At 40.6% G+C, this 128999-nt stretch overlaps 10 protein-coding genes across 15 annotated transcripts; 4 read left to right on the top strand and 6 right to left on the bottom strand.

Annotated features, from left to right (window-relative positions):
• Positions 1-3069: 3069 nt before the first annotated feature.
• On the bottom strand, positions 3070-3936 carry LOC308129331 (leucine-rich repeat-containing protein 3-like; the record flags this gene model as incomplete). Its single annotated transcript, XM_080495253.1, has 1 exon — positions 3070-3936. One exon carries the CDS (start codon positions 3934-3936, stop codon positions 3070-3072), a length of 867 nt encoding a protein of 288 aa, XP_080351379.1.
• A 5226-nt stretch (positions 3937-9162) lies between these two features.
• myg1 (myg1 exonuclease) lies at positions 9163-34527 on the bottom strand. The gene is made up of 7 exons (XM_080495715.1): positions 34203-34527; positions 32735-32847; positions 28549-28708; positions 27362-27511; positions 23036-23158; positions 20511-20692; positions 9163-9658 (listed from the first exon to the last, which is right to left on the bottom strand). Exons 1-7 carry the CDS (start codon positions 34485-34487, stop codon positions 9469-9471), a joined length of 1203 nt encoding a protein of 400 aa, XP_080351841.1. The 5' UTR covers positions 34488-34527; the 3' UTR covers positions 9163-9468.
• A 14945-nt stretch (positions 34528-49472) lies between these two features.
• Positions 49473-64603, top strand: LOC308128920 (mitogen-activated protein kinase kinase kinase 12-like; the record flags this gene model as incomplete). The annotated part of the gene is made up of 13 exons (XM_080494634.1): positions 49473-49965; positions 53041-53224; positions 53432-53623; positions 54290-54448; positions 56396-56554; positions 56698-56806; positions 59394-59503; positions 59696-59812; positions 60076-60210; positions 61047-61755; positions 62444-62511; positions 64099-64399; positions 64517-64603. 13 exons carry the CDS (start codon positions 49473-49475, stop codon positions 64601-64603), a joined length of 2823 nt encoding a protein of 940 aa, XP_080350760.1.
• Positions 64604-67352: 2749 nt separating this feature from the next.
• LOC308129804 (poly(rC)-binding protein 2) lies at positions 67353-81609 on the bottom strand. Of its 3 annotated transcripts, none has more exons than XM_080495892.1 (13): positions 81467-81609; positions 79896-80024; positions 79064-79087; positions 78930-78962; positions 78675-78791; positions 78446-78577; positions 78138-78266; positions 77145-77219; positions 76376-76417; positions 75210-75309; positions 73751-73803; positions 73123-73292; positions 67353-68767 (listed from the first exon to the last, which is right to left on the bottom strand). In XM_080495892.1, exons 2-13 carry the CDS (start codon positions 79962-79964, stop codon positions 68731-68733), a joined length of 981 nt encoding a protein of 326 aa, XP_080352018.1. In that variant the 5' UTR covers positions 79965-80024; positions 81467-81609; the 3' UTR covers positions 67353-68730. The 3 variants fall into 3 exon arrangements, with proteins under 3 accessions (XP_080352018.1, XP_080352019.1, XP_080352017.1); XM_080495893.1 differs by having other exon boundaries at positions 75210-75282; XM_080495891.1 differs by lacking the exon at positions 67353-68767 and adding an exon at positions 70673-71481 and having other exon boundaries at positions 75210-75282.
• Positions 81610-83054: 1445 nt separating this feature from the next.
• prr13 (proline rich 13) lies at positions 83055-87063 on the bottom strand. 2 transcript variants are annotated; one of them, XM_080494752.1, is made up of 5 exons: positions 87030-87054; positions 86356-86428; positions 85360-85414; positions 84748-85259; positions 83055-84418 (listed from the first exon to the last, which is right to left on the bottom strand). In XM_080494752.1, exons 3-5 carry the CDS (start codon positions 85373-85375, stop codon positions 84368-84370), a joined length of 579 nt encoding a protein of 192 aa, XP_080350878.1. In that variant the 5' UTR covers positions 85376-85414; positions 86356-86428; positions 87030-87054; the 3' UTR covers positions 83055-84367. The 2 variants fall into 2 exon arrangements, with proteins under 2 accessions (XP_080350878.1, XP_080350877.1); XM_080494751.1 differs by lacking the exon at positions 86356-86428 and having other exon boundaries at positions 87030-87063.
• A 1248-nt stretch (positions 87064-88311) lies between these two features.
• LOC308129463 (cell division cycle-associated protein 7-like) lies at positions 88312-92090 on the top strand (the record flags this gene model as incomplete). The annotated part of the gene is made up of 8 exons (XM_080495407.1): positions 88312-88464; positions 88569-88685; positions 89044-89355; positions 89631-89726; positions 89851-90003; positions 90495-90635; positions 91008-91157; positions 91920-92090. 8 exons carry the CDS (start codon positions 88312-88314, stop codon positions 92088-92090), a joined length of 1293 nt encoding a protein of 430 aa, XP_080351533.1.
• A 685-nt stretch (positions 92091-92775) lies between these two features.
• On the bottom strand, positions 92776-101491 carry sp1 (sp1 transcription factor). 3 transcript variants are annotated; one of them, XM_080495498.1, is made up of 7 exons: positions 101409-101491; positions 100736-100809; positions 98455-99460; positions 98092-98364; positions 95442-95583; positions 95133-95326; positions 92776-94551 (listed from the first exon to the last, which is right to left on the bottom strand). In XM_080495498.1, exons 1-7 carry the CDS (start codon positions 101413-101415, stop codon positions 94262-94264), a joined length of 1986 nt encoding a protein of 661 aa, XP_080351624.1. In that variant the 5' UTR covers positions 101416-101491; the 3' UTR covers positions 92776-94261. The 3 variants fall into 3 exon arrangements, with proteins under 3 accessions (XP_080351624.1, XP_080351622.1, XP_080351623.1); XM_080495496.1 differs by having other exon boundaries at positions 98092-99460; XM_080495497.1 differs by lacking the exon at positions 101409-101491 and adding an exon at positions 101255-101307 and having other exon boundaries at positions 98092-99460.
• Positions 101492-103674: 2183 nt separating this feature from the next.
• Positions 103675-112954, top strand: tespa1 (thymocyte expressed, positive selection associated 1; the record flags this gene model as incomplete). Its single annotated transcript, XM_080495406.1, has 10 exons — positions 103675-103805; positions 104705-104885; positions 106862-106915; positions 109355-109406; positions 109537-109632; positions 110016-110224; positions 110355-110801; positions 111231-111490; positions 112193-112280; positions 112863-112954. The coding sequence occupies exons 2-10, from the start codon at positions 104747-104749 to the stop codon at positions 112952-112954; spliced, it is 1437 nt and encodes a 478-aa protein (XP_080351532.1). The 5' UTR covers positions 103675-103805; positions 104705-104746.
• Positions 112955-115192: 2238 nt separating this feature from the next.
• On the bottom strand, positions 115193-119006 carry tarbp2 (TAR (HIV) RNA binding protein 2). Its single transcript, XM_080494669.1, has 7 exons — positions 118845-119006; positions 117301-117615; positions 117050-117119; positions 116772-116889; positions 116272-116399; positions 115995-116190; positions 115193-115439 (listed from the first exon to the last, which is right to left on the bottom strand). Exons 1-7 carry the CDS (start codon positions 118895-118897, stop codon positions 115282-115284), a joined length of 1038 nt encoding a protein of 345 aa, XP_080350795.1. The 5' UTR covers positions 118898-119006; the 3' UTR covers positions 115193-115281.
• Positions 119007-120201: 1195 nt separating this feature from the next.
• Positions 120202-122479, top strand: LOC308129461 (uncharacterized protein; the record flags this gene model as incomplete). Its single annotated transcript, XM_080495405.1, has 3 exons — positions 120202-120455; positions 121052-121339; positions 122475-122479. The coding sequence occupies exons 1-3, from the start codon at positions 120284-120286 to the stop codon at positions 122477-122479; spliced, it is 465 nt and encodes a 154-aa protein (XP_080351531.1). The 5' UTR covers positions 120202-120283.
• Between the last annotated feature and the right edge of the window lie 6520 nt (positions 122480-128999).

The raw sequence follows: 128999 nt of genomic DNA, 5'->3' as shown, positions 1-128999 counted from the left end.
GATGGGGATCTGCTATGCTTGTTTGTATATCCTGTCACATGTATAATGTTACAATTGTGTCTGTTTACTTTAAAATAATGTTTATTGTATTAGATTTTTAAAAAAGTGTCAAGTCTATCCTGATTAGCTGCACGTGAAAGATTCATGCTTCAAACTCTAATGTGACCCCTTCACAGAATTGACCACCAACTTCAGTAATAGCACTAACAACTATAGAGGCTGGTGTCAAATTACAAGCATGATTCTAACGCTGCATAGTGTTAGACAATGTTAGGGATGAGAGTTCTAAATTGGATAAATTAAATACAAATTTTACCTGAAATGAATTTAAAATGCACTTGTTTAAGCGAACAAAATATATATTAAGATTGTTATATTCCTGCTTTTTAATACACTTTTTTCCAATTAGGGAAAACAAACATAACAGGCCCCCTTTAAAAAAAAAACAAAGATGCATTCAGGGGAATTGAAGTCCGTTATGTCAACATTACATGAATGACAAGTGGTAGACTCGACTAACATCAGTCTGAGTAAAGTTACACCATCACAAGTTTACCCACAGACAGTAACAGATCACGTGTTCACCCCCTTTAGATTATCATTTTCAACCAATACCCGATTCCACATGGACCATAACAATGACAGCATTCAACTTTTTCCGACTCTAGGCCTGACTGACAACGTGTGAACAATAATGGTCCGCTGCACACCCACACCACATTTAGTACATTACACTACATAAAAACAGCTGATGTGTTCTAGGATCTGCCTCAGGCTCTCGTCGCTTTACCCAACAAATTCCAGCATAAAAGTGAGGTGCTCATATTACCTTAAATATCATGAACACTTAGACGTTTGTACACTTTGATTCATCGCTTATTAAAGATACATGAACAAGATAAGATGAAGGTGTGCTTGCCGCACTAAGAGGCAGAAGCTTAGTGGTAATTCGGGCAAAACATGCTGATGTTTTTTGCAGATATGTTTGCAATGGCCATTTTTACATGATGCAACAACAAAAAAAGACTTGGCAGTAAAACAGTTATGGTAATTTGAAGAGAAATATGGAGGTTTGTACCATATTTGAACAAAATGAATGAAAACGGTAAAATCAAACTCATTTTTAGAATGTCCCCAGTGTTTTATTGAGAACCCGTTAAAAAGGGAGTGGCTAATTGACAACAGTCAATCAGGAGGTTTCTGCTGTTAATTACCATGGCATTAGTGTATTTAGTGACTAACATTGGTACATAAAATACCAGCCAGTGCTTACAAAGGACATGAGGTGGGTATAGAGGTGTGTCCTAAAATAATTATAATACAACGGGAAATGAATATGTTCTGCATTGTTCTTTATCATTTTAGGTTACAAGTCATGAATATCAACTAGACAATTTCTCAGTGTGTTCAAATGTTTTATAAAATCAGATGTCTTAACTGAGATGCAATGATCATTACAATTGCAACTTTTGAAAAATGCTACTAATGTTAGTTTAAATATTATCCGTGTGGAAATAAATTATGAAACTATGAACTTTTCAATGATATTAAAATAATTTGAGTTGTGCCTGTATGTGAAGGGGTGTGTCTTGTAAATAAGGGGCGTATCCAGGGGTTAAATTCATGGTTTTAAAGGGTAAAAGTCTAACAGCAGCTTGGGTGGTGTGTTTGGCTGTTGTGAATATCCACTTGTTAATAAATATTGAACGAAGAAGAAAACATAAGTGTACTTCTGAGCCACTTTGATTGGCGGCATCATTACCTATTTCTGAAGAGAAAGACAAAGTTCAACTCATTTTGCTGACTATGTGCTTATATTAGTCACTAATACAAAGCTGGGGGAAAGATCATTAGCAGAAAGTAAAGGAAAATAAAATGTTTGTTTTTTTAAAGTTTGTCAATTTAATAATTGTCCATCCTCTTACTGAGACCACTAACATTAATCCATACAATTACATTGAGGAGCAAATGAAATAAGGCCCATTTACATTTTTTGAATTAACAAATGATCAACTTTTAAATTACATCAAATCTTCCTTCACAAGATGCTCCACACCAACTATCACAGTAAATGTGATTACAATATCCTCACAGAAAGTTCAGGGCATCTACTGGTACATTATACACATCAACAATGGTGTTAATTTCAACATTAAATGTTTGGAAAACAACAGTTATATGTATTATCAGTGCTTAACCCATTTAATAATGGCTTAGAATTGCCATAAGAGTCTGTGTGAGAAGGCAAAAAGACCTGAGAGACAAACCGATAAGAAAACAGACGGGTGGAAAGATTTTTCGCCAGCTGCTCTCAGGTTAACTGTGACAAATCTTGTTCTAATTTGGGCTGAAGATCCTCTGTAATCATCAGCAGGGACAGCATATGTGCTAAAGAGTCCAGATTTTTCAGAGCTCATCACTGCAGCCTGGAGACAAAATAGTTAACCTTCAGCTCTAATGGCTTCCTGGGAGTAAATTTAACTCGGCAGCTCTCCACTTGCACCGAAACCACTGGATCAGGCAATCATGTATCGGGAAAGGCATGAATAGCATTGATGCAAAGTCAATGTATTCAAATTAATAATGCGCACACACACGCGTGCTCACACACCACAAATGAAAGAAGCAATTAGTGCCTTTAAGGCCTCATTAAGGGTCAATTGGTCAAATGCTCCTAATTAGAGCTTAATGAAAGATAAAAGAGCTCAGCATGAGGCAGGGTAGAGCAAAAAAAACAAAAAGAATGTTGTACGGTCAAAGTATGACATTTCTGTTTCATTTTCTGCTTTTCGTTATTTTTTTTAAGTCCAGTTGGTAGGATAAGTCAACGTAAGTTTCTTTTTTCTACAAACTGAGAAAAATTGATAGGAAGAGAAATATTAGGAAAATAACAGTGGACTCAGTAACAAATATAAAGAAATATTGTAGTCAAACTGCTGCATTAGGTTCATTTCCTTCTTGGTCGTCACCTCCCACATTGGATTTACAATAACTCAATGCAGTGTTTCAAAGTCACACATTATGAAAATGGCATTTGATTGTTCCACTGATTTACAGCTCAGCCAGTGTTCAGAAACCAGTGCTGAGAGTATCCGTCTCAGTGGGGGTCTTGCGTGGGCTGGGTAAACTCTTCAGGTACTCCAAATGTCTGCGGGCCTCAGCCTGGTTCTGCCTCACGTAGTACACTACATACACAATGACCATGAAGAACCACACGAACATGGTCACCAGCATGGCTATATCCGTGGTCTTCCTCTGCATGCTACAGAAGTTCACCCCAGAATCCAACAGTTTGACCAGCGGCTGACCCGCATGCTCGCCCAGTGAGCCGGGGTCCTCCCACCTGCTGGCCTCGCCGACACCTCGCACAGAGCTCTCACAGATAATCCCGTTCACAGTCTCGGGCTCCAGGTTCAGAGTCTCCATCAGTTCCTGCAGGGCACAGTCACAGTGCCAGGGGTTGTGGTACAGGCGTGTCTTTGCACGGGTTGAGCCGAACTCCTCCCTGCTGGCCTGCCTCAGCTGGTTATGGGAGAGGTCCAGCAGGCGCAGCTCGGGGCCCAGGTGGCGCAGGGCCCCCGTGGCGAGCGAGTCGATGCGATTGTGCGACAGGTGCAAGTCACGCAGATGGACCAGGCCGCTGAAGGCACTCTCGGGGATGCTCCGGATGTAATTGCGTTCCAGGTGGAGGGACACGGTTTCCGGTGGGATTCCATCTGGGATCTCTCGCAGCCCGGCGTCCGAGCACAGCACCGTGGCCGTGTCCCACGCGCAGTGGCAGCCGTCCGGGCACTGTGGGGACACTTGGACCCACAGAGCCGAGAACAAGAGCGACGCACACAGCCATGAGTGAAGATCAAGTCCTCTACCTCTCCATCCCATTCCTCCTCCTCTACTGACACTGGCACATCTCTCCTCACACCAACCGGAGCACATCGCCTCACCATAGCCCCCTGACACGCGCCAGGTCCAGATCACACGGTCACACCAGCCGAATCTGACAGGATGAGAAAAATGGGGTCAGTGTGCAAGAAATGACTCTCTTTGTATGTCTCTCTGTGCAACGACAATGACAAATCTCATGGTAGATTATAATGCATTAGGAGGTGCTGGGGGAAAAATACACAACTAAATTAGCATTCCTGTATTGGAAAAAAAAAAAAGCGTCACGCACATCACTCATTTGGATACTCTCGAGCTCCTTGTTAGTAAGTTTGAAAGGAAATTGGACTTAAGATGAATCAGCATGTTTTATTGTGGTGATTACTTCATGAATCATGACAGAAGTGACAGTGATGATAGTTTGAATGATCTAATAAGGTTGAAACCCCCTCTTTGCTTCTGGGTTAAAAGGAGATAAATCCGTTGGCATGATTATCTGAAGTCCTCCCTGTGTCTTTCCTGGTGTATCCTCCCCGGGGCCCAAATTCAGCCTCAGAAGAAAAGCATCATATTACACTCATCAATACATGTTCATCTCTCATTTATCCCTCTATCTATTTTCTGTGATGCCATAGCCCCTTAATCATATATCGAGGGTGGCTGTGCATTGTAAGGATGGAGGTTAGGGGCGGGATCAATAGTCTGAGCATTGCCTGCTACACTATTAACAGCAGGAACATCAATCCTGCCTGTGTACCACAGTGCCAATAAGTGACAGTGCGAAGAAAATAGCCGTGGTCTGGGTGTTAGCAGCTGCTCAATTGGAAAAGTTTACAGACACACAAAAAAAGAAAGAAATCTGCATGGATTGTGTGTGTGCGTGTCCCTGAGCAAAGCCACAAGAGAACACAATATGTCTTGTATATATTGAGCCATTTCAGAGCCACTGAGTCTCATCTGTGTCAATCCTTGACTGTTTATTTGAATCTATGTGGGTTTCTATCCTGTTGTGTGTTTTCTATACCCAGACAATATGTTTGGAGGATACTGTTGTTCCAGGATAGAAATCACAGAGCACTCTGTGAATTTGATTAAAGGGACCGTCTTCCTAAATGTCAAGCACTCTCAGCTTCCTCCTTGTTTTTTTATATATATAATCCAATAACAACTATCATGTGTCTTAATTATACTGTACACAGTTCATGCTTCAGAAATAGGAGTGTCTTAGATTAGGCTACCAAAAGGTGACTGAGGAACATATGTGCCTGTCTCCTATTCAATTAAGTGATGGTTTAGTTAAACACTTAAACCCAAACCATGCAGCATACCAAATGTAGATACATACAAATTCCTAATTAAGAAAATATGTATCTGCTGCAGGAATAAGAATGGTAATGAGAAAGGTTGAAAGACAGAAATGGAGAAAGAAAATGCAGCTGACAGTGGTTACAGCTGATATTTTCACTTATATTTCCTTAAATATTCCTCCTTTATTTATTTTTTTTTTTTTCAAAAGGGCAAAAAGTAGACTTTGAAACGAAACTGCAGTGCCCCATGCTTGCTGTGTTCATCTTCTCTGTGCAATGCCATTTTTTCCCCATTGGATTAATCTGCATCGAGGTCCAATAATTTCTGATGAGATTTCATTCAGACAATAAATTACATTTATATTGTGGGAGGCGGGTTTACAAGACATCTGGCGACTTTTGTACGCAAACACTAGAAAGAAAGAAAAAGAATCCAAATCCAAATAAATAAATAAGTAAAATCCTTTCCCTGTGTAATTTTGCAACTTTCGCACAAGAAGCAACCAGATCTGCGAACGCTCACACGTTCAGCACTTTAAAGTTGAACGCAAACTGTAAAACGAGGCAGATCGCGGTTGGATGGCACACCTGGGAAACACCTTTAAAATACACTATTTAGTCAAACGACTTACCTGCCAGTCGGTTGTTTCCTGTGAAGTTTGGGTCCGTTTTTGCGGGCTGATGGATCTTGTCAGACTCCGTTTTGCAGTTTCCCGAAAGCGCACGAGACACGATCCACTCTCACGAGGGAAGTGTCGAGGATGAGATGAGGTTTGTCGCCTGAAGACGGCTCCATCACAGAGAGTCTCGCCGGCGGAGGGCAGTTATAGCAGTGGCAATGTGGGGCAAACTCTCTCTCCTCCCCTTCCTCCATCCCTCCCTCCCTCCCTCCCCCTCTCCCTCTAAACACATGAGGTGTGCCATCATCGCTTCTTCTTGCCCTCACATGGCATCAATCACGGGTTTCTGAGAAGAGACTGGGTGCCAACACAAGCTATTAACCTAATTACCTGTTGGTGTAATTAGATTCCCTTATCCCAGCAAAAAAAAAATTAAAAATCTGATTGAATCCCGTGCAGGCAGGCTCAATAACGACAAGACAACACAATAGCAATAACCAGAGATTTTATAGCGTACATTAAGAAGAAAAGCCACTGAACGTCGCCCTGTTAAAGAGAAATGTAATTTGCAGCTGTTACAGTTTGATAAATGAGACTGCTGTGAGAAGAAAAAAAAAAACTAAGTTAAAGGGGAAGATGCACCTCCTCTGATCACTCCCGTTTTGTCAAAAGCTCACTGCTGCTACACACACACATATACACACACATAATTTCCATATGAATGACAAGAGTGACACAAAACGGCATGCTGTGGAAAATGTAATTCATGAGGGTTTTTACTCCAAGAGCTGTACCTTGTCTTTGATATTCAAGCACAAGTACCAAGAGTACCTACAGCAAAGCCCCCAGGAGGAGGAGGATGGGGGGGCAGTCATGATGGCATCTCCTACCTGCTCCTCTGACTCCTCAGCCTGTCACTGAAAACCATGACATTTAAACTCTCGTTAAATATAATGCTGCAAGTGTATTGTGTTTTTATTTTTTTTGTTCTGCATTTTCAGTGACTTGATGGGTGATTTTAAGAGAAGTCGGTGCTGCGGACAAGGCTGTGATTTTTCCAGATAAAAAGGAAAAAAAAGAAAAACAAGTGACAAAAAGCTGTGTATTGAGAAAGGACATTAAGGATGAAAAAAATCCTGTCGCCTTTTCTGAGACAGAATAGCAATGATGATGGGTGAGAAGTTCAATTTTCAGAAAATGGAAATAAGTCTCGTCTTGTTTGTTTGTTTTTAACACGAGTTCATGCCTGTGAGCGCTGCTCAGTTCATGCTGATGACAATGTTGACAATGACAATGCCACTGGAAAAGCTGACTGCAGTGAAGCAGGTTAGCATCATCTGTTTGGTTTGACTGCGGTCCACTGAGGGGAAAACCAAATGAACCTAACATAGACTGGTAAACAGAAGTACACAGAGGGAAAGATCTGACAGCCAGTAGCAAAAAGCTGCTCCTGAACAAAAAAAAAGGGTTCTGATTAAGGATTCAAAATTAAAAAAAAATTAAAAAACACACATCAATTACATGTCCAATAGCAACCATTTCTGCCAGTGAAGGAGAGACTGAGATAGAAGGTAGTGAAGCGTTTTCTTGTAACTAGCTTGTCATTCTCTTGGGATTGAATCCACTAACAACAGGTCAGGTTGGGGGCAGGTGTTCTGCTGAGCCATTTTTCCAGAGTGAGGCAAACTGGGACCTGCCGGAGCTGGAGTCGTCGAAAAATGCTTACAATGGAAGACTTGCACAAAGGTTTGGGTTGCTGCTGCTGCTGTGTTGTTAGAAACCCCCAATGCAGACGGAAATATCATCTCTGCTGACAAAACAAAGTATTGTAGGGAATGTTGCTTTGGAGGTAACTTGGGCGACTGAAAAGGAGTCCATGCTGGCTGCCTCAGTCTGAAAATAAATAAGCATAAACAAAAATACACAACAGGGCTTCTAAAACTTTTCCAAATACAGCCAGTGATTTCTCTGTGCATGGCAATCAGGCAAGTGCACTTGATCACGACTAAGCTTGAAAATTGTGCAACCAAGGGTAAAAGCAGTGGCAAAAAAACCCCGCAAATCAATACGTATTATGCTACAAGACACTTCTCTTCTCCTTTCAGTTTTAATGCTTCACGGTGTCTCCAATTACACTTTTGCTGTGGTCTTGATTCTGTTTGTCAGACAGGCGGCGGCTTCCAAAACACCACAGCAAAAGTTGGCAGCGACTGCGACCCGAGACATGCGACTGTAAAAGGCTGTCGCAAATGTGTATAGATCGGACTGAGACATTGGCTCAAGTCCAGTTAAATACAGAGGAGGATCAAAACACAGTGTGGTGTGTCTCACAGAAAGAGTATAGAATATAATGCATGAGGTAAAGTACCTTTCCAAAGCCCATTAAAAATAGCCAGTGCACCCTCAGCTAAAAGGGAAACAATAACTCAGCAGTTGAAACCTGAGACCAAATATAGATCAGATGATACAGAGTGAGCTTCATCGTTATGACCATGTCATACATCTGCAAAATCCACAACTATAAAGCATGTCCTGCTTGTGTGTGCACTTGCAACAGGAGTCAACCAAAGCATAAAAAGTTATCTGGTTTGAAGAAAGAAAGAAAAGATTTTGTCACTTAAGATTTAACAGCCTGCATCAGTGAAGGCAAATAAATGACTATACCAAAAAGGATGACAAATATTGGCTCCAAGCAACAACATATGTTTTGTCTTTTTCTGCAAAATGACACCTTTATAACTATAATGCACAGTAATGGAATCAGTCTGATGCATTATGCAGAGCAAGAGAAGCAGAAAGTCAGTCTCATGGAGAAGCAATCAGGAAGGAGTAACAGGTAGAGCTCTGGGGGGGTAGAAAAAGGGAGAAAATCTCACACCATTAATGGGGAAAATTAAAAACACGTCCCATGATTTTATTACGTGGAAATTGACTGTGCGACTCGTCACAGTGCCACTAACCTTGTCGCACAACTGCCTGCTGCACAGGACCTCCTCTTTGTGGCGTGGGGAAATTGAACGCCTCGGAATTAATCGGAGCTCATTATTGATGCTTTGATGTCGGAGCAGGTGGAAGTAGCCTCTGTATCCCTTTGTAGTGCTACCGTTAATGTCAGCACGCTGGAAATGAAGGCGCGAACCACCGTCCATGTGTCTATATGAATCAACCCTTGAAAGGCAAGGCCATGCTGTTCAGAGACTTTAAAGACATTGTTGCTGGTCGGTCAGATGGCAGCATATTACCTCGCCTGGGAGTGAAAAGCAAAGAGGTGTGAGCAGAATAGGGGGGGAAAAAAATGTCTCGGTTCACGGTTTTGTTCGGCTCAATACAGAAATGTCCACAAAAGATCAGGTTGTGATCCAAATGGTCTTTTTATTGCAAATGAAAACCCAAACATAGAAACATTTATGAGAGCAGGTACAGAGAAGAGGGACGTGAGTCAACACTATAATCCGGAGGGAAGTCTGTGTTGGCATATTGGTATTTAGGAGCTGATCCGATCTTACTTGGCTGCCATTTCCATACCCCCCCCCCCCCATTCTGGCGAGGCAGAACAAAACAACATTAGCCCCGACGTAATAGCAAACTAACATTTCAATCCTTGCTATTCTCTCTCAAGACAGAACAAAATGTGTTGTTTGCTTGCCATTTCAAGCCGCTCAACTGCTTCCGTTTGCAGGGGACTGGCCGGCAGCCTGCAGTGTCCTTCGGGCCATCTCTAGGACTCCTTCCTGGGTCTTGTTCCCGCCAATAAAGCCCCCGGCATGGACGAAGATACAGCCCTTTATCCCGCTGAGCTGGGAGAGCGCCTCGTCTCGAACACCGCGCCACTCTTCCAGCAGGGACAGCCTGCAACAGGAGCAGAGCGGGCCAACATGGATTACAGATGGACACAAGGAGGTCAGCTGCTCACTTCCTGCTGACTGATCTCTGCAAAGCACACCGTTTTGTTTACATGACTGCAGAACTGCACAAAACCTGGTTGGTTTTTTTTGTCGTTGTTGATTTCTTTAACATATTTTTTTTTACTCACTGTTGTGATGTTCAAAATAAATCTCAGTCCTTCCACCCAAATAAAAAAGATTAATTCTAGAAAAACAACATTAAAAGAGGACAATAAATGCATTTATCAATGCAATCAATCAAACTGCAGCACCCTGCAAAACATGCAACACACACACTATGTTTGCATGTTGCCTAGAATTGTGTGTCTGTTCATCAATATGCATTGTAACATTCAAATAAATTAATAAATGACATAAATCAATATCATGCTACATTGATACAGGAATTCAGTCATGGTTGAATCAAGTTCAGAGTCTATAAATTAACATACTTTTCTGAATAACAGGCTTATTTGTATAATGAGGCATCAATCAAAAAGAAACAGGCTTCAAATAATTCATATGCATTAGTAGTGTATCATGTCACATACCACATATCTTTGTAGTGTATAATAATGTATAATGTCCATGTAATGAACTGACACTTTATACTCTGCATTTTGCAGAGAATCTGCTAATAGGGAAAACAAAAGTCAATTTCTAAATCCTACTTGCTTGATAGTTCATAATCTTATTTTGTTTTCAAGAACATATACCACAATCCTGCATGATCCAACCATGAAGACAATTTATTGTGTTTCTTTGTGGTTAATGACACTGGAGTGAATAAGTTTAGTTCTTTAGGAAAACAATTCTTATCAGGTTTCAATTTCAACCAAACTCTACTTTGAAATGCTGAGTGGATTTTACTTACTTCACTCTTTTCCACTCCTTTAGTAACCCCCAAAGTTCAAGGCTACAGAGATCGAACCTGCAACATTCTAATTGAGATGCTACCTGCATGACCGACCTTAACTTTCCAATTTTTCCATTTTATTGTCAATCTCGGTGATCATTTGTGAATTATCTCATACAGCTCTCTTTGTGGCGTTTACTTTAGTTTGAAAATGAACTATAATAACTTTAAAGCACAACTTTTGAAGGCATTGGAAAATGCGAAGTAGTCATTTCCTTAATTACTTCTTCGTAGTTTCACTTTAAAAGTTGAATCACATTCACTTCAGAGTTCATGACTACAAAGACATGAACAAGATTGCTGCCATTGAGGGGGAGCGGCAGTTCCCCTGGCATAAAGCACCTCCACAATCAGCCCCAGCAAATAGACCAATGAAAATCACCTTTATTCTTCCCCATCTGTGTGGAAAATCACACATCGGTACAATAGCTGGGGAGCCACACGGCGCCAGTGTTGTCAACAGGCAATCTTACAAAGTGGGGAAGAGATTGGCTCTGCGAGGGTTTATGAGCTGACCCCGACAAAGTGCATCTGGATGCAACAGTGGAGGCTGGGAATTCATAAAAATGTAGAGCAGCTCATTTACCACCTACTGCATGGAGCATACACGTCTGTCAACAGTCTGGCACATCATTTAAAACACATTACCAGTTACCCTCAGTCTTGTGTGTCAGTCTTGCTTTGATGGGGTTATTATCTCCATTATTTCAGTTCTTCTGAAGGCAATGTTATATGTAGTAATGTTTCATTCGGATTTGAATCCAATTCAGCACTTCGTTGCTCGCCTTTCACTGCTTTGGAAATAAGACTTTAAAACTGTCTAAAATTCACTAAAAGCTGCAACTTTCTTTGAAAATGTCACGCCGACCTCAGGCAAATCTTTCTCGCCGTCACATTCTTGATGAGTATTGGAACTATACAGACGAGCATGTCTGAAATACAGCGACACGGTTGTCAAACAAAGCTGCAATCTGAAGCCAGTACTTTTTGTTTTACTCTAAAATTTCCCCGACACCCTTTGCCTTTGAAGATCAACTGCGCGGCATCCTTTACAGCGGTAATACTTGGGAGTGACGGCACCGTCGATGAGTGGCCGTCACACAAAAGTCAGCCAAAATGTACACGTTTACTGAAACATGTGATTACTCTCCGTGTCATTATCTCAAGTCTGCACAATCTTATGCCTATTAGGTCCACCCCGATACAACCTGGGGAGAAAAGCATGGCAAACCATAATCCCTATTAAAGAAGCAGCCAATCGATAGCTCCACAGTACGGCTGGAAAACGAGCTCAGAGGAAAAGGTCAACAGGGCTGGTAATGAGGGAGAGAGTGGGAGGGGGAAGACGGTTGTTGTTATGACAGGCCAGGAAGTCGTCGTTTTCAAGATGACCGCTCTAAAAATAGAATCACAATTAGCAAATTAACCACCCCTGGGAAAAGACCCAGAACCACCAGCGGACCTCTGCTGAGAGACAGTGGAAGTGAGCGATCATAAGAAAAAAGGTTTCTATAGGGAAAATTAAACGACTGATATTCAAGGCATTATAGATTTATCAGTGTTATACGGAGCTTATACCTCCGAGTCAGCCTTTCGCTCCAAGAAAATAACAAGTGGCACTTGTATGTATTCATGCTTTAGGTGCTGAAACATCCTGCTGCTTGACAACCCGTATAAATAAACTCCATCATTTCTGAGCTCCACACTTCACACACACTTCCTTTTAAACACAGGGCGTACTGAAAATTTGGCCAACTGATATTACAAGGGGACCGAGCGATATAAAGGAGAAAAACATGTATCATTTCAAATGAAAAATACCTTGAATTAGCTCAATTTCATCACTTCCTCACATCTTCAAGCTAGCTTTTATCAAGAATCTCATTTTTTGCTTTTGAGTATTCGATTGATGAATCAAAACTATACAATTTTGCTCTTATTTTGATAATCAGAGAAGAGCAATCATTTTTATTCAACACAAAAAAAAAAATCATGACCACTTGAGCTGCAGCAACTCATTTATAAGAATTGTAAGCCTTACATGATCCTGATTTTTAAGTATGCAACAAGTAAATGGATATGAACAGAAGTGTCAGAGGAAATTGTTGACACTTGCACTATAGACAGTTTTTATGTTTGGATCCCCTCCTACCACTACCAGGATCTTGATTGCACAACCAGGAGGAAACTACAACCAGAATAGCGAATAAATGCTCCAAAAATGGGTGGAAGAAAAAGTCAACGCTGGACAAAACTTCAACAAATACCCATCCCATATTGCAAAAAAGATATTCTGAGACTGAAATAAAGCGTCAGGCTCCCTCTGGTACAAAATTCCTGACAATGACTCAAAGAAATAATTAAATCTTAGGATTAACAAGGCATTTCACAACTAAATGGGTGGGGATAGTAGCTTGGATGGGAGGTTTCGGGTCTTTAAGTAAACAAAGACCATACCACACATGCAGCAGCACAAATGGATGAATGGAAAGGAAGAGATGAGCTTTCGGCTGGCAAGAATTGAGCATTGACTGAAATCCAATTGATAACCTTTAGTAGGAGCTGATATCTGCCAGGGCAGGAAAGGCTTGTACAACCTTAGAGGAGCTTGGATGAATTGTAATGGAGTGGCAGAAACAACCAGAAGACAGGAGCAAAAAGCCATGGCATGGCTCCAAAAAAAAAAAAAAAGGATTGCTGCCATTGCCTTTGCGACCAAAATAACTGATAGATGCCAAAATGCACTTCCTTTTTCCACAATGTTTATTATGAAGCAACTTTGACTCTTTTAACATTTAAATGATAGAAAATCAGCATATTTTTATACAATTGCACTGATAGTTTAACTAGTGCAGTTAAATTCTTAAATATGTCAAGTTGTGAAAGAGAACTTGGAGGTACATTAATTACTTTTTTGGTACTTCATCAGCAAAGTCAATCAAAAACAATATAAAAAAAAAAGTTAATACAAACAAATTAGTACGAAGCATCAGTTTGGGTCCTAAAACAAGTTAACAACAGAGAACCGACTGTTTGTCCTGAAATCGAGGTTTATGTTTCTAATCCAGCTCATGCTGCAGTCAACCTAGCATATTATCCAGAACATCTCCCAGGAAAAAAAGGACTCTCCACACTCCCCTCTTGCTTCAACCTGCACACATTTCCTGAGCAATGTGACGCTGATAAAAATAGACCTTTCCCCCCCCAGGTACAGTAGCAGGGACACAGGCGATAACGACACCCCTTTCACATAGTCGGCACAAGCCTACTGGGAGGAAGCAGGCCACCTAGAGAAAGAGCCATCTGGAGCTATGTTTTTTTTTTTTTATCCATTTCCCTGGCCACTGCTCTTACGTAGCACCACACCAAGCAGTGGGTTTGCATCAAATTAAATCTCTGACATGACCATAAACAGGTGTGTGTTCTGACTTGCAAGCGCAGCCACTAGATGAGAGTCGATAGCCGAGTGGAAAGAAGTCTAATGGAGGGATTGAGACGAAAGAGGAGCAGGGGGGTGTGTGAAAGGTGAAACAACGAGATAGGGGAGACGGGGCGGGGGGAGGGAGGGAATAGGATTAATGGGAGAAGTGCAAGACAGATAAAGAAAAAAAAAAGTGATGAAATGGAAGACAGTGATTATGGGACAGAGACAGAAATACTCTACACAAGAGAGCGATAGAAAGAGGCAGAAAGAGGAACGACTAATGGGAGAGCCAGGAGAAAAGAGAGCTCACGGAAGGAGGTGAAAATAGAAGGTGTCTAACAGAGCGCTTACTGGTCAGACCAGGAGTGAATCAAAAAGCATTTCCATCTTCTTCCTGTGTCTGTGAGCACGATGTGCTCAGGAGGTCCCCTGCTGCTCTCAAGCAAGCCACAGAGTATCAATAATTAGATGTGTCAAAGCCAGAATAAAACCACAAGGGCACGGAATGTCAGAGGTAATGAGACATTTAAAGAACATGTTGGTCAGGTGGACTTGTAGCTTAGAGACCCTCTGCTACGACAGGGAGGTCTCAATCCTAACAGAAGGTAGATCTGACATCGATTCCACACCAAGATGCCTTGAGAAGGACAGCAGCAAGGATGGCTTCTCGAGCAGAAACAGATGCAACGCATGCCTCATACACACAGACAGAAACTATAACATTAAATATGTCACTGACCAGCCCAAAAAATAATAAACAACTGTACATTCCAGATAGTTTCAAGATGTCGGCTTTATTTCTTCCTCTGTAAAAAGATGATGCTTGGGGACAACAGAGCTAACTTATTAACTTGTGGGCGCATAACTGAAAAAAAAAAAAAGATGAATGCAGAGGGTTTTTTTTTTTACACAGATGAAGATTGGAAACTATTTATTCAACTCAAAAAGATGAAAGTTTGGAGAAAATCACTGTTCACGGAATAAACTTTAAACCCTTCAGCAGACAAAATGCACTGAAAAATTCCCGACTGATGCAAAGCAGCAACAGTCTCTCATCAAAAACATGCAAGAAATGACTTTCACTTAAGACATAATGAGCAGCCCGGGCCTTCACAGCGCCTGCATTATCTGGCATTTCTGCCCCAACAACACTGTGAATTAATGACAGTCATAGAACACAACACAAAATAAATGTGTTGAACATTGATATAAACCAGTGCGCTATGAAAAGGCAATCTCAAACACAATTAAAAAAAAAAATTAAACTGGAATATGTATTGAGAAAAACCCATGCATGCACCGGGAGAACATTAGAGCTGTATGCACAAAGCATCCCACCCCTAAGATTGGACTCGAATCAATGATACTCTCACTGTGACCTAAGAGTGCTACACCATTGCACCACTATGTGAGTCCATGGCATGCCATACATGAACATATTTATCAGAAGAATGCACAAGTTGCATCAAATATTTGAACACCAATTAAAAAAAAAAAAAATCCTTGAAATCATTGAGATGCACTAGCAGCGCATGATGTCACATTCTAATATGATGTGGAGTTGACAGTGAATGGGTATTCAACGGAGTAATTTGCAGAGAATTACTCCCCCAGTGACACACAGGCACTGTGGCTGGCTGCTTTAATCTGTGAACATGGGCGTCAAAGCAGCGCTGATCTCTGTGACGCACACGGCCCGCCTGCGTCAACATCAGGCTTGCTGATACTATCCGATGCTGAAAATTGAACCACAATTTTTGTAAAGGTTCATATTTTTCATCCCTCGTTTAAATTTGCGCCGTTTGCCATCAGACGAGGCATGGAAGTGTGTGGATTTTGTAGGAATAGCTGAACACCACAGAATGTTGTTTTCAGGCTTTTACTGAGCTTTTGAAAATTAAAAAAAAACAACTGAGCGAAACTGTATTTAAGATTAAATCTGCAAATTACTGAAGTCCCTTCTTTCCCCCGTAAAAAATGCCTCCAATGTGAGAAAAATTAAAAAGCATCACAGATCTCACAGCTGCAGGTAGAATTCCTTGACAATGTCAATGTTCAATGTCCAATGACAATGTCCTTGACACACATCAAAAAAAGCTTTTCCCTCAAATAAATGGTTATTTAGAATAAAGACGTCTCCCTGAAAAAATTTAGAGGCATGGGTTAAGTCAAATAATAATTACTCTCTTCAAAGACTGATGGAACGCTACAATTTTGCTCCTGAGGGGGAAAAAACTAATAAGTCTCGAGTCTGTCAGACAGTGAGGTGGGATTTAAATATACGTTGTGTAAAGACCAATTCATCACGCAACTACCACGTGGGGAAAAAAAACTGAGCAGATTCTGATTTAATCATGGACACAATTAAGTGCAGTACTGATGAGAATGTGACGGAGGACGTGAACTAGACAAGGTACACTTTCGTTTTCACTTCATAACATGAACATGCAAACACAAGTCAAGACTCATGGGAAATTAATGAATGACGCAAAGAAAAAAAATGTAAAGACTTTGTCAGTCTTTATTCCCCAAAGTAATAACTGCTTTCAATTTCACACATCCACAAATTGCAGTGGAAAATGTTCTTTAAATCAGAATCCTTGTCGGTCTTGGCCAGACATATTAAATTTACCTTTAAATGTCATGTGCATCTTTGGAATGTCCCTGTGTTTTGTTTTTTTGTTGGGGGGGGGGGCTTAGCACTTCAGTTTAGAGACACTGTACAGTAACGGTTTTACAACATAGACTTTAAACCTTTAAATGTACAATATATGACATGTTCATTAAATGTTCCTGATGAACTATCGGAATACACAGTCCATCTGTGATTGTACAGTCTCGCACAGAGTGACACAGCTTAACACTTCTAATATTTGAGTAGAGTTAGCCACAAGCTAAGCTGAGAATAACCACAGCTGATATAATGTGCCAACACTCAAATCTCTCATGTAAACAAGCAAGAGCTATAAAGGAGAAACCAGGGTACATCTTCCTCGAGATATGAGAGGAATTTATCCACTTCTGATCTATATATTCTCACAGATTGAAGCAACTTCATCAGCAGGCCAGAGAAAAAGTGAAATATATCTGAACCTTATGTAAAGCAGAGCTGCCAACTCTCAAGCATAAATAACAACGCTAATCTATTTCTCAAATATTAACTTCAAATGCACACATTGCCTTATGCCATGCTCTATTTTTTTTTCCTGCTATACGCAAACTTTCATGTACTTACATCAGGTTAAAATTTGATTCAGGTTTCCTCCAGGGACTCTGCTTTCCTCACAGTGCAAAAACATGCATCTGAGGTTAATTAGTGACCGTAAATTTCCCTTAGGTATGAACGCGAGTGTCTGTGGTTGTCAGTGTTTGCCCTGTGATGGACTGGCAACCTGTATCCTGCCCTCACCCATAGTAAGCTGGGATCTGCTATAGCACCACGCAACCCTGGACAGGATAAGCTGTACAGAAGATGGATGGATGGATCTGATTCTAATCCCATTTTTGGCAGGAATAAATTTACAAATATCCAAGTCTGTATGTTACAATGACATGTAATAAAAAAAACACAAAAAAAAACCAAACTAGACATATGTTAATCTTCTAGATTTCCACAATAACTATTGACATGAATAAATGTTGGCATCAGAAAAGAATAAAAAGAATTGTAGAAAGATTGCAAGGCCTTTCTAGAAAATCAAACAGCAACTCTCAATGTTGTGTACCAGAATTTATATTATACTTGTACAGTAAATTCAGTTCTGTTCATTTATTCTCTTTTTATAAGCCTTTTTTTTTCCTTAAACTTTTTCTATTACCAATATCCCATGCACTTCTCTTTGCAAATAGACACACACAAAAATAATCTGTTTATTTTTTTTACAGATTTGCCCAATCTCAGTGAATCAGGGACTTTTGCAGGCTGCAAAGCAAAACCTAAGATGCCCCCAGTATAAGCAGATATCGGAGTGAATCGCTTGGCAAAACTCCATATTTTTTTAAGTTCTTCAAAGCTCAAATAAGTCCCAGTATTCTTCTGAGTCAAGAATGCTTGTGACCACGCAGAGATCAATACCACACAGCGTGACTCTAAAAAAAAAATAAAAAAATCCAAGAGCACAGTGGAGAAACTCCGCACAGAGGTGACACGACAGAAAATTGGTTAGTTTTCAGCAATCTTTTGACAATAACAGGTAAAGACAAGAAAAGAAAAGCTTCAACTTCAAATGAGTTTTCGTGGTTGTACAGATGTCGGGCATGAAAATGTAACTCTAAGACATCAAGCGAAAAAGATTACAGCCATTACAGGAGATCCGGGATAAGCTTGGGACATATTTTCCTTTGGCCATACCTTGGTAATGTGTTCTACAGTCTTAGATTTAGAGCAACAGTCAAACAACACCCCAAAATGCTCAATCCCAGTGGATATGTTGATGACATTATTAGAGCAGCATTGTGGGTCAGACTGCGAGAGGCTCCTGGAGTAAACAGGGCTCCTCCAGAGGTAGGGAACACAGACCATGGGTATTAATCATCTGCCGAATTCACACAGAAGCTCTTTGTATTGTCATCACTGTCATTATGTACTGGGTGAGAGGACACGAATGCTAATATGGTTTAATGAGCGTGGATAAGCCACCTTTAAGTTGAGTGCTCGGCTTGAGGGTTCAGAAACTCATTATTTCTCAAATATGCAGAAATACAAAAACAGCAGCGGGGACGGGCCCACAAGTCAGCTAATGACCCAATATATATATTTATGGCACAAACACAAGTCAGAGTGATTTACTGTGCATCAAAATATGGTTAGGTAGATATTAAACTGAATAATTTTAACTGGCTCAAAACTGAAATCTCAGCAAATATGACCGGTCAATATATCGATAATAAAACCTAAATGCTCAATGCTTGACCAAATGGAAGTGGTTGTCATTGTCAGGATGAGAGCGCCCATTATAACATTTCTTCTTCAATTTAATATCTGCATATCAACCAGTGTGAAAGGAAAATAAATGTCAGACTGAAATATTGCAATGACAGGTATTCAGCCCTTTATGAGCCACTTATTTGGAATCATTTTTAAATATTTAGGCTCAATAATGGGCACTTTTTGCATATATTACATTATATGGTACTTTGATTGCAATATTTGAATGAAAAATTCTGTTTTTTTTTCAGGATGGTTTTAATCTGAGGCTATTTGAACAGAATCACACACCCCATTCAATTTTAATATTTGCATCAGATGAATTTAATGTTTTTTTTTCTGAAATCAAAGAAAGTCAGTGGGGAAAAAAACCCCATCAAACTAAGAGGTAAAATTATAAATACTATTAGTTCCAAAAAAAATTATCATGTCAGTCAGTGGTTTGGAGCACTGTGAGTTCAGCCACACTCGTATACAACCACATTCATGTCTGTCTGACTTGAATTGGCTGCTATGAAATAGGATCTGTGGCACCAACTACAGTGGCCTTGCTATTTTGCTTTTACTTTCCAGTGAGACAGATTCAAGGTGGGCAGTCACAAATGGTCCAATCTTCTTCGAACAAGTCTTATTTGAGTAAATCTCAAGGACGTTTGTACATCAAACCTCTAATGTATTCACCTCTATTATATAAAGATCAAATGGTACACTCAGCGATGTCTACAAATTGAGTGCCCAAAATATATTCATATGACAAGATGTGAAGACACACTTGGGTGCAATGCATTTATTTATTTATTTTTTTTTATTTTTTTTTAAATCAAAGGGACTGTTCATTCAAGCATGTCTTTCATGTTCATTACTATTCATCAAAATATCCTGGAGTATGTATACAAGCGGGTGTAAATAAAAGCAACTGTCAAATTGCCAACGTGCCCTGTATACCTTGAGCTGTTGTAACTTTGTGTTTCCCCCTGGGGAGGAATAAAGCTCTCTACTCTACTCTATGCATGTCTGCCATGTTTGAAGTCAGGGGTGTAATTAACAAAAAGAAGGCACATGAGTGAGAAAGGTGTGCGTGGAAAAAAGGCTCAGGTGGCTTTGTTCAGGTGTTGAATGTGTTTACATCTTTTGGCTCCTTGGAGAGCAAAGTGAGAAAAGAATTTCTATTTTAACAGGAACTATCATCCTCATCCAACAAACAAAAATTTCTATCCTTGCAGGAGCGACTCTCTTGCTGGATAACACACCAGCCCTCCCTGAGTAGTTGTCAAACGGTCCAATAAGCATCAAAGTTAAATCATACACCACAGTTCGTCTCCGTCACTCGAGCTCGACTCAATTCAACACATGTAGCTGTGCCTGTCACCGAGTTTGCGACCAGCGTTTAAGAGAAGAAAAAAAAATCCTGGCTGTGAATTCTTTTTTTGGTGTGTGTGACTCTGTGACACAACACCCAGACAATGTGCTGCATGCTCGATTGCCACCGAAGGTTCAAATGCAGGGTGCTCCACAACCACAAACAAGAAAGGCATTTAGAAAAGAAATACCTGTTCTGGTAGGTGTTGAGCCCAGCGGGGACACACTGAATCCGCCACTGTCCATTCTGGTCTGCGTAGAGGACAAACTTGATGGGCGTCTCCACCTGGAGATCCTTCTCAAGAGCGAACAAATGCTCCTTCCACGGACACCCACCCTGAGAGAACAGCACCACCTCCCCACTGGGATCGATCTGCAAACGGGAAGAGAACGGACAAATTGTGAGTCGCTGATGAGAAAGCGAGAGGCTGGACACACACGGGTGGAAACCCTCAGCTGCAGCAGCGGAGCAGCCAAAAGCCCATTTTTACTCAACGATTTTGTTTGCCCATGAAACAAGGAGGCCAACAGCTGGCTTGTTTTCATTTTGTTACAACAAGAAGAAAAGAAAGGAAAGCAGTAAAAAAAAAAAAAAAAACTCCAAAGTATGGTTCACTTTCTCTATCAACTTGCCATTTTTAAGTTCCTTAATCGAGTGTTTACTAATCAGAAAAATAAACAACAGGATTCATAATACATTTGCAACCAATAAAAGTAAAGTGTGCAACTGATCGCTCTGGAGCTATGTGCAACCCATCAGCCTCTTTCTAGTCACTTACAAGAAGATTTCAGAAAATAAACATGTTTTTACATGAAATGATGTTGTACATTGTAAGGAAACATTATCATGTAGCTTGAGGTCACACTTTTATATGAAAATGTTGGCTGATGATTCAATTCAATTCAGTTCAGTCATTTCTAGGCACTTTTAACTGAGAAACCCAACAACCGTATGATGAGTTAAGGCAGGTTACACCCTGGACACATCAGCAGTCCATCTAAGGGCAAATACACATATTCACACTGACATATTCACACAATGGGTATTTCTTCTGCAGCAGCAGCAGGTCATATTAGGAAAATATTGCATCTAGTAAAAGAAAACCCCATATGGACTTATATACACTCATTCAAAAATCTAACAACTGCGAGAAAACATGAGCTTCCAAGTCTGTTTGTTCTGCATTGTGGTTGTGCAATTCTCCAGACAGCTGAAAGCAAAAAGAACTCACAGCAGGATGGATGGGTCAAATCAGCAAGATAAAACTGAGCTTTACTCCGGGACCTCACCTGGCAATGTCCCAACCCAGCAAACAAAAGGAAAAATGACAACTGATTCAATAAAACCTTTTCATACAAGTCTGATTGATATTAAAACTATGGACGACCAGATAAATGCATACAATCAAGAGATTTCTCACAGACTGCATCAACGTGAGGATGGAAAGTCAGTTTGTTGTTTAAAACGGAAATATTTATCACTGACAACTTCCACACTAGTTCAACCCTGAGAAAAGACTGGGCAGTTTTTCCCTATAATGTTTTACCATCTCTTGTTTTTTGGCCAGATTAATGTCAAGGAAAAAGGATTGGCCCTTCATGCTGGCTTCGCCAAGTATTTATCAAGAAAATGAAGACAAAAATAAGTACACTTGGTCTGAAGACTGGAGTAACAAGAGAAAACTGACTCGTGCAGACCGATAAACAGAAACGTCCTCAAGCCCAAGCCAGATGCATTATCGCCGTGAAACGAGAACGCTAACCACTTCACCGCTGGATCCTTCAACGCCACCTTTAATGCTGACTTTCTGTCTTCACCACTTAATAAGGCCAGGGGCAACTCCAACAAATGATTATTTTTAGATCTTCAGAAATGGTAAATCAATTTCAAGTGCCTTTGTCACATTCACACCTCTTTAAGACAGTGTGAGATCGAACATCAAACCTGTGACCTTGTGATTGAAAGACAACTTGCTCTACCACAGCTGCCCCCATCAGTTAGATATTTTGTGCGACTGCAAGATCTAAAAAAAAAAAAAGGCCATAAAGGTATATAAGAAGGTCCAAACAAAAAATGCCAGCTACTTTGAAATTTAATTATTTCATTTCAGAAGCTACAATTTTGGTATAAAACCCCAAATATTCCATAAGAACTCTTAAGTTTGGTCATCCTCACTTTGAAGCTTACATTTGCGTTCCAGCACGATCTTTTGGTTGTCAAGGCTGAGTCCTGGTCAAACAGGAGTTGAGAGACAGACACACGCAACAGTGTCCTTAGTTTCTGACATTGAAAAATGAATTTGCACCAGTACAAAATGTTGAGCTAAAGGAGAGAAAAATGAAAAGCTTTTACAGAAAAAAATTGAACCCAAAAAGGCTAATAGTGTCCTTTCCTCACAGGAGATCAGTATTTACCAAAATCTTCTTCAATGCCAAAACAAATTACTGCCATATTTCAACATCTGCCAAAAACTAAACAGTTCACGGATTTGGGCTTCGGAACAACATGTTTTCCCAAAGATATGAAGTGCACCAAGCAGTAACACTTAAACGCTCAGTATGCTGGAGATGAACACCTGTACGCTCGGCATGCGCTTCTGTCTGATCATTACAACATTACACTATATTATAACAATAATTACATTCACCTAATCTTGTTAAACAGTTACTCGTATCAGAAAACGATGCACATCAAGTCTGAACACGGTCCTTTTACCTGATGTCTTTGTTTCACAGCTTCCTCCACAAGTGTGCGAGCCGGCAACCACGAAGACTTGTAGAAATCCAGACGGTCCAGGAACTCCTCTCCAACCAACTTAAGAGCCTTCTTGAAAGGCTCCTGGACAGAAAAGGCAAAAACAAAAACATTTGCATGTCTGTACATTTGTTGGTATTGTGGGCACCTGCTGGAGGAACCCGCTTTCAGGCTGATGGGTGCACTGATTGTATGTTTTCTGTTGTTTATTTTGAATCTCATCAACTGAGTTTGTTGACTTTTGGGAAATTGTTTCTGTAATAATGTTGGCGACTTTTAGTAAAAGATATTCTGATGTTACCCCTCATGTGGGAAAGAAGATGGATCAATCTTCTCCTAACATGCAAAGCAAAGAAGAGACCAGTTGTTATGATTCGTAAAACTAGTGAGTAAAAAAATATCCTGTTGAATCTTCATTCAATCTAAATCAACTGAACCACAACAACAGCCGCGTCAACAGCCCCCCAAAAAAATCAATGAAACTTATAAAAATACAAAGATTGTATTGAAAATCTTGTTCAAACATGTTTTCACAGCCCTCCTTCGTCACCTCCCCGTTATTATAAAGTGCTTCCTCTCATCAGTCTCATGAGTAAAAGCCCATGGGAGCACGAGAAGGGAGTCTCAGCAGAGGAGTCAACACAAGCACAGTATGTCATGCGGAAGTCTAATCAGTGACCATCTGATTGAAGGGGCTGCAGTCGTCCTGAGTTTCAAGAATCACAGGAGGAGGCGATGAAAATCTTTTTCCAATTATCAAACAGCCACAGCTGGGTGTTCACCTGGTCCGTGAGCCATGAAGCTGCGGACTAAACATTTTATCCAATTCAAACCGTTTTCTCTCCTGCAAGTGTCTACCAGTGGGGAACTGGGAAGAAACCGGCGAGGCAAAAATTCTAATCATGTGAGCCGGAAAAATGAAAAAACAAAAACAAAAAACAAATAGGCCAGTGAGCCCCCTGAGAGACGCAATGATGGGAAAAAAAAAAAAAAATTGTTGGCATAGTCAACATATATGCAAAGCGAGGCTGCAGGTATCTCATGGGAGTATGCAGAAAACAGGTGCTTTTTCCCCTGCAGGCGTTCCAGTGCTGCACTAATGAGGAGTGGAAAGTTACACTCGACCATTTCTGAGTCTCCATTGCTTCCATGCACTTCTCAGATCACCTGTGGATACCGGGTGAACAACAATACGCCTAATATCTAAAACACATTTTTTCATTTTGTCCCCCAGAAAGTGTGGTACAGGTGCACAGTGATTCTTTTTTTTTTTTAATCTGGGGCTATACTGCTGTGACAAATTACCATGTAAAAACCAAAATAAAGAAGTTAGTTAAATCATCAACAGCGAATATCTTGATAAGAATTACGCAATTTGATAAAAAAAAAAAAATTATTGGTTACTCTTATATGAGACAATAAGTTAGAACATTCAGTCAACTTGTAAAAAGAAAAGTTAAACATGCAACTACTTTGATCAAAATTAACCATTATATCTATGAAGAAATATACCTATTTCCATTTTTTTCAATAAGAACATTTATGCTATTCTATACTTTAAGAAATGGTACGTGTGTTTGTGTGTGTGGGGGGACGGTGAATGTGAGCGTAGGTGTATGTGCGTGTGGGGGGGTGTAATTCATATATAAGTATGGGTGTGTGTATGTGTATGAGAGTATGTGAGTGTGTGGGGGGGGGTTTACGCCCCCTAGCCGCTGGCCTCTGGCCGGGCTCGTGCTGGGCCATGCGGGTCTTAGACTCTGCTCTTCGGCCGTCGGGTGGGGTGGGGGGGCTTCCTGTCCGGGTCCTCTTGTGGTGCCTTGTCGGAGTGGGTGTTGGTCCCCGTGTTCCAGGCCGGCCACTTCGGGGTGGGGCGGGATGGCGCGGGGGGTCCAGCTGGGCTAAGTCCTAGCGACGGGGGGACCTTCTCCCTCTCAGCCCCTCCTACCTTACCTCACCTTACCTCATTCAACAATAGGGGCCAGTGGACGGGGCCTAGGGTGGGGGGTCCAGGCCACTTAACTGTGGTCTGCCCCTCCCCCGACTTTGCGCCGCCCACAATTTTAACTACACTTAGGCACGCAGGGTCTTGAGGGGATCAGCTGGCTTTCGGGGTTCTGCCGCTGGGCAGCGGTAGAACACCCAGGCCCCCGCTACCCCTCAATTTTAAACCGCACCCTAGACACACACATTGCACCACCTCTTCAAAACACAAATACATACATCCACATGCACCCAACACCCCACAGGGTGGAGGGGGGGTGGGGGCTCCCCCCAGCACCTCCCGCTGTGGTCCCGCCGTGTTCCGGGGTGAGTGCGGCTGGAGTGCGGGGGGCACGCTAGCTCGGGCGTGGCACCTCCGGGGGGGCTGGGTAGTGGTTCTCCCTCCCTATTCACAGTTGGACTGGTGGAGGACAAGATCCCGTAGTGGCCTGGTGGGGGCCTGGCTGGCGGCCTGGGGAGTGGGGGGCACCCCCCTCCCAACCAAATAAATGTATGTACGTATGTCTGTATATATGTAGATATGTATGTCTGTGTGTGTATGTGTATGCTTGGTGTGTGTATCTGTGTGGGTGTGTATGTATGTCTGTGTGTGTGTATGCGTATGCTTGGGTGTGAGGGTGTGGGTGGGCTGGGATTGGGTGATGGGGTGGGGGGGTGGGGGGGGGGGGGGGGGGGTGTGGCGGCTGTCATCCGGCCGGGCCTGGCTGGGCCTTCGCTCTTCCTGGTCTGGTCTGGGGGGGGCTGGTCTGGGGCTCGGCGGCTGGGGCCTTCTCTGTCCCGCCGGGGGTTGGGGGGGTGGTGGGGGGGTTGGCCCCCGGGGGTGCGGCGGGCTCCGCTGTCGGGGCCGGGGGGGCTCCCTGCCCGCGTGGCCTGGGGGCGCTGCACTGGCCGGTCCCGGCTTGGCGGCTCGGTCGGGGCCCGGGGCTCTGCACCCTTTATCCTTCTCCTGTGGGCCCCTCTGGCCTGGGGGGGGTCCTCTCTGCGCGCTCCATCTGGTGCCTTCCGGGTTGGGGCGTGGCTCTCCGGGGGGGTCTGTCGGGGCCTCCCTGGATCCGGCGGGTCGCTGGGTGCCGGAGTGGCGGCGTCCGGCCCTGGTGGCCTTGGGCTCCGGGGTGGTGCTGCGGCCCCCCCCACAACAGTTCCATTCACATCCAGAGGACAAACCACACACACACACACACACACACACACACACACACACACACACACACACACACACACACACACACACACACACACACACACACACACACACACACACACACACACACACACACACACACACACACACACACACACACACACACTTCCACTCCTCATTGACGAGATTGTTCTGTTAATTATCAAAACCAAGTTGTTGTTTGCTTTTGTTGTTGTTGTGTTTGTTTGTTTGTTTTATTTATTTATTTTTGTTCTATGTCCTTTTTGTTTTTGCTTTGTTGTTGCTCAGGCTGGTCTTAATCTCATGGCAGTTGGAAAATATTTAGATCACTGTGGTTAATGTATTATAAAAAAATAAAAAAATAAAAAAATAGTATGTAGCACTAACAAGGGTATTGTATGTATTTTGTATTTTTTGTATTTATTTTGTTTCACCAAGCCTTTCTCTGTCTCTCCTCTCCTCTCTTCTCCTCTATCCTCTCACCCCAACTGGTCCGCAGAATGCCGCCACCTCTGAGTCTGGTTTCTGCAAAGGTTTCTCCTTGTTGAGGGAGTTTTTCCTTTCCACAGTCGCAAACACACGTGCTTGCTCATGTGGATATGTTGGGCTTTTCTATTTTCTCTATAACAGCAAATTGGAATGACTGTAAAGTATTTAAAAATAATTAAAAAAAAAAAAGTTATCACAATCAAGAGCAAGGATTCTGATCCATGTACTTGGAATAAATACCTATTTAAAGCACAAAAAAAAAAAAAAAAAAGAAATGGTACATACATAATTTTAAAATAGAGGCTGCAAGTTTTACAAGAAATGCAAAATTATGTCCGTTTAGGGTATTTTTCAGCATTCTAATCAAATTGTCTGAAACAATAATTAGCAGTACCTAAATAATCACCTTGTGCTTTCTCACTTTGCTTTTATGCAAGGTTTTAACCGGCATCATAGCCTGTCAAGACTCGCATATTATATACCATGAAGACCATTGATGAATTTCAACCTTTGATGTGCATATGCAAACAATATTTTAAAATATTAGTCATCAGTCCAATAATTTTGCACAAGAGAGGAATATCAACCTAATACTCATCGCATTCCCTTTGTTTACTTTCACATGCACTCACTTCAGTGTCTTGACTCCCGCTGTTCCAGCGAGGATTCAGGTGGCCGACACGTGCGCTCAGCATGGTAGACACAGAGTAGCGGGCCTCCCCATCATACTGTGAGATGCCGTTATCGACAGCATCCACCTCCTCCACAAAGTTCTCATACAGCTGCAAGCAAGTGAAAGAAACATGTGACAGCAGACGTTAGGAAGCTGTAATGACACGAGAGTCAATTGATGACATTTGTACACTCACATGTGTACACAGAACGTTCAGGAAATATATATATATATATACACACACACACACTGAGATTACAATATTGTGATTCAAAATGACTTTGGTGATAGTGTGTGGAGAGTTACAGAAGGTGATAAAACATTAAGAATATATACTTGTATTTTAAAGACTGAAGAAAAACTCCAAAATCCAAGAAGTAAAAACGGGTGGAGAGAAGCAAAGATATATTTAGAAGCAAAGAATCAACTCCACTGTGATTTCGAAGGTCAATCCCCAAACAGTTGACGTATTACAAGTGGCTTACAAGTGGAACTAAGCTGTGGGGCAAAAATAGTTTCATCTTGCTTGCATTGGCTGAGGACGAGACAAGAAACATCCTCAAATAAATAAAGACCCAGCCACGAGTAAAGGGATTAGTTGAGGTTTTAAGCAAACTGACACATCTAAAGGCCAAATGAAACATGAGTTAATAGTGCTAATATTAATGTGACCTCAGATTTAGCAGGTTTAATACGCCAGGCTATCAAACTGCACTGTGAGCCGAGGACTCCTGCTGGCCGAACTGTTGAAAATGTATTGGATTAAAGCGAGCTGGACTCCAGCAGAGGGAGTTTGTCACACTCTTGTCTGGCTTCTTTTATGTCCCGTAACATTTGGCTGACGACTGTCTGTTGAGGGCAAATTGTGAAACAATAGGGGGTTCAGCGTCCCTTCCAGACAGTGATGAATGTCCATTTATTGGAACTTTGTAAGCAAGCCTGCCTACTTAGCAGACTTGTGCCTTAAGGGTGAAACCAGCCTTTCTGTTGAATTCACCAGCTGAGACTCAGGTTTTTTTTCATTACAGGGTGCAAATGTAAAACAGCTGCTTCCAATGGAGTGTCGTTTTTTTTTTTTTTTTTTAATAAAACCTAATCAGTAGTAAGGTACAGCCAGCAGTAAATCCACCATCGTTCTGCTCTCACCTTGTCATAGAGCACTTCCAGCTGCTTGTCATCCTCCTTGAGCTCGGTCAACTGGGTGAGCAGTCGACGGCCAAAGTGGACGTAGATCAGGCCGGCAGAGCTGAGCTTGGTCACCCACGGCTTCTCTGGATAGAGGCTGTTGAAAGTCTCGGAGAATGTCCTAAACAGATGGGAGAAATGCCGTTAGCTGCCTGCAACGGATTCACAGACAAACCAGGCTCCTCAACATTCAGTAGTAAGTGCAAGAAGGGAAATGTTTTGAAGAAGAGCTTTTTTGTGGGGTGCTTTGCAACAAATGAATCTCCTTTGTATAAACCAAGTGGTTTATCAGAACAATGTGAGATTAAGCCTTGATATAAACAATACGACATTGAAACCACCAGTTAAACTCAAAGTTATAAAAGTATTGTACAAAAAAACAAAGCAGCAGAAAAGATTAAAAACTGAATTTTCAATTCTTTAGTAGTTTTCCATTTATTCAAAGTGAGTAGTATATACTGTAAGTAGTCAGAAAGCAACAAAATCTTGTTTTCTTAACAGCCGTGGAAAGTCCAGAAATAATTAGCGCATGATCTTATATTACAAGAGAAGCAGCAGAAGTTGCAACCTGTTCTTTTGTCTGTATTATCATATGTGTCTTTCAAGGAACAAACACGTCCATAAATACCGTCTCAGAGCATTATGTATGTATAACGTATGTATAATGCATTCATTAAGAATGAAAAATGCCTAATTGTTTCAACTTAATGAGATACATATCTTGTTGATTTAGACACAATGGATGCCATTTAATCTTTCCCAGGAAACATCTTTTTCCGTTGTATTTTTTTTTTTTAAAGGTCAATAATGTATATAATTACTTTAAATAAGCTTTTTTGCATTCTTTAAATAGTACCAGTTAGTGCTATTTTTGTCCATATAATTGGTTGTCATTTTGTTTTTTTCATGTATTTATATTACAAAGTCATCATTGATGAGGTGTAAAAAAGAAAAAAAAAAACCCAACATGAACAATTTGAAGACGGCATAGTGAAAACTTGAAAACAAGCATTTTTTTTTAGTTGACTGATGAAAACCAATATTCAGTCTTAAAGTTAAGATCTGTGCCATTCAAACATCAGCCACAGCTCTTCACTTCTTCCAATCGTTCCATCCTTCAATGACATTGCACAGTCCACTGGCTGCGTTTCGGATCTCAACTCTAATGCATTCAGAAATATTCCCGGTCCGTGAGCGTGAGCCACACGCCGCAGCCACTGGAGGTCTCGCCTCAGACACGTGCTGTGATGTGTGGGCTCCAGCACCAAGCCACCGCTGGTCACTTAACACGGGCTTAATTAGGATGCTTGGGCTGCGGCGCAGCGGAAAACCGAGCGTCAAATGAATGAGTGACAAGCTGGTGAAGTGGGGGGTAATCAAAGCTATTAGAGGGCTAATTGGCCAAGCTGAGGCATCTCTATGCTGATAATCAGGAGATGGGGAGTGAATGAACAAGGAGAAAATGACAGTCAGACAGAAAATGGCAAACACCCCCCTCTAAAAAAAAAAAAAAAAAAAAAGGCATTTAGCAAAGAGAAGTCATCAAACTGTTTGTGTGAAATGAAAGATTGTTACATCTCCATGCATCGAGCACACAGATTCAAAAGCATGATGGTTCAAGCCAAGAGTTGGAAATATTTTCTCATGAATTACATTTTGTTACGCGACAAAAAAACCTATACTTCTCTATGATTTCCATCCCGCACCAGCTGCACCACTCACTGTTGTGAATCTCTATATCATTAGCAAAAATGGGCTTATTGAAGCCAATCTGCCGTGTAGAGATTTATGCCTTACAAATCGTTCAAAGTAATGCAAGAATCTCCAACTGAGTACATTTCAAAGGGTTCCTGAGGCCTCACACTTTTTCAGACCAGTTCTGCTTGTTCCACAGAATGATCACTTTAGATAGAAATTGCCATATTTGAGGTTAAGTGGGCATTTTAAAGCAACTTAAAAAAGAATTGCAAACAAAATAGTACTGCAATTATAGATAACATTGTTTTGTATTGACTTTATTCAGTATAAGAGTTGAGCTTTTCCCATATCAGAAATTATTCATTTGAGAGCCATTTGTAAATATAACCAGCAGATTGTACAGGTCAGATAACAACATGATAGAAAATTGTCTTTGTTTTCCTGTCTCATCCTACTTGGAAAAGTCCATTATAAAACAAATTGCATTTTATTAAATATCTTGTCACAAAACCTGAACATGCTGAAATTGTTCTTTTTAAAAAAAATCTGAATTATTTTAGAATTTTGTCACATCCTAAAACGCAACAACTAACTTGACTAATCCAATGTATATTTTCACAAGGTCACACTCACAGTACACACAGTACTTACAAAATGCATCATGGTGAATAAAAGCAGAGATATAAATATAGGATCTAATTATTTTTGTATGTACCACTGAAAATTTTGACAAAGGTGAAGAAATATTCTTTATTCTTCACTTTCATTCCCCTGTTAAATAGCGAGTGCATTTATTGTATGAGCTCCACAATCAGTCATTTCTCCAGCCACTTTTTTTTTTCTGCCCAAGTAACTTCAGAGAAGTAACTTGTTGGTTTTTTTTGTGCATTAGACATTGTTTTACAAAACAAATATTCCAGAGTGGCTGGCCTTCAAACTATAGACAGCAATTGTAAGTATTCAGCTTTTTTTCCTTTACTCCTTTAGTTTTTAAATTAAAAAATAAATTCCAGTCAATGAGGATTCACATTTTCTTCTGCCATGGCTCAAATCGAGTCAACAGTTTAACATTTCGGTAAATGCACTTGCATTTTCTTGTCAATAATAAATGAGATGTATGAAAATGCGAGAGTGATTTATAATAGAGGGGTACCAGCGAGGTTGAAGCTCAACACAAGACAGCAGTGAAACCAGAGACAGTAGGTCTGATGAAAACACAGGAGATGGAGCTATAGGCTGAAAGAAGACGTAATGGTTTGCTGCCAACTTCATCTGTACGCTGTCACTATTTTTAAAATGAGGGCTCTTGAAATGAAGACTAATTGTTCTTGTGTGCTCCTTCTCCGACTTCCTCCAGCACCCACTTCCAGCCCTCACAACCATCCTGCCCCCACCTGTGCATGTGAGTGACAGCTACATTCTCCTGTGGCCCCCTGACAGTGTGGTGGCAGCCTCCGAGCCTCGTGAACCAACAGCGGGAGGGCGTTCAATTGAACGAGCACTAATTATCACTAACCGCCTGCCAGGAAGAGAGCCCCGGCGTATCTTTATCACCGTGGTCATAAAAGCTCTCTCTGATTATCATCAGGACATTAAGCTGACAAGACACCTGGAACGGGCTGATTACTGAACGTGACGAGACTTCGAGTGAGTGCAATCATTCTGAAGAAAAAAAACTTTGCCAGGAAATTTTACACAAAACACAGGGCCTGTTCTCTTGTCATGATTGGTGCAATCAGAGTGCTTCAAGGACTTCAGGAAAGAAGCCAGTAGGAGAGTTGCTCTCTCATCTTTGGACACGACATCATAAAAAAAAGTCTTTACAGAGAACATACAAAAATAAAAAATGCAATAGCACTTTCTACAGTATATATTCTATTTATTCTAATGCAGCAACACTAATAATAATGCATGTTCTTCCTGTGTATGCATTGCTAATTAATCAATTTTCCTTTCAATGTCCAAATGTCTCGTGTGTGTGTGTGTGCGTGTGTTATGGGGTATGAAAATACTACAACTGCATATGATGCAGTCCAGCTAAAATCAATGTTGACAACAAAATGAATTGAAACTTCTCCGGTGATCACAACCAAACTAAACTTTACGGTCTTTGTGAAGACAGAAGTCATAGCAGTGGTAATCTACTGGATCACTTTTCAAAATCACAAGTTTACCTCATGAACTCGCTGCCAAGTACATGTACACTACAGTATCTCCCCTTTCAACTGCACTAGGTGATGACTTTGAAGACAGCTTTCAGCAGACATCTCAGGGATGCCACAAAATTACTCGGTTCTCGGTTAAAACTAGGCTCTTTGTAATAATTGTAGATACAAAAACATTTGAAAATCACATCCAAATATGTTTACACATAACATTGACATCACACATCACAAAGCCCTTGCCCCAATTATTCTGAATCCAGAACACAACATTGCCTGAAGTTTACCTCTGGTGATGGTCATAGCGATGCCTCTTTGGGTCAAATTCTCCTCCAACATCCACAACAATGTCGCACTCGGCAAGTTGTGCTGGATCCCGGGTCCGAATGATCTCTGCATCCTGTCGCATGAATAAAATATTACTTAAACAAAAGAAATTACAGAAGCATCAATGTACTAAATGATTAAAATCTAAAACTTATATGAACACATGGCCTTTGTGTAACCAATAGTATTAATCTTTTTATGACTAAATTAATGGACAATGTAAACTGGGTCATGTGATCAAGTTGGTCTTTTATCTATTAATTGATACATTTTAAAAATTTATGATTGTTTTACATATTGGTGAAATCAAAACATTTCACAATTTTTAATTGGCTAGATGCTCCATGTGCAATATGTTCATAGATTATGTGTGTTTTCATATTCGAGACTACTTTGTGCCTGGGGACTCGCTGACATTTAAATTGGGCTGCACAGTAATGCAGTGGTGAGCACTCTTGCCTCATGATGGCAAAGTCCTTTCTCTCTGATTTCCTCCCACAGTCCACAAAAGATGACTTTGAGGCTAGTGGGCGACACTGCAGTCCGTGAGTCTGTGATTACTCTCTGTGTAACCAATCTTCACCCTTACACCCACAGCAACTCGTAGCGCTATTGTGAATTTAAAAAAATAAAATGGATATTTGAGCTTAATATATTTGTACTATCAGAAGGTATTCAATCTGGGATTTTCAAAAATGTAGATTTATCCCATAATAAAACTATTGTTGTTTGTATCTGACTATGTTCTTTCGCATTGTAAGCATCCTTTTTTTAGTAAATGAGTGGCTTTATTTTGGAAATCCATACCTGGAATATAGTATGTCATCGTGTATCCTCTATACATTTAGGAGTATCCAACTTCATGCATGTAATAAAATTGTCATTTGTGCGGGATCTGAGTCTACACTGATGGAATGCCTCTGTGATGCCTCACCTCTGAAGCAAATGTTTCTCTTTCCCATGATTAATAGATGAGTATTGATCTGTGTGATGGTATCCTGCTATATGTAAATAAACACTGATGTAATATAAATGTGTTAAGATCACCCAGGCCCTTTTTAATACACGTATATAGCAGCATTTCTAAGGAGCCTTTTGACTAACAATTCCAACATGCTTCACCTATGTAGGACTTTTCATGCAGGATTACATTAATAGAATATTTCAAACTGGCACGTTAGTATCGAGACGGCAGATAGTCCAACAGCGCCCCCACGTGGTGTGTGGCAGGACTGCGTTTTGCCAAATGACGGGAACAAATGACAATAAATGTGGGCTTATTGAATTAATATGAGCAAAAAGAGGAATGTACTTCAATGCTTGGTGTATTTAACATCACTTGTGAGTTTCTACAAGTAAAGACGGAGACTGTTAATGAACAGCAGTCAGACATAAACAACACAAACACCCGCAGCACTTTTTGCTCACCTTGTACTCGGGCAGCTGCCGGAGGAAGAAACAAGCCAGAACTTCATCGCAGTGAAATGTGCCGTTATGAGTCCCGATCTTTTTACCCGTCATATTTTCAGCGCGGATCCTCTTTGCCTCACTGGACATGTATCGTGAAAACGTGCGAATAAAATCTGCAGAAAGTAAGCGACTACTGCCAGTCAGTAAATGGAACCGTTGTAAAATAACTGTAGGCTTACTTTCAGCGATGGATGAAGCGACTTTTACGGATTTATAAGCAGTGACAAACGCACGACCCCACATTCAAACTGAAAACCCCACAAAATGTGCCAGACAGTGCGGAGGCGGCCGGACCGATTTGAAAGCGGGACCGGAAGTAATGTCGCTGCCTTTTTCTTCTTCTTCGTTATATTTTAACGGCGGTTGGTAACCAATAAATATAGCATTACCGCCCCCTATTGTTCAAGGGTGTGACCCGAGAGTAATACCCATAGATATAAAACCCGTGTTTTATATTTATAGTAATACCTATATCCTATTTTTGTTTTAACCCAGTTTGCCAAGAATGCTGGCTCCAACCAGGTCCTGTGCCGTACCCCTACTGCGATCAGAGTTTTCGAACATTGGACAACACTATTAATTGTAAATTGGTGAACTCCTTCCTTTTTCAACTCAGCTTCCAGAACTGCCCTTTCTTCATATAACTAGGACAGTTAAATGCAACATGTACAATTGTCTCTTCAGTACGACATTGTTCACATAAACCTGTCTTGTGTTTCCCTATTCAGTGTAGTGTATTGTTTAAATTTTTGTGCCCCAACATCATTATATTACAGACTATTTGTTCTTTCATAGGCTTTCCTAACTTAGGACCTGGTGATTGTACAGTGTTCATTAAATTAAACAAAAACCTTCCCTGTGTTTCTGTTTTGCATAACTGCAGACGCTGCACCCATCCGCCTGTTGCTCTCATGCTCCATATTCCCCCCACTCGTGAACAAGACCCCGAGATACCTGAACTCCTTCACTTGGGACAAGGGCTCTCCATTGACCTGAAGGGGGCAAGTCGCCTTTTACAGTTCGAGAACCATGGCCTTGGCTTTAAAGATGCTGATCCTCATCCCAATTGCTTCACACTGCTCCTGCTTCACACAAATAAGAATGACAAATATGTTTAATGAAAACAGTGTAATAAAAATACAAAAGGGACCAAGGAAGCAAAGAGTCTCATTATACTTTTTGGAATAGTTCTTTAATCATTTTGACAATTTTACAGCTTTATTAGTGTTTATGTTACTTAGTGTTTTGATGTGTTCTTTAAATTCAAGATAAAATTTAACAAAATGTGGGTTTACCTTTGCCAATCTGCATAGTGTCACTGTCTTATGATCCCGGGAAACTGATTGAAGTCATCATTCCTCATTTTCTTTGCTGTTATGCATGTAATCACCACATTGTATGAATATCTCCAGCGCTACAGACATTCCTTCTGGAACAAAACTTAAAATTTTAGCCTAAAATTAATATTTCGTCGTCAATTCATTTGTATCCAAAATTTAAAGTTTTATTTCCAATGTCATGTCTGGGACCCAGTATTTTGGTTTAATACTGCTACTTTTCTGTGTCTTGAAACACACGCGCATACACACACACACACACACACACACACACACACACACACACACACACACACACACACACACACACACACACACACACACACACACACACACACACAAATCTTTTATTGGAAAGTGTGAAATGTGAAAAAAGGAATCTATCTTTACTATTACCGTCAAAAACCTTGAAACATTCTGCAATAATGTAATTAAAATGCCCAGCTGTTCCATGGTTTAGCATAAAGGAGGATCTTTGTTTGTTTGTTTGTTTGTTTATTTGTTTATTTATTTGTTTATTTATTTATTTGGAGGTGGGGGAGTTTGATGTGTCGCTGTCGTGCCAACTCTCGTTCTCGCGATATTCCCTTCAAGGTTTATTGACAAGCGAATTACCCAGATGGGACCTCTGTAGTAAGAGCGTTGACCACAGTGAGTAGAGGTGCATCTCTGTGTGGAAAACTAATTTGCATTTATTTACAAACGGATTCACGGATCGAAACTACAACACCTCGTCGCGACTTCGGACGAGCTTCAGCAAAGGTCGGTATTTCTCTCTTATAATGATCATTGTATGTGTTTGATGGGGAGCATGATCCATCCCTGCAATGCTGGTGGTGACATCCTATCCGGAGATTTATAATGTATTGTGTGCACATTACACGACAAAACGATTCGCATGTGAGCTGTTGTGGAGACGCTCTACCTGTCCTCATTTGGAGACAATCGAAGGAGAGTAGTCAGTCAATAAAACCTTCAGGTTTAGTCCATTTTAGTGGTGTAGTATTGAGTGTTGTTGTTTTGCTGGATGGCCGGCAGATGGCGCTGCGTGCTGCGGTACATGTCTCCAGTTCACCAGGCACATTTTCAACTCTTTATTTCAGCGTAATGAAATCAATAAACATTGATTTTGAGGCAGGGGGAGTCCATTTTCCGTTTAGAGTTTCTCTTGCAAGAGACCATGACAATAGGGGGGTGGCCCACAGGACATTTTCTACCAACTGAAATAGAGATGGACTTTTTTGATCATTTTGAGGGACGCAAAAATGTCATATGTTCTACCAAAAGGTTCTGAGAGGACTGGAATGTCTCATGACAAAAGATTAGAATTGTATATAGGGTCTAAACAATTCAGCACATTGTGGACCATTAATAGTGTTTAGTAGTTGACAGAAAGCCAAGATAAGTTGTCCTAAACATTATTATTATAATGCTTTAAACGGTAACCAAACATTCAAAACATTATTCAAAACGTAATGCTTGTGTTCAAAGCAAATAATATCATGAGAAAAGCAACATGATCTAAATTTCACTGTGTGAAGGTTTCATTTACTGTGTCAGGGCATGTATATGGACTTTTACTTTTTTATTTTATTTTACTGCTTTAGCAACCCCAGAAACTTTGCATTATCAGTGCATTAACACTCCCTCACACAATCTTGCACACACTCATGCAAGGGTCTGTACACCACTGGGGAAAAAACTTTGGGGTCCAGCGTGTTCAAGGACAGTGTGACATGTGGTCGGGGTGAGACCGCCAACCTTGCAATTGGAAGTCTACCAGCTCTTTCAGTGGAGCCACAGCTGTCCCATGTCAGTAGGAAATTTATGTAGATTAAAAAGGCACACAGTGTAATATGACTATAATGTCCTCATTAATTAAGGTGTGATTTATAACACAAATTAATGTATGATTTTTCTGTTTTTACAATACAAAATCATTCAAAGTGGTTTAATTTAATAAGGAAACTAAAATATAGTATGTCCATAAACTAAACTTTTTTTTCTTTCTTTCTTTTTTACGAGTGGTTGAATGCATACACAAAGTTGTCACATTTTGCACTTCCCATTGAGGTTTTCTACTTCATGATCAGCACCATGGACAGCTCACTGCACTGAAACAACTGTTAAAACGGGCAGACAACTCCTCATGGTGAAGGTTTCAGTCATGGTTCCCACTGAGTTTTAAAGGACCTGGAAATTTATAATTCTCATAATTTGGGGTAATATCACACCTTCATTTCAAATAATAGCTGCCCTCTTAGCTTCCTCTGAATTAATGATTCTTAACACAGCCAATGTATGATCTCGAAAATTAGCATAATTCAGTATAATTAGTGACAAGTAGTTTAGAATACAAAATATGGGAAACAATAGAGCTTCTTATTTATATGCTGAATACATTAGGCAAATGTCAGATCATCTCATCTTTAATGAATTCTGTGGTATTTGATGACAGAACTGACACAAATGTGAGGTGACAGAGTTGATCCAAAATAAGATTACAAGTGAATTGAACTGTTAAAGATGGACATTTATCGACTCAACAATAATTATATAGACTGACGTTCAAACAAAATGTGAAAGGCCATCTCAGTACAATGATATAACAATGATGTAAAGAATATATATTTTATGATATATAAAAAAACATTTTAATTCATAAAAATTCTGAACAAAATCTTACATCTATCCATCTTTTTATTTTCGATTAAGTTACATGTCATCTCAACTGTGAATCTCTGGATTTAATTCAAACTCTAAACCCAAAACAAACATAGGATCCAAAGTATTTTTTTTTTCTAAAGGGGAAGCCACTGCCCTTTCCCAAAAATTAAATGAGTCACTTTCACAAGAAAACTGATTAAAAAAAAACCCCCAAAAAACAAGCTTGGAGATAATATTTAGCAGCCTCCCTCCTACACTGTCAGCCAGCAGGTTTCCCCATTGGCTTGCACTAAACCATGAGCTGTAGTTGTGGGCGGTGACCGAGAAATCGTCACAGTGCCTTGAGTGTGTGATGTTCCCTGCTGCTTCCAGCTTTACACGCAGCAATGATGGGAAATGAACCTGCCCTGGCTTTCCTTAAAAGGAAGAACAGAGCGGCGTTCGATCAGAAGTCAATCATTGGCTGTAGGGCAAGGGTGCAGCGCGTCACATCCCCAGCTGTAACACCGCAGTGGCTGATCTGCACAACAGAAAGTATTTTGCCTTGACTGCAAAACAGACAAGAAGGTTTATGGTATTTTCAATTGGTAAGAAAACTAACAATGGTTTGACTTTTCATGTCTCCTGGCTTTGATTATTCATACGAGAGAAAACAATTTTGTTGTCCTACCAGTGCATTTGATTGGGAACTATAACTAAAAATAACTGCGATAACTATACATTTCTTTAACATGTCTTTAAGTTAAAAAAGAATAATGTAATAAGAAAATGTTACAATGAACTATCAAAAACTAAAGTTGTTTCTTTGAAAAAAAAATTGTATTGTCTCTTCCACCTCAACTCAACAAGTTGGTTTCAAAGTATGAGATTACTAAATGTTGTCACTGCTGGACTTAGTGCAGCAAAATTATAATATATAATGACAATTCATTTAATTAAATTTGATATAAAAGTGTGTATTTGTTATAGAATTAGATATTTTGTCAAATTAATGTTGTCTTTATGTTTCTGATATTGTGTTAGCTCATAGAAGCTCAAAAGTTTAAGCTCAAAGTCAAAGACAAAATATTTGTTTAGCATTACACTTTCTTGTGTAGAGTTTATAAACATGAGCTATTTCTTAGCAGTACAGTTAATGAGATACAAAGTGATATCCCTCCAGCCAAAGTACTAGCGACCCCTCCCCAAAAGGCTGCATAAAAAAGCATCAACATAATTATTAACACTTCCTCTGTAACAGCTGGTGAGCCACGACACTCAAGGGTATTTGGGAAGTGTAGTTAATCCAATGATAATCTGGAGCGTGGTTTACACATATTATCGCTTTAATTGCTACGTGTGCTGTGCAATTATACCGTCACCAATTACATGGCTGTAGTTTACTAGCCTGTCTAAGCATTTGGTTTCCCTCTAATAGATACCCTTTATCAGGGCATGCAAGTGAAGCCAACAAAATGTTCACTAATGGACTTCTCCTTGACATAATGAATTAATTATATGTTCAAAAAGCAGAGTGGCGCAGCATAATGCTGATCTAAGCTGTGTAGGAGTGAAGTTAGTGGAGAGAAATCTCTGATGAGGATTGAAAGTGATGTAGTTGATGAAAGTGTGAATGTATGTGTGTGTGTGTGTGTGTGTGTGTGTGTGTGTGTGTGTGTGTGTGTGTGTGTGTGTGTGTGTGTGTGTGTGTGTGTGTGTGTGTGTGTGTTTGCGTGTGTGTTTGTGTGTGTGTGTGTGTGTGTGTGTGTGTGAGAGAGAGAGAGAGAGAGAGAGAGAGAGAGAGAGAGAGAGAGAGAGAGAGAGAGAGAGAGAGAGAGAGAGAGAGAGAGAGAGAGAGAGAGAGAGAGAGAGAGAGAGAGAGAGAGAGAGAGAGAGAGAGAGAGAGAGAGAGAGAGAGAGAGCAGGTCCACATATGTGTCTATCCATTAAAATGCAGAGCGTGTCCTCCAGTGTGAGTCACCCTCTCCGCCCCCCCCACCGTCCCTCCCCTCCACCCACCTCACACCACCACCCACATATATCTGCAGTCACCGCCTAATATTACGCCTCTGACATCACACCGGCCGACAGAGGATTCTGTTTCTACGGCAACCTCCTCCTGACTCCTCCCCTCCGTTGGTCTCCAGCAGCCATCCACCCTCCCTCCCTGCCATCTTCTGTCCCCCACCCCTCTCTTCCCGGCACGGACCATGTGACTTTCAGGAAGGCTTCTCCAAACCTCCCCTTTATTGGTATTAACCCTCTCGCGGCTGAGCCGCTGCCAGAGGCTCTCGACAGCAGGCGGCCGGCTTGCCTGCTCGCTTCTCCCAGGTTTCAAAGGAAAATCAGATGCATGGCTAATCTCCACCCCAAGATCAAAGTGATGCTTGATCTAAATGCTGGATTAGCGTATTTTACAAGACAGAATGAGTCAATGTGTTTTTGCTCACTTGCTTTGAATGCTTCATGTGACTGTGGACACGAGTGGTTTTAAGAGAGCACAATATTTTAATATTTCATCTTAGTTACCAGTAGATAGACTGACTATATCACCTCTTTCTTTGTTTTTATATTTTGTGATTCACTTTCAGCCATGTGGTTTGTAGTTCTATTGTCACAAATGACACTAAAATATTGGTATATAATATACTTGATTATTTAGTTTGCTCAGTGTTGAAGTTTTCTTATGTCCACTCCCATCTTTTGTTATTCTTCTGTAATACTGTTGATTAAAAATGATTGCCACATGTTTAATTAATTCAAGTAATAACCTGACCAGATCAGACCTGTACACTTACAGCCCGCAGGCCACACGCTGCCCTCTGGCTACAATTGACCCACTTGAAAGTGGTCAATACAAAGATTAAGAATTGAATTAAAATAATCATACATAGTGCATGCTATTCAACTGTTAGCTTTTTTTTTTTTTTTTAAGTGGCATCTTTTATGTGCACACTGTTTATTTGACTGTGTTGGAAATTTACACTTAAAGAGATTCAAGAACTTCATTGATGCGGAAAACAAACAGTAGCTTATCAAAGCCATGTAACACACACACAAACACACACACACACACACACACGCACACACACACACACACACACACACACACACACACACACACACACACACACACACACACACACACACACACACACACACACACACACACACACACACACACACACACACACACACACGCACACGCACAGACTAACACATACACACATCCAGTGTGTGCCCAGAGGAGTGTGGTGGCTGGTTGTCACTTGTCATAATTTTGACAATGAAGTTGCTGTTTCTTAATGAAATCAAGTAACTGGTTTATTGGCAGACTCACAGTTAAATAACATCATGCAAATGAACAAGTGAATCATTTGTTTTGTCGTCAAACATACTGAGATCAAACCATCATCAACAGCCACGCTTTAATTGGTGCAGTAAGAGAGGCAGGACTCCAGTGAATTATTATGTTTTTGCTGGTGTTCGTGATACTTTAAATGCTCTCTTGGGAATGTTATTATGCGCTTTTTACATTTCAAAGTTCACAATTCTTCACAAAATGAGGAAACAGCATCACATATTCCTGGAATCCTGAACATATTAATGAAAACCATTTGCAGGAGACAACCTTTTAACCTTTTGACCTTTTGCCGGCTGTACTTTATTTAATGTTTATATAACCTTTTAGCCTGCTATGTATGACAATGAAGTTGCTACGAGAGATGCTGCCAAACAAAAATCTTATTGTATTTATATAATGGCAATAAAGCTTTTAACTCACTTAACAGTTTTGTTCTTCCTCACATTATTGTTTAGTTCAGTTTGATGTTTTTGTTCCATGCTGGATTCAGTCAAAGTTAATTAGGAAGTAGACTAAGCTTGTTCAAGTCTCTCCATCCGTATAAATCGAATAGATCACACTAACAAATCAACTGCATAACATTATTGGTATCATGAAATGATCACATAAAATAACTGTTGGAGATGAGGCACTGGGCTTGTGAAATGAAAATAATGAAAGACGTGCCCCGCTAAGTGAGTTTTCTTCAGTTCAATTTTCAGCATGGCAGCTTACATGCATGCAGCTTTTTTAACCTTTGTTTTTACAGTGTATACATGATTTTCAGTTCTTTCAATGACCTGTACAGAAAGCGATGCTGCAGTGTTGCCTATGTATTTGAAGGGATCTGGCCCTTTGTTTGTTCATATTTATGAAAAGCTAGTATGAATTTTGTAATTTTTTTTTATTTATATATAATTCAGCAGAAACTCAGAGACATATCACAAAAAGAAAGCAAGACACCCAATTGTAAATAAAGATTGTTGTGTTTTTTAGTTTTTTTTTTGGGGGGGGGGGGGTTAGATAAGACAAACCCATCAGAGAAACAGTAATATAGAAACTTTAAGTTAATCGTTCGCTCTGATGCTCCAAACCTTCTGGACGGGCCAACCATTATCTAAGTGTTTACATGTTGCAAATCTGTTGTTGTTGACGTCTTTATTTCCTTTCCAAGTACTGTAATGTGGGCAAGGTCAAACAATAAAAGGCATCAAACGCTCATCCTTTAGAGGAAGAGGGACCTTGGCATCCGGCAGTGATCTCACCTGAAAATTGCCTCATTGGCACAGCTGTCTCCTCGGCATCCTGGTGGAATCGCTCCGGTCACGTTTGTGTGTTTATGTGCACATTTCTGTGTACGCGCACTTGTGAATGGAAGAAGTTTATGAATGAACACTCTTCTTCCTGAGCTGCAGACAGGAGGTGAGATCATCTTGTGGAAATGGAGAACCCCCCCCCCCCCCCCCCCCCCCCGCAACTACCCCCACCCACCCCACCCGTCCACCAATGCTTGTTGGCGCCATTCTTAATGAAACGCATCAGTGGGCAATATGGATGAGATGAACAGTCGAGGCAGCCTGATTGATAGCAGCGTGGTCCAATATCGGCTTTCTCCAACAGACTGGGAGGTTTTTATTTTTGGAGCATAATGGCACTGGCATGTTCCAGCACATATATAAAGACACAGTCTCACCTTTACTGTTTGATCAGATATCTGAAAGAATGTCGGCTGTTGATTTTCAGTCAATATCGTGGTTATGCGAAGGGCCAATTATCTTCAGTTCTTTTGTTCACAGTTCCTGTAGGAATAGAGTTGAGTGGATGTGATGATTGGCCACCTATTCAGCTGTGTGTGACTGAGAGTGACAATGAGTAACATGAGAGGCTCTCAATGAAGATCCATAAATAGGCTCTCCACAGAGCCAGAAGCTGCCCTCCCCCCCATACTCTAGTCTACACACACACACACACACACACACACCTTGACTCAAACCACCTTCCCCACCACACGGACCGGGACAATCTGTGTCCACTTGGCATGCGGCCTCACACAACATACTGTGTATACAGTGTGAGAGAGAATCACATACATACACATGCACACTCATGACATTCCTCTCGACATCCTTCACTGCAGGCTTCTGTTAATTCCCTCCTGCAGATTATGGTGCATGTTGCCAAACAATGCAGCACTTTACATCAGCCATTTGGAAGGACGCCACAGTGTGTTTGCTGTATAGTCATTCCATTACTAGTGTTGTTGTTGTTTCATTTTCATTTTGATTAGAATATATGCACGTGTAATGTCACAGGAGAATGTAAACAAGTCATTTAATGTCTGTGGTGGGTTTTGTTTTAAATGCTAAATAGTAGTTGAGATTTTGAGGAGCTGTCATTTTGTATACATTTGGGTTTGATAAGCAGTGAAACCCCACAGCACTCGTTCTCATCTTATTCTCTCCTGGTGAGGTACCCACAGCAGAAGCTGTATTTGTGGACATCAGAGGAAGCAGCACTGAGCCTTAGAGGGCTGAAGAAGAGCTGTGCTCAGTTCGAGCGCTGATAAATAAATCACGAACAAAGTTTGAAGAAAAAGCCATAAAAAAGCCAGACATGGAGAAGAACATGTGCTTTTATATTCAAAATGCCTGAAGACAGAGTGAAGGGAGGTATTGCAGATGGTGATGGAAAGAAAAAGCAGGAAAGACTAATTGAGTTGATTATTATTTTGAGCTCTCTGTTTCCTTTTCATGTGGTATTAAAACCAACATAAAACATTCATGAACTACATTTTTAGCTTGGGTTCTTTGAATGTTAATCTGGGCAGATTATGTTCCATTGAATTATAAAAACAAGATATAAGCCACACTGCTGTCAGAAATGTGCAATTTAATAATGAGGGTTGCTCCAGATGATATCTCTGTGCCTGATAGTATGAATATTATTTATTAAAATTAAATGTTAGCCAGTTACTTGTGCAAAATTTAGTCCAATATCATTTGGTTGCCTCTCTGATTTTATTTAGTGGAGAAAAGAAATACATTCACAAAAAAGGTCGGGTTTTTTTTGCCATTTCAAAGAGAGAGAAAAAAACTCAACTGTAATTTGGCAATTTTCAGTACAGAATAAAAAGAAGGCTAAGAATGACTCATAAAATCAGTAAATGAAGAAACACATTTTCGTTTCACCAGATATCTCAGTGTTAACTACCACAGCCATCCTCTGTCATCTTGACTTCAAAAAGCAGGGAAAAGAGAAGAAAGTGATTTCTGTGGCTTCCATTCCTGATGCATGTGCAGGTTTTTCTCAGGCTGTTATGTTTTGCCTGTGAGGGAATCCCCCACTGTCTACAAGCGGCCCGATGAGGTCATCGTTATGGGTTTAAGCCCAACACAAGCTTAATCTGGGAGATAAGGGTTGGATTTGGATGTAGCCCTTAAAAAGGGTCATGTTGCTTCAACCATTTAGACTGGCAGTAAATACACAGCTCAGACGCAGGATCCCCAGCTGTATCACAAACTCTGTATCACAAACTTTTTTTTTACTGATTTCATGATCTCTCAATTGGACAGCAGAGTTGATTTGGCACTATTCAGTATTTATATTCAGTATTACTAATCCGTAAGCAGTATGAATGTTATTTTATAATGGGTTCATGCTAAATAATCAAACTAGTGGTGGTGTTATTGGGATTGTGCTCTGTCAATTGGTCCCAAATGCCTGGGAGCTAAAAGTTAGGACGTTCCCTTCATGTTTAATTTCCAAAATGTATAGATTTTCAGTTAGTGAATTATTGATTTGGTGGAGACCAATCCATAATCATTATTTGTTATTTCCAGGAATACAAGCCCATGAGACATCAAGTAAAACACAACAAGACATACGTATAGATACCAGGAATAGTCTGTTTGGTGTAAATACAACTTTTCAAAAAGCTCTCATGTCATCTTCCAGCATCTTGTCCCAGTAAGGGTCAAGGGGCATTAGAATTATTCCCACAAGACTCTGAGTGAAAGCAGGATGCACAACAAACAAGTCGCCAATCCATCACAGATCAAACAAAGAGAAAGACTATCAAACACGCTCTCCTTAACTCCCAGGAGATGGGAGAACATGCAAACTCAGCACAGTAATGTCACCCAACAGACTCAAACTGGGCACATTGTCACAATGAGGAGAGAGTCCTAATCACTCCTTACTACGCAGTCCTTGTAAACTCATAAAAACCTGAATTGTGTGTTTTTTGACTGTGAGAGAACACCGGAGTACCTGGAGGAAAGCCCTTGCAGAAACACAAAGAACCTGCAAACTCTGCACAGACGCTCCTCTTTCCATGTGAGGCAAGTTTTTTACTACACGACAGGGCAGCTTCAGGGCTAATAATGTCATTTAAAAAATTTTCAGTTGCACAAATTTGTTTTGCCTTTAAAATTCAATCAGACATTTTCATTTTGTGGGCCATACTGTGGAATAGTTGTTAGTACTCTCACTGTGAAAGTATCCCTGATTTAAATATGTATTGTCTCTCTCTGTGCATGGATTTTTGAGTCCCTCAGTCAAAAAAACGTGTTTGATGTGACCCTAAATTATTTGTAGATTTAAATATGTGATTAAATCTCTGGATGGATGGATGGATGGATGGATCTTTTGTGGTACTTGAATTAGGCTTATCTGACTTTGCAATAAGTTGTAAACTCAAAGGTAGCATAGTTTTATGATAAACATTGTTTAAATGCAGGCATCAGAAGAAAGAAAAACTTTCACTATTGAATTTATGTAAAGAGGAGGAGATAAGGGTTGGGGTTAGGTTTTTCTCTATTTGGGGATCCATAAATGCAAAAGTGAGATTGCATTTGATGAAAGTTATTTAAATTCGTGTTATATTTCAATCCATTCAGGTTAATTAAAGCCGCAGAGGGAAACAAGTCACGCCTGGGGAAAGTCCCATTTAGGTCCTATACATGTGCTGTCCCACTGTCCCAGTCTGAGAGAAATGGGTCAGTAGAGATTGAAGATGATAAGAATTAAAAAAAAAAAAAAAAACTGCAGTCCTTCATCTGTATCCTCTCGGTGGCAGACGGAGCTCGCAGATTATGCACCAATTACACTGCGTACTCGCTCCAGAGAGTGTTAATAGGGTTTGAAAGAGATTTACACGGCGCTGTCCAGTCAAATGCTGCATGCTTGGAGAATGACATCATTTTGATCACCTCACATACCGGCTGACCCCCTCCCTCCCTCCCTCCCTCAATAAAGTGTTGCTCCGGTCCCTCACCTGCGGCTGCCCCGCGTCTCGCCGGACTGCGCTCGTCATTGCGCACGGCTCTCGCCTGATAGGAGGACAGTGCATGGCTCCCCTCCCTTTCCTCTCCTCTCCTCTCTCTCCTCGTCGTGTTTACTATAGGTGCTAAGGCCGTATAAATTCCTGAGTGTGCGCAGATCGCATCCTCAGAGGGAAATGGAAAAAGGAGGAGAAGGAGGAGGCGTCGTCTGAGCAGGAAAACAAGCGGAGCTGCGTTTACTGTTGACGGGAATGAACGCAGGAGAAACGCGCACCGCCACCACGGACCCCCGCCTCTGAAGGAGGACGAGCGTGAATGCTCATTGCACCGACAAACCGAGGAACCATTAAATATCACCTGGCTGTTATTAGACTAAAGTGGAAGAATATATTGCAATTGAACAGCGATGGACTCCGGCTGTCGGCGTTGAGGTAGGGATGGTAAAACATTAATTAATACGTCGCCAAAACAGGAAGATGGGGGAAAAAATAGCGCATCCTGTGTTTGATTATTCTAAAATATGCCAAGCCTATGCTTGGTTGTAAGTTCAGTGACGCTTCACTGGATCTGAACCACAGGAGGAGCGAGGAGAAGCGATCATGCGCCTCCAACGCATCCACGATGCAGCGGCATGTAACCGAGCGTAGCCCGCTCCTGCGACTCCCGCAGCTGATACCTCCAAAATAAATAAAGCCGGAACCAGAGCAGGACCATTAGGAGACAAGATCAGTCAGATGTGAATGATGTGTACACCAGATGTGTCTCTGTATTTCTCTCGGCGAGAAAAATTGTAATGAGGATCCTGTGTTTTTTTTTTTTTCTTTTTTTTTTTTCTTCCCCAGAGTTCATGGTTGTGTTTGCTTCAGTGAAATCTCCAGTTTGGCTGTTTTGTTTTGGACAGGTGTCATCATGAATAATTCAATATTTTTCTAATATGTAGGGTGAGGGTGAGTACACTTGATGTTATGCAGGTAGATCAGACTCTCAATGGCAGTAAGTTGGTTGATGTGATAGAAACTAATTGCATGTGGTCTTGGGATGGGCAACGAGCTTTGGTTATTGTGAGGGATGCGAAGTCCAATATGGGATGGATCACATTGACAACAAGGATTTACGGGAATTATGACAGCGAATCGCATGAAAGGGACCAATTGTAAGTCTCATTGCAATTGTTTGTCAGCATGCATTCATTTGATTTAAAAAAAAAATTAAAATTAATGTTTTTTAAACCCTGACAGAAACCCAGCAATACAGTCATTCATGTTACTTTTTTAATTGACACCTGGTTCAATTTTGCTGAAAATGCCCATCAGCCTCCCATTGCGAAACAAATTATTTATTTCAGTGTTTCAAAATGGGTTCATGGGAACTAGAGGCATATATGACTCACGGCCGCCAGTTGTCCATATCGAATGTAGATGCATTCAGTCTGGTATTGCACTAAAATCGACTAGATATGCCAACCACCAAAAGCAGACCTCCTATCAAGAAAGAGATTACCATCTGATATCTTCCAGGTCAAGAATCTACAAAAGAAAAATACATGTTTTGTTCAGCATATTCAGCTTTTGTATTATAACTGTGAGGGTAGTGAGATGTTTGCTTTGTATCTCTGTAAAAATCTATCACTCCTCAGTTGTGCTTATCAGAGGTAGCAAAGGATGAGCAGATCACTTCAAAAGCCTCCGACAAGGAAATAATGCATTTTCATTCTCCACCGAGCGTGCACATGCTGTCGTCCTTGGAGAAATAGAATGCTTTGAAGAAGCCGGCTGATTTCTCTCATTATTCCTGTGCCATCTTCTAATCTTATCCGTTTTCATAGAACACGGATGCTTGAGTGGGACATAAATAACCAGCTGTGGCACCTCTTGGAAACTAAAGGCTTGTTTGTTGTGAGCATGGTATAGCAAAAGGCACTGCAGTGCCGTGTTTGCAATATTGTGTTGCATGAAGGAACATTGAGATGCTGCTGCTGCTGCAGCTAGTCTGAGATTTACTTGAGAGGAGGGGGGGTCTGTCATTATGTGCAACGTGCTGACAGTTTCTCAGATTTATGGTCCAGACAGGCAACTGTTTTGTCTTTTACCATACACGTGAATTATGTTTCACAATCTTGTCTTCGGTGCCATAATTCATAGGTTTATGTCTACGTGGATTGATAGCTTTCGTGTTTTCCTCTGTCGGATTAAAATCTAAAGCAAAAAAATCCTCATGTTTCAAATGATGAAGCACTTTGCGCCATTATAGGTATATTATATGTTGATGATGGCATGTCTTTTGTAGCCAAAAGCAAAGCAGCCCAATGTCAAATGGCAAATTTCTAAATGAATTGTGGCTCAATACGGACGTGCTTTGTCTGCTACCAATCAAAGTAAGGTCAGACTTGTTTGGATCAGACAAGCTATTAGGAGATCCTACTAAGTTTCTTTTCTAGTTGGATATTAGCTAAACAATGGTAATGTTCAGGAATAAAGTAATTTTTTAAGAAAAATAGACTTCATTGGTAGCTTTTCAAAAAAAAAAATTATATTTTAATCATGATGTTTTCTATGATTCTCTCTATTTCTTCACCTCCAGGCTCCCAGCTCTGCAGTCATTCTGATGACCACAGTCACCCATGGCGCTCATTCATGAACCCCGTGCTCCGTCACCCTCTCTTTCTGGCTTCAACTCACCTCTCTCTGATCCTCCTTCCTTCCGCCGCCTGGATGCAGAAACGCCATGCACCCCAGAAATGGACCTCACCCCAACACAGTGCGTCCTCCGCAACGTTCTGTCAATAGATACCGGTGGTGCTGTTGAGCCCGGTGACGGTGGAAGAGAAGGGCATTCTGTGGGACACAACCAGACGCCCGGTGAGGAACAACAGGAGCATTTTGCCAACAGCGTCCTGAAGCTCCACGAGCATGATGGAAGCCCCGGAAGGACTGAAGGCGAGGGGCAGGAGCCGGACGGCAGTGTCGTCAGGAGCCAGGCCGATGACGCCAGGTTACAGTGCCAGTCTACAGGAGGCGGAGGAGGGTTTCTGGAGGGGCTGTTTGGGTGTCTGCGACCTGTCTGGACTATGATTGGCAAGGCGTACTCCACAGAGCACAAGCATGACCTGGATGGTAAGCCGAGTTGCCAAATTAATCTTAGTGTAAACTGTGCTCACATCTCTACTCACTACAGTTGATGGTGGCTTTTAGCATCGAATAACAGCAACCTCCAGCTCCCATTTAAATTCACTGTGAAGCTTTGATATGCTAATTAAATGACCCTATCCCCCAATTTAATTACATTAAACAGTCAGTAGAAGAATGACTACCACAAAGGCCGTGTTGTAAACAAACGTTTTCCTTGACATGTGCGAGCTGCAGCCAGTGAAGGAGACTCTATCAGAGCTGTAAAGGGCTTATTTTCCCCTGATATTCTCCCCCCCTGCATCCATCCGCCTGCTCGTGCCCACCTCCCACTCTCACCCCCCAGTGAAACTAGCTCCCTGTGACGCTGTGTTGTTTATGTCTGCAGCCACTACAATAGCGCAGGGCTCCCCCGAGACTCCTCTGCCAAATCTGCTCTATGAATTATGCATGGCCATCCTCTGACCCTGCGCCTCTCATCTCTATTAACGCGAATGTGACACACACGCACACACCCATATGTGAGGATTCTCTTCTAAATTAATACGCACAAACAGCCACAAATAGAAGTACTAAATTTCTAGGACTGACACCGACACGTAAAGTCAGATAAGATGCCGAATGGTAACTTAAATAAATCCAGCAGCACACAGCAAGCATGAAGGTGGCAGTTTTATACCGCTTCTTGTCTTTATTGCCTTCTGATATTTTATCACCCATTTGACTTCCACATCTCCCCTCGCCTCCCCTCCTCTTTCCATCTCTCATTGTCTCCCTTCCCCTCCTTTTCATCCTGAGCTGTTATCACTCCCAGCCCATCTGCACCTCACTGCTCTCGTCCTCTGTGCATCATCACGGGGAGTCATGCACACTGAGGAGAGCAATATTCTAATGGTGAAATAAATAGATATTTTGCCCACCATACAACAATTCCCTATTCTTTGGTTTTGACTCAAAGGAACAATGTATCTCAAAGGGAAGTAGAAAAATGTTCCTTTATTGATTTTGAAGGACTTACAATGTACTGCCTTTCCACAATAATTCAAACCAAAGAAAGCAGAGCTGGGGAGGTTCTGGTGTATCAAATGTCTCTATTATGAAAATATGAGGAGCTCATTAGAGGCAGAGCCCTCAATCAGTCAAAGGAAAACATTAATCATTTATGTCTTCCTTATTAATATGATAAATATGTCCGAATCCCCGGGTTGCTAACAGCAGCAGAGTGGGCTGTACATTTGCTCTGTATTAACAGTCTGTCTTCAGCCACATGGACCCCCTGCTGACCCGTGGGGAATCCCCCTCCCATCTCTTCTCTTTACACAGTCGCCACCATCATCAGCTCTTCTACCCCTCCACCTCTCCATTCACTTCCACATTCGGCTCTCAAATCCCCTCCCTCCTCCAACCCCCTCCTGAGTGTTGGACCCCTGTTTTGCGTCAGCCCCACAATGGCACTAAGCAGGATTTAGAAGGCTGAGGGAGAATTACCAACAGGAGATTAGAGCTCCCTGTCTGTCTCCCCTACATACTCCAGTCGTAGGTTAAGGTGAGGTTCAACTACACAACAAGATATCAGCTGTGCTTTGAGGGATTTTACTGTAACGGGTTTTAACCTTTTATTACAGCCCCACCTGTGTTGGTGCTGTGCCTTTCCCATCCATCAGCTTTCAATCCAGGCCCAGGCTTTTCCACAGACCTCAAAACCTTCAAAAATAATCCATCAATGTAACTAAACAAAGGAGATCCATGTATGCAATTTGTACACAAAGCTAAACAAGACTCAAGAGGGTTTAGTTAAGCTCGTGGCTCTGTGAGCAGCTGTCAGCATGTGAACATGCACACAAAGATCACATACATGTATTTTTCACAAACATATTAGAGAACAAATTATGCGTGCACGGAAAGGTGAATGCTTCTGCAAAAATGTTTTTTTTTTTGTCTAATTAACTCAAATCTCTGGAAGCCATTGGACCTAAGTTTTGTAATGGCAGTCAAACCCATCCTGAATGTTCCCTCACAATTAAGAGAAAAGCATGACATTACATGGTCAAAGCTAGTTCTTGGCTTTGCTTGGCTAAGTCTTTATTTTCAGTAGCTTGAAACTTCACCATCTGGTGGTAAGGTTATACTATTTTGAGAATTTATACCAGAAGATATGCTAATTGTTCCTTACTGCACTGAGTCAACCTTATGTCATGAGAGACAGCTCATTCATATAATATCTGTAAAAAAATATTATACTGTAAAAATCATTCGTAAGTTTAAAATTCTGACCAGACAGGATATCTCTTTGGACTGTTAACATGCATCAGCAATCTATTAAATAAATTGTAAAGAAATTAATCTATGAACAGCAAACTTCAGTCTCCATATTGCACATAAGAGCAGATGTCAGAGAATCATGAGTTCGGGCATGTAAATATGTTATTAATTTCTCATCAACTCAATTCAGGAGCTGTTGAGGTTTACATTTGAAATAAGATGGTGGCATTCATCACAATGAACAAAGCTGAAAGTAAACATTCAGCCCTGCCATGTAGAAGTGACCTGGTTAGGACGGACCCCTCCTCTGACATAGTGTCATGAACCTCCACTGGAGTGTTTCTTGGTCCTGGGGGATCATTGCCTGGCAAGTCTTAGGCAAATGGGTTGTTATCAAGGTTTTGCAGACCTCAGTAGCGTTATTCTTTTGATTATCAGGCTTGTTGGTGCAGAGCGTGTTTAAAAAGATCTAAGTAAGGGGAGAAAGTTGGGACCACAGTTTGAAATGTGATGATGGACGGATGGATCAATTCACTGTTTAGAAAAAGAAGACCATAAATTGACTATTCTGCACATTAAAGGTCTGATATTCCAATGCGTGTGCAGCTTTTGATGTTGAAAAGTCAATGCGTGAATCATCAGCTGCACTTTCAGACATGAGTTTCCATCATGTAGGTTGTGGAAATTGATTTGTAGTCTGCAGGTTAGTGCTCCCATCACACTGTTCAATATTGTTAATTGACATGTTGCTACACATATCATCTCACCAAGCACTTCGCTTGCATTTTCTTCTCACTTCAGAGGGTTGGGAGGTCCCATTTGAGGAAATCTCAGACCTGCAGTGGGTGGGCAGTGGAGCCCAGGGCGCTGTTTTCCTCGGCAAACTGCACGGACAAGAGGTGGCGGTGAAAAAAGTGCGAAACATCAAAGAGACGGACATCAAGCATCTGCGGAAGCTCAAACACCCCAACATAATCACTTTCAGGTTAGTGGCAATAATCAAGTTGGCTTACTCTAAAGTCAAAATTCACAGTATGAATACAAAATAGAAATAATTTTCTATAATGATTTGTAAATCCAGATGATTGTGTTTGTCTTTCAACTTTCATACACCTTTGGTTTACATTATAATATCAAAAGCTGAAATTCTATTCTCTCTCAATGTATTCTTCACATTTCTTTACTGTCTCAGGGGGATCTGCACCCAGGCTCCTTGTTACTGTATCATCATGGAGTACTGTGCACAGGGACAGCTGTACGAAGTGCTGAGAGCAGGCAGAAAGATCACTCCGTCCCTTCTCATGGACTGGGCTATGGGCATCGCTGGGGGCATGAACTATCTCCACCTCCACAAGATCATCCACAGAGACCTGAAGTCACCCAAGTGAGTTGTTTTGGTTTTTTTAAATAGTACTTACTGTTTGAATCGTGATCAGTGATACAAACGAAAAAGTGAGGAATAATTCTGAAAAAACACTAAAGCGTTGCATTTACTTGGTAAAAAGAAAGGTTTTTTTCATCTCTAGATTTTTCACACTTGTGAACCTTGTATGATAATTATGAGATCCAGATTATCTGAATAAGCTGAAAAGTTTATTTTCACTTCACTATGATCTTATTAACCTGCAAGGTTCATTTTCTAACTTGCAGTGTGAGACCTGACCGACAGTTTGAAAAATATGGTCTCAGAGTGAAAAATCACGAGTAAATATAATATATAGGTACAATACTGGGTAGATTTATAATTCTCAAAATATCACAACACCATTCAGGGATGGGTGGGAATGTTTCGTGTCATTAAGTTAAAATGGAATCTAATAGTTCTGTGATTTAAAAAAGGATTAACCAGTAGTACTTATGTCGCGAGTCACATCTAACTGCTTATAGTTTACATTGTCATAATTGTTCATTCATGTCATTCTTTTATTATACTTTTGATGATATATTTATAAATCAAATATTTTGTTGGGGCAATTTTACTTAGCAACAAATCCAATTCGGATTTGTACACAGATGTTCTCAAACATATAAATGCAAACTTTCATTACAGTATGCTCATCACCTATGATGACTCTGTGAAGATCTCCGATTTTGGCACATCCAAGGAGCTCAGCGACAAGAGCACTAAGATGTCTTTTGCTGGGACCGTTGCCTGGATGGCTCCTGAGGTCATCCGCAATGAGCCCGTCTCAGAGAAGGTGGATATTTGGTAAGTGCATCAGCCATTTTAAACTCTGTTTTTGACCTGGTGAAATTCTTCCCTTGTGATTTGTATTATCCTTCCCTGAATCAACATCGAGGGTTATTAGATGCAGTCTACTATAGTACAGAGCAAAGGATCGTGTTCCCTGAAAATCTATTCGCTATTATGTACAATATCTCATTACATGAAATTCTATAGGGCCTCTGCCATATCTGATGGGTTGCCCTGTGCTCGGTCCACTACATTCCCTGCCTCTCTCCTTCTACTGCACTTCATCCGTCCATCGGTCTTCCTCTCCATCCTGAAAGGAACGCTGGCTAATTTAATAATTGATTTGCCAGATGCTGCAGTGCTCAGGAGAGGCTGGAATAACCTTCCAAGCCTGCGGATGGTTTGGCCCGGAGCCAGCGGTGCATTAGTGGAGAAGTGAAAATAGGATTAAAAAGCTTTTGATGCAGAGAGAAAAGCAAAGCATGTGTGTGCTCTGTACAGTTTTGTTTAAATTTATGTAAATCTCTCAATAGTAGCCTTTACCACAAAAAGCAAAGCTGTAGTTAAGCACTGTCATATGTTGTTGAAAATGCTTTATTTGTGCAGATATACAGTGACAGCTGGTCCTACTCCTGCTGCTTTTATTATAAGGACTGTATCACAAAGCAAGAAGTACAGTTACATTTTAAGACACAAAAGGGTCAGATTTAGGTTTAAATTTGAATGATAAAAAAAACAAAAGACAACATCTCATAATTTTAATTTAATTGAAAATAAAATCCACTCAAACACATTCACAGTTGAATAGTAAAACAACTTTGAGTCTCAGGGATGCATGATGAAGTAAGGCTTGGCCTACAGCTGTAAAGCCAAAGTTCAATTCCAGGCTTTTCTGTGTGAAGGATGCATGTTCTCCCTGTGTATAACTACTGTACTGCAGCGGAGATCCAAAATCTAAAACACATAGTTAATTGTGTTAGTTAATTATGAGAAGAAGCCCAAGTACTCATTAAATGCTCATGTATGCACATTCAGAGCATGAAAATGGCACAGAAAAGCCTGGAGACAAACATTGGTCTTTATAGCTGTAAGTCCTGTAGTCTGTGGACTGGCACCCTGCCCAGACAGCACTTTCCTCGATTTTAGCCTTCAGGCCTGCAGTTCTATTATAGATTAAAAGAATATAGAAGATTGATAGATGATTAAAGTTTTTGTCTTTTAAAACATCATCCGTTTTTGGGGACTAAGGAGAAATAACAGGTAATAAAACATTTTACAAAGATAAACTGTCCAAAACTTTTTTGTTTGCATCCATCCATCCATCCATCCAAATGTGTACATTTCTGAACCTAACGGCCTTAAATATTATCGGTCAAAGCAGGTGTGGATGGTTGTCTCTACTGTAAAAGTCATTTCCAATCCAAAAATGTGAAAATCTGTGTCGGCGCCTTGAAGTGAATTCTTTTCTCCTTGCACATTGATGTTCTGAATCATACGAAGATTGAGCTAGTCTAAAAATACACATGTAAACACAACATCACCTCCCCCTCCCGACATGCACACACACTGGTACCTTGGATACTGTACGCAGCAGCCATGTCACCATGGCAACCCAGAGAGTCACCAGCAACACACTTTCCTTGGTTACCCGTCCCATCGGCCTGCGCTCTTGTTCCTACACCAGTCAGGTGAAAATAAAGCCCATCAATAAAACTCTGGAGTGTAGTTGATTTAAATAAAAGTAGCTTATATTCAAAACAAGCAGTTTATATCCTTGAAATAATAATAGTAAGAGTGATAAAATATAAGCCAGTCAAAGTTAGTCAAAGATATTAAAACAATTCGTGTGTCTATCTCAACAAAATGTAATAAGTGTGATGATTCCCTCTCGCTGTCTTTCGTCTCGTCCCTTTACGTCATTATCAATGTGTCTGAGAGAAAACGTGTGGTGTGTCTCTGCAGGTCATTTGGCGTAGTGCTGTGGGAGATGTTGACAGGAGAGGTGCCCTACAAAGATGTGGATTCCTCCGCTATCATCTGGGGAGTGGGCAACAACAGTCTGCAGCTGCCGGTACCTGACAGCTGTCCCGACAGCTTCAAACTACTCCTGAGGCAATGCTGGTGAGTCGGCCCGAGGGGAGAAGTGACTTGAGGAAGGAAGCAAAGGGAATATATCTTTTAAAGGGGCAGAAGTCACAAGAAAAACACAAGTGGTGGTATAAAGAAATTTAAGTATTAAACTGTTTTATTTGGACTGCTTACAGGAATTGTAAACCCAGGAACAGACCTTCATTTCGGCAAATCCTCCTGCATCTGGACATTGCCTCCGCGGATATATTATCGACCCCACAGGAAACATACTTTCAGTCTCAGGTAAGCTTCATTTTCCATTTCAACTCATTCCAGAAGTTGCAACATCTCTCTTTCCTTCCACCAGTGGCAAAAATAACACAACATGAAGAATAGCATGAAATCAACAATAATATTAGAAGATTTTCAAGGGGTGGAGAGAGAGAAATATATTAATCAAATAAAAATAATACTTAACATAAAATCAAAAACACACTGAAATACGAAAACAACATAACTTTTAATGACATACAACATCTAAAAAAAAAACATTTTTTAACAGAAAATAGAATTTGCAGCTCAACTGTATATCAGGTCCCTTAATGCAGGAGCATCATCTAGCCCAATTGTTCCTGAGCTTATCTGCGCTCACATTGCTTCTCAAAAGGCTGCAGACACCCTTTACATTCTCAGGTTTGCCAAAATATTTCAATACAGCCAACGCTCCCAAACATACAAAAGCAAGAGCCGCACCTAATTTTGAAAACGTGAAAGCAAGCAAAGCCTCAAGGTCCCCATTGTGATTTCTGGCATCCTACCAAGGGTCCTTGACCCCAGGTTGGAAAATACTGACTGAGAAAACCCTCATCTGCAACATTATAATTTAACTAGTTACCTTGGCTGCATTGAAAGAGATTCGATCCATCTATTGTTAGAAATGTCTATTGAAGGTTTTTTTTATTTATTAAGTAACATCCAATTTAAGGAGGACGTTCTTTAAATAAAATGCTTCTGTCTGTGTCAGAGATAATACAATTATTTATTTGTCTCACAATGAGGAAATCTACCAAGATCGTTTAAATAACTGAATATATCAACAGCTTGTCTATTAACAACACACATTGCAATTACTTTATTCGCATAGATAAATGAAAACCTCATTTCACACAACAGGAGCGTTTTATATGATTATATATTTTATTAGATTTGTTGTTTTTAGTGTTGGCCTATTTTTGTGCGGTAACTGGGAATCAAATTCATAATTTTGAATTGACTTCCTGACATAAGATGATGTAAATATGAGCTGCCACTACAGAAAACCTCCTGCTAACATCAGCATGCATCACGAAGAGCCGTCTTGTTTCCAATCTGCTGCAGTAACTAGAAGCAGTGCAGGCAATGCAGCTGCACCAGGGCCCCCGGGCCTCTCGGGAGCCCACTAATAATACCTGCCCTTCCAATCACAGCATCATTGTTGGTTCCTTGCTCTTTGTTCCTTGTCACATGTGAGTGCTGATTTGTGGTCAAGAAGAGAAACCTTTTTTCTATCAAAGCATGAGGGGGAAGGACTGTGTGTGTGTACCTGTGCTTGGATGGGGGTTGGGGGCTCATGACAAATGTTTTCGACCACTGCCACACATTTGAAGGACAGCAGATTCATATAATTGGGTGAATGATGCATCATTTGCTCCCCCGTGCAGGACCACATAGCCATTTATAACCCGAGCTGTGCAATCATGTGACACATTTGTCCACACAAACACGCACAGTAAATATGATTTTACTCCTCTTTTGCCACACTCCGCTGCTTCTTCCTGGGGTTTTATCTGATGATGCAAAACAGAAAGCTTTTTCCTTCTCCCCACTTATCCTTGATCTTTTATCCCTCCCTGTCCCCCTTCATTCTGCAACCCTCCCCAGTTTCTCTCCTCTCTGCCCCCATAATGGATTTTTCTTGTGACGTTCGAAAGAAGTATTTGCTGCTGGAGTGTATTGATTGTTTTAATGGTCGGGAGCAGGGAGCAAAGAAGAGAAGGAAGAGGGGACTGAAGACATAGGAGAGGGTGCACAGAGTCCATTAGCTTAATAAGAATCCCTCATGCACGGATAGATGTGCGCACACCCATATTCAGGGGTTACATACACATACATGCACATGCACGCTCTCATAAATCTGCTTCTTTTGTCCTTTGATGTGACGGGTATCAGATAACAGCTGTCATGCTCCACTGTGCACAAGAAAATGCCCACGCTGCAGTTTTTTTTTTTTTTGGCCTTGTTCACGTCATGTCAGTTCATGTTGAGTTTCTAGTCTTTGTATATCGATTATCATCTGACAGCCTAATGGGTTTTGTTTCAATGATACAAAAGATCTGCAGTCACTCTGCAAATTAAGAGACATTTTTTACTCGATCAAGGTGCAATGAAGTTGATATCATTTGATGTTGATATTATTCCACAAATTAGATTAAGTCATAGTTGATTATCGCAGTTGCAAACAGAGGAACAACTTGATTTTTGTAATTTTGCCCAGATTTGACAAAAACTGTAATAAAAACAAAAACATGCAGCTAAAATATCAGCTTGGTATGATGAAGCAGCTCCACATTGAATCCCTCTTTTATTTTGACAACACTTTGATAACTTGCCTTTTCTATCAAATAATCTGCTGCTTGACTGGGTTTACAGGCAGTTGTTCACATTTAAAATAGCTACAATAACATTAGCTTTTCTTAAAGCTATTTCATATTTTCATATCTGTAGTCGTCTACAAAATAATCAACATGCAGTTAAGAGATAGGAATACTAGCAATGTCAGCAGTTCATTTGAACCAGGGTTATTTGTGAAGTTGTTCAATGTTCATGGATGTGTATGACGTGTCCCTCTCAGGTGGAGTGGAGAGACGAGGTGAGACACCACTTTGAGAAGATCAAGTCAGAGGGGACGTGTCTTCACAGGCTGGATGAGGAGCTGATCAAACGTCGCAGAGAAGAACTCAGGTGAGCAATTTGCAGTTGAGCCTTGGACAATAAACACTACTAGTGATTACTTGGCTATTTTTCAAGATGTGAAAATTTTTTTTTACTGGTATATGTATTTGATCAAAAATACTTCCAAAATATGTATAATTAGTATGATATTTTTAACTGATGTGACTTAACATCAGTGTGTTTTTGTCTCTCTCCACACAGACATGCACTGGACATCCGGGAGCACTATGAGAGGAAACTAGAGAGAGCCAATAATCTCTACATGGAGCTGAATGCTATCATGCTGCAGCTTGAGATCAAAGAAAAAGAGCTGCTCAAGTAAGGAAACTGCATTTTTGCTGCATAAATAGCAGCACTATTTTCCCCATCCAAAATGAAATGACACTAGGAAATGTAATGGATCAGTTGTTCAAACTCTTTGCTCCGATAGCTTTTTAGCCATCGACACTGGTTAAATAGTGACTTTGTAACGAGAGCGAGAAAATGTTCCTCGGTAATATGAAGCTAATGACCATTAAGTTGAGTCACATTAGCCATTGACATCCATTAAATGAATATTGGCTTTGTGTTTTAAATGTCAGGAGGGAGCATTCACTCGACAAGAAGTACCCGGGCTGCTTCAAGCACAGTTCCAGACAGTCGGCCTCCTCAAACTCCATGGAGAAACTCATGAAGAAACGCAACGTACCTCAGAAACTTCCCTCATACAGCAAGAGGTAAGCTGACATGGAAGGACCTTAATCAGGTATATTTAGAAGATGTAATCCAGCGAGAAAATCCTTTCTGACAGCATTATGGTATTTTGGCCGGACCATATACAAGATGTAGTTTTTCTTTGCCATTTTACTAAACGACTATTATTTATTGCCATTTATGGTTATAATACCATGGTATGAGAGGCACTGTCCTACACTGATAAAGTACTGTGAAGTGAAGGGGGCAAAGCAGGTTATGCTTCATACTTGCTTATGCTGTGCATAAAGCAGGACTTATTAAAGAACCACAATTTCTGCAAGAGCAGACACATTTCTTCAGTAGTTTTTTTTTACACTACTATCTTATAATGTGCTAAAAACAGCCAATAAACAAAAAAAAGGGAAAACAATGGCAGTAAATACTTGCTGATCACCAAATATAAAGATTGAATACTCTTCTTTTAAATAAAAATGTAGCTTCTATCATACTTAAGGAGGATTTATATATTTATATATATATAATTAGTCTTACATTACACAAACCATTCAAACTAAATTATTTTCCATTGTTAGTGCCATTAACAAAGAGGAGTACTGGCAAAATGTACAAGAGGTAGTTAACCTTTGTGAAATTGAGAGCTGCTTCAGGGTTAACAAATACTTTGAAAGGCAACTTTACTGTAGTTTGTGCTGATCAATGCTATTAGAAAATGCCTTTGGCAAACTGAAATGAGCTACTATGTCCTTGTGTGCAGCACAGTGATTTAGAATATCCTTGATTAGAAATAGAAAAATTAAATCAGACAACTATCCATGCCCACTGCTTTTCATCTAAACCATGTTGTTGATCTTTCTAGGCCAGACTTACTAAAGTCTGAGGTCATCCTCCCCAAACTGGACTCATCCATGACCCAAGTCACAATCCCCAACAAGGGCTCTACCTCTCCAGGTCGCTCACGCCGAGGAAAACCTCGCTACAGGAAGGCGGGCAAAGGCAGCAGTGGGGACCTGGCTCAACTGAAGGCCACTCTGTCTTCGTCTTTAGCGATGGTGAATGCCACCTCGTCTGTTCCGAACAGCAAGCACCATCTGGACCCCAGCGCAGCGCTCAGGGGCCTGCAGCATGACCTGCTCCTCAAAAAGATGTCCTCCTCCAGCCCTGATCTCATTTCCACCACCCTGGAGGCGGAGGGTCGGAGGAAAGGGCAGATGAGGCCGGGACTGGACCGAGCCGGCAGTCAGAGCGCCTCAGCCGGTCTGGAGGAGAGCAGGACTGGAGGGCCGGAGGAGGGCCCCCACGTGGGCATCGGGAATGACGACCTGGCGGAGACCCCTCCACGCAGTGACACGCCCAGTGAGGACGCAGCTTCCATTCCGTTCTCCAGCAGCCCCGACTCGCCCTGTGGGAGAGGGGCGGCCGCGGGGAGGACGTCTGTGCTCGGGAACACCCGCGGCCCTCATGAGGGCGAGGAAAAGGAGGAGGGGGCGGTGATCACCCGCTCACCCAGAAGTCAACGCCTCACGCCTGCTGCATTGCTCTACAGGGCAGCAGTGACACGCAGTCAGGTGAAGATTGAACTCAATGTTTCATTGTGACTCACTTTCAACTAATTTTGTCTTGTGCATCAAGGATGAAGTTGCTTTTGAGAAATCAGACAGTTTTAATATTATTTGTTGCTACTGTGGATGGCAAGTTTGACAAAAATCTGAAATCGGCATCAATTCAGGAGTCAAATGTGAGAGAAAATATTCTCACATGACACTCATTTTAATGGATGGAATGGTACAAATTAAGATAACACACATAAACTGCATTAAATCACATTTAAATATTGTATTTACATTGATAGATTGGTGAGAAGAAAGAGCAAAAGAGCAGGTTTACAAGACAGTAGCAAGACCTACTATAGTGTGTTGTTTTGAGATGGGTGCAGTGTCTAAACGACAGGAGGCTGAGCTGGAGCAGATGGAGAAGAGGAAAGAATTTAGTTGGTGTTAACAGTAGATAAGACAAGGGAATGTGGAGGCAAATGATCTGCTGGAACAAACTCTGAAGGAAGCAACTGAAAGATACCAATGTAAAAAGACGATCTCAATATGCACACTTGACAGCAAGTGAGCTTAGGGCATATATATGTTTTACAAGTGATAAATATTGTGTGTGTGAAACCAGCAAAGCCTGTGATGAGATCCATTGTTTATTTTCACTATGAGACTGGACAGGAATTGAAACTGACGTTGATATTTTTCACAGCGACGTGGCGTGTCTTCAGAGGAGGAGGAGGGAGAAGTGGACAGTGAAGTGGAGCTTCCAAGAAGACGGTAAGAACATCGCCTGGTTATATTTCTATCTGTGCACCCTAACAATACGATCCTGACACGACGCTTAGGAGTGTGGCTCCTACACAAGCATTTTTCCTGATTTGACCTCTGTGCTGTGAGCATGTGGGAGTTTTCACATTGTGCTTTACTCCCATTTCTCTCACCTCACATGATCCTCAGCCTGGCTGCAGCTGTTTTCAACTTGAACGGCGACCTAATCAGACACAATAATTGAAAACATCTGTAAATGCCCAATTTCTTTCCTACTGCACTCACAAGACAAAAAAACCACTCACAGATTTATAGAAAAAGGGGCAGGAAATATTCAGTCTGGGTGAGGCTTTATAAGGTCACTGCCAGTTTAATTTGAGAAATAGGTCAAATTTCAGCTATGGCTGGAAGTGTTTCATCACTGTGTAAAATTTGTTTAGCTTTACCTGCATTTCCACAGTTATGTACATCAACGACTTGTGGTCAAACACCACAACATCACCATGAAAGCATTGCAGGTCCTTCAGGTGGTCAGAGGAATGAAGAAATTCCTGTCACATGCACAAAGTGGTGCACAGGGAGAGTTTGTCCTCTGCTTTTCACCGTGTCCTGAAGGAGCCCACAGTGATAATCGGGACCAGCAGTGGCTTCCACTTCCACTGCTAGAAATCTTCTGCTGGTTCATGACTCGAGTTACTGACCTTCCTCTAAATAGGTTTAGCAGTAGTGGTGCAACTTGTGAGTTGCTGAAGCAACGTGGCACAATGGTTCGCGCTCTCGCCTCACAGCGAGAAGATCTAGATACAAATACCGGCCAGGCCTTTCTGTGTTTCCTCCGGGTACTCCGGGTTTCCGCCCCCTGTCAAAAAACATGCAGGTAACTGTTGACTGAAGAATGGCAAAGGCAGATTGCAGCCAATGACCTCTCGGCCGTGCCGACGATACGCTACAACCTGCATATGCTGATGCTATTTGTAATTTTCAAACTCTCCAGTGTGAGTAAGCTGCAAACTTATCAACCCAGATGTTACCCTTTTCGCATAGGTATTGTTACATTTCTGTCACTGCTCAATAGAATGACAATTGCAGCATGTTAGGTTTCAGTGTGTCTCTGTGCTTATGGGCGCTGTCACTCTGTTTAGTGACACCAAACTCTGGGAAAACTGCTGTGTTAGTATTTTATTTGTCAATGGAAGAACAAACTCTGGCTTGTACCTATCAAGCAGACTGAGACCTCTTGAAAAAAAATGTGCAGCTGCAGCATGGACCAAGGAAATCTGAACAGAACAAACAGGATCTGAAATGTGTTGTTTTCTTACGCATCTCGATATGTGTGCAATGGTTGATGATCTGTCCCCGTTAAGACTCCACTGCAATCATGATATCTTGCTTGGTGACAAACAGTGTCATGATAAAAACGGTTTAAAATATTTAACAGCAAACTGAATTATCTTTATTTGTCTTTTTGTGCTGTGTTTTGCACAAGGAAACAGCAACTGTGACTTCAGTTTTATTTACGACCTTTTTTGTCTTCACTCGAGTTTTATGGAAATGTTGACGAATATATGCACTCGTTCCTGTTTCACACCCTCTCAGGCGGCCTGTGAGCATCACAAAATGCCAGTCTCTGTCAACGTTCAGCTCTGAGAACTTGTCAGTCTCGGACGGCGAGGAGGGGAATACCACTGACCACTCGCACAGCGGCACACCCGACGTGGTCAGCACCAACACAGACGAGCGTCTGGATGACAAGAGCGACGACCTGCTGTCTCAGGGCTCGGAGATCCCCGCAGACCCGTCTGACCCGACCCAACTGGGCTCTGACGGGTTGTCTGAGAAGGAAGCCATCCTACAACAGGTCAAGACGCAGCTCGCTTCCAACGATCACAACTATGAGGTCAGTGAAATCAGACTAAACCGTATGGATCTACATTTGACATAAACATGCAGATACTCTATTGCTGCAGTCATACAGTGATCATTGTTGCTTCCCCCCCCCCCCCCCCCAAACCAGGGCCTGTATGATGACTCGGACTGTGACAGTACAGAGTTGGACCATTCATGCAGTGCAGAGCCCAGCCAACCTCCAACCAACTGGTGAAAACCTGACACCTCAACCCCCTCAAACGCCTGCAGATCTGCCTTCTGAAAACCTCTTCCACTCTCACAGACCTTAACAACCCAAGAGTTGAGAGAGAAGGGAAGTTAGAAGACAGGAAAAAAAAAAGACTTGGATTTTCTTGGAAAAAACAAACAAAAAAAAACATATTTCCTCCTGGTATGAATGCATCAAAGAGATGCAGATGGACTTTGTGCACGAGCCGAGCGAACAAGGCAGCAGCCTGCCTGTGTTTTATCAAAAGCAACAAACCCATGGTCAGCTTTTGTAAAAACACAGTGAGAGACATCATCAAAATGAATGTTTGGTCATGTCTCCCGTCATCTCCCATCAGCTTTGTATTTAAATGTATTTATTTTGTGTCATATTGTGGCAGGACGAAGGATGAGTCAGAGCTGAAGGTAGGAACACGTCTTTATTTAGCAACCGCCAAAACTCGACTGAACAGTCCACAACAGCCCGGGCGCGGGAGGGCTAAAACCACGCCCCTTTTTCCCATCATCCTGCTGGGTGAGAATCCTAACGGCCGCCACAATATACTCTTTTTTTTTTTTTTAAATCAGGGCTTCTGTAACACTTCAAATATTTTGATTTCCAACATCAGTGTCTAATGTTGCTCCTTGCACTTAATTTAAACGGTCATGGCAAAATGTTATGCACTACCTAATTTATTATTTTACAGTCATTCTCCTCGAACATGTTTACATCCCTTATTATTGTTTACATTATTTATTCCATTTTTCATGAATTATGTTCCCATTGTCTGCTGTTGTGCTTTAATACCAGTGTAAATATGTGATGTTGTAAAATGAAATTTTTTTTTTTTTAAATGTGAGATTGTATAATTTAAGGTGCTGATGTTTCTAATAAGGTGGCATCACCCTATTTGAAACACAAAAAGCTTAAGGTAGTAAGAATGTACTGTCGCTGCTGTTCATTTCTGAGCATCGAAACACAAATTAAAAACAAACTAACATGTCAACAAAGGGGGTAAAAAGCAGTGTCTGCTCTGGAAACCACAAGCATGGATGACAGGCTTCTTTATTTTTATTTTAAATACAATTTTGGTATAAAAACATTTACTGTATCAAAATGCAACACCAGTTTAAAAATAGCTGAAAAATGTGGGAGTGTCGAAAAACTCTGTTGCCGTTTTTGACTCGGCTCATCACCTAGAGAGGAACAACAGCAACAAAGGGACTACGGATTTCTAGCGGCCATTGAAACACTCCTGCTAAAACCACTGAAGGCGTATGACGGGGACACAATACACCAGAGATGTCAGAAAAAGAGATGTAACGACACTAAATTCTGTTAAACATTGTGTGACAAACACTTTGCAAGCGCTGCATTGGATTAAAGTCTGGAACTTGAGTGCGAGAGAACTTCCAAATGCAGCAGGAAGGGCATCGATGAAAAATCAGCCAACTCTCCCCCTATATAATAGAGTAGATCAATATTTAGGTAAACAAGCAGCACTCTGTTTTCATATCGTGGATCTCAGTCGTTTTTCAGGTTACTAACTCACTGGGGTGCAACACATTGCAGAATTCACGAAGGAGTTTCCAAAATATAATTGAAACCTTTCCATAAGTACTAATTTTGATTTTCCGTTGCATGCCTTTTCAAACCAGGACATTTTATACTGTACAAGAAATTTAACAGGAGGATTCCTGGAAACGTCCTGCTGTTTCGCAATAACTACAACCCCTTTATATTTCTAACAAATCAGACCATAGTTGTTGTAAGCCTTTCACATTAAAATGTATAATTATTGTCTCAAAATCTGGGAGCGAGAACCAATTTCTCAACTCTCTAGCTCTTATGGGTGGATACTTTAAAAAATATATTAAGAATGGATAGAAGTGTCATGGCAGTTTATTTACTACACAAATTTCAAATTGTGGACCAATCACACAATATTTGTGAGATAAAATCAATACCCAGAATGCATGAGTGAAGCTTTACTGTTTTCAGTATTTAACAAAGTCATTGCTGATGCCGAAACATGTCGAGAACATGCCTCAATTTAGTTTCCAGGAAAGTGCTTTAAATAAGAAATGTCATCCAGCAGCTTCTTAACTTCCCTAATGAACTCAAGCTTGAATAACATTATCAATGTTCCATCTGAGTGAGTTTAGCACTTTGGTGATTGTCACGAATGTTTAAAAAAAAACAACAAAAAAACATTTTGGGCATTTCTCAGTATGTGTGAAAAATTAAGCCTGTGATGCCAAATTATGCTTTTACATCCTGCAATCTACATGATCTTAAACTAAGAGGCTTCATAAGCTCAGTCAGTTCAGTCAACATTGACACTAATTGTAGGCAGCTCAAGGTCACATTTTAATGTTTGGTGAGAATGGTATGAAACTAAAACTGGTGCTGATGCATTTGTGCCCCTTGACAGGCCTTATTGTTATGAACCATAACTTAACAGGTCAAACTCAATAAGCTTAAAAAAAGGCAGCTTTCCCCCATGTTTTGTTTGAAAGTTTAGATTTGTTGAGCATTTGAAACATCCCCCCCAAGATTGAAAGCAAGAAAACCTCATGTTGCCAAAACAAAAAAGCAAATCTACTGCCCTCTAGTGTCTCATGTGAGGAGGTACTTGTGTTTCCCATGATGCCCATTTAAAAAAAAATTATAAAATGTTTGCTTTTTATACTGCATTATTGTAACTGTATAATAAATATATTTAAGAAACAATTTAAAATAAAACATGCAAAATCTCAAAGTGTGTTCAAATCATTATTTTCTTATTTTACACAGGGACAAAAGTCTCGAGATGATTTCTGGTTTGAGCATTTCACATCTTTATTTCGGTATTTTTTAAACAATGTTGTGGCACCCAGATCTACAGTCTCAAAAAACGTGCACAAAAGTTTTGTATTTCCTGCAAATAAAAAATAAAATAAATTCTGACTCGAGCGAAGCAAAGAGCAGGAAACTAGTGTTAACTCACAACCCTTTCTGCGTCTAGTCCCAGAGAATCAACCATTTCATTTCTCAGCCTCATCACATTTAATAGATCAGTGTCCAGGAGTTATTATTCCCCCCTTTGGTAGTTTTAAAAAAAAATATTTCCTCCATTTAAAACAAATATTCCAACTTTTTTTTTCTTCTTTTTTTTTTAGTAATATATCAGTCTTTACAAAAAAAGCGAGGACAACCCCTCTGCTTCCGATCCCTTGAGCCGAGCCCGAGCCCTGAATACCTCCCATCCCGGCAAAATATCAACACATGATCTGAGGACGAGGAGAGGGCGGGCGAACAGGAATGACATGTCGAGAGGGAAGGGGTGTGTAAAACACCCCCCAAAAAAATACATGATTTCTTTTTTCTTTTTTAATGATCCGACTAAAAAAATTTTATCTTGAGTGGGTGTTAGAACATTTGTCATAACCAAATATAATCAGTGACAGTGCATGTACAGCTACGTATTCTCAGTGTCACAAGTGTAATCCAGGTTACAAGCACTTCAATAAAAAAAAAAAAAAAAAGGGGGTGGGGGTGCTGTGTCTACTTAAAGCAGGTAGGTATGGACATGAACTGGACAATCCGACTGGTGGAGCTGGGAAAGGAAAACTAAAATAAAAACAAAGAGACGTGGGTCGAATATAAACACGGAATAAAACAGTCACTCTATTCTTATTTTGATACTTTTTTATTTCTCCTTTTTTGTCTTTTTCCTTTTTAAAGAAAAAAAAAACTTGACTGTACAGAACTAAATCTATATGCCTATTCAGAGTTTTCCCAACTCTACTCCTTTGTGGTGGCCAAAAAATAAAAGGAAAGTGAAGAGAGTGAGAGGGGGGGGGGGGGGGGGGAAATAAAGAGATGTCTAATAAGAAATCATTAAAACCTCCAACTTGACTCAAAAGGGGGAATTAAAAACCTAACGTTTGCTTCTTCCGACTAAAAACAAAAAAACAAAACAAAGAAAGAAAATAAATAAACTCAGCGGGTCAAATCAGTGGCAGTTGACAATTTCAAAATGAGGAAGAGGCGGTATAATATATATAAACTCTTAAGTTGGATAGTTGCATTGACTGCTTTATGGTAGCCGATGATATAAAAGTGAGATTTAGTGCAGACGCAGTGTCCTATCAGTTGGCTGCCAGTCCTGTGGCCTCAGACGAAAGCCTGGAGAAACAGACAGACACCCAGAGAGCAGGGAGGGAGACAGCGAGAGAGAGACAGAGAGAGAGAGAGAGAGAGAGGGAGGGAGAGTAAGGCATGCAATCAGACAGATCAACATCAGTATCATTTACTACATATTACAATATCTGAAAGAAATTCTTTATGAGGAAAACATTTTCAATTTATTAAAACAGGTTAATGATGCTGTGACATGGAAAAACAAATGTTTGATTGATTCTAATGATCCTTTTCTTTAAGCGGGAAGCTGATCAGTGACTCCGTTTACACCTTGTATCAAAATGTCATACCCAACCGTTAAAAATAAATTTTTGGTTCGTAACTACAATAATGTGCCCAGTACATCTTTACAGAACCTGCCTAAAACATGTGTAACCTGTCCCTGAACGCATCATGGATGCATGTAGAGAACAAAGTTTCCAAGACCGACTAATCTGCTCAAACAAGAGAGATTTCCAAACATTTGAGCTGATACATGTGGCACCCACTGTTAGTGTGACTCCAGATTAAAAAAAAGAAAAAGATCTGGAGCAATTCTTTGATGAAATGAAATAACTGTAGCAGGAAGCTGCACTATTCTTTTTTTATTTTAGGTTGTTGTTTTGTAACTGCATTAATATTCCGAATGTACCCAGTGTTCTTTGCAGTAAACAAAGGAACATTGCTTAATTAGAGGGTCAATCATGTCATTTTATTGGAACAGCCAAACAGATAAAATGGGAAATTAGTTTGACATCTCTGCCTTAAAGTCTTGTAGTTGTTCAGAACAGTCCATGTTTGCAATGAACGGTTGAATGTAATAGAGCCACGATAATGAAAATACAGCTACTCATTAAAATGAGGTACGCAAGAACAGGAACACAGAAAACATGCAGGACTGCGACCATCTAGGACCAGCAATGAACACATAATATGATCAAGGCCTGAGCTTCAGATCCTCCATTAAGCCATTTTTTTCCAGAAGTTAGTGGTTTTTGAGGGGAGATAAACACTGGAGATCTGTCAAACGGTTAAAATGCATCTTAATTCCAGATGTAAATGGAGTCAATCTGACGTTTAGCAGTTTTTCCGAGTCGTTTTAGGAGCTTTAAGTAGTTATATGAGAAGATCCACACTATTCTCATATTTCTAAGTATGAAGCTCAACTTGGTGTGCCATTGAATATGAGGAAACTGCAAACAGGCTTATTGACTGAAGAACAGCAACTACTGACCGATATGCTGTTATTTCTGATTTAATTCATAAAATGCACTGATCTTTGTCAGTGTCTTCTTAGAGCAACAAAAGCTTGTGTCAACTTCAAATCTGAAAAGAAAACCTCAATAAACTGTAGTCTTTGATTTGATCGACACAAAACAGTGCAACAATGACTGGAGCTGTAGATTTTGAGGCAGCCCTCTTTTCTTGGCACGGGGAAAGTAACTTCCTGCAGTCTCTGCTGGTTGCCTGGCAACAAGATGGCAGATTTTGCTATCTATGATCAGAGCCAGGCTAGCTAGTTTCCTCCAGTTTGTAATTTTTATGGTAAGCGAAGTTAACAAGCTGCTGGCTGTGGCTTCACATTCAGACATACGAGAGGGTGACAAATCTTCTCATTCAAACCTCAATACAATTTTTGTGAAACGATTCATTTCCTTTTAATATTGGGCGATATAGTCAAACTAAGTTCAAGCAGATGGATGGTTTTTTTTTTTTATTTTAACAATTAACGGGAACTAAATGATGATTTGGTGGCTTTGATACCTGAGGGCAGATTTAGTTTATATCTAAATTACAATTCTTTTGTGTATTAGCGAGAAAAAAGAAAAGAAACACTACATTATAACAACTAGCAAGTCACTTAAAGTTCACTACAAGAAAACTATTCCCATAAATACAATGTGACATCTTAAATAGAGCCGCTACCTGAGCAGAGCTTACACCAAGAGCGAGAGAGAGAGAGAGAGAGAGAGAAATGCTTCAGTAGATCGGCAAGATAATTCCCTGTTCATGCTAAGTTCAGAGTGATTTAGAAATATAATTGCACTCGACATGTGTTTCGGTGAAGAAATAGGTTGAATCGCGCTACAGATACCTATTTCTTAAATATGGCATCAACCATCTCTCTGGCTTCGTAACAAGGGGGGGCTGCTTTTTGGAGTAAGCCGGGCACGGCACAGCCAGATTAAAAAAAGCAAGTGCAGGTACAGACAACTAAGGGCATTGTCAGTACTTGAGTAGTCGATGACTTATGTTTCCTTCATTAGTAAGGGGAGAGCCTTCGTCTTTTAGACTTGGAGCCCAGTTCGGGGGTGACTTTGGGCTCGGCGGGGATTGGGTGTGAGGGGTTACTGGCCCCGCTGACAACATGGAGGGCCAGGAGAGGGAGGGGCTTGATACTGAGGAGACTCGACACACAGGCGGGAGAGCTGGGGAGCAGGGAATCGGTGGTGGAGGAGGAGGAGGAGGAAGAGGAGGGAGGAGGAGGCCCTGGAGCCAACAAGGACAGAGGGATGGAGGCTGTGGGGGGCACCACACAGGAGGAAGAGGAGGAGGAGGAGGAGGAGGAAGAGAAGGAGGAGGTAGCAGCAGAGGAGGTGGTGGTGGTGGTAGTAGTAGTAGTAGTGGTAGTAGTAGTAGTAGAGGTGGAGGGAGGGCACAGGCTGGTCTGTTCAGGGTTCAAGGAGGAGGAGGAGGGAGGAGGTTTAGAGGACTCTACACTGTAGAAAGAGAGACAAGGAGAGAGGGACAACACAGTCGGGATGGGTCACAGGGCAGGCTGGTGAGCAATGGGTGAGGGTTGGGGGGGGAGGGCAGGTGTGGGAGGAGGGGTAAGGGGGTGGGGGGCAAAATCACTCAGGGATGAGACCAAAAACAAAGACGGAAAACTTCATTAGGGATTAATGAATCAATTAAAACTAAAGAAACCAAAAACACTAAGGTCCCTGGTGATTGATGAGGAAGCAAATGAAAAGTGAATCAACACAAGCACGGACTGACAAAGAACGAGTAAACAGCACAGTGACCATTAGCAGAAGGTAAATAACCCCAAAAACTGAGTTTAAGCCAGTGCATAAACTACAGTTGATGTAACGGGTAGGTTTGGAATTTAGGTGAAATATTTCTCTTTCATGGGCGGCTGTTGGCTTGGGACTTCAAAAATGGGCTTTTAAAAGGCTCCAATTATCAATATTGGGAACAGAATGACAATTATTGGTTCCTGTCTAATTAAAGGGGGGGGACAAAAAGTAATAAAACTTTTTTTATTGCACTGTATTAATACCAAGAGGAGACATTTTATCCCCAAATTGACCCATCAGTAGCAGTCACGCAGAAGAGTGCTCAGGGCGATCAGGCAGGTGGGGGCTGAGGGTCTTGCTCGTTGACCCCCAGTGCTTGTTTTTTTTTTTTTTTACTAAATTGCCTTTTATAGTGGATGAATAAAAATGCAGCATCTAGTGCAGGGGTGTCAAACTCAAATGAGCTCAAGAGCATCCAATAAAAACAAACTAGAACCAGGGGGAAAAAACTATAACTTCAAAAGGCTTTCTTTTAGTGTGGGAAAAGTTCCCATAAAACTAAATGATGTTCACACTGAATGCACTTCTTATAGGTTTTATTTAGACCAACGCTGGAAAAAGACCATCGCTTCACAAGACGTCACAAACACACACGTATGGGGTGGAGGATGATACTAACGTCAACTTGCTAAAGGTCTTTAGCTGTCACTGCTGCATCACTCATCATTTCTGCTTTATGTTCAGTTATAGATGTTTTGTCATTTGCGCTCACTGAAACAGCTTCCCAAGCAGACAAATTAGAAATGGCAGTTACCGAAATTGAAAAGTGGCAGTTTGTGTCTTTGTTATTTTGCACGAGTTGGATTAAACTCTCTGTGGGACGATTTTGGCCCAGATGTTACGACACTCCTGATCTAGTGCATCTTCGATGAGACTTTTAAAAATGATACCCCATGGAATTTAAAAACAAAAGGCTCTTTTTGCAGTGCAATAGTCTAAGATACAAAACAATGCAATGTAAATCATAGTGAAGCTTATATGTTAACCTGTTAGAGTAATAAAGTAAATGTCTCATTCGGCTGCTATAATTAGGGATGGAAACAAATTGCTCAGCTATTTATAATATTTGGAGGAATAAACTGACTGCTCCTTCAGGACCATAAGGGATATAAGCACGCAGAGCAAATTTAGAATCAGCTTCCTTGTTGGCAAAAGAAAATATACAGGCTTCAATATTTAAGTAAAGCAAAATAATTTGATGTAAAGTAACGAAATAAAAACTTAGCCTCAGCTGCTCATTCTGGGCTTGAATCAATCATCTGTTTGTCTGGATTGTCTCACCTGGCATTGATGAGGTACTCTGCCAGGCTGATGCTGGCAGGCGAGCCTGTGATGGTAACCTGGCGGTCAGTCGATCCATCCACTGGATTTGCAATCTTGATCTGGGCACCCGACATTTGCCTGATCTCATTGATCTTGGCTCCCTGGCGGCCGATGATGCACCCAATAAGCTAGAGGAGAAGAGCGGCAGAATTAGGCGATAGTAGTGCAGGATAAAGATGCGCTTCGATTTGTGGTTGAAATAGCAGGACATCACACAAAAAGAGAAATCCAAAGATTCAAGATGCATGTCCGTTTGATTTCTAAAAAGGTACAGACTAATCAGTGCAGGAATCACAGCAAAATATTTATACTCTCTTAAGTTGCGTCTTTGTTTTATGAAAATCTTGCAGCTACATTACTCAAACTGCAAAAAAAACCTCCCAGGATTCAACAGCAGCGATTGTAAGATCAGGTAAAGATGAGATCGATGCAAAGGTTTCTAAAATGCTTTTTTTTTTTTATCACCCTCGCCTCTGTACAAGAAAAATTCCCTACACCTGATAATCAGAGTTCTATGTCCAATACTTATCATACACACACTTACAAGGCCAACTATTAGATGCTCAGATTGTTTTGTTTGACTTACATCATTTGGAATGGTCATCTCATGGGAACTGGGCTGAGCTGATGCATCTATTCCTGACAGAGAAGATGGGGGGGAAAAAATGCCTTAAATAAGCAGAAAAAAAATTACAATTGAGGCTCCAGCAGAGTAATAAAGGCAATGAGCCAGAGGAACTGGAAAAATAAAAATCGTATTGAATCTATTTCAGGGATCACTGCGAGCAAACACTTTGTCTACCACAAAATAGGTACATAGTTTTATTCATAACAAACAAAAAAATACAGGATTAACATTATGTATTGTATGTAACAGGGTTGGAATGTCAGGTGAGTCATAAAGTAAATAAAACGCAATAATAAGAGCATCAAGGTTTCTATCGTAATAAAGTTAAAGAGTTAATCAGTCAGAGGAATTCAATCAATGAAGACCAGAAATTAAGTTCCTGTGTATCATTTAATAATTTGCCAAAAGCTTGCTAAACACTGAGATATGGGTTGTCGTCATTTTCTCCATTTTGCTCTGGCAAAGCATCTTTTCCCCACAGTCAAAATGATGTTTTTATGATGTTTGTATTTATTCAAACTAATTTTAGAGTATTGAAATGTTGCTGAATAACACTCTGGGATGGACGCTGAAGTCTCCCATAAAGGGTTAAAGCTGCACTAAGCTAGAGCTGATCAATGATAAATGCCAAACATCACACCTACCGTCAATTTAGCCCCTGGTTAAGCTGACAAGCATGTATTTTGATTGTTAGAGGACCCACTCCATCAATACTTATCCAACTTATTTGGAAATGCCGCCGTCTCTCGTGTTACCAGCAGATACATGTCACTGTGACCTGGCAGAGGTCAGCTTTTCACTTCTGAGCTTTTTGTTGTTGTGATGCACGTTTTTCTCTGGTTCAGTTGTAGTCCATGCACAAATGTCACATATGATCAGGGAGAAAATGCAAAATTGACAAAGAAATAAGAATCAAACTGTGGCTTTCTCAGTGTGACTCAAAGGTTGCTCACCATTTTAATAATGATTCCATAATAGTGGTTATAAACTGCTGTGCTCTTTGTGATCTTTAAAGGGTATTATAGCGCAGAATTTTTATACAAGATCCAAATTTTCTTCCAGTGGTTTGCCTTTTTACAGGACTGATAAAGTTGACAGATTATATTATATACAAGTGGAAGATAATGGCGTTTTTGGAAACCTTAGTTTTTTTTACATGATAGGATTGAAATGTTCAATTTCCGAGCGTTTTAACGAGAGCACTCCAAAAAAGTTGCAGATATAATGTAAAAATAAGGCTATTCACCAACTTCAACAACTACTGGTCGAAATAAAATAAACCTCCACAAGGACAATGCGTTGTGGGGGCTTTTTAAGCCGTGTTGTGCTCAAAAACTAGGGGAATTTCTGGGATTCTGGCTGTTTAAAAAAAAAAAATAAAGCACTGAAAGCCTGCGGGCCTTGTCACGCTGCATACCAGTGAATCCCTGGTTGCTTGGTGCGATAGGGAAGGGGGTCTGCTGCATAGCCAGCTGGTGAAGCTTGGTGAGCTGTGGAGAGATAGCAGCAGAGGAAGACTGTGAGAGTGAGAGAGGAGGCAGGGAGAGAAATGGGAGGAAATGGAAAACACAAGAGGAGGGAAAAACAGAACATAAAAAGAGACACGGTCAGTACATATGACACAAAAAATATTTCACACACAAACGCTACATTACTCTGTCAATGTGCAGATCTTTTCAAAGCTTTACATGAATCACTTTTGTCTAAAATTGTGAGGGCTTTTGGGCTCGTCTACGTGGGGTACCCCCGTAGATATTCCTCCAAAGTGCGGGCTGCTTCTCTGGGTGAAGCTTTCTCGCAGTCTTCGGGGATGAATAGTTACAATAAACACGCGAAAGAGCGCTCAAAATGCAAAACACCATCTGAGAAGCTCTAAACATATTACACTTTACCGACATCACCATTAAGGCGGCATTAAACCTTTTCTTGGAGAAGAGACATGTTCCAACTGTGACAAACAAAATCTGCCCATTCACACTAAAGCGTTCACGTTCAAATTGTCACATACTGCAGCTGACCGTTATGCATTTGCTCTGAGGCAGTAAGACTAATCAAATACACTTGATGCGACTCATTAAAGAAAAGAAGAAAAAATTGAATCAAACAACAAGTGGCCAGAGCACAGTTATAATGAAAGAAAAGAACAATATGTTTATCTAGGACAGACTAATGAATGAGAGACATGTGAAACAAAACAGCACAAAAGAGGGGGGAAAAAAACAACATTGAAGGAGTAAGCAGGATGGACAGATTATTATTCATGGAACAGTGGCGAGTCTGGACAAACAAACAACAAATGTCAGCTCAATTAACAACTGACTGCCAATGAACGGACAGACAAAATTAGAGTAGCTTCACAACCCTGCCGTTTAAAATGGTCAATTAAAATAATGTGATGATAACAGGTCAAGGGACGGCAAAATAAATGAAAATGGGGGGGCAAGTTAAGCTGCGGCTACAGGCTGTGAAACTGATGCGTGGGCGGATCACATTTTGGAAGAGGACAGTTGTAATTATGGGTGGAAGTGGTGATGGTGATGGTGATGGGGGAGGTCATCATGTAAAAACATCTACTGCACTTACATCTGGCTGTGGAATCGCGTGTTGTCCTTGTACGGCATACGCCTGAAACAAATGAAAACAAAGCTTTCATGGGGCTCACGTCTGATTTTAAGAGGCAGCTCACTTCTCCGGCTACGTCACTCTCGATTTGCAAAAAAGCTCTGGGAAGACTTTTAAAACATCAAAGCCTCGTCTCAACTCATGACATTAAAGAATAGCAGCATGTATGCCTTGTCCAAAGTCTCCACATTTCTGGAAAAAAATAAATCCTTTGAGACGTTGCAGCAGAATTATGAAGAACCAGAAAGAGAATACATAAAAGTACTGAGTAGCAAGATAAAATATATTTTTAATGTTAGGCCTACAAGCACCAGAAAGTGTTTGGTTTAGACTGATATTAGAGGGAAATAGGCCACCTCACACTTGAAACATGAAAACATTCTAGGAATGACACAAAAAGGAAGTCTGTTAAAAAAAAGAAAAAGAAAACAAAAGCCTTGAGGCCAAATGGGATCAGACATTGTCAAAGGTGCAAATCCTTATTCAGTTAGCACAGGAAGCTCCTGTTGCACCAGTTTGTTTGTTTGTTTGTTTGGTTTTTAAACTTAAGATCACTTGTAGAAGCAGACATAACTATGGACTTACTATTATTTGAATAGCCTTTAATCCCACATTAACATTTAACTTTTTTTTTTTTTTTTTTTAACAAATAGTATGCAAAGCCAATGGCAAACATCCCAGACAATGAAATGCATCCCACATAAAATCCTCTGAAGGTTCATATATGTACCTGTCCGCCTGCAAAGATGACAGGTGATCCTGAAGGCTTGGGTCGGTAGGGGATAGTGACCCCCTTAGGGGGAGACTACAAAAGACAAAATATGAGTCAATATAACAACATAATATAGGAAATGCTGTTTTGGCAATAGGATCATACAATACATCAAACAGTCTAAATCGGGAATGGGCTACTGTCAGTCTGTGATAAAGCGTTCAAAAATAACCATGCAATGCAGAAAGCTGATTGACCACATTTGTATCCAATATCAATTGAAAATGATCTTTAACTACTGTCAAAATAAATACATTTTAATGTGGAATATACTAAAGTCATAGTTGACTCAATCAGTTAGTTCTTGGCATTAAATATTTAGCTCAAATTCCCATTCATCAATTAATGATGAGTAAAAAAAATTTCCTCCACAAGATTCTGACATTATTTTGTGGCCTTCATGTTGATCAAAGTTGCCCATCCCTGCTTTAGATTATGAGGAAACCATTACAAAATTCCAGTTATAGATTAAATAAAACAAAGAAGTTGAAATTTGACTGATTGGGACATAATGCTTCATTAGTTATAGTTAATTTTAATTAAAGCCAGGGCTTTTTGATTTCAAAAACAGATGCAGAAGTAGAACATTTTCCTGTGAGTCTGACTGCTCACTCTCTCTTCAACTTCTGCATCAGTAACCATGACGGTTTTAAAAGAGCTCTGATGACGCAGCTGCTCTATCTGGGCTCTTTTACTGCATCTCCACCTCCAGAATCAATACAGATCACAAATTAAGTACTACATGTTGCTTCACTACTATAGTTGAAAGGCTGGATGATTGCTTACAGGCCCAGAGTTAATAATTTGCCACAATCGTGTCAATCAAACTTGAAATGTCGCTTGTCCAAACCCAACACACCAACCCTATAAAACCTAATGGTAGCCATACCTACGCTTTATTAATATACATCCGTCACTAAATACGTGTCCCTACTTTTAGAGTGCACTTACCTCAAGCATGACCACACAGATCTGCTTTACACACTCAATAATTGACTGAGGTGTGCCTGCGATGGTGATGGCGCGCTCCGTGGAGTTGGGGAGCATGTCTCCCGCCACTTGTACCTGAGCACCGGTTGACTGGAATGCACAAGAAAAGAGAAGTTACAAAAAGATATCCGGACATCCTGCATGCACAAGCTTCCTCGTCACTGAACTTGAGTAGAAGAGTGACAGCTAAAACTGACAGGAATGCAGTTCACGCTTTTTTTTTTTCTCATGGGGGGTGTTTTGTTTTACACATGGTTCACTGTGCACACCTCTCGAATTTCCTTGATCTTGCAGCCACCTTTCCCAATGAGGGAGCCACACTGGCTGGCAGGCACCACAATACGTAGGGTCACTGGGGGCTTGCTGGTAGCTGTGCTGTTTGTCATCGAGCTGCTTATATCCTGACGAAAAAGAGAAAAACAAACAACATTGACATCTTTAATTAGGCTGTTCAGGCATGGCCTGTAAATCGATGACTGAAGGCAAACTAGGACCCACTTCTTCCAATTTTTCAATGATCATGGAGAATGCCTTGAAGATGGCAGTGGTTGGACCCGCCAAAGTAATGATCCTCTCGGGACAATTGCCCTCGGAGATGTTGATGCGAGCCCCGCTCTACAAAAGGCAGGAAAAGGTGACTTTAATTCATCAGTCTGGAGTCTTGAGAAGAAAATATCAACGGCAGACTTGCAGTTGTTCCCAAATTAGCAACAGTACGTATGGCTACCCAACACAGGAAAGCACAGATCTCACCTCTTCTCTCATCTTCTTCACAGATTCACCTTTCTGTTTGTGAAAAATCACATTCAAACAGGATTTATTATCAATCACAAAAAACAAATGTTATCATTGTGAACATGCTTTAATAATTTCAAAATGAGACATACCTTCCCAATAATGCTTCCAACTTCCTAAAATAAGAAAAGAAAAAGGCAACTTTGGGTGATTGTTTCTCTCTCACATAGCTCTTATGGACACTACACATTACTTATCCATCTCAACAGTTGTGAACGTGGTTAATCTTAATTTGAAGAAAATAAAGCTTTATTAACCCAATAACACCCCCCCCCCCCACACACACATTTCTTCCCATCCTGTACAGTGTGATAATTAATGCTGTTGATTTAACTGATGCACAAGCTGCATCAGGTGTTTAAACGTTGGAAATGTACCTCAATTGCTGGGGCATTTTTGTATTTTTTTTTGTAAGTTGCCATACGTTCTGTTTTGTTGGACATCATGTTTCAACACAATATGATTCCATTGCAATGCAATCTGACGGGTCAGATTGTGAGTAGGATGATACATGGCATCCAAACAAAATCAGGGCAACAACAACTCATTTATTTATTTGATGTTAAAAAGTCAGTATGAGGCTATGGGGCTGAAAAAAAATAATGCAACACTTTGGGCTACGTGGTGAAAGAATGCAGAAGAAATATACATTTCAAGCCATTATTTGACCACTCAAGAGGAATTATGATGGAGGCATTTGGATTTACCCACTGACTTGACCTGTTCGCCAATCTTTTTACATAAAACCTAACCAATGAGGGGCTACAGTCTGGCATTAAATGGTCTCTTAGCTGTGCTTCAGCACAGCCAAAGGCAAACTTTCCTTTCCTCTATACATCTCAGGAGACTTTATTTCCATTTATATACACATCATCATACACACTATTGGGAGTGCCGGCAGAGGCAGCTGATGGGTGGCCTCACCTTGCCGTGCATGAGCAGCCGAATAGTAAGGGTGACATTGAGCCCGCCTTCAATCACACCGGAGTCCATAACTGCAATTGCAACTCAACCGTCAGTAGATAACTGGAATCTTTGGTCACAGAGATGGATCTGATGGGACAGAAAGAAACAGAATAATGAATCCAGATCAAAACAGAGTGAATTGTTACTCAGTAGATTTGCAATATGCCATGCATATAAGTGGCTTCATTCAACACTACTCTCACTGGACTAGTTAGAAATATGGAGAGGTTAGATTCAGATATGAGAATCATCCTACTTTGAGTATTTGAAGAACAAACTAGAAAAAGGAGCCGAGATAAGTCTAAATTGTTTTACAGTAATTCAGCTGTAAAACCTTTTAAATTAAATGTGAAATATGGATAATGCTAAATATTTCTAACATTATGTGGCATTTTAGTACATCATGATACATACATTCAAGCATTAACTCTTCAAAGTTACTGATTTCTGATGGAAAACAACAAAACATACTAGAGTAGCCTATAAATAAATACAAGTGAGCTATCCAGAGTATTTAAGGGCCTTTGAATCCCATTTACCCAGTTTACCTGGCCAGTTACGACAACCTGACAAATTAACCCGGGTCATATTTGTGTTTACGGATTTCATAAGAAACGAAGCAAGACACACTTACTAAAGACCACCGATTAAATTTAGATTTTCGTGAAGCTCTTATCGATAGATTAGTCTGATCACACCATTCAGGAATAATGTGGGTCATAGCTGATGCTAGCAGCGCGAACTAACGGCGCACCACGACGAATAAGAACGAAATGGCTTTTAAAAACTCCTCTTAGCCGTCTCAACTACACGCAGTTGGCGAGATCGATCTATTTACAACAGCCTCGTTTCTTCTGAAGCGGAAGTTAACAGTCTGGCAACGTGTGAATTTGCGAAGAAACGCTGGATAACCCTATGGCGCGTATGCTAACGCCGCTTTAAATTGCCGAGACACAAGTTTATCAACAAATGTGCGGCAATTATGTACTTGCGTCCACATTCACGAGAAACGCGTACAATCGTATGTGATGTGAAACGTGCAGAATTAAATACACGCTCTAATGGCAATGGCTGGTTAAAAAGCACGGCTATTTAACTATTAAAGCTGGTTGTAGGTCTATTAGCATGTTAGCATTATGGTAGCACGGAAAATGAATGAGGCATGCGTGTGCCATTTAGCCAGGCTAGCGAGATAGCTTCAGCCGTCAAGGTTTTACATGGCTGTTCCAATATAGGTTCCCTCCGCGCCAAGGTTGTCCGGTTCAGATTTCTTCAAGCAGGGGCGCTAAATAGAACGATTCCTTTTAAAGCGGTGTTAATTTAAAGTTTCCCCCCGCGGCTAGCTGTAGCATTAGCTCCACTACGTACCGAGACTGCGTGCTCATCGTCGTGCGGCCTGTTAGCACGCTGCTCCGGCTCGCGCGGCTGCCTTGCTAGCTGCTGGGCGCGATTTCTTTCCGCTACTTCAAATCGTGCCGACAAACATTATGAAAAGAGAGTAAAAACACCCGAATCGCGAGAAAACTCACCTAAGTCGTGCGTCGGTAAGTGATCGGGGGGAGGGTTGGGGTTGTAAGGGTAGAAGGGGAGAGGTTCGGGAGGGTAGAAACCCGGGGGAGAGTTTAGAAAGGACTCGGGGAAGAGGGAAGAGTGATGTGAGATCGAGCTCCACTCCTTTACACAAAGACAACAAAATTATAACCTCTGAACTTTCACCCCTCACCCATCGGAGCCCCCCCCCCCCCTCGTCCTCCACCCCTGGATTGACCCCGAAACGCCCCAAAAATGTTATACACAGGTCTACGATGCTAAACAACTACATGTGAGGCAGGAAAAAAAGACATTAAAAATTTTTTTTACTGAATAAAATCACCACGTTTGTCACGCGAATTTTTAAAAAAGAAGAAGATAAAGCTGTGCTGTTGGTAACGAACGAGATCACACGTTTTATTTAACGTGCACGCTCCCATTATAGTTGTGGATTGCTCAAATGTTTCACCTTTAAAAACTTCTGTAAATAACTCGGATAAAATGCCACTAGTGGGCGTAACGTTTATTGCAAGTTACTTTATTTACAGTGCTGGAATTGCAATTTGAATGCAAGAAAGTCAAAAACACAGTGAAAAAAATATATTACATTTACACGCATTTAATTAAAAAAGGATTGCAGATTACATTTTCACCTGTAGTACACACAAATGTGATAAAAAAAAAAAAAAAAAAAAAAACGAACTGTGTTTCACGCAGAAACAGCACAATTGAGGATTAATACGCAACGTCATGACAGTTTATGAGTAAGAAAACTTTAAAAAAAAAAAGAAAAAATATTACTTAAAATATCATTGCATATGATATAACCACTAACTGGAAACATGGTAATGATCAAACAAGTAGTTACACCGAATGTTCATTAGATTCACTGATAGTGTTTCTATTTAATATTATTTCTGAAATTTTAATAAAATACAAAAGCATCCATTTTGGACCATCTTGGTATTGACAGTCTCTTCAGATGTAATTCAATCTACAACTTTATGTATGTTTAATGCACTGACACATACTTGCAAAACAACTTTTTTGTGGCACATAAAGTTGACAATAATCAAGACCCAAATGTGAATGTTGGCCTAATGTGCCTGACACTGCCCAGTAGTTTAAAATATCATATTATGGAATTCCTCTTGTTGTAAAATGTCTATTCTATTTACATTGAGAACATATTTTTGTGAATTATCTACTTAAAAGCCACTTTTGGAAAGACCACGTATTCTATAGTTTTCAAATGTATTTAGTGGTAACCTTACAACGAATTCAACAGAGAATTTTAGAGATATTTATTTTATAGATTTAATTAAATAGATAACTGTAATGTAACTTTACACCGACTCACATGTAATGCACATACAAAGCATTTATTTATTTTTCAATTTATTTCTGCATCTTTCAAACATAGCATGCATGGAGTTGACAATAACAACTCCGCAGTGTGAATTTGACCCCCCCCCCCCAAAAAAAAAAATCTGTGACATAGCACAATTATGGGACAACAATATCATGACAGGCCACAGTAAAGAACACAAATTAAATGTTATTATGTACAATTCAAGCATTATGACTTTGACACCACAGTTGCTGAAAACAATAGTGTGTTAACCTTATCTTTCACATAATGGCTTTTCTATTGATTTAACGTTATGAAATTTCAAGCTTGTTGCAACATAATTCATGAATTTCATAATGATATTCCAAATGATCATTTTTTTTTAAAGATATATTTATTTTGCAGGTATGACTGTATATACAACAACATATTAACTTACATTTAAATGCAATTACAAATCACTGCATAATAACTGCAGCCCTCAAAATGACACCAAATACATTTCATAACTTTCACCCAAAAAAGCATGAAATAGAACTGGACTAAATTAAGCAACTCATGCCATGAGAAACAAATACTAATATTCGTACATATCAACATTGTTGTTTGAAATGTGAGCATGAAAGTGTTGTTATTGGAAATCTTGCGTAACCTTCACCTGATGCCAGTTATATTCCGTTTACATTTAGAAAATTGAATAAAATACTTACCCAGCATATAAACAGTCACTTGTAAGCATGGTATTGATAGTAACATATTTCATGAATTGATTAACATCTTAAGAATGACACACATACCTTGAGACTTTTTCTAGATGTGTTTATTTATCAGAAATAAGTGACGATAGAGTTTTATCATAACCTCCCATATAATCCACATACAAGGCACAAAGTCTTCAAATTAAGATATGTACAGCAATAAACAGTATTCAATCAAAGCAAACACAACACACCTATAATTTACCATCTCTAGTTTCATCTTATTAGAAAAATACCACCATAATATACGTGTATTTGATGAGCTTTTGGTTGTATACGACCAAGCTTCCATATTCAAAAGTCATCTGCACACTAAGTTTTCCTTTTCTAGATGATCTAGTTTATTGTTTAAAAAAAAGCACAAACAGAAAAGTTACAGTCTTAGTGATCCCTCTAACAGCTTGCATATCAATAAAGATCCATGGGCGATCAAGCCACTGAAAAAATAATATTGTGCAACAGGCAAAGTGTGTTTGTGTGTGTGACTTTTAGAGGTATTTGTTTAGAGTTTTAATGTCATTTAGTCTGCTTTTTTTTTCTTATTATACCAGCATTTGTTTTATCAATTGCGACAGGGGAGAAAGCCCCAAATCTAAGCCAAAGACAAGAAAAGGTTATTCTCTATTCATTCTCAGAATCATGAATATTCCAGCTAGATATGATAAAACACTGCCATCTTGCAAAGATCCTGTTGAAAGCCAGAATTATTATTTATTCGAGTTCATCGTTAACAGTAAGTTTGCACTTTGGTTAAACAGCATGTCTGTTTAAACTGTGTTGAGCCCAAGGCCTCAGTCTGAGCTGCTACTGCTGCTGCTGCTACTGCTGCTGCTGCTGGATGACTGTGAAGAAAAACAGAAATATTAAATCCTTGGTGATTGTTTCAAATACTTATTGTATTGTTAAATGTCATTACTGCATTTCATTGAAAACTTATTTTATAGAAACGAGACGAGAGTATGTAATAACCTAGTATTATCTCTCCATGCTTTATCCTTCTTCACCATTTTCTTATAAGAATTTGCATTCCTTTTTGACTATAATACCCATCATATGGATTCTGAGCTGTACCTTCACAACATTGTCTATCCAGGCTTATGGTGCAAATTATTGCTTGGTGGGGCGACTCCAGTAATGGGGAGTAGAAGGATAGACTTGAACCAGCTCTCACCTTGCCATGTTTATGGTGCTTGTGCGTCTTGTGTCCCTTCATCTTCTTCATCTTTTTGTGGGCTTTGTGTCCCATCATTCCCATTCCCACCGCGCCGACACCTCCGGCTAATCCTCCAGTGAGAGGATTTAATCCTCCGGCCATGGGATTTAATCCTCCAAAATTATGACCTTTGTGGCCTTTGTAGCCTTTGTGGCCCTTGTGACCTTTGTGACCTTTGTGTTGACCTCCTTTTGGAGAGTGTGGGTATGGACCAGGGTAAACACCTGCAGGAGGGACTGCTGGATATCCACCTGGAGCCATGGGATAAGCCTGAGCTGCAGGAGGTCTGTAGGGCACCCCCCCAGGAGCTCCATATGGTCCCATGGGTGGGATCATACCTGCTGGGTATTGGCCAGCAATGTAACCTGGATTTTGAGGCTGTGGGAAGACTCCTGCTGGAGGGACAGCAGGATTGTACGGAGGGTTGTAGCCAGGAGGGAAGGCGGGGTTAGATGGGCCGATCGGAGGACCTAATACAGACAGATACATTATGTTCCCGAACCGTTGTAGTTTGAACCAGAGAAGTTGTGAAATATGAAAAACATATGCTAGTTATATTTTATATCTTACCTTGATTTGGCCACATGATTATATATATTGATCTGCACAGGAGAAAAGACAAATCCTGGGGGGAAAAAAAGCAGATGTAAACATTTAATTGAATAAAACTATTAATTATTGTCTATGTATGTTTTGAAGTATAACTTGACAAAACCTAATATCCAACTGCCTCAATCTAAATTATATTAAATTTAACCCTTTCACTACTCGATTGACTTCACTTATTTTTATTTTATGGTCATAGAACTGTTAAATATGAACACCGAGGTGGTGCTTCTGCCTTTTTCTTCGCAGTGATTGGAGGTGCAGGGTATAAACGGCGTCAGTCTTTTCTTCAAAGGTGAAGTAGTTCACAGTAGTTTGCAGTTTGCAGTAGTTTGCAGCTCATGTTACAAACACAGTATGTGACATACTAGAGAATCTTGTATGTGATTGGCCAGTAATACTGAGGAAGTCCTGGGGGCCACGGTGATGATCATGTGTATAAATGTGTATTTATCTGCTTTGGGGAGTTGTTGTTTTTTCTATATATCATAAACTGTCTGAGAATTACTGTTATAAGAGGTCTTGTCAGTGGTGATACAGCTGCAGGACCAGAAACATAATGTGTCACCACAAAGCCACTTTCAAATTTAAAAAGTTTATTTTACTGAATGTGTTGGTTACTCAGATTGTTTGAATAAAACAACTCAAAATTCAGATAGAGTTCTTTAGAAATGACAACAAAAAAGCATTTTTCTACAGTTTACTTGACTGAATACCATCCAAGTGTATTGATTTATCAGCGACTGTTGGTCGCATTTTAGAATTAGATGAATTAAACATATTTATTAGTAAATGCATCACTCTTGCACACAGATCCAGCCTTAATTTAACTTTTAATGTCCAATGATTGTTGAAACTGTTTTAAGAATAACATATATAAATATTTGGGGACATACAAATCTTAAACATTTTCACTTGACTCCAAATCAAGGGCATTTAAATCGTTTGAATTATATTTACAATCACAACATGAGCTCTTCATCCCACACTATGGTGTTGGGTTGTGACAGCATTTTCTGTGAAGACCTCCACTCTGTGGAACAAGTTGTGACAGTGCATGAATTTTTTTAAAGAAAGTATGTTCCTCTATACAATTTAACATAAATACTGATTATATTTATTTCTGTATTTACACAGAAATACAAGACACACACACACACACACACACACACACACATATATATATATATGCGCTTTACTGCACCAAAATACATCCCAGTCTTTTGGGGTTTATATATTTATTATCATTATTCTAATTATGAGGCACCACAACAAACTAAAGCCTCTAAATAAATCACGATGTTTTTTTGCTTTCTTACATTTTGTTTCGGAAGTGATATAACAAATATATTTTAGACTACTGTATAAATTAAGTATCAATAGGCAGTAGTTTTAAAACATAATGGAAAGTGCTTGACAATACTGAAAATCGACAGTCGTAAACACAGTGGAGTGGAGTACATGTCACAACATGAGGTTTCATTCCGCAAGAGAAATGTACTTTTTTCCGCACTTTCTCCGTTACGCGCATTGCAATTGTCGAGAAAACACTAGTAAAATTATATGATTGTTGTATTGAGCCACTTATAAAAAAAAAAAAAGCACGTAAATTTGGATTTACCAGAGAAACTTACCTCGACTGCTGTTTGGAGTTCGTCTTCCGTGTGTGACGCTTAGGGGATAAGATGCAGCAGCAGGAAGCAGAAGCAGGGAGGCGCACCCAGATCACACGCGCAGTGACGCGCCGCACGCTCGTTGCGCTCCATGCGTCATGGCAAAAGTCCAAAACAGTCTGGCGCGAGTGAACAGATCTGCCGACCGGTTTATCTGGTTCAAAAGACAATAGCAGTGCTTTTCATAGTCAACTCTGACAATATATTGAGGGGAGGAGTCACAGGGAGCGGTTTTTCCATGATTCTCATTCAGCCACTCACCTCACTCACTCACAGGTGCGGATTTTGCTATGGGCGAAGTGGGCAACTGCACAGGGCGCAAACGTCACTCTTTTTGGAGCGTTTTGACGTTCATATGACTTCCAGACAACACATCCTTGCAACAACTAGAGAATCCCTACAAAAAAAAAAAAACATTAATTGTGGCTTCGTGTCCAATTGTGGCCTGAACCCACAATCGGACACCAGTTTTGGCTCAGTGGAGTAGACAAGTAGGTTTATATAAAGAATACGTTTTAAGTCATCGCCCTAAGGCAAGCGAGTAACTAGGTAACACGTTACTGTAATATGACTTTGTTTTCTATAATGAGTAACGCGTTACTATTTCCAAACCAGTAATAAGATTAAAGTCACATAGCCAAGTTACACAGGACGAGCATCAGGGGTCCTCGGCGTCTCAGCGCTCTTGTTTTGATGTTTTGACGTCAATCAGTCCTCTATTTACCATGGGTCTGCAATGTTTAGGACCAAAATAGCCTCATACTGCTTCCATCCAGCCTAACATTTCTACCGAGAACCTCTCTGTAAAGTACATGGGCTCAAAAATGTATCCTACTTAGGTTTGTGATGGCTGTGCGTCAAATACCCATGGAGCGCCCATTTTTATTTTAGTCTTATACCTGGTGTTAGAGGGACCCCACCAGGGTAACAACATACATAAGCCTGATATCCATCTTTAGGTTTTTTTTTTGTTGTTTTTTTTATCACATTTTAGAGCAAATTTGCTTGAATGTATTTATTGGTTTGAATTACGTGTTACCCTGAACTAAAAGGGACGCTTCTTTATGACACGACCAGCCACAGGGGTGGAGCAGGTTTCGAGTATTGACCGCATCATACTTCATATTTCTAGCCTTTATAACTACTCTTATTAGTTTCAAACGTGGTGCAAATGTATAAGTTGAGACACACGTACACTTTGGATTTCAGTTTTCTCATTTAACCCCATAATGACCCTGGGCGGATGTGTGACCCGGTGCTGCCCAAAGCAACAAAACAGGCGCATCCGAGTTCAAATCAGTGTAATTGTTTGGCTGCCGGATCGTTACTGATTCAAATTGCAGACGCTGCTGCCAGCGTTACCTACCTGTCCACACTTCAAACTTCAGAAAACATGGTAAAAGCGTCGTATTGTTTTATATTAGTAAGAAAATAAATGCCACACTCAAGTATGACGTTTTGAAGCTCACTTTGTACGTATGTGTGTGTGTATGTGTTCAGGCGCTTGTTGTGGGACAAAATATGCTCACACAGGAGCTGTTCGATGTCTTTGCAGAGGACTCGTCTTCAGATGATGGTGTATTTTACGGCTTTTCTGACCAAGAATTGAACATCGAGGTATCACTTTGTATTCTTGTTGATTTTGTATCATCACTATGGGAGTTGTCAGCCTGCTGGTCATTTACTGTTTACATCAACCACATGTAAATATTAAATGTGTAGTCAAGAATACATCCCGAAAAAGAATGTTTTACAACATAATATGAGCCCAAAACGTAGACATTATCAAAAATATAAAGGACTCTTATAATATAGATTCAGGCTTTTTAAGGAGGTGGGGCTGTCTGCAATGCTGCACAGATGTGATCATGTTTAATATTACTATTATGTGTCACCGGCTAATTGAAAAAAAAAAAAAAACGGATCGACAATTAGGAACTGTGTTATCAGAAACTTGTGTTTTTCCATCTGTCAGACTTCAGATTTTGAAGATGAAGCCCAGCCCAATGTTTCCATTAAAGAGAAGGCCAGGTCTAAAACACCCTTCAGGCTGCGTGTGGTTCTGCGTCCTGCTGCGGCTGCCCAGTGGACCACTGAAGATGAGGATGTGGAGGAGGAAGATAAGGCACATGAAACAGTGGTGAGTAAAAACAAAGAGGCACAGGTGAAATCTGAAGACGCAGCAGCAGCTCGGCAGACTGAGGAACGTGGATTTGACTCAGACGAGGATGCAACCGATTCTTTCCTGGCCAAGAGAGAGAAGAACATCAAGGCCAACAAAGCGATGGTAAATAAATACAAATCTACACACACTGTAAATGAGTAAATGAAATATTAATGCAGTGATTCAAAATAAACTCATAACAGTTGAAACTCTAGTCTAACTTGAACAACATTGGATTTTAAAATGATCTAGATGTTAACAGTAAAAGGTTCAAGACATTTTCATTCAGATCCAAAAGTACTTCCAGCTTGAAATATTGTAAAATGTGTCTTTTCACAGCAAATCGTGATAGTCATCTGTCGCGTTTTTAATTCTCTGTATTCTCATTCATGTAAAAGCTGGCTCAGCTGATGGCAGACCTGCAGAAAATGCCCGGGAGTGCAGGGCTTCTGAGAAATCACGCTGGCAAACAGAGGACAAAAGAAAAAAGCTCAGTGAGTATAAAGGAGAAATTTGAAATTATTCAGCTTCCAGAGGAGAAACAATTATCTTTCTATTCAAAATTGTGCAGTTTTTGAATCTCTGTGCAGAGTTGATTTTATCCAGTCTCACCTGCAGCGTACCCCGCGCTCAGCTGCCATAAGACGGGAGTCCAGAAGGAACCCAGAGCGGGCATCTCGCAGACAGACCCGGTCTATGGGGCTGATCGAACATGAGTCAAACCCACAGGAGGCTGAAGTGGAGCTCAGCCTGGAGGAGGAGCTGCTGGAGGTAATCTATAAATCACCAGATAAAATGTCTCCAGATTTGGAGCAATCTGAGCATTTGAAATATCCAACTTTTGAGTCTTTTTTTTTGTTTGTTTGTTCTTCCAACATTACAATCTAACAGTCTAAATCTTGACTTTGAGTGTGGGGATGTAGGTTTGAGTCCCAGTTGCAGCATAAACACTGACTTATCAAACACACTATACTTGCATTACAATGAGGCATTCTCTTTTTTTGTTTTCTACCGACTTCACTTTGTGTCAGGTGGACAAAAAAAAAGATTGTAAACTGCATCAAATCATGCAAAAGTTGAACCTGTTTTTATTTCACTGCACAGAAATAAAACGGGTTGAAGCTGTGGTTTCATTGTCCCTGTGCAGAAGTCTACACACAGATAAATTGGGACAATTATTGTAAAGAATGTGAAGACCATTAACTTTTTGTTTGTAGTGCTGATGTGCATTCTTATTAAGTTCAACTCTTCCTCCGTTTCAGGTTCGAGCTCCACGACGCCGTAACACACCGCGTCCTAATCAGAGCACACGTCATGTTGTCCGTCCTGTTGAGGACATCACAGAAGAGGAGCTTCAGTTGGTCGCGGACAACATGACCGACAAAGTGTACAACAGTGTCACCGTGAGTTCACAGATTTACTCTCTGTCGACTTCTTGATAGATGTATTCGCCACAACATCAAGTTCTACCGAAGTCCGGTATTATTCCCTCTGTCTTCTGTACCCCTTCATTCAGTTCAGGGTCACTATGGAACTGCAGACCATTTTAATAATCAACCAGATGCAGATGCAATCAGTGAGGCGTCTACTTATATAGGTCTATGGAAGCTACTAATGTTACATTTCCTCACACATGTTTTGGTGACTTTTCATCCTCATCAATGACGGGGTGCTTCCATTCTGTCGTATCAATTTTGCAAAGCTTGCATGTCATACATTTTTATGTTTTTAAAGCCTTTAAAGCTCCGTCAGTGAAGCATGCCATGTATTTTCAGGGCTCCACATGTCATCAGTGCCGTCAGAAAACCGTCGACACGAAGACGTGCTGTCGCAGTGAGGACTGTCGTGGGATTGTGGGTCAGTTCTGTGGGCCGTGCCTCCGGAACAGATATGGAGAGGATGTCAGGACGGCGCTGCTGGATCCGGTCAGACACCAATACAAAAGTGCAACTTCTCAAGGGTGGCTCCTTCAGTTATAAATTACATTTTGTGGGATGTTAGATTTTTTCTTGAAGCAAAATGTGTTGCTTTAACTCAATGGTGGCAAAGATGTGCCCCCCCAAGCGAAAAATGGCTCATGAGAGGGTTCAAATTAGGCTTGCAGAGTAAGTAGAGATTTAACCGCTGTTCTTATTTTGTCCATAGAAGAAGAAATACTGAGACCCAAAAATGTTTAGCGGTGACAGAAATGCTGTTCTGTGAAACCACAGAATTGTTTCTGCATCACTCTGAAGAAACAGGTTGTGATAACATTGTACGATATCCAATTGCATTTTTTCTTCATGAGAAATTATTGAAACAGGTGTGTCAGGCAGGAGCAATTTCAATATGCAGTACAATTTTTTTTTTTGTTTGTTTTAACTTGATTGTTCCGGGTCACATACATTACATCTTGATTGTAATGTATGTGGCCTTTGAATTAATGTAAGTTTGAAGTTTCTTTAACAGCATTTAGAAATTCAAACGTATTTATTCTGCTGGATTGTAGAATCCGCGTGATGGGAATATAAATAAAGTGTGTGAGCAGATGCATCCAATTTCTGTACTTTTACACTGTGCATTTATTGTCAGACTTCAAATGCATGGATAGAAGCCAGAATTTCTGCTGGGGTGGAAAAAAGGACATTTATTTGAAATTTTCTGTGATATTTGGAGCTGAACTGTTTTTTTTTCTCTCGCTCTTCGAGGAATGGAAGTGCCCTCCATGTCGAGGAATTTGCAACTGTAGTTTCTGCCGTCAGCGTGATGGTCGCTGCCCAACCGGCATCCTCTTCCCTCTGGCTAAATACCACGGCTTCTCTGACGTCCACTCTTACCTCAGCAGGTGGGCTCCCAGTGCCATTGGATCATGGCTGTAATGGCAACATGTGTACATGTACGGAGGTGGGAAGTATTTGATAATTGTTCCAAGTATGATTTGACGTTTTACGCCTTACCTTTGAACCCAAACATTTATTTTCCACTGCGCACATTCACATTCAATTCAGAGTTGCAGCGAAAAGATCCAAAAAGCTGAAGGTAACTGATACACCTTGAAGTTGACAGAGTGAAATTCCATCAGTAATGGTTTCCTGTTTGTTTCAAAGTTTGAGATGAACTGTTTAAGGTTTTCACTAAACTGTGACCAAAAAAAAACAACCTCATAAAAGCCAACATCTAACAAAAAGCTAAACATCTTGTATGTTGTTATACTTTTACATCTGCACTTTTGGCATCTCTGGTTCAAGCTGGGATTCTAAATGCCAAAATTTAGGAGCCACTATTATTTTAAATGGAGTGTCAAGAGTACCACTGTTCCTGATTAAATAATAAAAAGTTTCTCTTCGCAGCCTCCGCAATCAACTGAAGAGCCGTGATGCAGATATCTGAGTTCAACACCAGAGGGCGCAATACTCCTACATGTTAAATTGAATATTTTCTTGAGCGTTTTTACCTACATACAAGCACTTGAATAAAATTTCTTTTAAAGTGGTTGGGTTGTTTTCAGTGTCATATGTTCGAAGAAAATGAGACTGGGCGAATTTATATTTTTTAATCCAGCTGTTGGCATTTGCAGTAATTTTATACAGACAATATAAAATCCCTTATTTAAAATGGGGGCAGAAAACGAGAGCACTTGTCATCCAATAAACTTCAGTTTCAAATATACATAAGTTTAAACTGTGTTTATCAAAGCATCAATGAGGCAGAGATGGACAAATCTCAAAAACAGAGATTTCATAGTTTAACATCTCAGCACAACAAATTGTATTTGGATGCAAACTTTGCCTCAAGCTGGATCTTTTTCCAGTTTTACAAAAGTACAAATTATAAGAAAGTTCGTGGACCAAAGAGATTTTCTGCCATGTAAAAAAGGAGTATGAACCTTTGGTTTTGAGCTTACATAATCATGCTGTCCTGACATTACAAAATATTTCATTTTCATCAGATATGACATACTTTCACAGGAAATAAGAGAAAAAAAAGCTGATGTGACGGCAAGGCAAGGTCTCAGGACAAGAACACAAAGTAATGGGACAATCTGGATTGGAAAGAGCACATTCTATGATAACCAGGCTCTTGAACTACATATATATTTATATAGATATATTTAAACATTTAGTTTGATTGTGCATGAGAGGTTCAGACAACTGAAAGGCAAATTCTTGCACGTCAGATCCTGCCTATGCTAAACTATCTTTGTAACCTTTACATTAACCCCCCCCCCCAAATAAAAATATTTACACAAAAAAAGGTTCTGCATCAATAAAGATATCAAATACGATGGCTTGAATGTATATATACTCACGTAAAGAGGTTAAAGAGTTATTCTCAGGATTTCACTGCCCTGACACATCCATATCCCACACAGAACAGTACTTCAGGCGCTGACCCATCGTCTGTCCTGTCATCATACATATTCCTATGATACTGGGATTACTTGCCTATGTACACATCCAGTCCTCAAACATTGCAATCCCATCAATTTGACAATCAAATATGCTCGAAACACATCTATATCTTAGTTTTTCAAGTGAGTATTAGGTATGTCGAGTTAATGGGAGTATGTTTGGTGCACATGCTATCTATCAGCATGTGCTTGTGGGCACCAGAACGACCTGAGGTGGGATGAGTGGAAGCTTACAGCTTCATAAGCAATTGTGAGAACATGTAGAGGAAATCGGACACAAATTGATCATGGACTGTGCTGTTTTACGTGTTTGTGTCGTCCCCCCCCAAACAACTCTATCATTGGGTGGGACAAATATTGTCCTCCCACTGTTGTGCCATTTCCATTCAGGGGACCCAATGTCTCGTCTAACATTTTAATCCAACTCTTCCACTTGACTTGATTGCCACAGGTATCAGAATACAGGAGGGTGATCATATTCTCTTCTTAAATTCAATAGTGTCTGTTGTGTCGCATCTGTGGCCACATCTGCTGGTGAAGCCTTCAGACATTCTGCATCTGCAATAATATAACACGCCCTTTTTAACCCCTAAAAGTCCAAATACAAAATCCACCAGGACTGATCTCCTTGCTGTTAGTTTAATAGCTGTTGCCATTGATTTGGCTAAGGTCCACCTGCATCATGTTGATACCGCTGCTGGCTAATCGAGCTATGTTTTCTGCAGATAAGGTTTCCATGGTGACGATAGTGTGCTGGTCATTTCCGGCTCCTGCTTCTGTTCCTGCAGGGGAGGAAGCCGTGTCGGTGGAGGCGTTGCTCACGGCAATGGCCGCTACTTTCTTGTTCAAATGGGTCTTGATGTGTTTCGAGAGGTGGTCGCTGCGCATGAAGCGTTTGGGACATTCTGGACACACAAACCTCTTCTCACCTGGACAGAGAAAGAATATTAAATAGGTTAGTGTAAATAGCAAAACCATTTCTAGTTTTAGTTGGGTGTCGGGCACAGACGCAAACTAAAATAATGTTACACAATCCAACGTACTGAATTTACACCTTGAAAAACTAAGCCGTCCCTCAAACCCGAATGTATTCACAAAACGTTGCGGAAACATAAATGGACATATACTGGTGCTTGAAGGCCTTCCTGTTTGGTTTTCATGTTCTCAGCAGATACCATTGCAACCAGACACTCTGGTTTCCTCCCAGTTTACGAGGAGTTATGCATTGTGCTGTGCCAAAACAAAAACTAAAATGCATTAAATATGGCAAATAGCATATTGATCTTGATGCTTATACACCTTTTGTAAGAATATGTACCTCAACCACACTTCCACGTGTGCACACGAGCTTATTATTTGCTCGTCTCTTGCTAAAGTAAACAATTTGAATTTTCGACCCATGAGCAACATAATATTTACCCAGTTCTACTCGGTTATCTTAACAAGACAACTGAAATCCAAGACGCCAAGTGCAATCAAGGAAACCGGCAAACAGAAGCATCCGTTGTACCTGTGTGTGTCCTCTTATGGCGCTGAAGCTCGTCTGAACGGGTGAATCGTTTTCCGCAGAAAGACCAGCCGCAGACGAAGGGGCGCTCTCCTGTGTGCCAGCGGAGGTGGGCTCTCAGGTGGGACGTCTTTCCATAGATCTTCCCACAGCCGCTGATGTGACAAATGTGCTGCTTCTTTTGAGACGGGTCCTTGCTAAATGTAAAAAAACAGGCACCAGAAATTCAAATTCAACAGATTTAAGTTAGATAATAGTGATTTAACATGACGGTAAATGTGACTCTTGACGTTGAGATGAAAATCAACGTACCGTCCGTCTACATCCTTGCAGTAGGGGCAGGTACACGCTTCCCTGCGGTTGCGGCGCCCTTGGGGAGGCGGGCTTATATCTTCGTCGTCCATTGCGGTGCTGTCATCCAAACTTTCTCCGCCTGTTTGCAAGGCCTGCTCTCCTGTGGTGACCGGACAGGAAAATCCTCAGTGGGACACAGTGCACCAGTTTGTTTGTTTGGTTTTTTTTTTGGTTCATACAGATACAAGTCATGTGGGCACACATCAGATTTCTTCTGATTAAAATAGATCCGGATCCAGTTGCTGCATTAGTAGTATCCGATGCAGTCCGTGTGATTGCTGCCCATTTGAACCCTGCAGTCCACCACGCGGTGGATCGAGTTTGTTCAAAATGCAGATGGCAAATTATCTAATTTAAAAGATTGATGGTTTAAAGTAATATGGACAGGAAAATAAATTATTTCATTTCAAGTAACCCATTCACCCATCTTTAATTTACAACTATTAAAATAGCAAGCAAAATTGTGAGGGTTACACCTTCCGCTTTGTATGAAACCATCATTTTTTTCTTTGCCTTTTACAATTTTGTGTGCCATGCCTCAACGAGCCTGTATTTCAATGCATCCAAACAGTGCGACCTTGAACACAGATGTACAAACATGATGAGTGCAAGATACTTTTTTTAGTCTTTTGATGTTTTTGCCCCCCCCCCCCCTCTGGCCTTGGAGTGGGAGGGTTTTTATTTGTTAACTAGTTCTGTGTGCAAATAAACAATAAAGTTTGTAAAACAAAAAAAAGAAAGCGAAAAATATTTATACTGATATTCAAATATAAGTCATGACTTTTCTCCTCGTACAAACAGAAGGAGTTTGCATGTTAGTGAAAGAACCATGGTTTATAAATATATTTTTTGCATTTCTTCATTACAAAATAATCTTGAAATAATATAAACTGGTGCTGTAGTAAAAGCACATCATGCATTTTATTTCCTCAGGAATTCTTTTCACAAAAGCCTGTCGCATCTCAAGCTGGAGTATTTCTTCAGCTCAGTTTTTTTTTTTATAAACTCTTATTAACTCAGTACGGATTTGATGCTAATGTACTAACTAGCAGTAATGTCGGAGCAATCAGCTGTTTGAGGCCCTTTATCAGCTAGTGTGACTGAAAAATATTGCAGTAAATTTTACTGCATTTTTTTTTACACTTCAATCTCCTCCAATAAGCCATATGTTTAACATCTAAGCTCTAAACAGACCGTGACGGGAATCAGAACCACAGTGACCCTGCTGCAGATCGTAAATTTTGTGCACAATGGAGGACTTTTTGCCATTCGCTTGACTCCTTCATACATTTTATAAGCTTTCCGAGTTTGCCAGTAAAAACACCAACACATTAATACAAAATGCAATCTAATGCATCTGAGCACAAAGCATTAGTATGCAAGTTATGTCACAGAATGTACAACAAAGCAGATGTCCAGCATGTGTTTTGTATTCGTATTTTGCTCAAGTGTTTAAACTGCCAGCTTGAGCACACAGCAACGTAAGTGCACAGCACACTGTTCTCTCTCTCTCTCTCTCTCTCTCTCTTTTTTTAGTGTTTTAAACAGCAGCTGCAGCAAAAAGGCAAACCACCTACATAATTAGGTCTTTGGGGATTTTACATTTATATTTGAGTGATGGAAATTTTACAAATCTGAAATGTTGAGAAAAGATCAGCCAAGTATAAAGGAGATCAGACTTTCATATATACACCATAATATAACATACATGAGGACATGCAGTAAAATGCTGACCAGCCTGAGCCCTCTGGGCCTTAAACACCATACTTAAGTAAATCTGAATTCGATGTGGTCACTGATTAGCTCATCCACGAACACCAAGCAAGCAGTGGTAATACAGTTCAAACAAAGTGTGATACATATGTAGCTAATGGGGAAAGCACATGATTTCATCAGATAACAGACGCAGCCATTATGCACATATGCTACTTCTGATCCAATGCAGACGGAGTGGGAGGAACTGCCAACAGCAAAACTTTAACAAATGGTTTTGGACACGATAAAACCCTCAGCACAATGGGAGGGGCCGAGTTACACCCGTGAAGTTGTAGCCAGCCCACAACTGCAACGCAATGTGAACATTTGCATTGGATTATTGTCAACATGGTCACAAATGCACGCGGCAAAGAGCTCGGGGAAATGCCGAGCCAGCTCAACTGGTTCAACCAGTATGGTGAAGTCACACAAAGCAGAGCAACAGATACCACATCCAGAGATGCACTGCATTTGAAAAACAGTAAGAATAATCACTGCAGTAAAGCTACATTTTACTGAGTACTTCACAGAACAGTATAAAAGTTATAAGTAATAATATAAATTATTCTGCAGAAAGCTGCTCACTGTTGTGGAGATGTATTGTAATTTGTTGTTGCCATATGTTTAGGCTTTCTAAATACATTTTTAATGTTATGTTCTTAATTATCTTAAGCTGATTTGTATTATTCTTTTGACAAGTAATATAAAGCTCCTTTGATAGAATCATGCCTGAACAGTGCCATGTGAGTAAATTAGCTTTGGTTTTCAAAGTACAAAATGGTTGAAGTGCATCATATCTGGTTTGTTGCACATTAATATGAGGTATAGATCTTCATAGATGCAACATACTGACCTGCTGAGCTGGCGATGGTGATGGGAAGCCCCTGCAACTGATGCATTTGCAGCCCGGACCCTCCGAGGGTGTTGAGATTGATGGTCTGGATTCCTGGAATCTGCACTGTGTTCACAGACACCCCTCCAGCTGCTGTGCCTCCCTGAGCCTGGCTAAGCTGGGGAAGCGACTGCACGGGGGCCAGTGTGATCTGCGCTCCTGCTGGACTCTGGATCTGAATGGTCTGCCAGCTCACCTGCCCGTTGGGGCCAACAGTGCGCAGAAGGATGGGCCCTGTATTCGGCATAATTTGAAGATTTTGAAGCCCTTCCTGGCTGAGGGTTGGGGTTGCAAATACTTGCCCACCTGCAGCTGCTACAGTACCTGCTTGAAGGGGCGTTGCACCTTGGATGACCTGCTGAGGCTGGATGAGGATTTGCTGTGGCTGTTGATGCCCATCTCTGTTGTCGGGCTGTATGGGGACACCCAGAGAAGATGCTGCATTCTGCTGAAAAGCTCCGTTGCCGTTCTGCGCCTGGGTCAGTCCATAGGAGGACGTCTGCGTCGTGACAGTGGATGCACTGGTCATGTAACCTGCTCCACTGTTGGAAGACACGGACTGCTGCATGAGCTGGTTTCCCGCTGCGTCCCCTCCACTATTGGAATCTGCGACCGTGCCAGCAGTACTGACGGGCAACAGCGTGATGTTTCCATTAAGCGACACCGGCATGTTCGCCAGGAACTGGGGCTGGTTTTGTAAGACACCGTTGCCTAAGCTAATGTTTTGTATTGGGATGGCTCCCTGAAGCAGACTTGGCATGGTTATGATGTTTCCCTGTGCACCGGCTCTGTTTGTTGCGGCGATGATCTGTTGGCCATTAGGAGAGGACACTATCTGAAACTGCTGCCCGGATCCTGCTGCAGCAGACACGGTGGATTCCTGCTGAGCGTGTGCAAAGTGCAGCTGCTGGCCATCCACTGTCTGAAACTGAGGAATAACCTGATACTGAATATTAGGAACAACACCCGATATGGCAGTGAGTACTTGTTGGCCCTGCATTGATGGAGCCTGGGCTACTACATATTGCTGTGGCTGCTGCTGCTGCTGCCCCTGTGTGCTCACCACTGCACCTGCTGGCAGGGAAAGAACCTGTCTGCCTTTGGTGGCGTCTGTCATCACTGCTGAGGAGTCGGTGGTGAGAGTGTTGGAGCCTGAGGATGCTTGGACGCCGAGAGGAATGACCTGCCAGCCGTTGGCACTGGAGGTGAAAACACCCTGGTTTAGATCCAGCTGTTGCTGCTGGTCTGCAGGGGAATCGCTCTCTCCTGGGGTGTCAATACGACTGCATGTAGCTGCCAACAAGGCAAGAGGGGATGGTTGCTGTGTGTCCTAAAACAAAGCAATGAAAAAAGTAAAAGAAATAAAGTAAAAATACAGGAGCGTCATCAGTGCAATCAAGTATAATTTAAGTATTTATACTGACAACATTTCTTTAATCCCTTGTTAAAATCAATATGCATTTGACATACTTCGAGTTTACTTAATTTTTTTTTTAAATCAGTTGTTTGAAATGGAGTTTGCAATTTTTTCATAGCATTTAGTTTTCCCATGTTTGAGACCATTCTTAATGTAAAAAGAATGGGCAGCAACACACCAAGCACACCCTGATCCCTTTGTGGATCTGTCAAGTGTATTTCGTGCATGACTTGAAAAGACAAAAACTATGTCTAAGGTGAACCTCGATGAAATAGACAAGGGATAGAGACTATTTCCAGGGAAGAAATGGTTTTCACTGTAATGTCTCTTATTGAGAAAAACTACTAATATCATGGCTGGAACTGACCAAGATGACAGAGCAGGTTGAGTGCGACAGGACAGTCTCCATGGCTGTTTTCATTTGATGTTATAAAGGCCAAAATGCTTCAGTAGACAGTCATTTGAAAATGCACATCCAACATTTTAAATGTAAAATTTAACAGTACTACAAATAATGCTTTAAGAATTACCTAACAAAAAATAAAAAAAACACCAGAATAAAAAGTGGATTTCATTTAAAATGTGTTTTCCTAATGATGAAAAGTCTGCACTGAATTATGTATACTCATGTGACTGTGCTCCAAATAGAAGTACATAATATAATAAACTGCAAGCCTACCAAACTCGAGGTAAAAGATTAATGCATAAAAATGTTTTGCAGGCCTTCTCCGGGAGTGGGTCTTTGAATGGAGGGGGGTGGGAAACGATGGGAGGGGCCGCATTCTTCCGCCGAGCGCGGCGGGCTCGGCTTCCCCTCCCCCCAAACCCACCCATCTACCCTCCCACACTTTATTTTGCCCTATAAACTGACGCACTCCTCTAGCCACCCCCTCCGAGGCCAGCCAAATGGGCCGAGCGAAGTGCACTCCAAGTACCGGGGTTTGACGGGAACACCCCGTGTGGGCGAACTTTACCTGCCCATTCCCCACCCCAGCGACATGTGCTCGGGGGAGAAAATCAACAAACACCGGCCTCTCCGGTCCAGTCCCGGACCCGAAATGTGACAAAACACACATGTTGCTTACGTGCACTGAGAGTCCCCCACCCTACGTATGATGAACGATCTTGGGTGTTGTTTAAAAAAAAAAAAAAAAAAAAAGTACGTGCCGGTAGTTGTGTTTTACCTACTTGTGAATTGTTGTTTCGCTTTTGACTGAAGCCTCCGCCGCCCTCCACAGCGGCCATTTCTCCCTGCTGCTGATCTGCGGAGCCAGAGTTTGCAGCATTACTTCTCTGCAACTTTCCCAACAAGCAAACACAAGGCGCACTTTTCATAGCGAGGAGGGGGAAAAAAATACACAAAGCCTACACACAGGGCTACATCTCGAGTACATTTGACCGGGTTTCGGGGTTTCTTGTGAGGCAATATAAAGTATAAATCCCAGAAAAGAAATACTGAGAGAGCTCACAGGGCCAGCTAGCCGAGAAGCTAAGCTAACTCACCACAACAAGTCCCGCTGAGGAGGAAGAATCGTTAAATTGACCCGACACGTTTTCCAAATACTCTTGATAAACACGCTTTCGCAGCAAGTGAGATATTGCGAGTTGGAGCTGAATGTAGATGAAGGTGAAAGTAGTGTCAGCGAGGAAGCAAACAGTAAATAGTTAACCAGTTAGCTCGGTAAGTTAGCGGAGGAGCTGCGTTACTTTTTAACTGCTTGAGACGGCGGGTGAGAAAGACAAACGCCGCCAAAGTTACAGCAAATGGACACGTTTGAGGTCGCGATCCCGGACTGTGTCTCTTCCTGTGGGGTTAAGGCTTCGCTCGCCACACCCCGCGGAGTTTAAAAAGTTCACTTACTGCTCATAATTTGAAGACGGGGGAGTTTCTCTGCGCTTTTTTCGGCTTGACAACTTTTCACAACTTCACACTAACTTGACGCCCCCTCCCCCTTTGAAGGAGAATGAGACGTGTGTTCGATTTTCTCACCCACTCAGCACCGACGCTTTTCGGGACGTTTAGCACGCGTGGATTGGAATAACCACGTGTAATTTTCTGCTTCTTTGAGGCATGGGAACACACTGGTTGCAAACTAAAGACGTACATATGAAGGAGACAGCGACAAAAACTGCTATAAAATGATCCAAAATATTTCAGGGGAGTGAAAGCATATTAAACACAATTATTAACAGAGTGTGCGAAATACAACATATTGAACAATACAACAAACATTTTTAAACAACATTTACAAGTCTTTGAAATGGACCATGGTTTCTTTTTTTTGTTTCTTAAATTGATTTCTTTCGTAGTCTTGCGTACCTTTCAAACGTTGTCCCCGCCCGCACTTTCCAAGCATATAAAAGAAGCGCGCCCTTCCGCGAGCTTCCTGCGAAGGATTGACGCTTTCATCCAATGGAAAGTCTGGTTTCTGCCAACGAGGATGAATAAACCTGTGTAATTGGCCAGAGGCGGAGAAATGGGCGGGAGCAAGCATGGTAGGTTGTACCTTTGAGTATGATTGACGTTGGGTTATGTGTTTTCCAGTTAAAAGGCGCCATTCGAAAAATAAAATACATTAGTAAATATTGAAGAATATTGGAGTGGGAGTTTATCAGTCAATAGATAGGGGATGTATTGGCTTTGACACGGAGGTGGGGAGGGCAGGAGGGCGGACTGCTGGTTATAGGTCTTGCCTCCGTGGCCGCTGGCCACTCCCTGGTGGCGCCCTGTGGGTCGGCTCAGGAGGGAGAGGAGTCGGCCAGGGTGGAGGAGACGATCCCCATCACGGACACACACTGGCTGTAGCCGCACTGGGAGGAGAAAATGGCTCACATGTGGGAGGGCTTTTATTATTAGGATCTGTGAGGGGGCTGTCAGAGAAGTAGCACATGTGGCCATGTAAACAGGGAGGAGGAGGGTGGAGTCCATCCTCTCAGGCCAGGCCTTGATCCACCCCACGCTTCTGCACTTCTCCTGTCTTCTCATCACACCACCGCCACACAATGCGACTTCATCATAGCCTCTTCATCGCAGTGCTCTGGATGCGGCAGCATGAGAATAATTGTTCAAATCACACCAACATTAAAACACACCACAAAATGGAATCAAGCAAATTAGATGAAGGCAAAAGTGGCCATTCAATATTTTTGCATTATCTTTTAAAATGTGTGATCTTCGATTTTTACTACTTTGTAAACGCCATGATTTGTGGCTTGCATAAGTAGACTGTATTGTGGTCGAGAAGATAGGTAAATGCTCGCTTGATCTTGATTTCCAGTATGAATACAAACCATGAAAGCGGGGCCTCACAATCCTTCTGGCTTTTTGGGTTTTAAGCAGGAGATGTCAGTGGGAAACAATATGATTTTGTGACATTGAAAAGCAGCAATAATGCTTCCATTTCTCTGAACTGTAAAATGTGATAAGTTAGTTCAACTCGAATGATTCAAGGACGATCGCCTGAAATCATACTGACGTAAATGATTCAGTTATCAGTAGTGATTTGATTTGATTACAAGTGAATTGATTGTTACAACTTCAGTAAATCAAGTGCACTATTTTAAGTTATTAAGAATACTTGGCGAACATCAACTTTACCATTTGGAGTTCACAAATGGAATTGAAATAAAGAATAAAATGATTTTTAGCTATATTTTTTTTTTTGATTAAGCCATATTAAAACTGTTTTAGGGCATTAAGTGAAATCAAAATGTATAAATAAATGCAAATACATAAATGCAAATAGGTTTGTTACTGGATTAATGGAACTTTTACTTAATTTATTGTGTTTCTCCCAAAAATGAATGAATACAAAAAAGTTTCCTGATTTTGTGTGTGTGTGTGCGTGTGTGTGTGCGTGTGTGTGTGCGTGTGTGTGTGTGTGTGTGTGTGTGTGTGTGTGTGTGTGTGTGTGTGTGTGTGTGTGTGTGGAGAGAGAGAGAGAGAGAGAGAGAGAGAGAGAGAGAGAGAGAACTTGTTGCGTATCAGATGAGATGCACACTCACTTCCTGCAGGCTTCTCAAAGTGCGCCTGCGGACATCTGCGCAAGTCAGCCTGACATGCTTCAGGAGGGAAGTCAGCTCAGCAGCAGAAAACTCCTCATCAGACACTGAAATGTTTTGTAAAATGAAGCGGGACTGAGCGCAGAGGGGGACGAGTTTTCTGGCTGCTGATGAACTTTCAGGTACACATGAGCCTGCGACAACAGGAAACAAAGAGAGAGCAGCTCGTACTGAAGTGAAAGCTGCTGTGAAGAAGGTAAACCCCACTCTCGTTTGTCAAGACAGTTCACATTTTTTTTGGTGAAAAAACCTTGAGCAGATCTGAACATGCCTGTCTTCTACATACAGCATGCATACCTTAGGACATATGAAAGGTGAGAAAACATGCTTCTTATCCATCGATGATATGTATTATGTATAAGGCTTCTTCCACTTTAACATTTGATGTACCAAAAGTAGGCGTTTTATGGATGAATTACAACAATGTAAGTTCACGTCTATATAAGCTTATAGTTTAATATACAAGTCACTTAGTATAGGTAACAACTTTGTTTTCCACGACAAAGTCTCTTCACACCATTTCCTATAAACATATTTCTACTATTCTCCACTATAGATTTCATTGCACTTTTTTCCTCACGAGAATATAACTTAACATCTTTTCCTGCAGTTATATACTGGATATGTCATTTGCTAATTTAACTCTCAATCCGCATTTTCCTCTTCAGAACTTTTGCACAAACACAATTTCCATTATTCATTTCCTATAGTTATATCTCTTCCACTCTAGTTTTTTTTTTTTTTTGCACATTTCACTCTGCTGAATGTTACATCATATCATTTCCTATGGTTATATCCGTTCCACTATAGATTTTTAGAATTTATTTGGCCTGCAGAATGTCACTTCTGATCATTTCTCAAAGTTAAAATATTATTGTGTTTATAAGGTCTTTTTTTAGATTTTTAGTCTCATTTGTTATAATATTGACTCTGTTTCCCACTTTATTTTTTTGCTAAGTTTGGGGTCAGGGGCTGCATGTGGCTTACAAGTTCCTATAATCTAAACTTTTTTGTAAAAACTACTGTCAAGCCTACCTCTTTCAAGCTAAATTCCCCCACAAGTTTTAATTTCGTGCCTGATTCTGTCCTCGATAGTTCCGACCCGCCATGTTCCTCAGCCCATTGTGAAGTGAGACGATGGAGAGCTGGTCCTCCACAGTGAGGAGGCGAGCCTGGATCAACAGCAGCCGCCACTGGTCCACTCTGGAGGAACCTGAGGGGCCACCCCGCAATGTCCCCTCCGCCTCAACAGTGGACGATGACGTCTTTTCAGATGGTGAGCCTGCGTGTGGGACTCTGCCCTGCGGACAACAAAAGAGAAGAATTATATAAGATCACTCCCTATAGCAATCAATGGCAATGCTGTATTTCAAAGTTATTTTTGTGGCATGCACTTAAAACACTTTAAAAGCATGAAGATGACAACTCATAATTCTATAATGTGTATTTTTTCATAGGATGCGTCACAGGGAAGATCGAGGACTGGCTGCTTAGTTGTGGGTGAGACAATCCACTTTACTGCTTGCTTTAGTTGCGGTGTGATTTGTTTTTCTTTTAGCTTTCACGTTTGTGTGTAAAAGTCAGTGGAAACTGGTTAAGTTACAGCAGTGAGCACAAAGTGGAAACTCTCAGTCAGGTGTTCCAGGAAGTAGGTGCAGCGAGGCACCCACACTCTTATTTCTCACCAGTAATAGCCCCAGGTGAAGCATTCTTGTAATTCCACTTGGAAAAAGTTGAAAAACATATGAGTCTTTAAAAAAAAAACTACAAAAAAAGTAGTCAAAGCTTCTTATTTTGTCTTTTGAGAGAAGACGTTTAATATAATTTAAAAACAAAGAATGTGAATGCAAATGCATTCTTAGCAGGTCTGTAGTTGTTTCAGTAGAAGGTGCTGCCATTTGACATGTTTAAAACGTCCTTATGGGCTCGTCTGAAACAATTATGGATTACTAAAAGGGGATAAGTCTATATTAATATAGACATGATGGGGATAAGACTGATTTAAAAAAAAAAAAAAGTTGAAATGTGCATGTGGCACACTGCATGTCTGCATCTGAATTATAATCATTGTTAGACATGTGAAAAAGCAGTCGACAGGGGCTGACCAGTGGAGTAGTAAGAAGCTTGCATGTTTTGTCTGTGTATGGGTTTTCTCCAGGAAATCCTGTTTCCTTTTCGCACAGTGTATTCGGTGAATGAGTGTCTCTTAATTTACCATACATTTGTGGTGGTCTGTCTCCATCTATTTGGCCTGTAATGGACTGGTGACCGGTCCCGCTGCATCGAAATGTCAGAATGTGCAAATGACTGTTGTGGTGGTAGCGACAGTGTGTGTGTTTTTCATTTATTAAAAATTGTTATATACATCCTACAGGTCTGATTCCAGCACAGAAACCACTGCTCAGCAAAGTTTTGGTGAGTATGAATGTCACCAGTATCAGTAAGTCTTTCATACTGTGATATTGATTTAATATCTTGTATACAGCTAGCACAATGTTACGTGATGTTAATAAACACTTAGTATGAGGTGGGATGTGTTTTTAAAAGCAGAAATATGGGGTGGTTTTAGCGACGTGTGCTGAGTTTTGTTTGTATGACTTAATAGAAATAGAGTGTGACACATAGAAAATAGTAAAACTTGATGTGTCTTGTAAAAAAAAATGCAATAAATGAATAAAGTAAGCATCTTGGATATTATTCATTCCTTATAGAAATATTCGGCTTCTATATTCGAATAAATGTGGCTGTACAACACCTTCAAATTATACAATTTAAGTCAAAGGGCTAACATTTCTATGTAATAGACCATATGTTGAGGTCAGTATCAGCAATTATGTGTCAGGTGTTTGTTGAATCAGCTGCAGTATATCAAAGCAATGCTGCCCAAAGGGCCTTTCATAATAATGTTATAGATCATTAAAGACACTCTTAATATTTGCATGGTTTTTCCTGTGTGAATAATATAAGTTCTAGTAAGGAAATAAATATTAGGAGGATTTTCAACAAAATATTATACACCCGGCATGCATAAAACAATTTTTCTTTTTTGCATGACAGGTTATGATTATAAAAGGCTGTCCTCAACTGACATTTCTGTACTTTTATTCAGTAAAGTTGTTTGACCTTTAACTATCTAATAGTCTCCAATAGAAGTAAATATAATACTGAAACTTGGTTGTTAAATACAACTTCTCACAATCAACACAAAACCTTTGATTTGTATCCTTTTTTTCCTTTTTCTTCTTATTTCAGAGTCAGTGCGACAAACCAACAACTCTACTGATGACCTGAGTCTCGGCGCTGACGGTAAGCTCACAATAAAGAGAAAAACTACAGTGAAGGCACCAAGTGGCTATAGTACACCACCAGAGACATTTGGTGACATAATTTAGGACAAAGCTTGAAGTCTGATATAATTAAATCAGTTAAATTACATATGAATGGAATATTTAAAAAAAATATGATTTTTTTTAAGATAATGCTCGTTCAAATAAAAATATGCTTTTTAAATCTGGTAACAGAAAATGCCCTGTGACTATGAAATCATAAAGAATTCCACGATTTTGTTGCATTAAAACAGAAAGTATCTTCTTCAATCTATTTGTGTTGCATGATGACATTTAAAAAGACTGCATTACCTGATCCTGAACTGTAGTTTGGAGCATTTTCTGTCAGGCAGTCAGAAATGTATGAAGGTGCTGATCCATGAAGTTATTTATAAATAATTGAGTTGGAGCTCAATCCATCATCTATACCACTTTATAAAATGCTATATGAAAATACACCATTCCAGACTGGAAGTGCCTTTTAATTTTAGAATATTTATAGAGTAACTAAATTTGATATGAGATTAAATTGTGATTAACTGGTCTTCTTTTTTTCTCCTCGATGTTTTGGAAGCTACCTTGCAAAAAAAGTAGAAGGGTAGCGCCATGTCTGTGTCGGGAAGAATGCATAGCGCCATGTCTGTGTCAGGGGAAGAATGCAAAGAAAATTGATATCCTGATGGGATCGCTGCTCTCTTCCAGGATGATAATACCTCTATAGCCAGGGAACGAGTGATCACTGGCTTCGTAGTCATGAAAACACTGTATGAACGATGGGCCTCGGTCTTCACAATCCAGAGTTCATCCCCAGTGAACTTAAGACAGATCTTGTGGTGACTTGCTGTATTTTTCGCCCCACCACAACTCTGAATGAAGCAATATGTTGGGGAAGAACAGTTCATCCTGCCAGGAGAGCGCCAGACATGCCGAGTTTGATTCTGGTCACACATTGTTGCTCCAACACCACCTTCCTTTGACACTATGCATTACTTATTTGGTTAATCTTTCACCTGCCTGTGAAACACATATGCGCATGCACACACACACACACACACACACACACACACACACACACACACACACACACACACACACACGCGCACACACACACACACACACACACACACACACACACACACACACACACACACACACACACACACACACACACACACACACACACACACTCTTTCCATTATTCTAACTTCCTGGAGACTTTCTCCATCTTGTCAACAAGGTTGGATGGGTTAACAATGACCTGTCTGACCTTCACTCAAACTTTAGAAAGAATATTTACATCTGTTCCCACACAGCAACAGCAACACACAATTGCACTGTGTGCATACACACATACACTCGCCCACGCACATGCGGAATGGAAATTGACTAAGCAGGAAATGTCTGTTGTGTATCATGTTTTTCGTCTCCTGCTAATGGTTGAATTTGTGTAAAAGTGGTGATGAAGACGCACATTGACTGACTCACTTGAGCACAACAACCGTAAAATGTCCCATAACCTTCCAGTGTTGCACAATATTATTGTACCCCTGCCAAGTAGTGTCAGATCAGTGTGTTATGATGATTTCTTTGTTTCAGCTTGTGGGCTAAATGGAGGGAAAAATACGTCTAAAGCTTGGTAAGTGGCAGCTGTGAATTTGGAGTTGCAACATTTTGCATCAAACGTATTTTCATTTTGAGCCTGCATATCGACAATTTAGATCTCAGTTTGGCCAAACCAGTAAGACAATAAAATAATAACTGTGAAATAGCAGCAACCCCCCCTTAATTTCTGTGTCAAAAATACAAGCGGATAATTTTTGAAATTCTTTGCCAAAATCTATTAGAGAAATCCTCGAATTTGTCAAGAAAAAAGTGCAATCAAAACCAAGGCCTTTCACAGAACACATTTCTGAAGCCTATGTTTTCATATACTTACTCACACACTGTGTCTTGGATGCTGTTTGCTGCATTATTGCCAGCTGGTGTTCAGTTCTGGTAGCTCAGTAGTTGTATTAAAACCTCTACTCAAACTACACCCCTGTAATATCCAGTAGGTACATTACAAATGGCAGTTACCTCATTGACAATTAAAGCCTTTTTAGATTATTCTTATTAAAGCACTTAGCAAAGTCTTCCCTCTATTTGGAACCCACCTGCATGTCAGGTAAACACAAATAACCACAAATGATTCACTTGTATTTTTCAGTTGTGTTGTTTCAAATTAGAAAACATTTCAGAACTGCTTGATTGCAGCAAGGCTCGTCAGTCAGTGCAGAGATTTAAACGCAAGTGTATTATGCTCCTTGGGGGATATATTACTAGTATACTAGTATTACTATTATGTTTAGCTTCAACTTTTTTTAAAGGTGGATTTTATAATGTCATCCCCCCTCCCCTTTGCTTTGTGCTATCCTTAAAGTTTGGCGCAACATCCTTCCTCGGAACAATGCAGGAGGTTTCCCAGGAGGTCAGTCTGTCGCAGGAATCAGAAAATAGTTCTCATATCAAACAATTTTTTTTTTTTCATAAATTTCAAAGAATATTTCCCCAAAATGAAATAAATGTGTTCTAATCTTTTGCTTCTTCAACCTTGTTTAATAGTTCACCTCATCAGGGATTATGTCCACCGTCTTTGAACTTGGGTCACAGCATGGCCTCCAGCGGCCTCTCCTCCTCCACCTGGAAATCTACTTCAAGGTGACGATATAAATGAAAAATGAACATTTTACATGGATGATACAGTATATACAGTGGGGATTAAAATAAGGTTTAAGTTTTATTCATGAATAGGCCATAAATTGTGATCCAGTGTCCGGCAAAGTTATAGACAAGTACAAATCTCTTAACCTCACGCCACAGAAACAATAAGAATATTCAAGTCTTTATTGAAACGTCAAAACATGCTGGTGGAAAAAGTTAGTGATTCTTAAATTTAGTAAATGGTTAATTACATTTGCAGTATTAACATCAACAAAGTGCTTATCGATCAGAGGAATAACAGATTTTGATGCTTATTTGGGCCCAAATGTGGGCCATATCATCTTGAATGCTATACTTTATTTCCCTCTTCTCCACACCAGTGTATCAGACGTCTTGGATTTGTACTCGGAGGACGCGGTGGAAACTCTGCTTGACCTGGGATTCGGCTGTGAAGTGCCACAGGTCACCGTGCGCATTCCTCCTCGGTTCTTCACTTTTCCCTCGCAGGCCCGGGGCATCAACTTCCGCCTCTTCCTGGACTCACAGCTACGACGAATCAGAGAGGAGGACCCCAATCTTTCTCTTGCCAGTAAGAGTTTAGAGTTAGTGAGTCTTTGTACAGTGCATTATGTTTCTTTGCCTGAATTCTTAATTTCTTTGTAGACAGTCATCTAAATAATGCTTTACACATTTTATTTCCTGCTTATTCTTTCCAACAGGTCGTTTCAGACAAGTACAAGTGCTCACAGCAATGGCCAATGCTTTCTACTCCCTCTACTCCCACGTGTCCCGCACTCCCCTGCAGAAACTGGCCACACCAGAGTTTACCTTCTCCTCTTCTCCTGTTGAGAGGATTGAGCGGTTCAGGAGCAGCGTTCGCAGTGAGCCTCGCTCCCCCGTGGAGAGGCTGAAGGACACCGTTAACAAGATGTGTCTGTACCCGGGCTCTCCCCGCGGGTCGGACTCTTCTTCCCCGCAGCACTCTCCCAGAAGAAGATCCAGCCTTCCCGAAATGGTGGATATAGTCATTAAAAGCAAGACTGGAGCTGTCAAGAAGTTGGATTTAGGGGAACATAAACAGGACTCGCGTCGGGTTGTTAATCTGATAATGGGTGATGTATCTTGCAAGAGTGATGAAACCAAGCAGAGTGTGGAGGACGCAGATGGTATTCAGAATGAGAACAAGGTGAAGGACAAAACTTTAGAGATTAAGGACAGCGGGGGAAGCTGTATCAAGCGGACTGAATTTGACAGCAGGACTGCGAGAGCCTCTCCACCATCAACGTTATCAAGAGAAACTATAACAGAGACAGAACATCAATTTCTTTCCTGCCATCCAGAATCGGACTCACATCATTTCACTGCACATGACACAAAGACAGCCGAGCTGAAGCGTGTTGCAAAGGCTTCATACGATTTAATCTGCCCACAGATAACAGAACACGTACATCAGGCATGTTTCTGCTGTCAAAACACACAAAGTTTACCTTATCTCTCTTCCGAGGCAGAAAGGAAGGATACACCTCGACCACACGAGCCTCAAACACAAACTGCAATCTCTGAGGACTGTTGTACTCGAGATGTTCCCTCTGCAGAAGAACCCACTCATGTAGATGCATTCAGATCTTCTGTGCTGGAGAACAACTGCAGAGACGCTCAGTGTAGAATCACCGTGACTGGCTGGGAAGGAGATGACGTGTCCTCCTGCTCTTTAAACACAGCCAGTCGTTCTTCGTCACTTCAGATGTGTGAGGAGTCGTTTCATCAGAAGGAGAGACAGTACCTGAATCCACATCGCAGCCTGGGCCACCTCACCACCAGCCCACAGCAGGCCAACTCCTTTGAACTGGAGGAGGTACAGTGGTTCAACATCAACATTGTGATGACAAAAATCACAACAAAAAACTTTGACATAGTTTTCTTTCTTTCTTTGTTTATTGTAGTTATAGGAATTAACATAAATTGATACAAGATGTGGGATAACTGCCTTAAGAATGATCTTCAGGCAGTTTGAATGGTCATTTATTGCCATTCATATCAGCAATTCAGATATTTTTAGTAATATATTATGATTTGGTGCCATATGATCAAACCATTTTGAATCGTAGTTTGTTGAAAAGTATTTAGTGTGCAAAAACGAGACACAGTTTTAAAACTTTACCACAAATATTGCCGATTTAGAGTGAATTTATGTTCACGTTGCGGTCACACCACTTCAGTTTACTTGAGGGAGTGAGGTGCACTATGGTGGGCCATAACCAATTGGGACCTGGAGTAACATACTGCATCTACAAGTTTCTATTTACAGCTTAATGACACATGATAAAAGAAGCTAACATAATTTACACAAATGCACATATGAAAAGATTAAACCACATACTGTGAAGAAAGATGCATCCAAACAGTTTTAAGAATAATTTTAAATACAAATGTTGTTTTAGGTTATAATGGGTCCCTTGTTAAACAGCTATTTTTCAACAATGAAAGCTTTGAAGTTGTAATTATAAAACATTTAACACTGACACGAAGCATGTACTGTATACTTTTCTACTTCTAGGTTCATAGTGCAGGAGAGGAAGATATTGGACATTCACTAACTACAAGAGCAGCAACCTCACCCATGTCCATGCAATGTCAATACAAAGGTAATTTTCATTCATTTATTTTTATTTCAAACCTCTATGCATGGGCAGATTTTACGGCTTCTTATGGACTTGCAACCTGCTGGGATGGGCTCAAGTGCCCTGCAACCCAGAGTTAGATAAAACGGTATGGAATATTGATATTTGGATATTTTTACAAACAAATGATCTATGTCGACGAGTTGCAGTTTATCATATGCTGAACTGAGTAGGAATATGTGAGGAAATGGGTGTTGTCGTTTCGCACTGTAATAGCTACTGTACGTGCGTACAAACCCATCATACTTCTCTTTTCTTGTTAAGTAATACCTTATGTTGTGGCGGCAGTATTACGTGTGTGTTGAAGTTAGTCATGATGCGTGAAGAATTGAATGATAGATATTGTACATAGAAACAAAGCCGTGTGTGAAAATGACTATCATACGGGAGGGCATGACTTGGGGCCCACATGTATGCAGGTGTTTTGTCTTTGAGAGTTTCCTTTTTGCATTTGTGTGTGTATTCAGGTCAGACTGCAGCTGGATTTCTTGCAGTAACGAACTGTGTAGAGAACAGATCTGACTGTGACTTTGTGTCCTTGTGTAGGTGAAGTGGTCCGAGGTGACAGCATGCAGTCAGACAGCAGCGGCTATGCAGATGAGGAAGTCAGCCCCCAATTGGACAGACACAGTAGATGACGATATTAACAGCAATGTTTCTCATATGCAATTAGAATCCTGAAGTTTGAGACAAAACTGACTCAGAATGTGTATCCAGGCAAGGGATGAAAGACTTGAAAAGCTCACTAAAGAATCTTTTCTTCTAATAGGGAATGTTTTAAGCATTATCTTTATCATTAAATAAACTCAGAAGTGACTCTACATCGGGTGTCATGTGATCATCACGTGATTGTTTCTGTATGTTACGCATGAAATGGATGGGCGCTACACTGGATTGGAAACACTGATATAATCACTTCCACACACCTGGAAGAAGCTGGTATAGAAGATGCATAATATACTCAAAGGGGAAATACAGCATGCATTACAAGGCTGACATTTGCAAGAGTTGTAATGGATATCAATCCGAAGGGGTTCAATTCAATTAATTCCACTGCTTGGTTGATAAAAGTCATCTCCTGACAGTAATTAAACCTACTTCATATGCAGGCTTAACAAAACATACAATAAGTTTTACTGAAGGGGGGGTAAAAATGAACTCTCCTGCAAAGTGATTAAAGCTACTTCATAAGCAGACCTGATCTGAAATAAACTGATGTCCTTTACTTTTAGGCATCATCCAAACCAGCTTCCCTTTTGCTTTTACCATGAAATGTTCACCATATGACAATATCATACCACACACAATATGCACATTCATTACTGAGTTTATTTACAACATGCAACATCGTGCTGGCTTTATATAAAATACCAAAAATAAGCAATGGTATGAAACATTTTCATGACAGTTGTGTTCATACATACTCTCCATAACTTAGCTCACTGTCTCCATCAGATTTACAAAAACAGCTTTATTGATTTAAATATGTTTCTTAATGATATCTATTTTAATTCTACTCTCAATTTAAATGTTTACCCACCTCACTGTGGAAAACATCTCCCGTTCTGCTTTTACCACAATTTTTATTCAAGACAATCTCCCATGGAGCTCATTAAACATTCTCCAACCATCAACATGTTGACAATGGCAAAGATGGCACAAAATCAATTAAAAGTCAACTGCTCACTTTGTTTATTTCAATAATCAGAAAACAGCAATACACAAATCTGCCTTAGTAGAGAACAACGTTTGTTTAATCAAGTGGTCTCAGCTCGAGGTGCAGAAGTATGGTGCAAAAGACATAGTTGTGCACACTGCACTGTTTTCAGTTCTTACGTCAACTAAGAGGTTTGTCAATTGTGTGCAGATATTTTACATCATGACACAACAAGTTGTCGGAGAGCATTATCTGGATAATGAGCATCCATTTGACATTATTAGAACCATGAATGGCAGAAAGAAAAAAATTAAAACACAAGGGGTTGAAGTGAACAGCTATAGATATTACAAACACAGAGACACGGGTGAGGTAATTATATTCCATTAAAGGAAGCTTTCTGTGCTGCGTGATCTGGAACAGCCAAGTGATAAAAGTCAAGTATGTCAGTTATTATGATCCAGATATAAATCTCATTTGTGTTTTTAAATCAGAAATTTTATTGCAAAACCTTTTACGCAAATATGTCAATCTGAAAAAAAGTTTGACACTGAAACTTGACAATGACAATTCATTTAAAAGATTTTACTCCTAAAATAAGTTCACTATCCTAAACAAAACGTAACACGAGGAGCATATTACAGACATGGACAGTACAAGCCCAGACTTTTGATTGGTAGTGTACAGCAAAAGTAAAATTTTTCACAACTCATGCAAGACATCCTGCGAGCCGAGAGTCTTTAATTCAGCAGTCTCTCCATGTTTCAACCATAAATCTTTTTTTTCTCTTCTAATTCTCCTTCCGCGAGGAAGAGGATTCAAGGAAGCACTGATACATAGTGACTCACAAATTTCACAAGCCCTTTGGACTTTTTGCACTTTTTGGCTCCATCAGAACTTTTCTTGAGTGAACCAGATCAAATTCAATGTGAGAGCACCAATTATAACTTCAGATAAATACAATTTAAACTTTAAATAAAAAACAAAACAAAAAAATGACCTAAGGCCCAAACGCTAAAAATACTAAAAGATTGCCTCTAAATAATTCGTGGCAAAGGCAGTTTTCATGAGTTTTTTGGGGGCAGATAAAAGTTCATCTGTGATGTTTAATGAAGCATGGGGCTACAAAAAAAAAAAAAAAAAAAGGGGTACATTGGGAGGCAGAAGAAGCATATGTTACAAATTTGAGGTAACTCGTGTTATTCAACCTCACCACAAAAGTGCCTCTGTTGAGATCCAGAGTAGGAATTTGATGGCACTGTGTAGTGGAGAGTTTGAGTTCATTGCGGATGCGCTTGACCGAGTCCATCATTTCCCTCCCGCCATGATTTTGAGATACTGCAGTGCATTGTGGGCTGCATTGGCTCGAGCGGCATCTATGTTGGGGGCGGAGCCATGGCACACTGTGATCGGCTGTGTGGACAGCTCCACCAGACACTGACACAAGCCGCTGAGGCTGCGATCTTCTAAAACAAGAAGGAACACAGGCAAGGTTAGACATTGTGTTTTTGATACATTTTTTTTACCTTGTGGATAGGAAATGCAGTAGACTGGATCAAAAAGCATTAAATAAATGCATTTACATTTTTTAGTGAAGTAGTATTTTTTTTTTTTTCTCCTCTCAAACTTTGAGAGATGGACATATCAAAACAAATCATGATCAATGGTAGACCCATAAGCAATTAATAACATTTGTTAATTGGTTCAACATAGGTATATACTTTGCATTTTAATAAAAGGTATTTTTTTTCTCTTGCTGCTGTTACTTGCTATTTCATTTTAATATATAGCACAAATATAACTCTTATCCTAATTCTTGTCCCGGCAGGAAAGGCTGAACCCAGACTAAATAGTTCTCTATTGAACACTTCCTCAATGGAAGCAATAAGGGGCTCCTACACCATAACAGAATATCTGAAAATCAGGGGCAACTTTTCACTCCACTTATGAAATTACACTCTTTCTAACTTTAGGTGTGGCTCAACTGTTTAGCCTTGCTACGCTGTTGTTGGCGAACTCACCTAAATCCAGGTAGCTGACGTCGAAGCGCTGCTCCACTGAGAGGTCAGTCAGCTGAGAGCAGAAGTTGGAGTCGGAGGGCATACCCAAGGGGTGGCTGCGAAGCTGGAGGATCTTCTCTCCAGCAGAGTTACGCAGGGAGTCCCACGTGCAGCTGAAACCTTTACTTTTGCCGGTCTCAGCTCTGTTCCCCAAGTGCTGATTTTTTTTTTTAAGACATGAATTAAATTTATACGAAAATCAACATGAGAAACAGTTGACGTATGCGCGACGTCTCACCATATTAAACGTGTCGTCTTCTGTGTCTGCATCGTTGTTGGTCCTCAGATCCACGGGCACATCGTGTATCCGAGATAACATCTTAGCTGCTGCGTTTCTCTTGGCAAGTTTCTTAGATGTACCACTTCCTGGAGGATGCAATTTTCCCACCATCAGTTTTACTTTTCTTGTGATTTTTTTTCCAAAATAAATGAAAAGACATAAGTCGAGGGTAAACCTCGCAATGATAATATTAAAACACACATTTCAGTGGAACTTCCTCCAAGATGCCAGACAAGTATGTCGCCTAGTTTTTAGCTTGACTGAGTCAGTGAAAACAAGCTCACTGAAACAAGACTATCTCCAAAACAGAAGTTGGAATGTTGGAGATGAGTGGACAAAGAAGCAGAAGGTAAATTCAGCCCTAAAAAATGTTTAGTCAACTCAGTGGAAGTTATGTACACATGCTATGTATAACCAATAATAAATACATATGATATGAGATTATAACGTAAACGTACCAATTTCTACAAATCGTTCCACTCGGCAGGTCATGGTGAACTCTTTTCTATGTGCCGGACCAGACTCTTGGGTGACTGTGTACTCTGGCAAACGCCATCCTTTCTGCACCACCAGTTCCTGGCAAAGAAATTAACAGAAAAAACTGAAAGACGTAAAATAATAATAATAAAAAAAAAACAACAACTTTGCACTAACATAAACATTAACAGCATTCATTAGCAGAGTAAACAAAAGGGAATATTAAATTGCCGTCTTCAGGAGACTTTTTTTTTTTTACCTGCAGAGCCCCTACCGGGTTACATTCAGACTGCTGAGAACTGCTTGAGGTCTTCATCTCTGAAGAGGAACTATGACAAAAATACAGGAAAAAAAATACAGAAAAGAACAGAAGAGGAAACCATGAAACCGCACGCTTGCATACCAGCATTTTGTCAGTGTTGAAATTTTGAGAATGTAAGCATACAAAAAGCAGATCCGGTTGTTAAACTGGTCGACAATAAGCGGATCCTGACATGTTGGTAAACTGACCCATCTCCTTCCATAGACACATCCACTGCAATAAACCCGTCAACTCCAACACCGACTCCTGCGGGACCCCCGAGGCCTCCCTTGAGCATCTTCAGAGCAGCCTCAGCTGCTTTGTGCTTGGCTGCCTTCTTGCTGGGCCCTTGGCCGGTGCAGCTGATCTCTCCGACGGAGACGCGGAATGTGAAGTTGGGCTGGTGGGCCTGTCCCTCGGCCTTAAGCAGGTCATACACTGGGGTCTTGCCTATCCGCGTTCCATACTCCTGCAGCAGACTGATGGGCGTCTTTCCGGGATTCACAGCCAGCATTTGCTCAATACTGCATGAGAGGGAAAAAAAAAACCCAGCATGAAATGAACTGTACTGTCATTTTTGATTCATGTAGAGAAATGTTGAGCCAGCTGTTACTCCAAATTAAAGGAAAGCAGTCTTTTGAGGGACTTGACCTGTCACATATATATCTTTTCAACAGTTGTGAAAAGATGCATTAGGGTCATTTTGTTAAATTGAAATGTATGTGGTTATGTATTAGAAGCTACTTTTAATGGAGGAATTACTAAGATAAATCAAAAAAATAAAACCACATTCCATGTATTGGTCGCAACAGAGAAGAAATGTGCAGATTAGTAAGACATAAGAAAAAACGGTCATGCATTCTAGTGTAATACAAATAAACCACAATTTATTTATTACATATAGTCAGAACAGCTCGGATGTCAAGTTATTAATACTCTGGCCTCTATACAGAAGACCTGGGTGAATTACAGGCTTATGACTTTATGTCAATTTTTTATGGATGAAATAACTACACATCCCATATGAATTCAGTATTAGCTGGAATATTGTGGGAGCACCATGTGATCTTTATAAAGATTAAGAAGGATCAGAACATGGATGTACTTTTGATGTTTCACATATATTTTCACCCTAATCAAGCAGCATTCTGGATGAAGTTGAGTTCATCTTAATTATTATGCTTGACTGTATGCTGTTCACGAAAATGTGACAGATTTAATCTGTATTGTAGCTTCCTATACAATATTGGTATATATCTTTTTATTGTCCTCTGATGGTATTCACATTTTTATTCTTCCTGTGGCTTTTATGCCTTTTTCTGCTCATGTAAAGCACATTGAGTTGAATGGGTTGCTGAAATGTGTTTCATAACTAAAACAGACTTGTCTGTAAACATTAGCAGGTTGGACAGTCTTCAATCAGCAGGAAATAAATTAAATATCCAACTTTTAGCAAATGTTCAGCAATGGTTCACCCTCGTGAAGGACAAATTACTTAATTAAAACAGTCTGGCATAAGATGACATTTGAAAGAGTGAACAGATTTTGTATTGCTTGCGAGCTGGGTTTGTGAGGAAAACAATACATTTCAATGACTTTTTGTGATGGAGTAAAGACCAGACAACTCATCGTTTTCACCCTGCATGATTTCCAAGCTTATAGGTGAAAGCAACCCATAGAAAGTATCCGTAAGAAGACATGTCTGATGGTTTAATGTGGTTAGTAAGGGTGTTCAGCGTTAGCTTAGCCGCACCTGGAGCACCCGGAGTTTCTCTTCCAGCTGTCCGATGCTGTCTCGTCGTTCATTCCCTATTTCACGCAGACAGAGCTGGTCGGTTTCCGATGGAAAATCCCCCCCACCAAAACAGACACTAGCTTTCATTAGACGGTGTTTATTATATCCTCAGACAGATGATGAGGCAGCGACATGTGAAGAGCGGACAGCGCGCCTCCACAGCTAAATGGACTACAGTTGAGCGGCTCAGGCGCACGCTTATGACGCAATCCGGCGCTCACTCAAACTCGGTCGCTGATTGGTTCAGAGGCGTGGAGCTATGCAACCCCTTCCACCAATTTAACTTTTCTGAAGCCACAAAACCATTTAACCTTCGATTTTAAAGCGTTTGTCTGAATAGACAATACATAAAAACTCATTTTATTCGAGTGTTACATTCAGAGGACAAAGGCCACCTAAAAATGTCTTAATTCTTTGGATTTTGACTTAAAAATGTAAAATTCTGAATTTATTCTCAGAATTTTGGCTAAAGTCATAGTCCACGACGGATCTCAGTTTAAATAAGCTCCTCCTCTCACCCACCCCCTCGAACTTCAGGGGTGTCCCCATTAGAGCTGGCCTTCATGACCTATCTGTCTCCAGCAGATCACTGCATAGAAGATAGCAGATGCTACAACGGTGTCGTAAAATATCCCGAACAGACTCCTTTAGATTCTAGGATCTAAAATTCCTTTAGAAAGATAGCAACCTCCTCAGCAGGTGGAGTCAACTTTGGCTCTTCTAAGGCAGGGTGTCTGCATTATTGATCTGTGTCAGTGTGTTACTGGGATGGACACCCAGAGTCCACTGTTTTAAAAGTCCAGACCATGGATGTTCACTGGTGTCAGGGGTGTGGTTTACTGTAATGAAACCCCACACACTGATAGGTGGAGTTATCCTTATTTTGAAAGTTAATAAAGGAAAATTGATTCAGTCAAAACTTGGCAAAATGTCTCTTTCCGACATAAAAGAGATGCACAGCTATGATAATAAATACATAGTGTAAGAAGTGTCAAACTCATTTTAGTTCCTTTTTAGAGGCCACATACAGCCCAAATTGTCAACTTGGGAATAGAAGTAAAATCATAGCATAATGAAGAAAACTAAAACATTTTTAGTTTGCTTTAGAGCAGGGCATTAAAGTACATTTAATCACGCTGTTCTTACACATGCTAATGTTGTAAATTACAGTAAAATGTACGAATACAACTGGATATGTTTTTGGTTCAGCGTCCATAAATGTTGTGGTTAGTTGTTGTAATTCCTCCCCCTCGCCTGCAGGTGGTAGAAGTGCACGCAGGCAGCTCGCTGCAGGAGAAGAGAACGATGAGCTAGCTTGGTGGGTGTTGCTCGTTAGCTCTCAGCAAAGTACTGTGTCGATTAATTATTACACTAAACATTTATCCGCTGTAGCAACGATGTCTTCGGTTCAGGGTTTCAGAGATTTTATCTGCGAGCGACTGACTGCTGCTGCCGTTGAAATATTCACTGCCTTTGAACAAACGGTGGCCCAGTACGAGTGCGAGATTGGCCGTCAAAGGAAACTATTGGATAACAACTGGACATCTCAGATTGAGGCGCACAAATCAGGTCTGTGAAACTCTAATCATCCCGATAAAATGACACACATTTAATCCTCACTGACTGGATTCATTCATACTGCTATGATGCAATCCACCAGCCCTTGCGATTGACCTGCAGCTCATGCTTACAGACAATTAATTTGAATTATACATGAAATATTCAGGATCATTTGGATGTATGTATTGGACATAGGTGACATTGACCTTGTTATGTTTATTTTTTTAGAGCCTCTCCACACTAAACCTTAGCCACTAGAACTGTGTCATATGAATAAAATCTGGCCATGTGTCTGATGTTGGAAATCATAAATACAGATGTGACTTATCTGTTTAAACAAGATAAGGAAATTGCTTTTATGCATGCGTTGATAAACATGTGTGAAATGTATTCTAAGGGTAAGCTATTAATTTTATTTTAATTATTTAGCCAATGTCCAAGCTTCTTGTGCATTATAAGGTTGTGTGATCAAATGTGAAATTGTATTTGGCTCATTTGCATTGATTGATTCCCTTATGTGAGTGACACTGCACTAATCAGTGATGTATCATTAAGAATATGTTTGCTAACTTTTGTGTTTTTCTTGTGTCCTGTTGTCTCATCAGACACCCCTCAGAAAAATGTTTGTGAGGATGTGGAGGTTGTCTCTGAGGACCACTTGTCTAATGACGAGAGCAGCAGCAGTGTGAAACAGGACAAACCAGAATTTGCATATATTAAAGAAGAACCGGATGACCGGAGCAGTAATCAGGAGGAACAGCAGCATTCACTGAAGTTGGAGACTGACAACAATCCATCCATTCATTCATCCTCTATTTCTCCTTATCCTGTTGAGGGTCACGAAGTGGAGACTGACAATTTTTTCATACCACCAAATGAAGAGGAGCATAATGGTAGTGACCAAGAATCAAACATTGATCAGCTTCTCTTTCACAACTCCTCAGCAGCTCACAACCAAAATCAGAAGGAAAACAAACATGTGGACTCAACATCAAGTACATATGCAGCAATGAGGCCAAACAGGAGACGTTGTAGAAACGCCGTCGGTATTGCTCCCATGTCAGAGGGTCAGTGTGATATAAAGCCACGTAAAAAGACGAGAAGACGCAATGTGAATAGAAAGGCTTGTTTGGGGAATCCCAAAAGAAAACGACATGGCAGAATGCGCACAAATGAGAAGCCATGTTGTTGTGAGGCATGTGGGAAAAGTTTCAGAGACAATTACACCTTGTCAGTCCACATGAGAACCCACACAGGTGAAAAGCCCTATGCTTGCAATACATGTGGGAAGTGTTACAGAAATAGGCATGGCTTGGTAAACCATATGAGAAGTCACACAGGTGAAAAGCCATATGTTTGCAAAACATGTGGAAAGTGTTATAAACATAGCAGTGGCTTGTCTTACCACATGAGAAATCACACAAGTGAAGGGATGCATTCTTGCAAAACGTGTGGTGAGAATTTCAGAGAAAATTGTGATTTGTTGGTCCACATGAGCAAACACACAGGTAAGAACCTGTATAGTTGCAACGATTGTGGTAAAAGTTTCAGGGTAAGTCGTGACTTGTTGGCTCACATGAGAACTCACACAGGTGAGAAGCCGTATCCTTGTCAGCAGTGTGGTAAAAGTTTCAGACTGAGTCGCTACTTAATTGTGCACATGAGAACTCACCGATGAGAGGCCGTGTTTTTGTGTGACACGCAGAAAAAAAGTTCACTCGGTTGAAACACGAAACAGTGTTGATGAAAGGGTGTTCAAAGTTAACTGTACAAATCCATTCAGCTTAGGAATAAAACTTTCCAAAACACTGTCAGACTATGCCTCGGCAGCCAGTGCCTGAGTTCTTACTGCAAGATTTAGCTGAGAAACTATTTATTTGTGTGAGGCTGTTTAAACGATTTGCAGCCATGTCATTTTCTCATGTTATACATGATAAATGTCACATGTCACAGAGAGTTTTCAGCTATGTGACCAGTTCTTGTACTTTAAATGAGAGTTGATTCAATGCATTGCTCTGTTGTCTGCAGCATGAACCCTGTATTTTAACCTGTATTTGCATTTGCTCCATTGAATAGATTTACATGGGTCATTGAACATTTCATATTAAAAGTTTTTTGTTTTTTTCTAGAAGGTTTAAACTTGTATTAGTTTTTGTATTTGGTAAAACATGAATTAACTGCCATTTGTTCCCTCCTTTCAAATATACAGTATATATGTACAGTACACAATAACCATAGCGAATATTACTATCAAAAACACTGTGTTTGAAAGAGGCTCCTTGGTCTTTTCTCTACAGGACAATTGTCGCTTATTGGTTGGTTTTTCCATCTGGAGTTTGATTGTATACTTAAATTGATGAATATTGGATTACATTTTAGACTGTTTCTGTGATTGCATATGCAAATATCCTGCATAAAATGAGTATAAAAATAGCCATGGCGTCTGTTTAAAGCCCTTATTCTCAACATGAAAAAATTATAGCTTGATTTTTACTTTAAACTTGGACCAACAAATTGCACGATGAATTCATTCAAAATAAATTGAGAATTCCTCTGGTAATAAAAGAAACCATGATAGTTTTTTGGTTTTTTCTGAATCTGGAGGCTGTAATAAATCAGCAAATCTAATTCACATAAAAGTAGTAAACCAGTCAAAAGGGTTTTTGCCGAGACATTATCAAGGCTCTTATATCAAGCTCTTCTATGATTAAAGGTGCTGTTTGATAGGTCTGGTCTGCTGACCAAAGCTTGGGCAACATATTGATCATGAACCAAATTGAATAAAAAGACTCCACTTTTACAACACTGGAAACTCTGGCTTTACGATTAACAAGCCTGTCTAATTCCTCACTAATCTTGTGCTGTAATTCACCCCACTGGCCTTGGAAGGAAGGAGAAGAAGAGGATTTTCTGCCTCACTTCCATTGAAACCCCAATTAAAACTGATGGGTATGAAGGGATTTTGTGCTTTGAGTAATTTGTCGTCAAACTGACTTCTGCTGTTCAATATCCCTCAGACTTTATGGTTTGGCTAGATTCAGATCAAAACCGTTGCATCTTGATTGGTGAAGGCTTACAGATTTAAATTGCAGCTATGCTATATGACATTAAAACAAACCATGAGGATATGATGTATTTTGAAAATACAATAAATTCACTCACAGATAAACGATCCACAATCCCAGCCAGGAAATGGTTGGGACTTTTGTCTTCTCCCCTGTGCGTGGGACTTCTCCAGACACTCAGGTTTCCTCCCACAGTCCAAAACACATGCATATTAGATGAATCAGTGTCTCTAAATTGGTCGCAGTTGTTAATCTGAGTTGTGTCACTGTCTGTCTCTCTATGTTTGCTCTGTGAAGTCCAGAGTGTACCCTGCCTTTGCCCATAGCCAGCTGGATTTAACTCCAGCCCCCCCACAATCCTACATTAGATGAAGAAGATAAATTAATAGGAAAAACATCTGAATATCAGTAGAGGGTTTGAATTTGTTGGGAAAAAAAAGAAGTTCAAAGTAAAAATACCAGGGACAAATCATTTATTTGTAGTTCTAAAAAGAAGGAGAAAGAAAAATGAACAGGTTCAGGAAATATTCTGCCCACCTTGAACTCAAGGTCATTTAGGTTTTGCCGATGATGAGACTGCCGCTGTTGTTGTGAGCTTTCTGTCTCTTTTCACTCCAGTGCTTTTGCCAACAAATCCATAGCAAATCAATGCATTTTGCAACGGGAGGTGTTGTCACACAATGATTGTAGGCCCTGTGATTTCATTGCATGTCAGGAAAAGAAGGGAGATATAGCACGTGTTAAATTCAACTTTTGGGCAGGTTCTACATATTTCTGCTTTATGTAGCTGAATTGAAAGTATTTCTTCCGAGTATTCACTGGGTGTCGCTATGTAAGAGCATTTGCTTTGACAGGTTTTATTCTTGTAATCGTCATTGCAATCGTTCGATGTGATTCGAAATGAACCAGGAGAGGGCGACAATTAGTCAGGGATCTTTGGTCCTGCAGAGAGGCTTTGATTTGTCAAACACCTGCTGTCTGTACTCAAGGCCAACATGGAAACGCTTTCAAAAATATAAAGTTGTAATTGAAAGGCTGGGGGCGAAACCTTGCATAGAAACAAGTTTCCAGGTTTCTCTGGACTTTTTGTACTACTGTCACTATAAAATACGATTCAATCGCTGGATTTTTCAGAAGTATCTGGACACAGGAGGCATTCCTTATGAGCTGATTGGATAGGAAACAATCCATGGCAGCTGACACACATCTCAATTAGTTAGTCACATTTGTTTAATCAATATCAATCAATCACACTTTCATTTCACCTCTGAAATTCTGTCATGTTGGATTTTACATATATTTCCAAGTCGATTTTAGCAATATATAGAAAGCAGTTCCATTTAATGCTTCAGTAAAGTTCAAGTTCAGCTACAGAATAGACATTTTCTTGTATAAACTCTATTTAAGAAAAAAACGTTGAAGTGAAAGCAAAGCTGAAAGCAAAGCTTTGGTCAATAGCCCCACTAACCAACTCAGTTGAGGGAACAGCATGAACAGTTGAAGCCAAGGGGTGAAACATCATCCAAGACACATAACCCGGTCCAGTTTAGCTGGTTCATTTGTGCTGAGAGGCCTTCGACCAGGACAAATGTGAACACGCATAGATATATATTTCTGCACTGTTAAATACATTGCATTGCCTGGAGGAAGTAATTCAAACTCAAATGACTTCTGTGGAGCTGCATGTTAAATTGATTTTTATAAGCGATTGGAATGTGACGCATTAGCATTTGACAACGTACACACCAGTGGCCTTCAAACATACCACTTTATCTTCAGTGGATAAAGTGGAAACAACTATGACCAGTTGCTCTCTCAATGGACAAACCATGTTGTTAATGTGCTGAACCTCCAAAAGCTATTAATGTAATATGCTGGCATTGGAATGCCCTAATTTCAAATATCAATAGTGACAACAATGTCTCACCTGCTAGTATGAATACTAATGACATCACTATTATTTTTCTGTGGCTGTACTTGGAATGGAATTTTACATTTAATGGCATAATGTTATAGTGGTTTGGACTGTCATCTCACAACAAGAAAATCTGTGTTGAGATTGCATGTCCCATGTTTTGTGTGTATGGGTTTTCCTCAGGTACTTTGCTTTCCTCCCACAGTCCAAATACACAGGCTTGAGGTGAAATGATCACTACATAGCATGCAGGAGTGAATGTGTGAGTGTGTATGATCTTTTAGTTTTTTCTTTGTTTGCCCTGTGATGCTTGGTCCAGACTGTACTCTGCTTCAGTACAGGAATGCATTTGTGTTGTTTAAAGGTCCTTCTGTGGTTCAGTGGCAGCACAATTTGTTGCATGGAAATCAAGATACTATTTAAGCAATATACCAGATTCTTTTTTTTTTTTTTTTTTTTTTTTTTAACTTAAAGTCAATAACTGATGTAACTGCTATATAAACGTTTTTGGACATATGCCTATGATTTTGTTTCAATATATTGTTGGAATTTAGTGTATAAACAATAATTGAATATTAAAGTGGTTCAAAATAGTACATAACAATATACAACTCAAGGGAATTGTTACCTCTTTATGCCTGCAAGATCAATTCTGTCTAATTTACTTGCTCTATAGTTATGTATTGTTTTTTTTATAATATGGACTACACTTACAGACTAATCGCAATATTATCATTTTTAGAATTTTAGAATTTAGTTTGGATCTCTTTATCTTACTGAAACCTCATACAGGCCTTTAAAACCATTTGAACCAACAATGTCAGGGCTTTCTTTCTAATTAATGTAGCAGCAATCCATAAAATATTTCAGTACATTTTCCACCTTTCCACAAATTCTTTTTATTTCTGTGGTACAACAATTAATCCCGTAATGGTTTGCTTGTAAACCCCTGCTGGCCACTGGTTAAACAGAGCCTGGGTTCCTGATGGCTTCATTCACTGGCATCAGCGTGTCAGTGTGGATAAGCGCATGTTGCCAAATGCAACACAAAAGTGAACTGGCCATGACAATGAGTAAAGCTGTCTCCCATTTGAACTCCCAGACCTTCAATTGAAACAGCATGATTTATCTGTGACCAGCGTGTGCCCCTCCTGCACATTAGTCATGCTCTCGGTGCTGATGTGCCTTGTTCTCCACCTTTTTATTTGTCTCCTGAAGGCCCTAATTTATTGACCTATAACGTGATAATGAAAGTGTATTTTTTTATTGAGCTTGTGGTCAAATCACTGACAGAATGAGATCAGAAATGAATCCTGTCTTCGCAGTCACAATATACTTCATCCAAATTGTATGCACACATCTACAAACACACTTTCCTTTTTCCCCGTCTTGGCCCAGTGCATTAGTATGTGTGGTTCTTTCGCTTGCCAAAATCATCAGTAGATATCTTCAAGCAGGGAGCCGTATGAATGCTCTTTTTCCCCCCTCCTTCCACAATATGATGTGTTTCCTTTTTTGTGTGTGTTTTGATCCCTCTCTTGCGGCCGGGCTCTGCTGTGGTGAGGCACGGGTTCGAGTGGCGCTCCTGTGTTATTTTTGGCAGCAGCAGTGGTTGGTGGCTGGTGAAGAGAGAGGAGACAGAAGGGGGGATAGCATGAAGACCAAAAAAGCCAAGGCTGTTTAAGGGATTTCTGTGTGAAAAGAATTGCTTTGTGATGATCACCGACTCATTATGATCGTGTGTGTCTGTATGCTTGCAATATGCAGCCATGCATTCACTCACTCACACACGTAGAGTAAGAACCTGGAATGCACATTTCTTCATTTAGCACATCACAAACACCTCACATACATTCATTCTTGGGGGCCACACACTCAGAGTTGCAAAATTGTTCAAACTGTGAAATGAATCCTGTTTCAGGGAATCCACATCATTAGCAAACCGTGTCAAAACGTTCCGGCAAATTTAGATGTCTCCGTTTGGTTAATTCTCTCTGTTCCTATCGCATGGAAACTCTTCTTGTTTGTCAACCACTTTGTTAATGACCCCTCTCCTCTGTGGGAGTCAGACTGCGACTGGCCGCCTGCTCAGGCAACATGCAGTGTCAGACATTCACGCTCCTCCCTCTACGCTTCTGAAAACATCATTTGAAAAAGATTTTCTCCAACTCCGCTCTTGGCCACAGATCAAGAGAACGTTATTACTCTACTTTATTTATTTATATATTGTGGTGGTTTGAGTGCCAATGTATGTGTGTGTGTGGACGCATGTGTGCGAGTGTGAGTGATATGTAATTGTGTATGTATGTGCGTTAGCCCACAAAGATATTTCAATTTCTTTGGGAATATTAAATAAACATGCAGCAGCAGCGGCAGCAGCTTCAGTGAAGCACTGCCTGCCAGTGGGTTTTTGGTTGGATGGGTGGCGGTGCTGGTGGTGAAGGGGGAGAGGGGGTTTGCGGCGATGGCTCTGGGGGGGTGAGGCAGCTCATGGTCAGGGCCCCCGCCGGACACACTGGCGCCTCGCGCTGGAGGACTTCTGAACCACCACACTCCTCCACCAAAACCCTGCCAACCCTGGCTCCCTGCTCCTGCTTCCAACCCAAATCACTCAGCTCGCTCTCTCTCTGCGTTATGACTCGCCCCCCCCCCTTTTTCTCTCTCGTTCTGTCTGTCTCACTGATTCTCCCTCTCTTCTCCCTCTTTCCTCCCTTTCCTTCTTCAGTTTCCTCATTGAGTTGATCTAAATCCAGCTTCATTTGCTATTTGGCTCCATTCTGTTTCTCACTTACCACTGCGCTCATAGTGGCAGCCCTCTCTGACTTTGTTTTCTCTACCCTTCCTCCAGAGGGTTTTATGTTTTTACACCTCCACCACCCCTTCTCACCCTCTCTGGGCTGTCTCTCTTAAATCCCTTCACTTTAAATATTCCAAGGAAGTATTTAGCGGCTTGAACACAAAAAAAAAAAAGCAAAAGCAAACAAAAATGGTTTGGGCTTTATGTCAGTCAGAATACCAAGAAGATATTAAGCGTTTCTAAAAGGAAAGAAAACTTTAATAGCGCTCTTGATACTTGTGAGTGTATTAGGTTATAATGGGCCATCAATTCTTCAAGAGTGATTTTTCCAGCCATCTCCAAGAGATATAAGGCCACTCATCTCAAGGGAAAAAAGAAACTTTCCATCATGGTAAAAAGAAAAACAGCCAGCTTTGCTGTTTGTGCTCCTAATATAGAATGGAGGTTTTAAATTGAGAATATGTAGGTAATAGTAATTACAAAGTAATCTTTTGCATGATCATACAGTTATGTTACAGAATACGAAACACAGGATAACCAGTACATAGTCAAAGTGTGTTTGTTCTTCAGGCCTCAGGAGCAAATGAGTATCTTATCTCATCTGTGCCTATGCTACTGTTTATAATTGAATTAAGGATGTCAAACATCTTCGGTAGAATAGATATGTCTTTACATGTTACACATGCAATTTTCTTAACCTAATTTTCCCCTGGAAGCAATTTGTCATCCGGAGGCCATTAAATGAGAAGCACATTATCTTTTTTAAAGGGGCACAG

The sequence above is a fragment of the Blennius ocellaris genome (assembly GCF_963422515.1).
Source record: "Blennius ocellaris genome assembly, chromosome: 4".
Lineage (NCBI taxonomy): Eukaryota > Metazoa > Chordata > Actinopteri > Blenniiformes > Blenniidae > Blennius > Blennius ocellaris.
Note: the sequence above shows the minus strand (reverse complement) of the source record. Positions and strands in the feature narration are given on the sequence as shown.

Bases quoted from the DNA above. Each gene is read 5' to 3' on its own strand.
- LOC308129804 (XM_080495891.1), bottom strand. From the start codon at position 79,964: ATGGACTCCGGTGTGATTGAAGGCGGGCTCAATGTCACCCTTACTATT. The intron at 78,267-78,445 runs GTGTGCACAGTG...TGTGCATTCCAG, and splicing joins AGATCAAGGAAATTCGAGAG to TCAACCGGTGCTCAGGTACA. The intron at 77,220-78,137 runs GTAAGTGCACTC...TGTCTTTTGTAG, and splicing joins TCTGTGTGGTCATGCTTGAG to TCTCCCCCTAAGGGGGTCAC.
- tarbp2 (XM_080494669.1), bottom strand. From the start codon at position 118,897: ATGAACGACGAGACAGCATCGGACAGCTGGAAGAGAAACTCCGGGTGC. The intron at 117,120-117,300 runs GTCAGTTTACCA...TTTTTGTCATAG, and splicing joins GTGTCTATGGAAGGAGATGG to TTCCTCTTCAGAGATGAAGA. The intron at 116,890-117,049 runs GTAAAAAAAAAA...TTTCTTTGCCAG, and splicing joins ACCCGGTAGGGGCTCTGCAG to GAACTGGTGGTGCAGAAAGG.
- myg1 (XM_080495715.1), bottom strand. From the start codon at position 34,487: ATGTGGGGTCGTGCGTTTGTCACTGCTTATAAATCCGTAAAAGTCGCT. The intron at 20,693-23,035 runs GTAAAAGGACCG...TCCCGTTTGCAG, and splicing joins CTGTGAAACAAAGACATCAG to ATCGATCCCAGTGGGGAGGT. The intron at 9,659-20,510 runs GTATTTCTTTTC...CTCCTGTTGCAG, and splicing joins CTCAACACCTACCAGAACAG to GCTGTCCCTGCTGGAAGAGT.
- sp1 (XM_080495496.1), bottom strand. The intron at 99,461-100,735 runs GTAGGTAAAACA...GCTTTGTTTTAG, and splicing joins AGCGAAACAACAATTCACAA to GACACACAGCAACCATCCCC. The intron at 94,552-95,132 runs GTACAACGGATG...TTCTCTGTCCAG, and splicing joins CCATAAGAGGACACACACAG to GTGAGAAGAGGTTTGTGTGT.
- prr13 (XM_080494751.1), bottom strand. The intron at 84,419-84,747 runs GTGAGAGCTGGT...TTTTCTTCACAG, and splicing joins AGCACCATAAACATGGCAAG to TCATCCAGCAGCAGCAGCAG.